The sequence below is a fragment of the Rhinoraja longicauda genome, chromosome 25, assembly GCF_053455715.1.
Source record: "Rhinoraja longicauda isolate Sanriku21f chromosome 25, sRhiLon1.1, whole genome shotgun sequence".
Classification (NCBI taxonomy): domain Eukaryota; kingdom Metazoa; phylum Chordata; class Chondrichthyes; order Rajiformes; family Arhynchobatidae; genus Rhinoraja; species Rhinoraja longicauda.
In genome coordinates this window covers 34,478,788-34,622,966 of record NC_135977.1, presented here as the reverse complement: position 1 = coordinate 34,622,966, position 144,179 = coordinate 34,478,788, and the positions used below count along the sequence as shown (strand labels likewise).

At 46.9% G+C, this 144,179-nt stretch overlaps 2 protein-coding genes, 3 non-coding genes and 1 pseudogene across 6 annotated transcripts; all 6 read left to right on the top strand.

Moving 5' to 3' along the window:
- The first annotated feature begins 13,355 nt into the window (after positions 1-13,355).
- On the top strand, positions 13,356-21,055 carry slc35e4 (solute carrier family 35 member E4). The gene is made up of 2 exons (XM_078421770.1): positions 13,356-15,120; positions 20,404-21,055. The coding sequence occupies exons 1-2, from the start codon at positions 14,523-14,525 to the stop codon at positions 20,841-20,843; spliced, it is 1,038 nt and encodes a 345-aa protein (XP_078277896.1). The 5' UTR covers positions 13,356-14,522; the 3' UTR covers positions 20,844-21,055.
- Positions 21,056-49,060: 28,005 nt separating this feature from the next.
- On the top strand, positions 49,061-104,972 carry LOC144605880 (synergin gamma-like). Of its 2 annotated transcripts, XM_078421511.1 has the most exons (6): positions 49,061-49,314; positions 60,629-60,698; positions 68,135-68,231; positions 85,062-85,222; positions 98,344-98,445; positions 104,569-104,972. In XM_078421511.1, the coding sequence occupies exons 2-6, from the start codon at positions 60,648-60,650 to the stop codon at positions 104,737-104,739; spliced, it is 582 nt and encodes a 193-aa protein (XP_078277637.1). In that variant the 5' UTR covers positions 49,061-49,314; positions 60,629-60,647; the 3' UTR covers positions 104,740-104,972. The 2 variants fall into 2 exon arrangements, with proteins under 2 accessions (XP_078277637.1, XP_078277638.1); XM_078421512.1 differs by lacking the exon at positions 60,629-60,698.
- A 10,250-nt stretch (positions 104,973-115,222) lies between these two features.
- On the top strand, positions 115,223-115,329 carry LOC144606118 (U6 spliceosomal RNA). Its single transcript, XR_013548920.1, has one exon. It is a non-coding gene; the product is annotated as a U6 spliceosomal RNA (small nuclear RNA).
- A 3,334-nt stretch (positions 115,330-118,663) lies between these two features.
- On the top strand, positions 118,664-118,770 carry LOC144606126 (U6 spliceosomal RNA). The gene has a single exon (XR_013548925.1). It is a non-coding gene; the product is annotated as a U6 spliceosomal RNA (small nuclear RNA).
- Positions 118,771-125,405: 6,635 nt separating this feature from the next.
- Positions 125,406-125,506, top strand: LOC144606119 (U6 spliceosomal RNA; annotated as a pseudogene).
- Positions 125,507-135,034: 9,528 nt separating this feature from the next.
- On the top strand, positions 135,035-135,141 carry LOC144606125 (U6 spliceosomal RNA). The gene has a single exon (XR_013548924.1). It is a non-coding gene; the product is annotated as a U6 spliceosomal RNA (small nuclear RNA).
- Positions 135,142-144,179: the final 9,038 nt, after the last annotated feature.

Genomic DNA, 144,179 nt, shown 5'->3' with positions numbered 1-144,179 from the left:
ACCTAGTGAGACCACACCTGGAGTACCGTGTGCAGTTTTGGTCTCCAAATTTGAGGAAGGACATTCTTGTTATTGAGGGCGTGCAGCGTAGGTTCACTAGGTTAATTCCCGGAATGGCGGGACTGTCATATGTTGAAAGACTGGAGCGACTAGGCTTGTATACACTGGAATTTAGAAGGATGAGAGGGGATCTTATTGAAACATATAACATTATTACGAGATTGCACACGCTTGAGGCAAGAAACATGTTCCCAATGTTGGAGGAGTCCAGAACCAGGGGCCACAGTTTAAGGATAAGGGGTGGGCCATTTAGAATGGAGACGAGGAAAAATATTTTCACTCAGAGTTGTAAATTTGTGGAATTCTCTGCCTCAGAAGGCAGTGGAGGCCAATTCTCTGGATGCTTTCAAGAGTTAGATAAAGCTCTTAATGATAGCGGAGTCAGGGGGTATGGGGATAAGTCAGGAACGGGATATTGATTGTGAATGATCACGTTGAATAGTGGTGCTGGCTCGAAGGCCCGAATGGCCTCCTCCTGCACCTATTGTCTATTGTGTATAATTACAGGACCAAAACATGTGATAAAAGTTCCCTTTTTTGTTTTTTGCAACGCCAAAACAGAAAGGACATTTCATTGTTCATTTTACGAAGTTTTTCAGGTTCTATGTAGAGGTTTGAAAAAAGAAAGTTTGTGCCTCATGTTGTAAGAACATTCATGAGCTTTAAGGTAAAAAAAAGACCTTCTTTGCTTATCTCCACCTCTAAATCCTTTTCCCATTTACTTCTAGTAGCCTCTGTGCTTGTAGACAAGCATTCCAACAGGGATTTATATACTTTAGAAATACATTTGGAGATTTTTCCGTCCTTGTTGATAAGACATTCTATTCTGGAAGGTTTGGGTTCCTCAAGAGTTCCTTGACTTGTCTGAATCATATGACGAATTTGGAAAAACCTGAATAAATGAGTGGTGGGTAGATTGTATTTTAATTGCAACTGATTAAAGGAGATAAATGTACCATTCTCAAACTTCCCTTATCATACCACGGCTTAAATGCATCATCGTTAAAACAGGATGTGGAGTTGGGGGTTTCTCCATATGGGAGTAAAGGGAGAGAGGTGCTCCGTGTAACCCTTACATTTATGGGAGCTCTTCCATATTTGTAAGCTATTAATAATGGTAGGGTTCTTGGTAATTTGTTTAATCTCTTGTAAACCAATGTAAGGCAGGTATTTCAACTCATATGGGAGAATGCCATGGGACTCCACCCTTGCCCACACACTTAATAAGCTGGAGAACCATTGCTTGATCTGGGCAAGTTGAGCTGAGAGAAAATAGAGTTTAAGGTTTGGTAAGTTTAACCCAGCAGCATTATATGGAAGCCGTAAAACCATTATATGGAGCTGATCCTTGGTGACTTGTTCTCCCAAACAAAGGGAGAGAAGGTGCTCTGCATTTTCTTTTTTAAAAAGTGGTAGGGGGGAATAAGGGAGGTTTTGAAATTAATAAAGAAATCTGGGTAAAATAGACATTTCAATTATGTTAATTCTGCCCATAAAGGAAATAGGAAGTAAGTTCATTCTTTTCAGGTCGTTTGTGACTTTGTCAATTAATGGGGGATAATTAAGTTGATAAGCCTCTTCTATGTTACTGGGAGTGTATATGCCCAAGTACCTCATATTGTCTGGAGACCATTTCAAGTTGAACTTCCCTTTTAAAGAATCAGAATTGAATATTGGAGATTGGCATGATCTTGGTTTTGGACCCGTTGATTTTATAGCCCGATAGATCGCCAAACTGTTCCACTATTGTAAAAAATATTGGGATTGAATATAAAGCAATATATCATCCGCATACAGTGAAATAACATGATTTTCATTTCCAATTTTAATACCTTGTAAGCGGACATGTGCTCTTATAGCGAGACCAAATAATAGTGGAGGCAATGGACAGCCTTGTCTTGTCCCTTGAAATAGCTTGAAGGGAGATGAGTGCTGAGTATTTGTCTTAATGTTTGCCATAGGGGAGCTATAGATGATACGGATCCAGGAAATGAAGACAGGGCCAAAATTAAATCTTGATAGGATGGCTATTAAATATTCCCATTCTAGGTATGCCTAGAGCAATCACTGTGATGGCTGTTTTGTGTAAAAAATTGTATCTGTGTGTCTTGTGTTCTTTAATGTCTACTGCCGGACCCTGACGTGAGAGGACGCTGGCGTTGATTATTCGCCGCTTTTCCGTCAGGATAGTTTGTCTGTTTGTCTGTTTGTTTCTATGTTAATTGTATTTGTAAAGCGCTTTGTGCATGTGTTAAGGCGCTATATAAAATAAATATATTATTATTATTATTATTAGTCTATCAAATGCTTTTTCAGCATTGACAGAAATAGCCACCATAGGGTAGTACAATCTTTAGTGTGAAAAAGAATATCAAAGTACCTAGGTATATTGTCAGACAAAAGACGACTGGTGAAAAAGTTCCTTCTCGCCTCAGTTTTAAATGGCCTCCCCTTTATTCGAAGACTGTGGCCCCTGGTTCGGGACTCGCCCAACATTGGGAACATTTTTCCTGCATCTAGCTTGTCCAGTCCTTTTATAATTTTACTAGACCAAGTTGGGCCCACAACTCATTGGGTTGCCATTGCGATGTGGGGAAAAATCACACTTTTTTCTTTAAAATAAATGGCTTAAAGAAAATAAAGAAATAAAGCATTGAAAATCTTGATTTTTCTTTAAAATTGTGTTTTTTTCTGCATTGGTCTAGCACCCTCCCCTCCCTCCATCCCCTCAACTCTTCTTCTTCCCCACCCACTCCCCCCTTCCCCTCCCACCCCCCAGTCACCCACTCCATCCCCCCCTTATCCCCCCCCACTCCATTCTTGGGGGCTCTCTGGTGGCGCCGCCATTCCCGCCTGTCGGGTTTCCATGGTGACGTGGAATATGGAGGTATTACTGCGCATGTGCGGCTGACGGGCACAGCAAGTGGAAAAGGGATTTATTAAAGTTTAAAATGTGAATAACAAAATATAACAATTGGAACGTTAATAGGATTTCTTGATGCAGGAATTTGCAACATCAGCATTATTTCCCCTTTTCACAACAGGAAATCGCCACAACAAAAAGGTAAGAATGCCACCAAAAGGCTCATCGTTCTTTTTGCATAGATCTCGAAGAGTTCTGTCCACCGCGTCAAAGCTCTCCCTCCTAATCATCGGGCACTCATCCCAAACAATCAGTCTCACACTCCTGATCAAATGAACCATGTTGGAATTCTTCTCAATGTTGCACATTGTATTATCGGTCACTTCGATGGGTATCTTGAATCGAGAATGTGCAGTTCTTCCACCAAGCATCAATGTAGCTGCTATACCAGAGGATGCTACAGCAAAAGCAACATCAACTTGACCTCGAACTTTGGAGAGGATCAAATTGGTGAGAATTGTTTTGCCCATTCCTGCTGGTGAATCAATGAAAAACATTGAAGAAACATTCCTTTCCAAGCAGATGCACGCATGGTCATACACTGCTCTTTCTGCATCTTCCATTCTTCCAACATGGAGAGGGGCGGTCACTGTATGGTTCATGAACAGACCTCCCAACATTTGGTTTTACAAATTCATAACTTTGATGTCTAAAATTCAGAATTTTACATCAAATTCATAATATGGCACGTAATGCAACTTTTCAGCAAAAAAAAGGTATGCACGCCAAATGTGCATTCGTGTTGTGCTACATTCATGTGTGAAAAACTACTATTATTTCCAACAGTCTGTAGTTCTTGGACTCCATGTACAATGTCAGGCCCATCATGAGTATATTCTGGTATTTATAGAAAGGTTATTGAACAGAAATACGTTTTACAACAAAGAAAACATTGTTTTGTTTTGGTTTTTCTATTTTGTTTTTTCCGTACACATCCTAATTCTCTTGATATTGAATAAAAAGAACAATGGTCATAAAATGTATGACTAAGTTGTGAAGAAAGAGTTTCATTTAAAGATCCACATAACGAATTTCATTGAAGACATACTTGCTCCAGTGGTCTTCAACAGCAAATCACAACGGCCCGGCGGCCGGCGAGGTGAGGCGAGGCGAGGCGAGTCCCGGTGAGAGGCTAGGCAGGGGGCCGGCGAGGGGCAAGGTGAGGCCCGACGAGGTGAGGCCCAGCGAGAGGGGAGTCCCGGCGAGCGGTGAGGTGAGGCGAGGCCCAGGGAGCGGTGAGGCGAGGCGAGTCCCGGCGAGAAGCGAGGCGAGGGGCGAGGTGAGTCCAGGCGAGGTGAGGCCCGCTGAGCCGAGAGGCCTGGTGCATGGTGAGGCGAGGCCGGGCGGATGGCGAGGCCCAGCGGGCGGCGAGGCGAGGCCCGGCGAGGCACAGCCCAGCGAGCGTAGCGGCGAGGAGAGGCCCGGTGAACAGCAAGGGCCGGCCTGGACTGGCGACACTGGGGCGAGCAGCGAGGCCAGGCGAGCGGTGGGGCGAGCAGCGAGGCGAGCGGCGGGGCGAGTGGTGGGGCGAGCTGCGAGGCGAGCGGTGGGGCGAGCAGCGGGGTGAGCGGTGGGCCAATGTCAAGGCATGTGTTTTCCGGAAAATTGTGAGGCGAAATCGGAATGGCGGAAATGAAATAAGAATTTGGAAACTTTCTGCCATATTTGATGTGGAGATGGAGGGGGGCTGGGGAGAGGAGGCAAGAGATGGGGAGGGGAGGGATGGGCAAGGGAGGAGGAGGGGGTTGGGAAGAGGAGGGGGGTGGGGGATAGAGGAAGGGGGGCGAGAGAGGAAGGGGGCGAGAGAGGAAGGGGGGGAGAGAGGAAGGGGGGGGAGAGAGGAAGGGGGGGGAGAGAGGAAGGGGGGGGAGAGAGGAAGGGGGGGGAGAGAGGAAGGGGGGGGAGAGAGGAAGGGGGGGGAGAGAGGAAGGGGGGGGAGAGAGGAAGGGGGGGGAGAGAGGAAGGGGGGGAGAGAGGAAGGGAGGGGGGTGAGGAAGGGGGGGGAGAGAGGAAGGGAGGGGGGTGAGGAAGGGGGGGTGAGGAAAGGGGGGGTGAGGAAGGGGGGGGTGAGGAAGGGGGGGGTGAGGAAGGGGAGGGAGTGAGGAGGGGGGGGTGAGGAAGGGGGGAGGAGTGGAGGGGGGGAGGGGGGGTAGGAGTGGAGGGGGGGAGGAGTGAGGAGGGGGGGAGGAGTGAGGAGGGGGGGAGGAGAGGAGGGGTCGGGCGCTGCCCGAATGCGGGAGGGGTTTGGGTTTGGGCCCAGCCGGTCCGTTTGGTTTAATTAGTCTGACCGTTAACTGTTGTGGGGCTGAGCGGTGAAGGAGAGTCCCGCCCGCCCGCCCGTGGCTGAGAGCGGCGGCAGTAGCAGTAGCAGTAGCAGTGATGGCTGAGCGTGAGCGTGAGCGTGAGCGTGAGCGTGAGACTGACCGGCAACCTTAGCGATGGAGACGCCAGGGGTTTAGAGCGAGAAGAAGAAGCGGCGGCAGCCATGATGGAGATGGGAGCGGGATGGGGGCTCCAGGCGGGGCGGCATTGGCTGTGATGGAGACGCCCAGTGTTTGCAGCGACGGCGGCCATGAAGGAGATGCTAGGAGTTTGCAGCGGGAGCGGTGGTGATGGCGGGGCGGGGCGGGGCGGGGGCTCCGGGGTGGAGCGGCGGCCATGATGGAGACGCCAGGGGTTTACAGCGGGAGCGGTGGTGACGCTCCCCCCACTTGGGCTGCGGAACCAAACAGTCGTCTGGCGGGTAGTGGGAGCTGATCAAAAATGACGGACCACCCCCCCCCCCCCCCCCCCCCACAACTGCGCACGCGCAGTCACCCGGCGGACATCTTTCGTAAGTGTAGGCGCTGGTCTGGTGCCATCTTACGTGAGGACCGGCCCCGACTGCGCATGCGCTGGTGTTTAAAAACATTAAATTGTGAATAACTTAAAATATATAACACCAATTTCAATAAAACGACAATTTTTACCATTAAAGCGACGATGGTGGGCCTAAAAATGTCGTGCTATCTTGTACAGTTTTGGCTGAAGTTCATTCACAAACAAACAAACAAACGAGAGTTTTAGTACATAGATATGTTTCTATAACATAACATAACAACACTTTATTGTCACTCGGATTTTTACACCGAACGAAATTTCAGCAGTCACACAAAACACAGCAAAAAAGAAAAGAACACAGGACACCCGACCCCAACACAAACATCCATCACAGTGACTCCAAACATCCCCTCACTGTGATGGAGGCAACAAAACTTCCCCTCTCTTCCCCCCACACCCACGGACAGGCAGCTCGACCCCTACCGAGGCAACCGACACGCACAGCCCCCGCAAGGGGATGGAAGGCCCCGCGGCCGAGCCGCCCTGGGCACTGAAACGTCCCGCGGCCGCACCGGGCGATGTTAAGTCCAGCGGCCGAGCCGCACCGGGCACTGAAACGTCCCGCGGCCGCACCGGGCGATGTTAAGTCCAGCGGCCGAGCCGCACCGGGCACTGAAACGTCCCGCGGCCGAGCCGCGCCGGCGATGTTAAGTCCCGCAGCCGAGCCGCGCCGGGCGATGGAAGGCCCCCCTAGCGAGCCGCGCCCCGGGGAAGAGACCTAATAAAAGAAAGGTTCCCCCCCCCCCACCACCACCACACATACACAGCCAAAAACAGAAACAAAAACCATCCCAACACCGACACAAACAAAAAAAACAAAAAAAAACAACAGACTGCCAGAGAGCCGCAGCCGTTAGGCGCAGCCAACTCCTCTCATCCTTCTAAACTCCAGTGAATACAAGCCTAGTGATAGTCTTTTCAATCTTTCCTCATATGACAGTCCCGCCATCCCAGGGATCAATCTCGTGAACCTACGCTGCACTGCCTCAATTACAAGGATGTCCTTCCTCAAATTAGGAGACCAAAACTGTACACAATACTCCAGATGTGGTCTTACCAGGGTCCTATACAACTGCAGAAGAACTCTTTACTCCAATACTGAAATCCTCTTGTTATGAAGGCCAACCTGCCATTAGCTTTCTTCACTGCCTGGTGTACCTGCACGCCAACTTTCAGCAACTGGTGTACAAGGACACCCAGGTCTCGCTGCACTTCCCTCTTACCTAACCTGACAAAAACTGCACACAATATGCCAGATGTGGTCTTACCAAGGCCCTATACAACTGCAGAAGGACTTCTTTGCTCCTGTTCTCAAATCCTCTCGTTATGAAGGACAACATGCCATTGGCTTTAATGGGAAATGCCATTAATGGGGAATAAAGAAATGGCAGAGGACTTAAATAACTTTTTTTGCATCAGTCTTCATAGTGGAAGCCACCAGCATCATACCTGAAATTCAAGAGAGTCAGGGGGTGGAAGTTAGTGGAGTGGATATTACTCGAGAGAAAGTGACGGTGAAAGGGCTGAAGGTGGATATGTCACCTGGACCAGGTGGACTGCACCCTAGGGTCCTCAAAGAGGTGGCTTTAGAGGTTGTGGAGGCAATAGTGATATTTTAAGAATCACTAGAGTCAGGAATGGTCCCAGATGATTGGAAAATTGTCAATATTACCCCACTGCACTAGAAGGGAGCAAAGCAGAATAGTGGGAACTATAGGCCAGTTGGTCTGACTTCGGTGGTTGGTCCATTACAAAGAATGAGGTTACAGAGAAGTTCACGATAAAATAGGCCAAAGTCAGCATGGCTTTGTGAAGGGGAGGTCTTGCTTGACAAATTTGCTGGAATTCTTTGAAGAAGTAAATAGCAGGACAGACAAAGGAGAGTCAGTAGATGTTGTTTACTGAGATTTTCAGAAAGCCTTTGATAAGGTGCCACATGTGAGGCTGCTAAGAAGATGAGAGCCCAGGGTATCAAAGGGCAGATACTAGCATGGATATCAGGTTAGCTGGATGGCAGAAGGCAAAGAGTGACAATAAAGGGGGCTTTTTCCGGTTGGCTGCCAGTGACTAGCGGAGTTTCACAGGGCTCGGTGCTGGGGCCGCTACTCTTCACGTTGTATATTAATGATTTGGATGAGGAGATTGAAGGCTTTATGGACAAGTTTGCAGATGATACAAAAATAGGTGGAGGAGCAGGTAGTGTAGAGAAAGCAGGGACTCTGCAGAATGACTTGGAAAGGTTGGGAGAGTGGGCAGAGAAGTGGCAGATGGAATATAGTGTCGCAAAGTGTGGAGTCATGCATTTTGGTAGTAGGAATAAAGGTGTTGACTACTTTCCGAATGGGGAGATAATCCAGAAATCGGAGGTGCAATGGGATTTGGGAGTGCTGGTGAAGGATTCCCAAAATGTTAATCTGCAAGTCGAATCAGTAGTAAAGAAAGCAAACTCAGTGCTAGCAAATTCCTCCAACATTCTCAGCGTCTATATATTCAACAGTCATATTTGGTCAATTTCACAAACTATCCCTAAAACAAGCCCCCTTTGCACTCACGTGGCGCCCTTCAGTGACATCTATTCATTGGAGAAGTTCCTCACCAGACTCTGCCGCTCAATGTCCAGCAGCGGGAGCACAGCAGACTGTGGTCCTCTCCACAGAGCCTTTGCTGGGCCTGGTCAAGCTGGCTATTCATGTCCCGGCCGGCGCCAGGCAGACAAGGGTTCTGCCCGAGCTGGCTGCCCACCCCTTTATGTCTGCAAGCAGATGGAACTAGAGAGGGACTACGCGCTGTCCATTGGCACCCTGGAGGGTTTCTGGGCACCCCGGGGGTGGAATGCATCCTTGACAAGGATTGTAATATAGTTATTTAAGAGTGTAGCATTTAAGAATATTTGTTTAGATAGTTGGGTGATTTTGTATAATGTTTGTGGGTTTGTTTGGTATTGGTTTGTATTATATATTATTGCAATAATTGACTACATTTATTTTTGTTATATTAAAAAAAACAAAGCCAAAGTGTTGGCTGCACCAGGTTTCAGTGCGTCCCTCAGCACGTACTCCTGCAGTCTGCAGCGGGCCAGTCGGCAACATTCCCCAACGGGCATCTCGCTCCGCGAGGAGATCAACAAAGCTCGGGCAGACCAAAGCGCATCGTTCACACAGCTGATGACCTTCCAGCAGCACTTGATATCCATATCCAAATGTGTCCCTGGAAACAGTCCGTAAATCAGAGTCAATAGACAATAGGTGCAGGAGTAGGCCATTCGGCCCTTCGAAACAGCACCACCATTCACCGTGATCATGGCTGATCATCCACAATCAGTACCCTGTTCCTGCCTTCTCCCATATCCCCTGACTCCGCTATCATTAAGAGCTCTGTCTAACTCTCTCTTGAAAGCATCCAGAGAATTGGCCTCCACTGCCTTCTAAGGCAGAGAATTCCACAGCTTCATAACTCTCTGAGTGAAAAAGTTCTTCTTCGTCTCCATTCTAAATGGCCTACCCCTTATTCTTAAACTGTGGCCCCTGGTGCGGGGCTCCCCCAACATCGGGAACATGTTTCCTGCCTCTAGCATGTCCAATCCCTTAATAATCTTATATGTTTCAATAAGATCCCCTCTCATCCTTCTCGATTCCAGAGTATACCAGCCCAGTCGCTCCAGTCTTTCAACGTACGAAAGTCCCACCATTCTGGGAATTAACCTTGTGAACTTATGCTGCACTCCTTCAATAGCAAGAATGTCCTTCCTCAAATTTGGAGACCAAAACTGCATGCAATACTCCAGGTGTGGTCTCACAAGAGACCTGCTGCATTACTCCAGCTTTTTGTGTCTATCTTGGACACATTAGAGGCAGATAACATGTTCCCAATGTTGGGGGAGTCCAGAACAAGGGGCCACAGTTTGAGAATAAGGGGTAGGCCATTTAGAACGGAGATGAGGAAGAACTTTTTCAGTCAGAGGGTGGTGAAGGTGTGGAATTCTCTGCCTCAGAAGGCAGTGGAGGCCAGTTCGTTGGATGCTTTCAAGAGAGAGCTGGATAGAGCTCTTAAGGATAGCGGAGTGAGGGGGTATGGGGAGAAGGCAGGAACGGGGTACTGATTGATAGTGATCAGCCATGATCGCATTGAATGGCGGTGCTGGCTCGAAGGGCTGAATGGCCTACTCCTGCACCTATTGTCTATTGTCTATTGTAGAAGGATGTTGTTAAGCTAGAAAGAATGCAGGGAAGATTAATGAGTATGTTGCCATGACAAGCCTTGGGGAGGCTCGGAATAACTTCCTTGAAGTGCAGGGGAATGAGGGGTGGTCTTGTAGAGGTGTATATGATCAGAAGCAGAATAGATATGGTGAATGCACAGAGAAGGGGAATCAAAAACCAGAGAGCATAGGTTTAACCTGAGAGGGAAAAGATTTAATAAGAACCTGAGGAGCAACGTTTTCACACGCCGAGTGGTGGCTACATGGAAGTAGATGGTAGAGGAGGTAGTTGAGGCAAGTATTATAACAACATTTAAATTTTTACACCTGCAGGTTCCGCCATTTTTTGACGTCATTTCCAAAGTCATGTCCGCCAGCATTCCTGGTCTACCGGAGCAGTTCCCGATTCAGGTTCCTCCATCGACCCGCAAACTGACATCAATCTCCTTGCCTAGCCACCTTTGTGTCCCGGGGTCGCCTCCTGCAGCCGATCTTGAAGGTCCCCTCCTTCTGGCCCTTGCTCGTCATGTCTGACATCTCCAGGGGCTCCCTCCTGGTTCCACCAGCCTACGGGTGGGTTCCCAGCCCCACCGAACCCTCTGGCAGTTTCCTGATTCCACAATGTCAAATGAGGGGAAAGGTATACAGTTAATGACAAAACCTTTGACAGCAATCATGTATGGTGAGATCTTGGGGATCTTGATCCCTGAAAATGGCGATATATGTAGATGGAGGGAGGCTCAATGGTAGAGTTGTTGCCTTACAGCACAAGAGACCTGGGTTCAATCCTGACTACGGGTGATTGTCTGTACAGAGTTTGTGCGTTCTCTCAGTGATCTGTGTGGTTTTTCTCCGGGATCTCCAGTTTCCTCCTATATTCCAAAGACATACAGGTTTGTAGGTTAATTAGCTTGGTGTAATTGTAAATTAGTGTGTGGAAGATAGCATTAGTATGCGGGGATCGCTGGTCGGCATGGACTTGGTGGCACGAAGGGCCTGTTTCTACCCTGTATCTCTAAACTAAAGAATGGCAAAGACATATGGTTGGCTTAGTCGCTGGGGCATAGAGTATCAGAGTCAGGATGTCATGTTGCTGCTTTATGCGTGCTTGCTGATGCTGCATTTGGAGTAGGTGAAGTTTTGGTTCCCCATTACAGAAAAGATGTGGGGGCTTTAGAGGTTTTACAGAATGCCGCCCAGATTAGAAGTTATTAGCAACCAAAGAAAGGTTGGACAGATGTGGATTGTTTTCCCTGGAGTGTCGGGGGCTGAGGGGAGATATGATAGAAGTTTATAAAATTATGAGATGCATCAACAGGGTAGACAGTGAAAATTGTTTTCCCAGGGTGAAAATGTCAAAGATTAGAGGGCATAGATTTAAGGTGAGAGGGGCACAATTTAAAGGAGATGTGTGGGGCAATATTTTTTTAAGCAGAGAGGAGTGGGCACGCAGAGAGGGGTGGGTACGGGTACGCAGAGAGGGGTGGGTACGCAGAGAGGGTTGGGTACGGGCACGCAGCGAAGGTTGGGCACGCAGAGGGGTGGGTACGCAGAGAGGGGTGGGTACGGGTACGCAGAGAGGGGTGGGTACGCAGAGAGGTGTGGGTACGGGTACGCAGAGAGGGGTGGGCACACAGAGGGGTGGGTACGCAGAGAGGGGTGGGCACACAGAGAGGGGTGGGTACGGGCACACAGAGAGGGGTGGGTACGGGTACGCAGAGAGGGGTGGGCACACAGAGAGGGGTGGGTACGCAGAGAGGGGTGGGTACGGGCACACAGAGAGGGGTGGGTACGCAGAGAGGGGTAGGTACGGGTACACAGAGAGGGGTGGGTACGGGTACACAGAGAGGGGTGGGCACACAGAGAGGGGTGGGCACACAGAGAGGGGTGGGCACGCAGAGAGGGGTGGGCACGCAGAGAGGGGTGGGTACGCAGAGAGGGGTGGGTACGCAGAGAGGGGTGGGTACGCAGAGAGGGGTGGGTACGGGTACACAGAGAGGGTGGGCACACAGAGAGGGGTGGGTACGGGTACACAGAGAGGGGTGGGCACACAGAGAGGGGTGGGCACGCAGAGAGGGGTGGGTACGCAGAGAGGGGTGGGTACGCAGAGAGGGGTGGGTATGCAGAGGGGTGGGTACGCAGAGAGGGGTGGGTACGGGTATGCAGAGAGGGGTGGGTACACAGAGAGGGGTGGGTACGGGTACACAGAGAGGGGTGGGTACGCAGAGAGGGGTGGGTAAGGGGACGCAGAGAGGGGTGGGTACGAAGAGAGGGGTGGGCACACAGAGAGGGGTGGGTACGCAGAGAGGGGTGGGTACGGGCACGCAGCGAAGGGTGGGTACGCAGAGAGGGGTGGGTAAGACTCTGTCAGTGATAGACAATAGACAATAGGTGCAGGAGCCATAGTTCGAGTCCTTCGAGTCAGTACCGCCATTCACTGTGATCATGGCTGGTCATCCACTGGAGGCAGATACAATAGTGATTTTCAAATAAGAGACTTTCAGATAGGCACACGGATTTGAGTGTCGGAGCAAGGAGCTCCTACTGCAGCTGTACAGGGCCCTGATGAGACCGCACCCAGAGTATTGTGTGCAGGTTTGGTCTCCTAATTTGAGGAGAACATCCTTGCTGTTGAGGGAGTGCAGCGCAGGTTCACCAGGTCAATTCTCAGGTCGGGAGGACTGACATATGATGAAATATCATATGGCTAATATTTACTGGAAATTAGGATGAGAGGGGATATTATAGAAACATAAAATTCTTAAGGGATTGGACAGGCTGGATGCGGGAAAAATGTTCCCGATGTTGGGGAAGTTCGGAACAAGCGGATACAGTTTAAAAATAAGGGGTAGGCTATTTCGGAGTGAGACGAGGAAAAACGTTTTCACCCAGAGTTGTGAATCAGTGGAATTCTCTGTCACTGAAGGCAGTGGAGGCCAATTCACTGGATGTTTTCAAGAGAGTTAGACTCTTAGGGCTAACGGAATCAAGGGATGTTGGGAGAAAGCAGGAACGGTACTGATTTGGGATGATCAGCCGTGATCATATTGCATGGCGGTGCTGGCTCGAAGGGCCGAGTGGACTACTGCTATGTATGGTCTATGTTTCTATGGGCCAGACGTTGTCGGCCGAAGGGCCTGTTGCCCTGCTGATCTGCTCGGCGTTTTCTGGAATGCCCCAGTGTTCAGCGTTGAACTGTCATGTTGCTTAGCGACAGCAGCCGCAAGCAATGTAACATCTGCCTGGTCTGTGACAGTGAATATCAGCAGGGAGCGACCCCAAGCCTCGTGTTGTCAGTGTGACAACCACAAGCTGCCTGTCGCCATCCTGGTCTCAGCGATGCGTTACATCGTCATTCCAAAAACGGAAAGAAACGCGCGTTGTTCTTCGCCTTTAAACGAGTGGAGAACAGGCAGCCGTTGGCACGGCGTTGTGGGTTAGTTTTACAGGGCTCGCTCATCACCAAACTATATTTGGAGGAGTGACGATCAATCGTGCGGAGAGACATAGACTCCTCGATACAACACGGACAGGGATACAGTGAGACCTCGATACAACACGCAGGGATACAGTGAGGCCTCGATACAACACGGACAGGGACTCAGTGAGACCTCGATACAACACGCAGGGATACAGTGGGGCCTCGATACAACACGGACAGGGACACAGTGAGACCTCGATACAACACGCAGGGATACAGTGAGACCTCGATACAACACGGACAGGGACACAGTGGGGCCGCTGGGCTCCAGACTGGATACTACAGGCACAGCGAGACCTCGATACTACAGGTACAGGGACACAGCGAGGCCTCGATACAACACGGACAGGGATACAGTGAGGCCTCGATACTACACGCAGGGATACAGTGGGGCCTCGATACAACACGGACAGGGACACAGTGAGGCCTCGACACTACACGGACAGGGATACAGCGAGGCCTCGACACTACACGGACAGGGATACAGTGAGGCCTCGATACAACACGGACAGGGATACAGTGAGGCCTCGATACTACACGCAGGGATACAGTGGGGCCTCGACACTACACGGACAGGGACACAGTGAGGCCTCGACACTACACGCAGGGATACAGTGAGGCCTCGACACTACACGGACAGGGATACAGTGAGGCCGGGGTTACAGACTGGATACTACAGATATAGCGACACAGCGAGGAGAGACGCCGGCAGCAGAGCTACCTACCTACATTGGAGCAAGCCCACAGCAAGGCGCGGTGGACTCATCGCTGCTCCCTCGCCTTTTAAAACCAGTCATATTTTCCCTTCCCCATGAAACGAACAGCGACTTAGCTATGAGCGTGAAAGGTCGTGTTCAATGGTCGTTGATTCACCAACAAAGATCAAGCGATTACAGCGGACAGGACTTACACCCAGAAACCAGTGCCACTCCGCGGTGAAGAGGAGCGGACACGGGGAATAACACAGAAATGGAGTTGCCATGAACAGTCCTGATGTGTTCCCGGAGTTTCCCCCACCTGCCTCAGTACGAGGGAGCAGGGAGAGTCCGGGGAGAACACAGACTCTACACACACTGGCCGCAGTCGTTGTGCTTCTCGCCACCGGCACCACCATAACCAGCCTCAACAAATGCATCTTCGCCGTCTACAATTTCCATTACCCGCTCCTGCTGTCCGCGTTGCACATGCTCACAGCCATTGTTGTCGACTATGTTTTGATCCGAATGGGATTCGTAAATCTGCAAATAAAAGAAATCAGCGGCCTACCTCCCGCTGCCAAAATGAAAGTGTTTTTACTGAGCCTGACCTTCTGTGCCACCATTGCTTTCGGAAACATGGGGTTGAACTGCGTGCAAGTCTCCTTTGCACAAGTCATCTCCACCACCACGCCTCTCTTTACCATTGCCATATCAAAGCTCTTCTTAGGAAAGCACCATCACATTCTTAAGTACACTGCCATGATTCCCATCTGCCTGGGCGCTTCATTCAGTCTCATTGGGGAGATACAGTTTGATCACAAAGGATGCTTCTACATTTTTGCAGCAACCATGTTGAGAGGAGTGAAGTCCATCCAACAAAGTGAGTTCTGTTTCTCAGTAACTGTCTTCATGGTGTTGTCGTTGGCTGGGGTGTGCAGCTGTTTGTTTTTATGAGTGTTAATTCAAGCCTGTCCTCTGAGAAGGATAAGTTGAGGTACAGTAATATGGGCCCACATTTTTCCAATGAGTAACATTACTGTTCCTGAATCTTGTCAGCAGAAAATAAATATAGATATCTGGCTTGGAGACAGTAGCATCCATTATGCACTGTAGGTTCAGGTGCCAGTATGAAGCACATCTGTAAATCTAATAATGATTGCTGAAAGATTGATTAAATGATTCACAGTCAAGAATGGAGTGTGAATTTCAGAACTAATAAACGATTAAAAAAAGATGCCAGAAATACTCAATAGATCAGGCAGTAGCCGTGGAAAGAATAGCAGGTTAGCTTTCTGACAAAAGATCACAAAAAAGATTTTTTTTTTCCTTTGCACTTGTTTGCTAAGTTTCCTGGCATTTTCCTTTTTTCATATTTCTAGGATTTATATTTCATTTTGCAAAAACAGTAAAACTGACCATGCAACTTAAAATGTGTTGCAAAAAGCCTAAATGTTTCAATAATAACCTTCAAGAAACCTGTCTTATTCAATTTGGATCAAATGTGACAACCCATAAGATTGGCTATTTACTCTCCTGTCATTGCCATGGAATTAACTTTGTAGTTTTAGCTAAGGCAAATCAGAAATAAGAATTGATAGTAAAACTCACATTGAAAGAATTAATTTGTTAGATTTGTCTAAACCTGAATATGAAACGTCACCGGGGTTTCCAAATTTCCTGAACATTGACATCACCTCAGCATCTCGTACTGCCAAAAAGATCAACATGAATATGTACATTGAAAGAAAGGTATAGTTGCTTCCCAGTATTCTTTTTCCAATTGCCCTGGGGTGGACTTTTCAGAAGACCAATTGTTGGAGTGTGTGTACTCTCTAAGCAATTTCAATGAGAATGAGTGCAAATACCTGAGAGTCCTGATTGAAGGTAGCATTTTAACATGAAAATCAAAATCCAACATAGCCAGTTAATCGCCCTCGATTATGCTGCAGTAAGAGATCTTGTCAGAATGTTTTTTTCCTTAGCTGTTCAATCGAAATCATTGGCACTGCAACACTCTGGAAATGTGAATTACACGTTTGCACAGGACCCAAAGGTATCCGGTGAATAATGGGCGAACAGTCGCCTCCTTTCCTTGTTCAATGATAAGTGGATAAAATAGAAACACCTTAAAAGAAAATGTTAATTAGACTCTAGATAAGGAGGAGAAAGTTAAATGGGACAAAGTTAAAAGAAAAATTAAGATAAAAAGAAATTGCATAATATGTATCTCTTCATCAAAATCAATAGGCAAATTAAATATCTCTTAACAGCCTAAATGCCACAATTTCTTGAAACTTGTTGGGTTATGAATCAAGTGCAAATTGGCCAGCAATTTGGAGCAATCTACAACTCAGTTTATTTCTTTCCCACCACTAACTAATGGTAATAGCTTACATAGATACATAAACAACAGGTGCAGGAATAGGCCATTCAGCCCTTTGAGCCAGGGCTGATCATCCACAATCTTTCCCTTATTTTCCCAGCAAATATTGTATCATGATGATTTGATAAAGCATAGCCAGTGGATTTCAGTTATTTCCTAACAACTTGTATATTATAATTGCTCGCACTTTAGTTATACTGCTTTATCAAACCAGTGAACAGAGTTGTGACACCATGAAGAAGTGAATGTGGAGACAGAGTAGCAAGCAGCTATTGCGTTGTATATTTGTTTTTCTATCGCTTAACATGTGTTAAACCTACTGCCACTGCAGTTTTACAAACCTATACATAGACTGTTATTCCGTGTAACCATGAGTTATCTGAAGGTCACCAAGGCAATATTTAAACAGATGCAGAGACTTGATATGGAGTAGATCTATTTAGAGCACCCTCGTCTGAATTGAACATTCTTGGAAACAAATGAATTTTTATGTTCATAAACTGTGATGGTTGCCTGAGACCACTGTCATTTAATAAAGAAATTATTACGTGGATGCCGCAAGTTCATAAGTTCATAAGTGATAGGATCAGACTTAGGCCATTCGGCACATCAAGTCTACTCCGCCATTCAATCATGGTTGATATAGAGTCATAGAGTGATACAGTGTGGAAACAGGCCCACATCGGCCAACAATGTCCCAGCTACACTAGTCCCACTTGCCTCAAAGCCTAGTCCCATATCCCTCCAAACCTATCCTATCCATGACCTGTCTGTTTCTAAAACGATGGGATAGTCCCAGCCTCAACTACCTCCCCTGGCAGTTTGTTCCATACACCCTCGGATTCCCAATAAAATCTTTTCCCCCTCACCTTAAACCATGTCTTCTGGTTCTTGATTTCCCTACTCTGGGCAAGATACTCTGTGCATCTACCCAATCTATTCCTCTCATGATTTTGTACACCTCTATAAGATTACCCCTCATCCTCCTGCGCTCCATGGAATAGAGACCCAGCCTGCTCAACCTCTTCCTATAGCTCACACCCTCTAGTCCTGGCAACTATCTATCTTTCCCTCTTAAACCCATTCTCCTGCCTTCTTCCCATAACCCCTGACACCCATACTAATCAAGAATCTATCTATCTTTGCCTTAAAAGCAGACCTCCCAACATTTGATTTTACAAATTCATAATTTTGATGTCCAAAATTCACAATATAAATCAAAATTCATAATATGGTGTGTAATGCAACTTTTCAGCAAAAACAAATATGCACGCCAAATGTCATACGCGTTGTGCTACATTCATGTGTGAAAAACGACTATTATTTCCAACAGTCTGTAGTTCTTGGACAACATGTACAATGTCAGGCCTATCATGAGTATATTCTGCTATTTATAGAAAGGTTATTGAACAGAAATACTTTTTGTAACACAAAGAAAAAAATGTTTTGTGTTGTTTTTTCTATTTTGATTTTTCCTTACACATCCCAATTCTCTTGGTATCGAATAAAAGAACTATGGTCATAAAATGTATGACTAAGTTGTGCAGAAAGAGTTGATATATGCGATTCAACTAAGCATACGGAAGTACTTGAAGTAAATTTGCACATTAATTGATACATCAGCCCAAAAAGGTGGTAATTGGCTTTTCTGCTGTTTTATATTTTGAGTTGATCTACGAGGGACTGTTAGTACAAGGGTGTACTGGCTGTAACTCTCCCACTCCAGTCTGACAATAAATTAAAGCTTAGCTTGGTTTACTTTTAATCCTTTGTGTTGTTGTCTGTTTTAAGTAGCGAACTTTAACAAACCTACAAATCCGCACGTGTATGGAACACGGGAGGAAACTGGAGCACTTGGAGCAAGCAATCCCAGGCAGTCACAGGGGAATCGTGCAAACTCCGTACAGACATCACCCATTGTCACGTTGGAACCCGGGTCTCTGGCGCTGTAAGGCAGCAACTCTACTGCTGCGCCATTGTACCACCCCAGGTTGCCAGTTAATTGAATTCAGCACCTTTGGTTGAGAGAGATTTATCAGAATAGTAATCTGAGTTCCATCGTTAAACAATATCTGAAGGTGTGTCACTGTCACTTTTCTTTCATGTAGTCTTTCATTTTCTTCAAATAAATTCAAACAGTAGAAACGCTTTTATAAATTCTGCATCCAATTCAGTTGATATTATCCAATCTGGGTTTCAGCACTTAGGCTACAGAGAGAGGTTGAATAGGTTGGGTCTTTATTCTTTGGAGCGTAGAAGGTTGAGGGGGGACTTGATAGAGGTTTTTAAAATTTTGAGAGGGACGGACAGAGTTGACGTGGGTAGGCTTTTCCCTTTGAGAGTGGGGAAGATTCCAACAAGGGGACATAGCTTCAGAATTGAGGGACAAAGGTTTAGGGGTAACATGAGGGGGAACTTCTTTACTCAGAGGGTTGTGGCTGTATGGAATGGGCTTCCGGTGGAAGTGGTGGAGGCTGGCTCGATTTTATTATTTAAGAGTAAATTGGTAGGTATATGGATAGGAGGGGATTGGAGGGTTATGGTCTGAGTGCAGGTAGATGAGACTAGGTCAGGGAGAATGGTCGGCGTGGACTGGTAGGGCCGGACAGGCCTGTTTCCATGCTGTAGTTGTTATATGTTATATGTTATATGTTATACAAGCTGAGGCTGTGTGTACTAGATGTAGAACTGCAGGTGCTGGTTTAAACTGGAGATAGACGCAAAAAGCTGGAGTAACCCAGCAGGTCAGACAGCACCTCTTGAGAAAAGGAATAGGTGACGTTTCGGGTCGAGACCCTTCTTCAGACTAAGAGTCAGGGAAAGGAAATCTAGAGGTATTGACGGTGATGTAGAGAGATATAGATCGTTACATTTTTGCATATCTTTCATTCATTTGTTCTATATCTCTGTCCATCATCATCTATATCTCTCGTTTTCCTTTCCCTGACTCTCAGCTCTTTCTATTTGCCTTGGACCTTTAACGTTAGAATTTTAATTATGACAGTGTTTACTATTATTAAAAATGACAATTTGATTACAGTAACGATGACTGGCTATAATACATTCCAGAATATGCTATAAAGGATGTCGCTTGGGACACAAAGCATTTTTGTTTTTAACATGCTTGAGTCACTGGTGAATATTATTCAGGGAGAAATCACTGTTGGCAGAAACAGTAGATTACAAAAAAGTTCTGTATGAACTTATACTGGTGTTATAATACTGATCTCAACCTGCACAATTCAGTACTGTGGAATGGAATAAAATATGGAATGAAATAAATCAGTTCACCGTGCAGTTGAGCAACCTGTGTATGGAGACAGTGACATTTCCATGTATGTTTACAAAACTCATGGGAACCTGGAACCCAGCTTGACTTAATATGCTGAATCAGTTACTATGGAAATATTTACATAATGGAAATCCAGTTATGGATGATTCATAGAAGTTCTTTAACCAGGAATTCTTTCATCTTTGGAATCAGAGTTTTGAAACTCTTCAAATTTAGTTGAAAAAGAGAATATAGAGTGGGACATGCAGAGTATTCAAAATTGCTGTTACCGTTAATATTAAATAACATCATGCTTACCCAATTGCTTATTGCACTTTCTCTGTTCAGTTGGTTCTGTCTGTTTTTGTTTCTGTTTCGTGATTTTATTCCTTGCCTCAATTTTAACCCGTGCCGCTATCTGTAATATCCTAATGTCATCCTTTTGTTTTACCCACTTATTGACAGCAAAACCTAATATTACAGCACTCATCACTGCCTTTCTTTTTAAGGTATCCTCCTTCAGGAAGAAAAGATCAACTCAGTCATCCTGCTGTATTTGATGTCCATCCCAAGCTTCTGTATTCTTATTTCAGCTGCGTTTCTGCTGGAGAGTGATACGGTATGGGAGTCATCCATTAAATCTGACAACAGACTTTGGATATTCATTTTGCTGAGCTGCCTGGGCTCAGTACTGTACAATCTGGCAAGCTTCTGTGTCACGACACTTACCTCAGCTGTCACACTGCATGTTGTGGGAAATCTCAACATGGTGGGAAACCTCATTATTTCACAGGTCCTCTTTGGCAGTGAGATGACCGCGTTAAGTTACGCTGGTATCGGGCTTACGCTATCAGGCGTGCTGATGTATCAGAACTCAGACTTCATAGCAGACTATTTAAATTCAAGAAGCAAGCATCATGAAGAGCAAGACCTTTTAAAAACTGACTGAAAGAATGTCTTGTGTCTGTGGCAGGAAATAACATTCATAATTCAATGAGATTACATTTTGTCAATATGCCAGCAGACAAAATACTAAAGATATCAAAGAAAAGTATATTGTTTTATTTATGAATGCTTTACACAAGTTCTCCTTAACTGTATGATAAATCTGTGACTGTTGTATTTATTTCATCCGATAGTTTCAGACCAGATTATTAAATAGCTCCATTTTTTATTGTAAAGCTTTTTCATTTTATTACATCCATGGATAAGATAACAATATTGAATTGCCACATCCTCTGTCGCTGCCGATATTGCTCTATAACTAAAGCAGTTCTGCATTCATACAACCAAGTCATCATGAATCCAGTACATCTCAATCTTCTGGATCTGCCAACCATGAGAGTCTTGATCAAAAGGGCCTGATGATCTGCATCCCGGGGTACTCGGGGAGGTGGCTCTAGAAATCGTGGACGCATTGGTGATCATTTTCCAATGTTCTATAAATTTAGGATCAGTTCCTGTGGATTGGAGGGTAGCAAATGTTATCCCACTTTTCAAGAAAGGAGCGAGAGAGAGAAAACGGGGAATTACAGACCAGGTAGCCTGACATCGGTGGTGGGGAAGATGTTGGAGTCAATTATTAAAGAGGTAATAACGGCGCATTTGGATAGCAGTAAAAGGATTGGTCCAAGTCAGCATGGATTTATGAAAGGGAAATCCTGCTTGACTAATCTGGAATTTTTTGAGGATGTGACAAGTAAAATGGATGGAGAGCCAGTGGATGTAGTGTATCTAGACTTTCAGAAAGCCTTTGATAAGGTACCACACAGGAGATTGGTGAGTAAAAGTAGAGCACATGGTATTGGGGGTAGGGTGTTGACATGGATAGAGAATTGGTTGGGAGACAGGAAGCAAAGAGTAGGAGTAAACGGGTCCTTTTCAGAATGGCAGGCAGTGGCAAGTGGGGAGTCGCAAGGTTCGGTGTTGGGGCCGCAACTGTTTACCATATATATTAATGATTTGGATGATGGAATTAGAAGTAACACTAGCAAGTTTGCAGATAACACAAAGCTGGGTGGCAGTGTGAACTGCGAAGAGGATGTTAGGAGGTTGCAGGGTGACTTGGATAGGTTGAGTGAGTGGGCAGATGCAGTATAATGTAGACAAATGTGAGGTTATCCACTTTGGCGGCAAAAACAAGGAGGCAGATTATTATCCCAATGATGTCATATTAGGTAAAGGGGAAGTGCAGAGACCTGGGTGTCCATATACACCAGTCACCGAAAGTAAACGTGCAGGTACAGCAGGCAGTGAAGAAAGCTAAGTTGGCCTTCATAACGAGAAGATTTGAGTATAGGAGTAAAGGAGGGCCCTGGTGAGACCACATCTGGAGAATTGTGTGCAGTTTTGGTCTCCTAATTTGTGGAAGAACATCCTTGCTATTGAGGCAGTGGTTCACAAGGTTAATCCCCGGGATGGCGGAACTGTCATGTGAGGAAAGACTGGGCTTGTATTCATTGGAGTTTAGAAGGATGAGAGGGTTATAGAGACGTATAAAAGGACTGGACAAGCTAGATGCAGGAAAAATGTTCCCAATGTTGGGGGAGTACAGAACCAGGGGCCACAGTCTAAGAATAAAGAGGAGGCCATTTAAAACTGAGAAGAAACTTTTTCACCCAGAGAGTTGTGAATTTGTGACATTCTCTGCCTCAAAAGGCAGTGGAGGCCAATTCACTGGATAAATTTAAAAGAGAGTTAGATGGAGCTCTAGGGGCTAGTTGAATCAAGGGATATGGGGAGAAGGCAGGCACGGGTTACTGATTGTGGATGATCAGCCATGATCACAATGAATGGCTGGCTCGAAGGGCCAAATTTCCTCGTCCTGAACCAATTTTCTATGTTTCTATATTTCTAAAAGCCTTACTAAAATCTATGTATACAACCTTCATCAATCTCGTTCATCACTTCCTCAAAAAACCATGAACTGAGGACATGTAGCCTCAGACTAAAGTTAATTGGCCAATGTAAATCGCTCATAGTGTTCAGGTAGAAGTTGGGGAGAGTTGATGAGAAAAATAATGTAGGATTAGTGTAAACGGGTGGTTGATGGATGGTGTGGACAGTGGGCCAAAAGGCTTGTTCCAATGTGTAGGAAGGAACTGCAGATGCTGGTTTAAACCAAAGATAAACACAAAAAGCTGGATTAATTTAGCAGGACAGGCAGCATTTCCGGAGAGAAAGAATGGGTGACATTTCGAGTCGAGACCCTTTACTCCAATGCTGCATCTCTCCAACACCACTGATTCTTGTACATCTGCCTTCATCTGCAGTAAACCCTCCCTAATCGTTCTGTATCCTGAACAGAATGCTGCTCAGAAACTACAGATACCTGATCAGAACATTGCTTATGATACTGCTCAAAAGCTAGGCATAGGATCACCACATCCAGTCACCTCTCACTGGGCAAGCCACTACCAGATCCATCTCTCAGTGAGTGTCTGGTGGTGTGTCACACAGCATTGAACCCAGCTAGATCTAGACGTGTAAGAGGCATTAACCAGAGAGAACAGAGCCAGAGACAGATTATAGCATGGAAATAAATAATTTGCCTCGATGAGTACTGAAGATTTTTGTTGCAGGAACTGACCAAACCGTTCCATTTCTTTGCCCTTTCCCTTCAGCCCCCCAATTTTATTTTCCTTCCAAGTAGACATCCAGTTCCCCTTTGAATGTCATCAATTTGACCGTAAATTGAGAACATAAGGGTCAGGTTCTGCGCCTCACACTTTGAGAAAGATGTGAAGGCTTTGGAGGTTGCACAAGAGACATATAAGAATGATTCTAAGAATAATTTACATTAGTTATGTGGATAAACTGGATGAGAATGTACATGGCAAGATTAGCAAGTTTGCAGAGAGTGGTATTGCAGGTAGTGAAGATGGTTATGAAAAATTGCAGCAGGTTTGGCCATGTAGGCTGAGGAATGGTAGATGGAATTTAATACAGAGAAATGTGAGGTGTTGCATTGTGGAAAGTCTAACATGGGCAAGACCTCTGGGGAGTGTAAAAGGCTTTTGGCATAAAGCCCCAAATAGTCAATGGGAATTAAAAGAGCAAATATGGCAGGAGATTGCATGCAGCTGCAAGACTAATAAAGTTGTCATAGTTGGGAATTTTAAATTTCCCTATGTTGTCTGGGACTGCCATAGCGCCAATGGATTAGATGGGGTGGAATCAGGAAAGCTTTCTCATGCAATATGTACAAGCCCCCTGTAAGGGAGATGATAAAGTGTGATCAACTCTTGGGAAATTGGAAAGGGCAAGTGACTGAGGTATCTGTGGGAGAGCAGGAAGAACAAGGCTATGGGCAGCTGGGATGAAGTGTATCCCTGCAAGAATTTTAGGAACTGAGGAACATGCTTAAGAAGGAAATTAGGAGGGCAGAGGGGGGCAGGAGATAGCTCTGGCAGATAATAAGACCAAGCAAAATCCATGGAGATCTTGTGTGCATTGAGAAAAATGGGATAACTACAGAAAGAATAGGACCCCTCAGAAACAAAATAAGTCATCTCTAATTGAAACCGCAGGAGATGAGCACACTCTTCAATGAATCTTCAATTTCTCCATGTTTTTCACCATGGAGAAAGACATGAAGATTGGGGAACTTGTGTTAGTTCAAAGAGATGTCTTGAGGACAGTCGGTGTTATGGTCAAGGAGGTGCTGGATGTCCCAAGGTGTATGAAGGTATATAAATGGGCCTGGTCAAACCAGAGCAGTTCGTTCAGTGCATGGCAGGGCCCTGAGGAGTGTTGTAGTGCTGAGGGATCTAGGAGTGCAGGTACATAATTCCCTGGAAATGGTGTCACAGATAATTGGTCAAGAGGGCTTTTTATACATTGGCCTTCATCAGTCAGGGTATTGAGTAGAAAATTGCAATGTTAGGTTAAAGTTGTACACAACCTTAGAAAGGCCACCTTTCGAGTATTAGAAACATAGAAAGGTAGAAAATAGGAGAAGGCCATTCGGCCCTTCGAGCCAGCACCGCCATTCATTGTGATAATGGCTGATCATTCACAATCAGTAACCTGTGCCCAACTTCTCCCCATATCCCTTGATTCCACTAGTCCCTGGAGCTCTATATAACTCTCTCTTAAATCCATCCAGTGATTTGGCCTCCACTGCCCTCTGTGGCCGAGAATTCCATAAATTTACAACTCTCTGGGTGAAAAAGTTTCTTCTCACCTCAATTTTAAATGGCCTCCTTTATTCTAAGACTGTGGCCCCTGGTTCTGGACTCGCCCAACATTGGGAACATTTTTCCTGTATCTAGCTTGTCCAGCATCTTTTATAATTTTATATGTTTCTATAAGATCCCCTCTCATCCTTCTAAACTCCAGTGAATACATATAACATATAACAACTACAGCACGGAAACAGGCCTGTCCGGCCCTACCAGTCCACTCCGACCATTCTCCGTGACTTAGTCTCATCTACCTGCACTCAGACCATAACCCTCCAATCACCTCCTATCCATATACCTATCCAATTTACTCTTAAATAATATAATCGAGCCAGCCTCCACCACTTCCACTGGAAGCCCATTCCATACAGCCACCACCCTCTGAGTAAAGAAGTTCCCCCTCATGTTACCCCTAAACCTTTGTCCCTCAATTCTGAAGCTATGTCCCCTTGTTGGAATCTTCCCCACTCTCAAAGGGAAAAGCCTACCCACGTCAACTCTGTCCGTCCCTCTCAAAATTTAAAAAACCTCTATCAAGTCCCCCCTCAACCTTCTACGCTCCAAAGAATAAAGACCCAACCTGTTCAACCTCTCTCTGTAGCCTAAGTGCTGAAACCCAGTCAACATTCTAGTAAATCTCCTCTGTACCCTCTTCATTTTGTCGACATCCTTCCTATAATTTGGCGACCAGAACTGCACACCATACTCCAGATTCAGCCTCACCAATGCCCTGTACAATTTTAACATTACATCCCAACTTCTATACTCGATGCTCTGATTTATAAAGGCAAGCATACCAAACGCCTTCTTCACCACCCTATCCACATGAGATTCCACCTTCAGGGAACAATGCACAGTTATTCCCAGATCCCTCTGTTCCACTGCATTCCTCAATTCCCTACCATTTATCATCATCATCATCATCATCATATATCTACAGCCGGAAACAGGCCTTTTCGGCCCTCCAAGTCCGTGCCGCCCAGTGATCCCCGTACATTAACACTATCCTACACCCACTAGGGACAATTTTTACATTTACCCAGCCAATTAACCTACATACCTGTACGTCTTTGGAGTGTGGGAGGAAACCGAAGATCTCGGAGAAAATCCTGTACGTCCTATTTTGATTTGTCCTACCAAAATGCAGCACCTCACACTTATCAGCATTAAACTCCATCTGCCATCTTTAAGCCCACCCTTCCAAAAGGCCCAAGTCTCTCTGTAGACTTTGAAAATCTACCTCACTATCAACTACTCCACCTATTTAGTATCATCTGCATATTTACTAATCCAATTTGCCACACCATCATCCAGATCATTAATGTAAATGACAAACAACAGTGGACCCAACACAGATCCTTGGGGTACTCCACTAGACACTGGCCTCCAACCTGACATACAATTGTCAACCGTTACCCTCTGGTATCTCCCATTCAGCCATTGTTGAATCCATCTTGCAACCTCACTATTAATACCCAACGATTTAACCTTCTTAATCAACCTTCCATGTGGAACCTTGTCAAATGCCTTACTGAAGTCCATATAGACAACATCCACAGCCTTGCCCTTATCAATTTCCCTGGTAACCTCTTCAAAAAAATCAAGAAGATTAGTCAAACATGACCTTCCAGGCACAAATCCATGTTGATTGTTTCTAATCAGGCCTTGACTATCCAAATAATTATATATATTGTCCCTAAGTATCTTTTCCATTAATTTTCCCACCACAGACGTCAAACTAATAGGTCTATAATTGCTAGGTTTACTTTTAGAACCTTTTTTAAACAAGGGCACAACATGCGCAATGCGCCAATCTTCCGGCACCATCCCCGTTTCTAATGACGTTTGAAATATTTCCGTCATAGCCCCTGCTATTTCTGCACTAACTTCCCTCAATATCCTAGGGAATATCCTATCAGGACCTGGAGAGTTATCCACTTTTATATTTTTCAAAAGTGTCCGTACCTCCTCTTCTTTAATCATCCTAATTTCCATCACTACTCTACTTGTTTCGCTTACCTCACATAATTCAATATCCTTCTCCTCGGTAAATACCGAAGAAAAGAAATTGTTTAATATCTCCCCCATTTCTTCCGGCTCAGCACAGAGCTGACCACTCTGACTCTCTAATGGACCAATTTTATCCCTCACTATCCTTTTGCTATTGACATATCTGTAGAACCCCTTGGGGTTTACTTTTACATTACTTGCCAAAGCAGCCTCATATCTTTTTTTCGCTTTTCTAATTTCCTTCTTAAGATTCCTTTTACATTCTTTATATTCCTCAAGAACCTCATTTACTCCCTGCCGCTTATATTTATTGTATATCTCCCTCTTTTTCCGAACCAAGTGTCCAATTTCCCTGGAAAACCACGGCTCTTTCAAATTATTATTCTTTCCTTTCCACCGAACAGGGACATAAAGACTCTGTACTCTCAAAATTTCACCTTTAAATATCCTCCATTTCTCTATTATATCCTTTTCATAAAACAAAAATTTCCATTTCACTCCTTTTAAATCCTTTCTCATCTCCTCAAAATTAGCCTTTCTCCAATCCAAAATCTCAACCCTTGGTCCAGATTTGACCTTCTCCATAATGATATTAAAACTAATGGCATTGTGATCACTGGACCCAAAGTGCTCCTCAACACATACCTCCGTCACCTGACCCATCTCATTTCCTAACAGGAGGTCCAACACTGCCCCTTCTCTGGTAGGCACCTCTACGTATTGCTGCAAAAAACTATCCTGCACACATTTTACAAACTCCAAACCATCCAGCCCTTTAACAGAATGCGATTCCCAGTCTATATACGGAAAATTGAAATCACCCACAATCACCACTCTGTGCTTACTACTAATATCTGCTATCTCCTTACATATTTGCTCTTCCAATTCACGTTCCCTATTTGGCGGTCAATAATACACCCCTATAAGTGTTGCTAAACCTTTCTCATTTCTGAGTTCCACCCAAACAGCCTCCCTAATCGAGCCTTCTAGTCTGTCCTGCCAAAGCACTGCTGTGATATCCTCCCTGACAAGCAATGCAACACCCCCACCTCTTGCCCCTCCGATTCTATCACATCTGAAACAATGAAATCCTGGAATATTTAATTGCCAATCGCAACCCTCCTGCAACCATGTTTCACTGATCGCCACAACATCATACTTCCAGATGTCAATCCAGGCTCTAAGCTCATCCACCTTTCTTACAATGCTCCTAGCATTAAAATATACACATTTAAGGGACCCATAATTTCTTATTCTCAGTTTATTTCTTTTCCCTTCTTTCTCTCCTACATATTGGGTCTGAGTGTTTCCCTTTTCTGCCTCCTGCCTCACACACTGCCTGTTAGCTATCTGTGTTTGAGTACCTCCCCCAACCGTACTAGTTTAAAGTCTCCGCAATTATTTTAGCAAATCTCCCCGCCAGGATATTGGTTCCCCTCAGGTTCAGATGCAACCCGTCCTTTTTGTACAGGTCATACTTCCCCCAGAAGAGGTCCCAATGATCCAGAAACTTGAAACCCTGCTCCCTGCACCAGTTCCTCAGCCACTTATTTATCCTCCACCTCACTCCATTCCTATTCTCACTATCGCGTGGCACAGGCAGTAAGCCTGAGATTATTGCTTTGGAAGTCCTTTTTTTTAACTCTCTTCCTAGCCCCCTAAATTCTCCTTTCAGGATCTCTTCCCTTATCCTACCTATATTGTTGGTACCTATATGTACCACGACCTCTGGCTCCTCTCCCTCCCCTTTCAGGATATCCTGGACACGCTCAGACACATCCCGGACACCGGCACCAGGGAGGCAAACCACCATCCGGGTCTCCCGACTGCGTCCACAGAAACGCCTATCTGACCCCCTCACTATAGAGTCCCCTATTACTATCGCTCTCCTCTTCCTTTCCCTACCCTTCTGAGCAACAGGGCCGGACTCCTTGCCAGAGGCCCGTGCACCGTCGCTGCCCCCAGGTAGGCTGTCCCCCCCAACAGTACTTAAACAGGAGTACTTATTTCCAAGGGGTACAGCCACCGGAGTACTCCCTAGTCCCTGCCTCTGCTCCTTGCCCCCCCTAACAATCTTTCCTCATATGACAGTTCCGCCATGCCAGGGATCAATCTTGTGAACCCACGCTGCACTGCCTCAATTACAAGGATGTCCTTCCAAAAAATTAGGAGACCAAAACTGTACACAATACTCCAGATGTGGTCTTACCAGGACCTTATACAACTGCAGAAGAACCTCTATACTGGACACATTCTGGACCTTGTCTGCTCCACTGGACTAAATCTACATCACCTCTCTGGCTCCGACCCCACCCTCTCTGATCACTTAGCCATCACCATGTCTGTCAACATTCCCACCCCAGCTCCAAAGCAAAAATGCAAAATAAACTTCCGCAAGCTGAACTCTGTTTCACCTACCTCGCTCTCATCCTCCCTCTCTGAAATAATGTCCGCCTCTCCCTTCGTTGACCTACACAGCCCCTCTGACCTCACTGACTACGACAACCGCACTCTCTCCTCCTGCCTTGACCAGCTTGCACCTATAAAAACCAAAACAGTTTCCTTCACCCACTCTGCTCCCTGGTTTACCCCTGAACTCCGCGTGATGAAAACTCATGCCCGCCAACTTGAAAGACTCCGCAACAAAACAGGTCTCACAATTCACTCCCAAGCCTACAAAGACCACATACAGCACTATAAAGATGCCCTCTCCACCTACTACTCTCAAATAATTCACTCTGGCTCCGGAAACCCAAAAACACTCTTCTCTACAATAAACAAACTCCTCAGCCCCCTGGACATCATCTCCCAATCATTCACAGTTGACAAATGCACCACTTTCCTTTCATTCTTCCAAAGCAAAATAGACAACATCTACAGCACCTTAACCACCAACGCACCTGCTCCCCCTCAAACCACCTGTCCCCCCTTATCCTGTCAGCCCCTGCCTCAGTTCTCCCCAATCTCCACCACCGACCTCTCTGACCTCTTCACAGGAATAAAAACTGCCACCTGCTCTCTGGACCGCATCCCCTCCAGCTTTGTCAAGGCCTGCCTTCCTGCTCTCTCTCCACTTATCACTGCAACAATAAACTCCTCCCTGTCCACTGGCATCGTCCCGCCATCCCTCAAAATCGCTGCTGTCACCCCCATTCTGAAAAAACCTGGTCTAAACCCTGACACCCCAAACAACTTCAGACCAATCTCCAACCTACCCTTTCTGTCCAAAGTTTTGGAACGTGCTGTAGCTTCCCAACTCAAATACCACCTCTCTACCAATAACCTGTATGAAACTTTCCAATCCGGATTCCGCTCAAACCACTGTACTGAAACTGCGCTCCTCAAAATCACAAACGACATTCTCCTCTCCTCCGACGCTGGCAACCTCAACATCCTCATCCTACTTGACCTCAGCGCTGCCTTTGACACCATAAATCACTCCATTCTCCTCACCCGACTTGAAACCTCCCTTAACATCACCGGAAAAGCCCTATCCTGGTTCAAATCTTACCTCTCTGACAGACACCAGTTCATCTCCATTAACAACTGTAAATCCCCCACCACTCCCCTCCCCCAAGGTGTCCCCCAAGGCTCAGTCCTTGGCCCCCTCCTCTTCATCCTCTACCTGTTCCCCCTTGGTCAATTAATCCGCCGTCATGGTCTCAACTTCCACAGCTTCGCCGAAGATATCCAGCTCCTCATCTCCACCAAGTCAATTTCCCCCACCACACACTCTACACTGACAAACTGCATCACTGAAATAAAATCTTGGCTTCAATCAAACTTCCTCAAACTCAATTGCAACAAATCTGAAATCATCATCATTGGTCCAAAAACGCTCACCAAATCCACCCAAAACTTCATCCTCAACATTGATGGTCTCCCAGTATCCACCTCACCTCACATCCGGAATCTTGGAATCATCCTTGATCAAACCCTCTCCTTCGACAAACACATCAAACACATCACAAAGACAGCCTTCTTCCACCTCAAAAACATTGCCCGTCTCCGTCCATCCCTCTCCTCCACAGCTGCAGAAACCCTCATCCACGCCTTCATCACCTCCCGTCTGGACTACTGCAACAGCCTCCTCTATGGCGCACCCTCAAAAATCATCAATAAACTTCAATACATTCAAAACTCCGCTGCCCGTCTACTCACACACACCTCGATCCGTGACCATATCACCCCCGTACTCGACCATATCACCCCCGTACTTTATAAACTCCACTGGCTCCCCATCCCCCAGAGAATCCAGTACAAAATCCTCCTCATAACCTACAAAGCCCTCCATAACCTGGCCCCATCCTACCTGACCGACCTCCTCCACAGGCACACTCCCACCTGCACCCTCCGCTCTGCCGCTGCCAATCTCCTATCCCCCCACATCCGGACCAAACTCAGATCCTGGGGGGACAGGGCTTTCTCCATCGCTGCTCCCACCCTATGGAACTCACTACCCCAAACCGTTAGAGACTCCTCCACACTCACCACCTTCAAAACATCGCTGAAGTCTCACCTGTTCAGTACTGCCTTCAACCACTGAAGGTCACCTCACCTTCTGTCTCCTTTCTCTGTTCATTTATTTATTTACTTATTTATCTATTTATTCATTTCCCTATGTTCTCAAAATCTCTGTAAAGCGTCTTTGAGTATATGAAAAGCGCTATATAAATAAAATGCATTATTATTATTATTATTATACTGAAATCCTCTTGTTATGAAGGCCAACATGCCATTAGCTTTCTTCACTGCCTGCTGTAGCTGCACGCCAACTTTCAGTGACTGGTGTACAAGGACACCCAGGTCTCGCTGCACCTCCCCCTTACCTAACCTAACTCCATTGAGATAATAATTGGCCTCCTTGTTTTTGCCGCCAAAGTGGATAACCTCACATTTATCTATATTACTAGACCAAGTGGACCCATTGGGCTCACAACTCATTGGGTTACCATTGTGATGTGGGGAAAATCGCACTTTTTTCTTTAAAATAAATGGCTTTTAAAAAATAGAAAAAAATCTCAATGAAAATCGCGATTTTTCTTTAAAATTGTGTTTTTTTCTGCATTGGTCTAGCACCCTCCCCTCCCCTCCATCACCTCATCCCATCAACCCCCCTTCCCCACCTGCTCAACATCTTGCATCATCTGTTGCCAATGGTCATCAGTTTGCAACAAACCTCTTTCTATGCAGACGTCTTTGAAGGAAGGAAGAATATGTCCGTCATGTGTCCTCGATGAATCGAAGGATTCTGGCCTTTTTACGTGATGGAGAAGCAGTCTCAAGTAGTAGAGGTCACATCTTGGAGAAACAGTATACACTCGTCCCAGAACGTTGGCTTCAAAAATACCTGGAAGATTTTCCACTATCTTCCCAATCTTTCTTCTTTGCCATTTCTTATTGTTCCATGTGTAAAATCGGGGTACATCAGCGTAGTACAGTGTTCTTGCAAATTGATCTCGAGAACACAATTCCATGAATTCAATTAAAGTTGTTCTTGTGATTTCCTCATTTCTCACCAGCCGACCAGCATCGACTCTGATGACGACTTGTTGATCTTGTGGTAGATGTACCTGGAGTCGAATCATGAGTTAGAAATCCAAGGATTGATCCCACAGCTTCCGACAGGCCAATGTATCTGCCAGTAAAGTATTGTGCAATTTCATCATCCCTGTTAACTCCACAAACTGCTTACTCACTCCCCTTCAAGGTGTACTTGAACACGTATTTCACCGACTTTACAGAGGAGCATATCTCAACGTTGAACAACTTCAAGAGTTGAGCACTACAGGGCACCACCCATTCAGAAGTAATAGGTCGATCCCCGTGTCCTTCTTGATGTCCCTGAAATCCTCCCATATCCGGAGATCATCTCCTGTACAGAGGATATGACTCATCTCCACACCTTGTGCTTTCGATAAACGGCTTCGGGAATCTCTTTCTGCATCTTCCATTCTTCCAACATGGAGAGGTGCGGTCACAGTCTGGTTCATGAACAGACCTCCCAACATTTGGTTTTACAAATTCATAATTTTGATGTCCAAAATTCAGAATTTTACATCAAATTCATTATATGGCACGTAATGCAACTTTTCAGCAAAAAAAAGGTATGCACGCCAAATATGCATACGTGTTGTGCTACATTCATGTGTGAAAAAAGACCATTATTTCCAACAGAATGTGTCTATACTGGACACATTCTGGACCTTGTCTGCTCCACTGGACTAAATCTACATCACCTCTCTGGCTCCGACCCCACCCTCTCTGATCACTTAGCCATCACCATGTCTGTCAACATTCCCACCCCAGCTCCAAAGCAAAAATGCAAAATAAACTTCCGCAAGCTGAACTCTGTTTCACCTACCTCGCTCTCATCCTCCCTCTCTGAAATAATGTCCGCCTCTCCCTTCGTTGACCTACACAGCCCCTCTGACCTCACTGACTACGACAACCGCACTCTCTCCTCCTGCCTTGACCAGCTTGCACCTATAAAAACCAAAACAGTTTCCTTCACCCACTCTGCTCCCTGGTTTACCCCTGAACTCCGCGTGATGAAAACTCATGCCCGCCAACTTGAAAGACTCCGCAACAAAACAGGTCTCACAATTCACTCCCAAGCCTACAAAGACCACATACAGCACTATAAAGATGCCCTCTCCACCTACTACTCTCAAATAATTCACTCTGGCTCCGGAAACCCAAAAACACTCTTCTCTACAATAAACAAACTCCTCAGCCCCCTGGACATCATCTCCCAATCATTCACAGTTGACAAATGCACCACTTTCCTTTCATTCTTCCAAAGCAAAATAGACAACATCTACAGCACCTTAACCACCAACGCACCTGCTCCCCCTCAAACCACCTGTCCCCCCTTATCCTGTCAGCCCCTGCCTCAGTTCTCCCCAATCTCCACCACCGACCTCTCTGACCTCTTCACAGGAATAAAAACTGCCACCTGCTCTCTGGACCGCATCCCCTCCAGCTTTGTCAAGGCCTGCCTTCCTGCTCTCTCTCCACTTATCACTGCAACAATAAACTCCTCCCTGTCCACTGGCATCGTCCCGCCATCCCTCAAAATCGCTGCTGTCACCCCCATTCTGAAAAAACCTGGTCTAAACCCTGACACCCCAAACAACTTCAGACCAATCTCCAACCTACCCTTTCTGTCCAAAGTTTTGGAACGTGCTGTAGCTTCCCAACTCAAATACCACCTCTCTACCAATAACCTGTATGAAACTTTCCAATCCGGATTCCGCTCAAACCACTGTACTGAAACTGCGCTCCTCAAAATCACAAACGACATTCTCCTCTCCTCCGACGCTGGCAACCTCAACATCCTCATCCTACTTGACCTCAGCGCTGCCTTTGACACCATAAATCACTCCATTCTCCTCACCCGACTTGAAACCTCCCTTAACATCACCGGAAAAGCCCTATCCTGGTTCAAATCTTACCTCTCTGACAGACACCAGTTCATCTCCATTAACAACTGTAAATCCCCCACCACTCCCCTCCCCCAAGGTGTCCCCCAAGGCTCAGTCCTTGGCCCCCTCCTCTTCATCCTCTACCTGTTCCCCCTTGGTCAATTAATCCGCCGTCATGGTCTCAACTTCCACAGCTTCGCCGAAGATATCCAGCTCCTCATCTCCACCAAGTCAATTTCCCCCACCACACACTCTACACTGACAAACTGCATCACTGAAATAAAATCTTGGCTTCAATCAAACTTCCTCAAACTCAATTGCAACAAATCTGAAATCATCATCATTGGTCCAAAAACGCTCACCAAATCCACCCAAAACTTCATCCTCAACATTGATGGTCTCCCAGTATCCACCTCACCTCACATCCGGAATCTTGGAATCATCCTTGATCAAACCCTCTCCTTCGACAAACACATCAAACACATCACAAAGACAGCCTTCTTCCACCTCAAAAACATTGCCCGTCTCCGTCCATCCCTCTCCTCCACAGCTGCAGAAACCCTCATCCACGCCTTCATCACCTCCCGTCTGGACTACTGCAACAGCCTCCTCTATGGCGCACCCTCAAAAATCATCAATAAACTTCAATACATTCAAAACTCCGCTGCCCGTCTACTCACACACACCTCGATCCGTGACCATATCACCCCCGTACTCGACCATATCACCCCCGTACTTTATAAACTCCACTGGCTCCCCATCCCCCAGAGAATCCAGTACAAAATCCTCCTCATAACCTACAAAGCCCTCCATAACCTGGCCCCATCCTACCTGACCGACCTCCTCCACAGGCACACTCCCACCTGCACCCTCCGCTCTGCCGCTGCCAATCTCCTATCCCCCCACATCCGGACCAAACTCAGATCCTGGGGGGACAGGGCTTTCTCCATCGCTGCTCCCACCCTATGGAACTCACTACCCCAAACCGTTAGAGACTCCTCCACACTCACCACCTTCAAAACATCGCTGAAGTCTCACCTGTTCAGTACTGCCTTCAACCACTGAAGGTCACCTCACCTTCTGTCTCCTTTCTCTGTTCATTTATTTATTTACTTATTTATCTATTTATTCATTTCCCTATGTTCTCAAAATCTCTGTAAAGCGTCTTTGAGTATATGAAAAGCGCTATATAAATAAAATGCATTATTATTATTATTATTATACTGAAATCCTCTTGTTATGAAGGCCAACATGCCATTAGCTTTCTTCACTGCCTGCTGTAGCTGCACGCCAACTTTCAGTGACTGGTGTACAAGGACACCCAGGTCTCGCTGCACCTCCCCCTTACCTAACCTAACTCCATTGAGATAATAATTGGCCTCCTTGTTTTTGCCGCCAAAGTGGATAACCTCACATTTATCTATATTACTAGACCAAGTGGACCCATTGGGCTCACAACTCATTGGGTTACCATTGTGATGTGGGGAAAATCGCACTTTTTTCTTTAAAATAAATGGCTTTTAAAAAATAGAAAAAAATCTCAATGAAAATCGCGATTTTTCTTTAAAATTGTGTTTTTTTCTGCATTGGTCTAGCACCCTCCCCTCCCCTCCATCACCTCATCCCATCAACCCCCCTTCCCCACCTGCTCAACATCTTGCATCATCTGTTGCCAATGGTCATCAGTTTGCAACAAACCTCTTTCTATGCAGACGTCTTTGAAGGAAGAATATGTCCGTCATGTGTCCTCGATGAATCGAAGGATTCTGGCCTTTTTACGTGATGGAGAAGCAGTCTCAAGTAGTAGAGGTCACATCTTGGAGAAACAGTATACACTCGTCCCAGAACGTTGGCTTCAAAAATACCTGGAAGATTTTCCACTATCTTCCCAATCTTTCTTCTTTGCCATTTCTTATTGTTCCATGTGTAAAATCGGGGTACATCAGCGTAGTACAGTGTTCTTGCAAATTGATCTCGAGAACACAATTCCATGAATTCAATTAAAGTTGTTCTTGTGATTTCCTCATTTCTCACCAGCCGACCAGCATCGACTCTGATGACGACTTGTTGATCTTGTGGTAGATGTACCTGGAGTCGAATCATGAGTTAGAAATCCAAGGATTGATCCCACAGCTTCCGACAGGCCAATGTATCTGCCAGTAAAGTATTGTGCAATTTCATCATCCCTGTTAACTCCACAAACTGCTTACTCACTCCCCTTCAAGGTGTACTTGAACACGTATTTCACCGACTTTACAGAGGAGCATATCTCAACGTTGAACAACTTCAAGAGTTGAGCACTACAGGGCACCACCCATTCAGAAGTAATAGGTCGATCCCCGTGTCCTTCTTGATGTCCCTGAAATCCTCCCATATCCGGAGATCGTCTCCTGTACAGAGGATATGACTCATCTCCACACCTTGTGCTTTCGATAAACGGCTTCGGGAATCTCTTTCTGCATCTTCCATTCTTCCAACATGGAGAGGTGCGGTCACAGTCTGGTTCATGAACAGACCTCCCAACATTTGGTTTTACAAATTCATAATTTTGATGTCCAAAATTCAGAATTTTACATCAAATTCATTATATGGCACGTAATGCAACTTTTCAGCAAAAAAAAGGTATGCACGCCAAATATGCATACGTGTTGTGCTACATTCATGTGTGAAAAAAGACCATTATTTCCAACAGTCCATAGTTCTTGGACTACATGTACAATGTCAGGCCTACCACGAGTATATTCTACTAGTATAGAAAGGTTATTGAACAGAAATACCTTTTACAACAAAGAAAAATTTGTTTTGTTTTGGTTTTTCTATTTTGGTTTTTCCGTACACATCCCAATTCTCTTGATATTAAATACAAAAAACAATGATCATAAAATGTATGACTAAGTTATGAAGAAAGAGTTTCATTTAAAGCTGCACATACCTAATTTCATTGAAGACATACTTGCTCCAGTGGTCTTCAACAGCAAATCACAACGGCCCGGCGGGTGGTGAGGCGAGGACCAGCGGGCGGTGAGATGAGGCGAGGCGAGGCGAGGCCCGGAGAGCAGAGAGGCGAGGCGAGGCCCGGCGAGGCGAGGCGAGGCCCGGCGAGGCGAGGCCCGGCGAGGCGAGGCGAGGCCCGGCGAGGCGAGGCCCGGCGAGGCGAGGCCCGGCGAGGCAAGGGCCCGGTGAGCGGTGAGGCGGCCTGGCAAGGCAGGGGCCCGGCAAGCGGCGAGGCCAGACGAGGCCCGGCGAGGCGAGGCCTGGCGAGCGGGGAGGCGAGGCCCAGCAAGCGTTGAGGCCTGGCGGGCGGTGAGGCGAGTCCCAGCGAATGGCGACATTTAAAGGAGATTTGGACAGTTACATGAATAGGAAATGTTTAGAGGGACAAAGTTCAAACTCAGGCAGCTGAGACTAGACAATAGACAATAGGTGCAGGAGTAGGCCATTCGGCCCTTCGAGCCAGCACCGCCATTCAATGTGATGCTGATCATTGTCAATCAGTACCCCATTCCTGCCTTCTCCCCATACCCCCTGACTCCGCTATCCTTAAGAGCTCTATCCAGCTCTCTCTTGAATGCATTCAGAGAATTGGCCTCCACTGCCTTCTGCGCAGAGAATTCCACAGATTTACAACTCTCTGATTGAAAAGGTTTTTCCTTATCTTCGTTCTAAATGGCCTACCCATTATTGTTAAACTGTGGCCCCTGGCATAGATGGGGCATCTTGGTTGTCATGGGGATGGCAAGAAACAAAGCTCCTGCGGAAATCCCAGTCAGTCATTGAGACATATAGCATGGAAGTGGGCTATTGCATGGGTATAGTTGACTGAAGGGCCTAGTTCCATGCTATGTGACTCTATCACTGCATGGGATCTCCCCAAGAGCTTGGTTTCTTCTCATGTCACAGACATGTCTGGTTATTTGGTTGATTGATTAACTCTAGTGTAAATGAGGTGGTAGGAGAACCACTGTGGGGTTACTAATCATGTGTCTTAAATGAAAATAAGTGCAGTCATTAGTTTGATGGAAATGTCATGACAGCAGCATGGTCTCGATAGGCCAAATGGCCTCCTTCATTTTCATACGACACGATGGGATGCTGGTAGCAGCATGGCTGGGCTCGCTGCAGTCTGACAGGTCAAGGAAAGAAGAGGAGACAACGTTGGTGACAAAATCCACAAGGATGTGAAAAATATTGAAGTGATCAACACAGAAAAAACACAGCAACAGAGGATAGAGAGGATTGTCATGTTGTAGCTGTGGTTAAAGACCAATGACTGATGGAGCAAGAGCATAATCAGGGAAAACCTGAGCGTGAGTAATAAGATTAGTTCCATGATTCAACTATTGCCAGGCAGGATGAAAGCAGAAAATTCTTTAAATGCTCAGCAGGTTAGGGCACAGCAGTGGGGAACAAAACAGAGTTATGTTTCAGCTTGAACAGCCTCCATGAAAACTGGGAAGGAGTGAAAAGCATGCAAGTTAAGGTTGGGGAGAAGGATACTTCTGATCGGATAAAACACTTTAGAGATACACATTAGACAAGAGATACAGCATGAAACACGCTTATCGGCCCACTGTGTTCGTGCCGACACACTAACACTATCCTACACACTAGAGAAAATGTATCATTTTACTGAAGCCAATTACCCGGCAAAACTGTAGATAGACACAAAAAGCTGGAGTAACTCAATGGGACAGGCAGCATCTCTGGAGAAAAGGAATGGATGATGCTTTGGGTTGAGACCCTTCTTCAGACTGGTTAGGGATAAGGGAAATGAGAGATATAGACGATGATGAGGAGAGATAAAAAACAATGAATGAAAGATATGCAAAAATGTAACGATGATAAAGGAAACAGGCCCTTGTAAGCTGTTTGTTTGGTGAAAGTGAGAAGCTGGTGCCACTTAGGTGGGGGAGGGATGGAGAGAGAGGGAATGCCGGGGTTACTTGAAGTTAGAGAAATCAAAATTCATACCACTGGGCTGTAAGCTGCCAATAGAAATATGAAATACTGTTCCTCCAATCTGCATTTAGCCTCACTCTGACGATGGAGACCTCGGACAGAAATGTCAGTTTGGGAATGGGAGGGAGAATTAAAATGTTCAGAAGCCGGGAGAACAGGTAGGTTCAGGCAGACTGAGCAAAGGTATTCAGCGAAACGATCGTGCAGTCTACGTTTGGTCTCGTCGATGTATAAGCGTCCACATCTTGAACAACGGATACAGTAGATGAGATTGGAGGAGGTGCAAATAAACCTCTGCCTAACCTGAAAGGATTGTCGGGGTCCCTGGACAGATTCAAGGGAGGAGGTACAGGGACAGGTGTTGCATCTCTTGCGGTTGCAGGGGAAGGTACCTGGGGAGGTGGTGGTTTGGGTGGGAAGGGATGAGTTAACCAGGAAGTTGCGGATTCCCATTGGAGGTGGCGGAAATTTCGGAGGTTTATGTGTTGTATGCGATGGTTGATGGGGTGGAAGGTAAGGGCTAGGGGGACTCTGTCTCTGTTGTGACTAGGGGGAGGGGAGCAAGGGCAGAGCAGCGGGGTACCAAGGAGACACGAGTGAGGGCCTCATCTATGATGGGAGAGGGGAATCCCCATTCCCTAAAGAATGAGGACATCGCCGATGTCCTGGTATGGAACACCTCATCTTGGACGCAGAGGCAGCGTAGACGGAAGAATTGGGAGTAAGGGATAGAGTTTTTGCAGGAAGCAGGGTGGGAAGAAGTGTAGTCAAGATAGTTGTGGGAGTGAGTGGGTTTGTAATCGACGCCAAAACTGTAAGTGTTTGGAGTGTGGGAGGGAACCATAGCACTCGGGGAAAACCCACACAGTCAGAGGGAGAACGTACAAACTCCGTACAAACAGCCCACATAGTCAGGATCAAATCCAGGTCTCTGGCGCTGTAAGGCAGCAACTCTACCGCTACGCCACTGTACCACCCTTACTGCCACTATGAGAATTAGTTGTAAATGAGCTTACCTGGCTAAGCAGTGAACAGGAGGAGTTGGAGATTGATAACATAGAATGCAGGAGTTGTAATACGTAAAGCAGGAGGACATGCCTGGAAACTCAGGACGGACATATCCTCCACTCCCAAAGGGCCAATGTGAGAACATAGATGGACAATGATATAGTCAGGGAATCCAGTTGTGAGGAATGGAAATCCTGTGACTAATGGTGCGCCTCACAGATCGATGCCGAGCCCATTGGTCTTTGTGGTTTACATCAACAATTTGGATGCTAATGTAGAAGACATGATTAGTATGTTTGCAGATGACACGAAAATGGGAGGTGGCATAGATGGTGAAGATGGTTATCAAAAATTACAGCAGGGCCTTGATCAGTTGGACAGGTCGGCTGAAGAATCGTTAGTAGAGTTTGATAAGGGTGAGCTGATACATTTTGGGAAGCCAGACCAGGGCAGGACCTCCACAGTGAATAGCAGGTCTCTGGGGAGTGCTATGGAGTGAAGGGATCTAGGAGTGCAGGTACATAGTTTCTTGAAAATGGTGCCATGTGTCGATAGTCAAGAAGGCTTTCTATACATTGGCCTTCATCAGTCAGGGTATTGAAGTTGGGATGTTATGTTATCATTGTACATTGGTGAAGCCACATTTGGAGTATTGTGTTCAGTTTTGGGCATCCTGCTATAGGAAGGATATTGTTAAGCTGGAAAGAGTATGGAGAAGATTAACCAGGTTGTTCTCAGGAGTTGAGGATCTGAGTTACAGGGAGAGGCTTGGCAGTTTATGAATTTATTTCTTGGAGCACTGGGGGCTGAGGGGGTGATCTTTTGGAGGTGTACAAGATCATGGGTAGACACAAAATGCAGGACAGGCAGCATCTCTGGGGAGAAGGAATGGGTGACGTTTCGGGTCGAGACCCTTCTTCAGGCAACAAGACAGGAATAGATAGGGTAAATACACAGAGTCCTTTACCCAGAATTGGGGAATCAAGAACCAGTAGACATAGGTTTAAGGTGGCAGAGACAGTTACTGTAACAACATTTAAATAACATTTGGACAGGTACATGGATGGGAAAGGTTCAGAGTGAAATGGGCCAAATGTGGGCAGGTGGGACTACTGTAGGTGGGGCATCTTGGTCGGCGTATGGAAGTGAGATGAAGGGCTTGTTTCTGTAGTGTATGTCTCCAATGTAGTCATTCAGAATTGAGTTCAGATGGCTCCGATATCTGCAGGTGAGTCATGAGGTACTGTTCCTCATGCTGATATTGGGCCAATTAACATGCTTACAATAACACAGGTGGGCACAGGCTGATAGGTCATAGTGGGAGTGGAATGGGGAATGAAAGTGGCAGGTAACAGGAATCTCAGGGTCTCCAAGCAGACTGCCTGGCAGGCCATAGGTCACTATGCACAAGACCCAAATCATCGAGATAGTCCTAGACTCCAGGCAGGCCATAGGTCACTATGCACAAGACCCAAATCATCGAGATAGTCCCAGACTCCAAGAGGTGCTGATTCATGGGAATCGAGAATGTCCAAGGTTGGCATTTCAGCAATAGGGAAACATTGGCAGGCGCTATCTGTAGAGAGTTTGTACGTTCTTCTTGTGACCGTGTGGGTATTCTCCGGGTGCTCCGGTTTCCTTCCACATTCTGTAAAATTATCCTTAGTTTGTAGGATAGAAATAGTGTATGGATGATTGCTGGTCACCACGGACTCAGTGGGCCAATGGACCTGTTTCCACGCTGTATTTCCAAAAATCTAAAAAATAAGCACTTACAGGTATATAAAGAGTGCAGGAGAAGCAAGAGCGGACAACAAGTCCACACCTACACTGTCCGCACCTACACTGTCCTCACCTACACTGTCCGTGACTGCACTGTCCTCACCTACACTGTCCTCACCTACACTGTCCTCACCTACACTGTCCGTGACTACGCTGTCCTCACCTACACTGTCCGCACCTACACTGTCCTCACCTACACTGTCCTCACCTACACTGTCCGCACCTACACTGTCCTCACCTACACTGTCCGTGACTACACTGTCTGTGACTACGCTGTCCGCACCTACACTGTCCGCACCTACACTGTCCGCACCTACACTGTCCGTGACTACACTGTCCTCACCTACACTGTCCACACCTACACTGTCCGTGACTACGCTGTCCTCACCTACACTGTCCGTGACTGCACTGTCCGCGACTAGACTGTCCGCACCTACACTGTCCGTGACTACGCTGTCCTCACCTACACTGTCCGTGACTGCACTGTCCGCGACTACACTGTCCGTGACTACACTGTCCGTGACTACGCTGTCCTCACCTACACTGTCCGTGACTACTGTCCTCACCTACACTGTCCTCACCTACACTGTCCGCACCTACACTGTCCGTGACTACACTGTCCTCACCTACACTGTCCGTGACTACACTGTCTGTGACTACGCTGTCCGCACCTACACTGTCCGCACCTACACTGTCCGTGACTACACTGTCCTCACCTACACTGTCCGTGACTACACTGTCCTCACCTACACTGTCCGTGACTACACTGTCCTCACCTACACTGTCCGTGACTACACTGTCTGTGACTACGCTGTCCGCACCTACACGGTCCGCACCTACACTGTCCGCACCTACACTGTCCGTGACTACACTGTCCTCACCTACACTGTCCGTGACTACGCTGTCCTCACCTACACTGTCCGTGACTACACTGTCCGTGACTACACTGTCCTCACCTACACTGTCCGCACCTACACTGTCCGTGACTACACTGTCCTCACCTACACTGTCCGTGACTACACTGTCCTCACCTACACTGTCCGTGACTACACTGTCTGTGACTACGCTGTCCGCACCTACACTGTCCGCACCTACACTGTCCGCACCTACACTGTCCGTGACTACACTGTCCTCACCTACACTGTCCGTGACTACGCTGTCCTCACCTACACTGTCCGTGACTACACTGTCCGCACCTACACTGTCCATGACTACGCTGTCCTCACCTACACTGTCCGTGACTACACTGTCCGCACCTACACTGTCCATGACTACACTGTCCTCACCTACACTGTCCGTGACTACACTGTCCTCACCTACACTGTCCGTGACTACGCTGTCCTCACCTACACTGTCCGTGACTACACTGTCTGTGACTACGCTGTCCGCACCTACACTGTCCGCACCTACACTGTCCGCACCTACACTGTCCGTGACTACACTGTCCTCACCTACACTGTCCGTGACTACACTGTCCTCACCTACACTGTCCGTGACTACACTGTCCTCACCTACACTGTCCTCACCTACACTGTCCTCACCTACACTGTCCGCACCTACACTGTCCGTGACTACACTGTCCTCACCTACACTGTCCTCACCTACACTAAAGTGGATGAGCTTGAGGCTCAATTAGTCATGGGCAAGTATGATGTTGTAGGAATCACTGAGACATGGCTACAAGAGGACCAGGGCTGGGAACTGAATATTCAGGGGTACACAACGTATAGAAAAGACAGACAGGTGGGCAGAGGGGGTGGGGTTGCTCTGATGGTAAGGAATGATATTCATTCCCTTGCAAGGGGTGACATAGAATCAGGAGATGTTGAATCAGTATGGATAGAAATGAGAAATTAGGGGAAAGACCCTAATGGGAGTTATCTATAGGCCCCCAAACAGTAGCCTCGTTGAATCAGGAGATAAAATTGCAAGTTGAATCAGGAGATAAAATTGGCGTGTCAAAAATGTAATGCTACAGTGGTTATGGGAGATTTCAACATGCAGGTAGACTGGGAAAATCAGGTTGGAAATGGACCCCAGGAAAGAGAGTTTGTAGAGTGCCTTCGAGATGGATTCTTAGAACAGCTTGTACTGGAGCCTACCAGGGAGAAAGCAATTCTGGATTTAGTGTTGTGTAATGATCCTGATCTGATAAGGGGACTAGAGGTAAAAGAGCCATTAGGAGGCAGTGATCACAACATGATAAGTATTACTCTGCAAATGGAAAGGCAGAAGGGAAAATCGGAAGTGTCGGTATTACAGTATAGCAAAGGGGATTACAGAGGCATGAGGCAGGAGCTGGCCAAAATTGATTGGAAGGAGGCCCTAGCAGGGAAGACGGTAGAACAGCAATGGCAGGTATTCCTGGGAATAATGCAGAGGTTGCAGGATCAATTTATTCCAAAGAGGTGGAAAGACTCTAAGGGGAGTAAGAGACACCTGTGGCTGACGAGGGAAGTCAGGGACAGCATAAAAATTAAGGAGAGGAAGTATAACATAGCAAAGAAGAGTGGGAAGACAGAGGATTGGGACTCTTTTAAAGAGCAACAAAAGTTAACTAAAAAGGCAATACGGGGAGAAAAGATGAGGTACGAGGGTAAACTAGTCAATAATATAAAGGAGGATAGCAAAAGTTTTTTTAGGTACGTGAAGAGGAAAAAAATAGTCAAGGCAAATGTGGGTCCCTTGAAGACAGAAGCAGGGGAATTTATTATGGGGAACAAAGAAATGGCAGACGAGTTAAACCGTTACTTTGGATCTGTCTTCACTGAGGACGATACACACAATCTCCCAAATGTTCTAGGGGCCGGAGAACCTAGGGTGATGGAGGAACTGAAGGAAATCCACATTAGGCAGGAAATGGTTTTGGGTAGACTGATGGGACTGAAGGCTGATAAATCCCCAGGGCCTGATGGTCTGCATCCCAGAGTACTTAAGGAGGTGGCTCTAGAAATAGTGGAAGCATTGGAGATCATTTTTCAATGTTCTATAGATTCAGGATCAGTTCCTGTGGATTGGAGGATAGCAAATGTTATCCCACTTTTTAAGAAAGGAGGGAGAGAGAAAACGGGTAATTATAGACCAGTTAGTCTGACATCAGTGGTGGGCAAGATGCTGGAGTCAATTATAAAAGACGAAATTGCTGAGCATTTGGATAGCAGTAACGGGATCATTCCGAGTCAGCATGGATTTACGAAGGGGAAATCATGCTTGACAAATCTACTGGAATTTTTTGAGGATGTAACTAGGAAAATTGACAAGGGAGAGTCAGTGGATGTGGTGTACCTCAACTTTCAGAAAGCCTTCGACAAGGTCCCACATAGGAGATTAGTGGGCAAAATTAGGGCACATGGTATTGGGGGTAGGGTACTGACATGGATAGAAAATTGGTTGACAGACAGAAAGCAAAGAGTGGGGATAAATGGGTCCCTTTCGGAATGGCAGGCAGTGACCAGTGGGGTACCGCAAGGTTCGGTGCTGGGACCCCAGCTATTTACGATATACATTAATGACTTAGACGAAGGGATTAAAAGTACCATTAGCAAATTTGCAGATGATACTAAGTTGGGGGGTAGTGTGAATTGTGAGGATGATGCAATAAGGCTGCAGGGTGACTTGGACAGGTTGTGTGAGTGGGCGGATACATGGCAGATGCAGTTTAATGTAGATAAGTGTGAGGTTATTCACTTTGGAAGTAAGAATAGAAAGGCAGATTATTATCTGAATGGTGTCAAGTTAGGAGGAGTGGGAGTTCAACGAGATCTGGGTGTCCTAGTGCATCAGTCAATGAAAGGAAGCATGCAGGTACAGCAGGCAGTGAAGAAAGCCAATGGAATGTTGGCCTTCGTAACAAGAGGAGTTGAGTATAGGAGCAAAGAGGTCCTTCTACAGTTGTACCGGGCCCTGGTGAGACCGCACCTGGAGTACTGTGTGCAGTTTTGGTCTCCAAATTTGAGGAAGGATATTCTTGCTATGGAGGGCGTGCAGCGTAGGTTCACTAGGTTAATTCCCGGAATGGCGGGACTGTCGTATGTTGAAAGGCTGGAGCGATTGGGCTTGTATACACTGGAATTTAGAAGGATGAGGGGGGATCTTATTGAAACATATAAGATAATTAGGGGATTGGACACATTAGAGGCAGATAACATGTTCCCAATGTTGGGGGAGTCCAGAACAAGGGGCCACAGTTTAAGAATAAGGGGTAGGCCATTTAGAACGGAGATGAGGAAGAACTTTTTCAGTCAGAGGGTGGTGAAGGTGTGGAATTCTCTGCCTCAGAAGGCAGTGGAGGCCAGTTCGTTGGATGCTTTCAAGAGAGAGCTGGATAGAGCTCTTAAGGATAGCGGAGTGAGGGGGTATGGGGAGAAGGCAGGAACGGGGTACTGATTGAGAGTGATCAGCCATGATCGCATTGAATGGCGGTGCTGGCTCGAAGGGCTGAATGGCCTACTCCTGCACCTATTGTCTATTGTCTCACCTACACTGTCTGCACCTACACTGTCCGTGACTACACTGTCCTCACCTACACTGTCCGTGACTACACTCTCCGTGACTACACTGTCCGTGACTACACTGTCCTCACCTACACTGTCCTCACCTACACTGTCCTCACCTACACTGTCCGTGACTACACTGTCCTCACCTACACTGTCCTCACCTACACTGTCTGCACCTACACTGTCCTCACCTACACTGTCCTCACCTACACTGTCCTCACCTACACTGTCCACACCTACACTGCCGTGACTACACTGTCCGTGACTACACTGTCCTCACCTACACTGTCCGTGTCTACACTGTCTGCACCTACACTGTCCGTGACTACACTGTCCTCACCTACACTGTCCTCACCTACACTGTCTGCACCTACACTGTCCGTGACTACACTGTCCTCACCTACACTGTCCTCACCTACACTGTCTGCACCTACACTGTCCGTGACTACACTGTCCTCACCTACACTGTCCTCACCTACACTGTCCGCACCTACACTGTCCGTGACTACACTGTCCTCACCTACACTGTCCTCCCCTACACTGTCCTCACCTACACTGTCCTCACCTACACTGCCGTGACTACACTGTCCTCACCTACACTGTCCGTGACTACACTGTCCTCACCTACACTGTCCGTGACTACACTGTCCGCACCTACACTGTCCGCACCTACACTGTCCGCACCTACACTGTCCGTGACTACACTGTCCGCACCTACACTGTCCTCACCTACACTGTCCTCACCTACACTGTCCTCACCTACACTGTCCGTGACTACACTGTCCGCACCTACACTGTCCTCACCTACACTGTCCTCACCTACACTGTCCTCACCTACACTGTCCGTGACTACACTGTCCGCACCTACACTGTCCGCACCTACACTGTCCTCACCTACACTGTCCGCACCTACACTGTCCGCACCTACACTGTCCTCACCTACACTGTCCTCACCTACACTGTCCGTGACTACACTGTCCGCACCTACACTGTCCTCACCTACACTGTCCTCACCTACACTGTCCGCACCTACACTGTCCTCACCTACACTGTCCTCACCTACACTGTCCTCACCTACACTGTCCTCACCTACACTGTCCGTGACTACACTGTCCGCACCTACACTGTCCTCACCTACACTGTCCGCACCTACACTGTCCGCACCTACACTGTCCTCACCTACACTGTCCGCACCTACTGTCCGTGACTACACTATCCTCACCTACACTGTCTGCACCTACACTGTCCTCACCTACACTGTCCGCACCTACACTGTCCGTGACTACACTGTCCGTGACTACACTGTCCGTGACTACACTGTCCGTGACTACACTGTCCTCACCTACACTGTCCTCACCTACACTGTCCTCACCTACACTGTCCTCACCTACACTGTCCGTGACTACACGGTCCTCACCTACACTGTCCGCACCTACACTGTCCTCACCTACACTGTCCTCACCTACACTGTCCGTGACTACACTGTCCGTGACTACACTGTCCTCACCTACACTTTCCGCACCTACACTGTCCGCACCTATACTGTCCGCACCTACACTGTCCTCACCTACACTGTCCGCACCTACACTGTCCTCACCTACACTGTCCGTGACTACACTGTCTGCACCTACACTGTCCGTGACTACACTGTCCTCACCTACACTGTCCTCACCTACACTGTCTGCACCTACACTGTCCTCACCTACACTGTCCTCACCTACACTGTCCTCACCTACACTGTCCGCACCTACGCTGTCCTCACCTACACTGTCCGCACCTACACTGTCCTCACCTACAGCATCCGCGCCTACAGCGCCCCCCGGGCCTAATACGGGACAAGTGCGGTCCCATACAGGACAAACCAATTTAGCCCAAAATATGGGATGTCCCGGCTAATACGGGACAGTTGGCAACCCTAGCCGTGATTGAATGGCAGAGTAGACTTGATGGACTGAATGGCCTAATTCTGCTCCCATTGGCCAAACTCAAATAAAAGTACAATATAATATATACATGTATAAATTACATATACTCATGTACATACTTAATATATTAATTTGGTGGTTTAATAGCTAACATTCATGTCCACCAAAATGCTGCTCCTTTAAAAGCTGGAAGATTCTATTTAGTGCAATGAATCATTCTTTCTCCATAAACCCACTGCACTTCACTTCACTTCACAGGCCTTGGCAAAGGATCTCACGTCTCTTCACAATGTTGTCCAACCAGTACTCACATGATCCAGGAAGACAGGAAGTTCAAACCCAGAAATGTTTTACTTCAGGGCAAAGTGCACTGGACTTAACTTCCCTTATTTCAGCTCTTGGAAAATGCTGTAGATATCTGAGTGCCGTCTGAACCGTGCTGGGCTAAGCCTAAGCTGCTCTGTTTTTCCGTGGTGGATTGTAAATGATATGTTCTCAGAACTGCTGGCTGCTACTTGTTTTAATTAACCTCCTGTTTGATGGTGGAATGTTGAGTACAAAGTTTATTCATAAATGTACTCGGTGGTTCTGACTGGATGAAGACAGACAAGTCTCCACTTTACAAGCATGGTAAGTAACAAGGAATGTGAAATGCAACATATTTTAATGCAATGGATACATTTACATTTTTTTAAAGATAAATTGATCTGGAAATCATCTGACATTGTTGGTATTCATATGGTTCATCTGTTAACAAATGTGCAGGAGTTAGAATCAAGGTGAGGGGAGATTAAAAAAATGGTGCCAGAACCTGTTTTGCTGTGATAACAAGATTTCATCACGTGTGTTGTTGTAACAGACTGGGATCTAGGTATATTGTTAAATGGAGCAACCAAGACTTACTGCTAGCCTTGGATCTATGGTAGCATGCTCTATTTTGAGTTAAAAAAAAGATGATGCCAGAGATCTGAGTGCAAGAATGCAGTATTGTGGGTTACACTTACTGCTCCCAGATAGTTCTAAAAAAACACATGCCATTGAAACTGATTACCAATTTGTTGTATAGGAAGGAACTGCAGATGCTGGTTTAAACCGAAGATAGACACAAAAAGCTGGAGTAAGGCGGCATCTCTGGAGAGAAAGAATGGGTGACGTTTCAGGTCGAGACCCTTCTTCAGACTGATTAGGGATAAGGGAATCGAGAGATATAGATGATGATGTAGAGAGATAAAGAACAATCAATGTAAGATATACAAAAAAGTAACAAAGATAAAGGAAACAGGCCATTGTTAGCTATGTTTTAGGTGAAAACGATAAGCTAGTGTGACTTGGGTGGGGGAGGGATAGAGAGAGAGAGAGATAGAGAGAGATAGAGAGAGATAGAGAGATAGAGAGATGGAATGCCAGGGCTACCTGAAGTTAGAGAAATCAATATCATACCACTGGGCTGTCAGCTGCCCAAACAAAATATGAGATGCTGTTCCTCAAATTTACGTTTAGCCTCTCTCAGATAATGGAGGAGACCTACGACAGAAGATCTGTGGGAATGGGAAGAAGAATTAAAGTATTTAGCAACCGGGAGATCAGGTAGTTTCAATTTGTTATTTGTTACTCTCTGGAATCTTGCGGTACACAAATTAGCTGGCAAGTTTCATATATCCATGTTGACACTTTTAAGGTTCATAATCAACAGTAAATTAATGTTTGAGTCATAGAGGGTAATACAACACGCAATGCAATGTTTGACCATCAGCCCAACTCGTCCCAGCCAAATAAGATGCCCCATGTTTGGCCATACCCCATTTCCCCATGTTTGGCCATATCCCTCAAACCTTTCCTAGTTCAAGTGTCTTTTAAAGGCCGTTAAGAACCTGCCTCAACTACCTCCTCTAGTCTGAAGAGAATGCTCTACCCAAAACGTCACCCATTCCTTCTCTCCAGAGATGCGACCTGTCCCGCTGAGTTACTCCAGCTTTTTGTGACTATCTAGTGACTTATTCCATTTACCCTCCACCGATAATGTCCTATTTAATCTTTCATCTTTTACCTTAAGCCTATGTCCTCTGTTTAATTTGGGAGCAGCTCCATCCAAGACCGCAAGAAATTGCAGAGAATTGTGGATGCAGCCCAGACCACCACACAAACCAACCTCCCTTCCGTTGACACTTTACGCTGCCTCGGCAAGGCCAGCAGCATAATCAAGGACAAGACGCATCCTGGCCACTCCCTCTTCTCCCTACTCTCATCAGGCAAGAGTGTGAAAACTCATACCATCAGAATTAGGGACAATTTCTTGCAGCTGTTATTAGGCAACTGAACCATCCTACCAACAATTAGGGAGTAGTCCTCAGTTACCCTATCTGTGCCCCACATATTTTACTCCGAGGACTATGACCTGTGTTGCAATAAGAACAACATCAGGCCTTCAAACCTAAGCCCTGCATTCTAGGCAGCATCCTGCATTCTAGGCAGCAGGTGATTGTTCTGTATTCTTTCTAGCACTGTCACATCCTTACTATGATGTGGTGATCAGAACTGTACACAATTTTCCATGTGTCGTCGACCTAGAAGGAAAGCAAGTTAAACGCCCTCTTCACAACAGAAACTGCAGATTCTTGAAAAAAGAGCAAAGTGTTGGAGGAACTTAGCGTGTGGAAGAAATGCCATTTTGGGTCAGGACCCGTCTTCACTATCCTATTAACCTGTGTCGTCATTTTCAGGGAGCAATGAATTCCCTCTGTACATCAATGCGACCAAAATCCCTATTGTTCATTGTATTTGTCTGGCCAGTATTAAATGACCCAAAGTGCATTACCTTGCACTTGTCGGGATTTCATCCGCCACCACAAATTGAATTCTAACCTGAAATTTACATAACTGTACAGTTTCATCTGCTCCAATTTTAATTTCCTTGACGTGAAAGGCCAGATCCTGTTTGATTGTAGAAATAATGTTTTTAACTATCCATTAAATTTCTGTGTTTGGGTGTCTGAACCACCTCGTCCTGCACATTTCTCAGGTTCTCAACATTTAGAACATAACATTCGTGCATCTAAAGTGGATGATCTCACACTTTCCCGTGTTGAATTCCATTTGTGGAGCTTTTATTTATAAACCTCTGCAATTATTTTTATCAACATTTACTCACACAATTTGCTATATAACCTACATACTTAAATATTAGCTGACATCCACAAACTTGGATATGTCACTATATTCCTTCAAATCACAGAAAAATACCCTGAGAGGTTGAAGCCCCAGTTTAAAACTTTAAGACAGTCCAAACACATCATGCCAATTTGAGAACTCACTCTAGCTAAATATCCAAACCATTTCCCCTTGCATGTTGATAGGCTGCCCCAATTTCAGATAATATCTTGATAATATCTTATGTGGAACCCTTTTGCTTTACTGTGTAGGAAGGAACTGCAAATGCTGGTTTAAACCGTAGATAAACACAAAATGCTGGAGTAATTCAGCAGGATTTGCAACATATCTGGAGAGAAGGAATGGGTGACCTTTTGGGTCGAGTCTGAAGAAGGGTCTCGACCCGAAACATTACCCATTCCTCTCTCCAGAGAAGCTGTCTGTCCCGCTGTTACTCCAGCATTTTGTGTCTATCTTCCTTTTGAATGACTTCTGTAAGTTCATGGATTCTCGGGCATTTATGCCTGGTGATACAGGGTTACATAGAAAGTCCAGTATGTCCTTGATTAGACCATTGAGAAAGCAAAGAGACATTTTTGGTCTAAAAGGGAAGTTCAGATGAACATTCGGCAGCTGTAGCAGGGCTTGATCCTATATTGATTACCCCATTAATCCTATAAGGGGAAATTAAGTAGTCGCTCAAGTGACAGCAATGTTTCACACCCCAGTGAACAGTGCTTTTTACGCTTGCTCTGAAAGAGAGAACATCAATGTACCTTCATGGTCTCGCAGCTCCTGACGACAATATGATCCCAGTCATAGAGATTGTTCTTAGAAGATCTTTCAAGACGGCAAACTCTCGGATGCAACCTTGCCACTCTGCACTGATATACTGTATTCTTAACACCTGCGCAGTACAACTGGCTGGAGTGTTGCAGACTTATTCAATCTCTCAGTACTGTCTGATGTCTCCAAATACTCCAAAAAGCTTTGATAGAACATGGATTATTGATCTTCAAGGCCAGGAAGAGCAAGGTGATATATGCTCCAGTAATTACTGACTAGTAGCACTTGCATCTGTGGTGATGAAGTGCTTTGACAGGTTTGCACGTTGACTCCTGCCTTTCTAAAGGCCTGGACCTACTTCAATTCATCTACCACCACAACTGATCTCATTGGCTTGCCACTCTGCACTGATGTTTATTAACTATAGCTCTGTTCAATGTCATCATTTCCTCTTAACATATCAAACTCAAGGGGAAAAAGGACACAAAGTGCTGGAGTAACCAGCAGGTCAAGCAGCATCTTTGGAGAAAATGGATAGGTGACAATTTGGTTCGGGACCCTTCTTTAGTCTGAAGAAAGGTTCCCGGCCAAATCATCACCAACCCATCTCCAAAGATGCTGCTTGACATGCTGCATTACTCCAGCACTTTGTGTCTTTTTTTCAGGGGATGACATGCAGCTGCAAAACAAATCGGGTTATCATAGTTGGAGATTACCAGATTTAATTGGAATCTGAGGGGGAACGTTTTCACACAAAGGTTGGTGGGTGTATGGAACAAGCTGCCAGAGGAGGTAGTTGAGGCTGGACTATCCCAACGTTTAAGAAACAGAAAGGTATATGGATTGGACAGGTTTGGAAGGATATGGGCCAAGCGTAGGCAAGTGGGACTAATGTAGTTGGGACATTGTTGGCCGGTGTGGCAAGTTGGGCCGAAGGGCCTGTTTCCACACTGTATCACTATGATTCTATATCCTATCCCTCCGAATACTCTAGTAATGTTTCAACTACAGATGTTAACTCACTGTCCACTTGTTCCCAGCATTTTCCCTGCAGCCCTTCTTGATTAGAGGCACCTCATTTGCCACGCTCCAGCCTCCTGGAACCTGTCCTGTATTTAAAGACGACTCGTAAATCTTAACCAGGGCTCCCGCAATTTCCTCTCTTGTTTCTCACAATGTTCCCGGATATATCTGATCAGGCCCTGGAGAGTTGTCTACCTTCATACACAACAGTACCTTCAGTACATCTTCAACCGTAACACTGACTGCTTGCAAAACACTTCCACTGACTGCCCCAAGTTCCTCCATTCTCCCGTCTTTCTCCTCGGTAAATACAGAGGAGAAATACTCATTGAGGACCTTGCCCATCTCCTGTGGCTCCACACAGAGGTGACCGTTTTGATTCCTGACAGGTCCCACTCTCTCTCTAGTTACCCGTTTCACCCTTATTTGTAAAATCTCTTGGGATTGAACTTAATGTTATCTGCCAGAACTATCACCTGGCTAATTTTTGCCCCTCTGATTTCCTTTTTTACTTTGCTCCTTAGTTCCTGAAAATCCTCCAGGGATATACTTGATCCCAGCTGCCCATACCTGTCCCATGCGTCCTTTTTATTCTTAACCAATACCTCTATTTCTCTCGTCAGCCAGGCTTCCTTACGTTTGTCTGCCTTGCTCTTCACTTTAACAGGGACCTATATATCCTGATCTTTTGTCAACACACTTTTAAAAACATCCCACTTGGCTAATGTTCCTTTCCCCTCAAACAACCTGCTCCAATCAACTTGAGCGAGACTTTCTCTCATGCCCACAAAGTTGCCCTTACCCTAATTTAGCATTTTAGTACATGGGCCTCTCTGTCCCTATCTATAACTATCTTAAACCTTATCAAACAGTTGTTGAATATTGCTGGAGAAAACTCTCCTGAACACGTTTGAGAAATTGCACCCCATCTAAACCTTTCACGCTATGATTTTTCCAGTCAATTTTGGAACAAGTTGATTAGAATAGCTTGTTTGCAGGCATAGGGATGTCCAGAAAGTGAGATGCTTTTAACAGTGTGATGACATGAGTTTAGGCATGCACGTTCTGGTAGGGTAAAGGGAAAGGCAGGTTGTGGAATGGAGGCTTGGATGACAAGAACAAATGATGCTCTGTTCGTGGGAAAGAAGCAGGCATAGGCAGGTATAGGCAGGCATAGGCAGGTATAGGCAGGTATAGGCAGCTGGGATCAGGTGTATCCTTGGTGGAGTTTCAGAAACTGAGGAGAATGCTTAAGAAGGAAATCAGAAGGCAAAAAGGGGGTAGGAGATAGATAGCTGTGATAGATAACATTAAGGAACAGTCTTAGGGATCTCATGTAACTTCAGCGAAAGAGTAATTTGAGAGAGAATAGGTCCCTCAGAAACCAAAGTGGTTACCTTTGTGTGGAGCCTCAGGAGGGCAAGGTCCTCAATAAATATTCTCCTCTGCTTTTACTGTGGAGAAGACCATGAAGGCTGGGGAACGTGGGGCAGTTAATGGTGAAAAAATCAGAAGACGTAGAGTAAATAGAAGAAAAGAAGGAAGGAATGGAATCCGATGCAAGCCCTGTGTTACAACAAACTGGAAGAGAACATTGGAGCTGCCAATATTGATTCAGGAAGTTAATCAAGGAGGAGTCAATGAATTTGGATGAGACCGAGAATGAATCCAGTTTATAGGAAAGGACAAATTCATCTTGGCTGATCTGATTAATGTGAGAGAGCTTTCAGCTGAGGACTTGTTATCAAAGAAGGATAGATAGATAGAGCTCTAGGGGCTAGTGGAATCGAGGGATATGGGGAGAAGGCACGCACGGGTTATTGATTGGGGACGATCAGCCATGATCACAATGAATGGCGGTGCTGGATCGAAGGGCCGAATGGCCTCCTACACCTATTTGCTATGTTTCTAAGGGGAAAACATCTACATTAGATGAGCTGCTGGACCAATGGGTGAAATAATTTACAATGGAAGTGAAGCAAAGACAAGAAAAACTGAGACAAGAAGCCTTAATGAAATTACCAAGAAAGGAACAGAAAAGTATTTGTGAACCAGGGAAATCTGACCAACCTAAATCCTGTCTTCAAAGAGAGTGTGAATCAGTAAGGCAAGAGGACATGTAGGTCAGAACTCTCCAGTGAATACTGAAAGCTCAGTGGTGTTAGATCAAGAAGCAGCAGTTGGGAAAAAATCAATTATCAATTGATAATCAACCCAAGACAAAGCTTTGTTAAAGGAACAGGGCATTAATAATACAGTATCTGTTCAAAAGGAAGCTGTTGACAATTCCACTGAATCAGTAGTCACAGATGGTGAAATCCCGGACCTACATTTGAAAAGCAAGGAAAATGGTAAAGGGAAAAACTCAGCAGTTGGATATAAGGGCAAATTCTGGCCATAATAATTTTGATGCAAACAATGAGAGCTTTTGGAAAAGTTATGAGCCGATGGAGGGGAACGAAAATGATGCTGATCTCAACGCAAACACTAAACGTGGAAGTGAATGTTGCAGAAGGTGCAGGTGATCTGATGGAGACAGATTAATGTAGTGAAGACAGCAAAACTGACATTAAGCCGAGTAAAGAGATTATTGGAACTATATAAGCAAAAAATAGATTGAGCTTGCGAAACAATGACTGATGAAAACATTGATTGTTGTGGAAAATGGTGTAAATGAATTCCCGGTCCACGAGGAATACAATAATCTTGAAACTAGATACCTTGAAAAAATGGACACCGAATTATTCACTGGAGTTCAGAAGGATGAGAGGGGATCTTATAGAAACATAAAATTATAAAAGGACTGGACAAGTTAGATACAGGAAAAATGTTCCCAATGTTGGGGGAGTCCAGAACCAGGGGCCACAGTCTCAGAATAAAGGGGAGGCCATTTAAGACTGCGGTGAGAAAAAACCTTTTCACCCAGAGAGTTGTGAATTTGTGGAATTCTCTGCCACAGAGGGCAGTGGAAGCCAAATCACTGGAGGGAGAGAGTTAGATAGAGCTCTGGGGGCTAGTGGAATCAAGGGATATGGGGAGAAGGCAGGCACGGGTTATTGATTGTGGACGATCAGCCATGATCACAATGAATGGCGGTGCTGGCTCGAAGGGCCGAATGGCCTCCTCCTGCACCTTTTTTCTATGTTTCTATGTAATGCTGTACAAAAAATAAGATCTCTGACATGAGCTTTTGACATCAAAGTGGAACATCAGTGCCCTATAGATCAGATTAAGGCAAATGATGTGGTAGAGTCGGTTGTCATGAATAAAATCTGAACTGGTCCCAATTGAAGCATCTGACATTAATACCACAGATCCCCTTTAGGAAAAAAGCAGACGTAAAGTAAACGCTGAAAATAAAAGGAGGTGGGTCTAGTGTGAATGGGGCATGTTGTTTGGTGTGAGCAAGTTGGGCCGAAGGACATGTTCCCACGTTGTATGACAGATACCTTGAGGACAGTCTGTATTACGGTCTAGGAGGTGCTGGATATCCTAAGGTATATGAAGTTAGGTAAATTACCTGGGCCTGATCAGATATATCCAAGGACACTGCAGGAGGCAAGAGAAGGAATTGCAGGAGCTTTGGCTGAGATGTACTTATCATTAGACACGAGTCAGGTGCTGGAAGGCTGCATAATGTTTTGCCTCTATTTAAGAGGGGCTGGATAGGAACAGTTTAGAGGGAGATGGGACAAATGCGGCAAGAAAGGGCTTGCTCCCACCCTGTATTACAATGACACACAGCGTATCCTTGTAATTGAGGCAGTGCACTGTAGGTTCACGAGATTGATCCCTGGGATGGCGGGACTGTCATATGAGGAAAGATTGAAAAGACTAGGCTTGTATTCACTTATTCACTGGAGTTTAGAAGGATGAGAGGGGATCTTATAGAAACATATAAAATTATAAAAGGACTGGACAAGCTAGATGCAGGAAAACTGTTCCCAATGTTGGGGGAGTCCAGAACCAGGGGCCACAGTCGTAGAATAATAAAGGGGAGGCCATTTAAAACTGAGGTGAGAAGGAACTTTTTCACCCAGAGAGTTGTGAATTTGTGGAATTCTCTGCCACAGAGGGCAGTGGAGGCCAAATCACTGGATGGACTAAAGAGAGAGTTATGGGCCTGTCCCACTTAAGCAATTTCTTAGGCGACTCAAAGTCGTAGCAGATTGCCAAAATTTTCTTTTATCCTACGACAATGACCACGACAATGCCGAGTCAGGTCGAGATTACACCGTCTTCGGAAACATCCTGAAAATTCCCACGCTGTCAATGCTTCTCCGGCATCCTAATTTTCGCTGAAATCACTGACAAATCGGTAAGTACTTGAGAGTTTTGAAATGTAACATCTTGCCCGGGTTACTTGAAAACCAAGCTTCACGGTAATAAGGCATAAACTGGATTTACTTCCAGTTTACTAATAGCAGTATTAAGCAATTTAATTTTAAAAGTGGTTAATTGGATTTTTGTGCGGAGTGTGGGCATTCTTTGAAAATGTATGGGAGATGCATATCTGGTTTCTAGGTTGCATATCTGGGTTGGGAGCCTACTTTAAATGTAATCGCTGATGGCCATAAACATCGTGAAAATTCCCACGCTTACCTGACCGTCAAACTGTCGCCTCCAATCTACCTGTCAAATGTCCTGACGGTAAATAAATTGGTTAAACACAAGTATTTTATGGTATCTTCAAATGACTTTACTTATTTTAATATTATGTGCTTCTAAATGCATCTAAGAGAACCTATCAAACCTGGGGACAGCATCCGCAATAAGCAACAATACCTGGCGACAAGCCAGCTGTCGGCGAGAAATTTCACTCCAGTTGATTTCTCAGCGACGCGCCGAGATCCACTACGATTCTTTGAAGACTCCTCACGATCATGCCCACGACACCCCAGCAAACTGTCGGCGACAGCCTAGTCGCCGGCAGTCGCCTTAAAATCGCCTAAGTGGGACAGGCCCTTTAGATAGAGCTCTCGGGGCTAGTGGATTTCAAGAGATATGGGTAGAAGACAGGCAGGGGTTATTGATTAGCCATGATCACAATGAATGGCGGTGCTGGCTCGAAGGGCCAAATGGCCTCCTCCTGCACCTATTGTCTATGTTTCTATGATCATTCCCTGCTCGATGTTCAAGGAATTGGATTTGATCTATTTCTTCCATCCATTGGGAAGGGGTGTAGAAACAATTAGTTTAGTTCAGAGAAACAGTGGAAACAGGGCCGTCAGCCTACCTAGTGAGCCAACCAACAATCACCCGTACATTAGTTCTATCCCACACGCCAGGGACAATTTATGGAAGCCAATTAACTGACAAACCTGCATGTCTTTGGAATGTGGGAGGAAATCAGAGCACCCAGAGAAAATCCATGTGGTCACGGGGAGAACGTACAAACTCTGTACAGACAGGCCCGAGGTCAGGATCGAACCTGGATCTCTGGTGCTTTTAGACAGCAAATCTACCCCTGCACCGTGGGCGGCACAACTCCCATGAAAGATTCATAGATTTGTACAGCACAAAACAGGCCGTGCAGCCCTCCAGAGGACTGTATCCTCCTTGCCCTAGTCTTTTAAGTACCTGTCTATATGCCACCTAACCTTTGCTAACGTACTTGATTCCTTTGGTAGTACATTCCAGACATCAACCACTCTCTGCATCATATAACATCAATTGATATAAATTTGTTATAACCCATTTTACTTTTGCAACCCAAATATTTCAGTGGTATTGCTGTGAGCGTATTGTACAGTTCATGGTACTGAACAATATATGGGTGGCACGGTGGCGCAGCGATAGAGTAGCTGTCTTACAACAAGATCCCAACTACGGCTGATCCCAACTACGGGTGCTGTCTGTACAAAGTTTGTACGTTCTCCCTGTGACCACGTGGGTTTTCTCCGGGAGCTGCGGTTTCCGCCCACACTCCAAAGACGCACAGGTTTGGAGGTTAAATGGTGTGTAAATGTAAATTGTCCCTAGTGTGTGTAGGGTGGTGTTAATATATGTGGGGATCGCTGTTCGACTCAGTGGGCCGAAGGGCCTTTAAAAGAATACATTGGGTAATGCATTAGCTTTGCATAATTACAATAACAAAAAGGATCTAATCAAATTTGTAAAATAAAAGGAATGTTTAAGAGCTATGAAGTGAAAGATTCAACATATATAACTTGTAACCTCTGAGGTGGTTTGTTTATTAAAATGTTTCTGTAGAACATGTGTTGGATCTTAAATTGAGGCTCAAGTTAAAAAGAATCCCTCTGGAATTCTGGTGAACAGCAAGATTAGTGATCAGAGAGCAAGATTGTAATGTGCTGTTAATTGTCTGCACAGGACAGCAAATTGCTTGTTGTTTCTGACTAGTTCAAGAGGAAGAAAGTATCTGGAAACCCAACTTTTTCCTAAATCCAGCTTTGAGAGGAAACGGTCATGAACACTTCAACCACTTGACGTTCAGAATTTCCTAAGACTTGATCAAGCGTTGCCTTCTCCCAAGTAGGGCCACTACATATTGCCCAAGGAAACTTTCCTCAACACATTTGACAAATTCTACCTGTTTAAATCTTTTACACTTGGACATTCCCGGTCAATGTTGGGATGGTTAAATCCTCCTACTACGACAACCTTATTAGCCCTGCAGCTGCCTGCAATCTCCTGACCCATCTGTCAGGATATGGGTCCCCCTCCAGTTAAGGTACCTCTTGTAGTATAAGAAAATAACTGCAGATGCTGGTACAAATCGAAGGTATTTATTCACAAAGTGCTGGAGTTTCTCCAGCACTTTGTGAATAAGGTGAATAAGGTACCTCTTGTGCAGGTCACCTCTGCCCCAGAAGAGATCCCAATGGTGCACAAATCTTAATTCCTGCCCCTGCACCAACTCCTCAGCCATACATTCACTATTAAATCTATCCATGTTGAGTTCTATAGCGCAACTTTAATTTTATTCCACAATATGCATTAACTTAAAATATTTTCATTCCGACAGCGTTCACATTTTGTGCATCATGGAAGGGAAAGTCCACCATTTACAAAAATGTCTAGATGGCATTTATAAGGTAACATTTGTTTAATAGCTTAGTTGATTTATATCATTACTGTTAATGTTCACAGTTAATGCCAAGTATAATTTATTTTATATAAAGGATCCACATGGGAGCGTGGAGCATGGAAAAACATATTCTCTTGCTGCTTGGTGTTCACTTTCCGCTTGCTTGTGACATTAGGGCAATAAAGCAGAAAACAATTACAATTTCTATCGCTTTGTTAGTAAGCAAAAACAACAAAAAAGTAACAATTCAGTTGAAAATGAATGCGTTGCTTAGAATTTCTATCTTTTTTATGAGTACTGTATGTTGGCACTGTGTATTTAAAATAAGGGAATATTTAATATAATAGTAAAAATATTTTGTCAGTGGGCAATATTGCATCCAAACTATTGAATTCGAACTCGTGAGGTTTAGTTTTGAATATATTAAGAGGCAGGTACAGTGCAATACTATCCATGCTAGTTATGGTAAGAAAAATTATGGAGATTTGCGTGATTTTGTTGTGGCATACATAGACTTTAGCAAGACTTTTGATGACGCCCTGCATGGTAGACTTGTCTAATTAAACCACATGGTGTTTGAGAGTGGCAAACTGGATCCAAAGTAGCCTTTGTGTTATGAGGGAGCTGGTACTGGTGGAAGATAGATACTAAAAGCTGAAGTAACTCAGCGGGTCAGACAGCATCTCTGGAGAAAAGGAATAGGTGACGTTTAGGGTCGAGACCCTTCTTCAGACTGGGTCTGAAGTCTGAAGAAGGGTCTCGACCCGAAACGTCACCTATTCCTTTTCTCCAGAGATGCTATCTGACTCGCTGAGTTACTCCAGCATTTTGTGTATATTCGGTTTAAGCCAGCACCAGCAGTTCCTTCCTACACACATTGTATTGGTAGGTTGTTTCTCTAACTGGAAGGCTATGACCATCTGGTGCACTTCAAGGATCAGTCTTGGATCTTTGACGTACAAATGCTTTTTAAATATTATAACTTTTCTGCTCAACCACCTTCTCTGGCAACTCATTCCAGATAAACAACACCATCTGTAAGAAAATCCTCACCCTCAGTTTCCTTTAAATATCTCCCCTCTCACCTTAAACCTACGCAGTGTAGTTTTAGACACCCACTCTGGGTTTTAAAATAATTATATGCACCTCTCACAACATGATCCTGTATTAACTCAGCCTTTAGGCACTTACATTTTAGTGCAAACAAACCCAACTATCCAATCTCACCACCCTCCAGTCCAGGCAACATGCTGGCGAATCTCTGGATTGAATTCCAACAGTCATGACTCAGCCCAACTTTCTAGTTGAAGAGAGATACAATAAGCTGGAGTAACTCAGCGGGACAGGCAGAATCTCTGGAGAGAAGGAATGGGTAACGTTTTGGGTTGATACCCTTCTTCAGATGTCTGACCCGAAACGTCACCCATTCCTTCTCTCCAGAGATGCTGCCTGTCCCGCTGAGTTACTCCAGCTTTTTGTGTCTATCTTCGGTTTAAATCAGCATCTGCAGTTCTTTCTTCCACTTTCTAGTTGACTGATTTTTATTCACAAAATGCTGGAGTAACTCAGCAGGTCAGGCAGCATCTCGGGAGAGAAGGAATGGGTGACGTTTCGGGTCGAGACCCTTCTTCAGACTGATGTCAGGGGGGCGGGACAAAGGAAGGATATAGGTGGAGACAGGAAGATAGAGGGAGATCTGGGAAGGAGGAGGGGACGGGAGGGACAGAGGAACTATCTAAAGTTGGAGAAGTCGATGTTCATACCACTGGGCTGCAAACTGCCCAGGCGAAATATGAGGTGCTGTTCCTCCAATTTCCGGTGGGCCTCACTATGGCACTGGAGGAGGCCCATGACAGAAAGGTCAGACTGGGAATGGGAGGGGGAGTTGAAGTGCTCAGCCACCGGGAGATCAGTTTGGTCAATGCGGACCGAGCGCAGGTGTCAGCGAAGCGATCGCCGAGCCTGCGCTTGGTTTCGCCGATGTAAATAAGTTGACATCTAGAGCAGCAGATGCAATAGATGAGGTTGGAGGAGGTGCAGGTGAATCTTTGTCTCACCTGGAAAGACTGTTTGGGTCCTTGGATGGAGTTGAGGGGGGAGGTAAAGGGACAGGTGTTGCATCTCGTGCGGTTGCAGGGGAAAGTGCCCGGGGTTGGGGTGGTTTGGGTAGGAAGGGACGAGTGGACCAGGGAGTTACGGAGGGAACGGTCTCTGCGGAACGCAGAGAAGGGAGGGGATGGGAAGATATGGCCAGTGGTGGGGTCCCGTTGTAGGTGACGGAAATGTTGGTGGATGATTCGTTGGATCCGCTGGCTGGTGGGGTGGAAGGTGAGAACGAGGGGGATTCTGTCCTTGTTGCGAGTGGGGGGAGGGGGAGCAAGAGCGGAGCTGCGGGATGTAGAAGAGACCCTAGTGAGAGCCTCATCTATAGTGGAGGAGGGGAAGCTCCGTTTCCTGAAGAACGAGGACATCTCTGAAGCCCTAGTGTGAAACACCTCATCCCGGGCGCAGATGCGGCGTAGACGGAGGAATTGGGAGTAGGGGATAGACTTTTTGCAGGGGACCGGGTGGGAAGAAGTGTAGTCCAGATAGCTGTGTGAGTCAGTGGGTTTATATAGTTGACTGTCTAGTTGACTGATGTCGTTCTCTCGTCTTCACACTGTCCTGACTCACCTAGAGAGGCAGGGCACGTACGTGAGGATGCTATTCATAGACTATAGCTCCGCCTTCAACACGGTCATCCCCACCAAGCTCATCACCAAACTCCATCAGCTAGGCCTCAGCTCGTCATTATGTGACTGGATCCTGGACTTCCTGCTGGAACGACCGCAGGCAGTGAGAATGGGCCCGCACCTGTCCTCCACTATCACCCTGAGTACCGGCACACCACAGGGCTGTGTTCTGAGCCCCATGCTCTACTCCCTCTTCACACACGACTGTGTTCCTGCATTCGACACCAACACCATTGTCAAGTTTGCAGACGACACAACGGTGATCGGGCTTATCACCAACGGGGATGAAACGAACTATAGAGCGGAGGTGCAGAACCTGGCGGACTGGTGCTCGGATAACAACCTGTCCCTAAATACCACCAAGACCAAGGAGCTGATCATCAACTTCCGTAGGTCACATAACGGGGAATATGCCCCGATCTCTATCAACGGGGACAGTGTGGAGAGAGTGTCCAGCTTCAAGTTTCTGGGCACTCACATTTCGGAGGACCTAATATGGTCCAATAACACTGCTGCGCTGGTCAAGAAGGCACAACAAAGACTGTTCTACTTAAGAACACTGAAAAAGTCTGGTCTACCCCAACAGCTGCTGACGACCTTCTACCGCTGCACCATAGAGAGCATCCTAACGCATGGCATCCCTGTGTGGTACCTCAGCTGCACGGAGGCAGAAAGGAAAGCTCTACAGCGGATAGTCCATAGAGCTCAGAGGGCCATCGGAACACAGCTACCAGACTTGGAGGGCATCTACAACACACGATGCCTCAGAAAAGCCACCAGCATCCACAAAGACTCTTCACACCCCTGCAACAGTCTGTTCGAACTCCTTCCATCAGGCAGACGATACAAGGCCTTCTACGCCCGCACCTCCAGACTCAGGAACAGCTTCATCCCCAGGGCCATAGCTGCTATGAACCGGTCCTGCTGAGCCGGATGGCCACAACGCATAGATCAACTTGCACTTTACCCTGTCTAAAAACTGTTACAATTGTTTCGTTTCGTTGGGTTGCTGTTAATTACTTAAATTATTGCATCGTATGGGAGGCGCATTCCCAATCTCGTTGTACCCCTAGGTACAATGACAATAAAGATATATTGTATTGTATTGTATTGTATTAGACAATCTTCTTTGCTATCCATGACTCCACCAATTTTCATGCTGTCAGCTAATTTTGCTAATCAGACCGTAAGGATACAGTCCTAGTGCAGGCAAATGTGATTAGCGTAGATGGCATAGATAGGCATTGTGGTTAGCATATGCAAGTTAGGCCGAATAATGACATCCTGACATCCTGAATGATGACAATTGACATCCTATGTCAGCTTTTGCGAGGACAGTTGCATTCCCACGAAGAACCGGATCTGGTTTAACAACAACAAGCCCTGGTTCACAGCAGAACTCAGACAGCTTCGCCAATCAAAAGATGAGGCCTACAAGAGTGGGGATACTACCACTACAGGCAGCCCAAGTACAAGCTGAGAAGACAAATCAGACCTGCCAAGGAAAAGTACTCTCTGAGGAGCAAGTTCTCAGCTAATGACTCCTCTTCAGCTTGGAAGGGCTTGCAAGAAATCACCAGCTACAAGAGGAAAACACTTGGACAATCATCCGCTGACCAACGACCTGAACGAGTTTTACTGCAGGTTTTAGAAACAGAAGCATAATCCTGGGATCCCCTTCTCCCCCCCCCCACCCCCCAATCATCGCTTCACACGTACTCACAGACTGACTCCAGTTTGCAAAGATTGGACCCTTCCCCACCCACTCCTCCCCAAGCTGCAATAATAATAATAATATAATATATTCCTTTATTCGTTCCCCACCGGGGAAATTTACAGTGTTACAGCAGCAAAGTGGATAGCAATTCACACATACTCACAGCCTGACTCCATCCTGAAAAGACTGGACCCTTCCCCACCCACTCCTCTCCCAGCAGCAATTCACACTTACTCACAGACTGACTACAGTTTGCAAAGACTGCCCCCTCCCAACCCCCCAGCCCTCTGCAACCATTAATTTGCACATACTCACAGCCTCGTCCACTGCCCAACATCAGTCTGGCTACTTCTCCATCTCCAACAATAGAAAATGCGGAGATGGAGAGATTATTCAGGAGACAGAAATCCCGGAAATCTCCAGGACAATGTTTCCCCCTCCACCCTCAAGCTCTGTGCCGAACAACTGGCACCGATCTACACAGACATTTTCAACCAGTCCCTGCAAACCTGCACTGTCCCTGCCTGCTTCAAGGTCTCCACTATTGTCCCTGTACCCAAAAAGACAAGGATCACTGGTCTTAATGACCACAGGCCTGTCGCACTGACCTCTGTGGTCATGAAGACCTTTGAAAGGCTTGTGCTGGCCCAGCTGAGAAACATCACAAACCCCCTGCTGGACTCCCTGCAGTTTGCATAGAGGGCCAATAGATCAGTGGATGACGCAGTCAATCTAGGCCTGCACTTCATCCTCCAGCACCTAGACCGCAAGGGGACCTATCCCAGGATTTTGTTTGTGGACTTTAGCTCTGCTTTTTGTGGATCATCAACTTCCTGATGGACAGGAAGCAGCATGTGAGGCTGGGAAAGCACATCTCAGACCCGCAGACCCTCAGCATAGGAGCACCGCAAGGCTGCGTACTCTCCCCTCTCCTTTACTCTCTCTACACCAACGACCACCTCCACAGACTCCTCTGTCAAGCTCCTCAAGTTTGCAGATGACACAACCCTGATTGGACTGATCCAGGATGGGGAGGAATCTGATGGGAAGTGACACAGCTGGCGTCCTGGTTCCATCGCAACAACCTGGAGCTCAATGCTCTCAAGACAGTGGAACTAATTGTAGACTTTCGAAGAGCTCCCACTCCCCTCCCCCCACTCACCATCAACAACACCACAGTCACATCTGTGGAGTCATTTAAGTTCCTTGGAACCATCATCTCCAGGGACCTTAAATGGGGGGCCACCATTGACTCCACAGTCAAAAAGGCCCAACAGAGGATGTACTTCCTGCGGCAACTGTGGAAACACAATCTGCCACAGGCAATGATGGTCCAATTCTATACTGCTATCATTGAGTGCGTCCTCACCTTCTCCATCATGGTCTGGTTTGGCTCAGCCACCAAGCACCACATCCGGAGGCTGCAACGGATCATTCGCACAGCTGAGAAGGTTGTTTGCTGCAACCTTCCCCCCCCCATTGCCGAACTGTACACTGCAAGGGCCAGGAAGCGAGTGGGCAAGATCATCTCTGATCCCTCTCACCCTGGCCACAAAATCTTCGAAGCACTTCTCTCTGGAAGATGAAAGACTGTCAAAGCAGCCACAGTCAGACATAAAAACAGCTTTTTCCCATGAGTAGTAGTTCTACTCACGAGTGATAGTTCTACTCAATAACCAAAGTCTGTAGTCCCTATTTTGCTCTGGTTTATTTTCACCCACGTGTTTAGATCGTAATGTTGTATCTTTATTGTTTTGATGTGGTTATGCTTTATTCTTAATTGTTAACTGTATGTTTGTGTTGTCATTTGTGAGCGGAGCACCAAGGCACATTCCTTGTAAATGCACATACTTGGCCAATAAACTTATTCATTCATTCATTCATTCGTTCATTCATTCATCCATCCATCCATCATCCATCCATCCATCATCCATTGCTGTGCTGCGGAGGTCAATAACTCTCTTACTTTATGACATGATGATAAACTTTCAATGTTTTGTTTTATTTATCGGACCTTGTTTTGTTTGTTAATGATACGGATAATTGGCAATTAAATTCAGTAAATCCTTACATTAAATATGTGTCCTTGCACAAAAGTATACGGGTAGCTTGTAGGGGGAATTAAAAATGTATTCTGGTTGATTTGAAAATGTGTTTCTATTATTGCTCATGTTAATAAGCAAAAAAATATGTTAAAAAATTCATTATGGTTAAAATTAAATCTGGAGTGCATCTCTTGTCAAATATACAGCGCACTACCGAAGGCAAAGGTAATCAAGTGGGGTGTAACAAACCTTCACATCCACTTGTACGAGTTTAAATTGATTGTATCTATCTATCTATCTATCTATCTATCTATCTATCTATCTATCTATCTATCTATCTATCTATCTATCTATCTATCTATCTATCTATCTATCTATCTATCTATCTATCTATCTATCTATCTATCTATCTATCTATCTATCTGTCTATCTATCTACTAAAACTCTTGTTTGTTTGTTTGTTCCTGAACTACAGCCAAAACGGTACACGGTAGCGCGACAATTTTAGGCCCACCTTACTCACCGTCGTCCCTTTAGTACTAATGGAAGACGTTTCAGTGAAATTGGTGTTATATTTCTAAAGTTATGCACATTTTAAAAGTTATGTACATTTTAAAGTTTAAATCTATCTCCTACGGAGGGAGAGGGGAGGGCAGGAGGGAGGAAGAGAGGGAGGATAAGGGGGGGTTGAGGGGGATGGAGGGGAAGGGGGGACACCAACTTGGTCTAGTATATGGTAAATCAGATCTGTTTCCAAAACAAAGCCTTTCACTGTACCTCCATACATGTGACAATAATAAACCTAAAACTAAAACCAAAACCTTTCTGTCCCTGCCAAAGGTGGATTTTATCTACTGGGAGGTTTTGTGAAATGTGGAAAATGTTTTGTAAAATGAATGAAAATAAACATTAAAGGATTTTGTTGTAATACAGATATGGTCTTTTCTAGGTCATTGGAAATGCAAATGACACTTTGTGTGGAATCAGCCAGCCATCTGTTTGCAGTGAAGTGCTGCAGTCTCCACAGGGATTTGCTTACATCTCAGGTAAGATGCCAGTGACATCAGCTTGTTGCTAAAGCTCCCATCCATGCCCTTTGTTATCTCTGGACACATCCATTCTAAAGTTCTTCTGGCGTGCATCCCACTCTGCATAAACCTGACCGTCAGGCACATGAATCCTTGATCTCATTAACAGCGACCTATACTAGTTTCTGTTCATACACCTTTCTTGATTGTGAAACATAGAAAATAGGTACAGGAACTTGGCGCTTCGAGCCGGCATCGCCATTCATTGCACTAGCCCCTAGAGCTCTATCTAACTCTCTTTTAAATTCATCCAGTGAATTGGCCTCCACTGCCATCTGTGGCAGTGAATTCAACAAATTCACAACTCTCTGGGTGAAAACGTTTCTTCTCACCTCAGTTTTAAATGGCCTCCCCTTTATTCTTAGACTGTGTCGCCTGGTTCTGGACTCCCCCAACATTGGGAACATTTTCCCTGCATCTAGCTTGTCCAGTCCTTTTATAATTTTATATGTCTCGATAAGATCCCCTCTCATCCTTCTAAACTCCAGTGAATACAAGCCTAGTCTTTCCAATCTTTCCTCATATGACAGTCCCTCCATCCCAGGGATTAATCTCGTGAACCTATGTTGCACTGCCTCAATAGCAATGACGTCCTTCCTCAAATTAGGAGACCAAAACTGCACACAATACTCCAGATGTGATCTCACCAGGGCCCTATACAACTGCAGAAGGACTTCTTTTCTCCTGCACTCAAACGCTCTTGTTATGAAGGCCAACATGCCATTAGCTTTCTTCACTGACTGCTCTACCTGCACGCTTACGAAAGTGACTGGTGTACAAGGACACCCAGCTCTCGTAGCACTTCCCCTTTACCTAATCTTACACCATTGAGATAATAATCTGCCTCCTTATTTTTGCTGCCAAAGTGGATAACCTCACATTTATCTACATTATACTACATCTGCCCACTCATTCAACCTGTCCAAATCACCCTGCAACCTCATAACACCCTCTTCGCAGTTCACACTGCCACCCAGCTTTGTGTCATCGGCAAACTTGCTAGTGTTACTTCTAATTCCATCATCCAAATCATTAATATATATTGTAAATAGTTGCGACCCCAGCACCGAGCCTTGTGACACTCCACTCTCCACTGCCTGCCATTCTGAAAAGGACCCGTTTATTCCTACTCTTTGCTTCCTGTCTGCCAACCAATTCTCTATCCATATCAATACCCTACCCCCAATGCAATGTGCTCTAATTTTGCTCACCAACCTCCCATGTGGTACCTTATCAAAGGCTTTCTGAAAGTCTAGATACACTACATCCACTGGCTCTCCCTCAACCATTTTACTTGTCACATCCTCAAAAAATTCCAGAAGATTCGTCAAGCAGGATTTCCCCTTCATAAATCCATGCTGACTTGGACCAATCCATTTACTACTATCCAAATGTGCCATTATTACCTCTTTAATAATTGACTCCAGCAACTTCCCTACCACCGATGTCAGGCTAACTGGTCTGTAATTCCCCATTTTCTCTCTCGCTCCTTTCTTCAATAGTGGGATAACATTAGCTATCCTCCAATCCACAGGAACTGATCCTGAATCTATTGAACATTTGAAAATGATCACCAATGCGTCCACGATTTCTTGAGCCACCTCCTGTTTGCAAATCTCTCTGTGGTCTTGGCTATTAATTTTTATGGGGCTACCTGGCTACCTTTATGTGTATTCAATGGGGTTTAAAAGGATGAGAGGGGATCTTATAGAGATGTATAAAATTATAAAAGGACTAGACAAGCTAGATGCAGGAAAAACAAACAGTAGACAATAGACAATAGGTGTAGGAGAAGGCCATTCGGCCCTTCGAGCCAGCACCGCCATTCAATGTGATCATGGCTGATCATTCTCAATCAGTACCCCGTTCCTGCCTTCTCCCCATACCCCCTGACTCCGCTATCCTTAAGAGCTCTATCCAGCTCTCTCTTGAATGCATTCAAAGAATTGGCCTCCACTGCCTTCTGAGGCAGAGAATTCCACAGATTCACAACTCTCTGACTGAAAAAGTTTTTCCTCATCTCAGTTCTAAATGGCCTACCCCTTATTCTTAAACTGTGGCCCCTTGTTCTGGACTCCCCCAACATTGGGAACATGTTTCCTGCCTCTAACGTGTCCAACCCCTTAATAATCTTATACGTTTCGATAAGATCTCCTCTCATCCTTCTAAATTCCAGTGTATACAAGCCTAGTCGCTCCAGTCTTTCAACATATGAAAGTCCCGCCATTCCGGGAATTAACCTAGTAAACCTACGCTGCACACCCTCAATAGCAAGAATATCCTTCCTCAAATTTGGAGACCAAAACTGCACACAGTATTCCAGGTGCGGTCTCACTAGGGCCCTGTACAACTGCAGAAGGACCTCTTTGCTCCTATACTCAACTCCTCTTGTTATGAAGGCCAACATTCCATTGGCTTTATTCACTGCCTGCTGTACCTGCATGCTTCCTTTCAGTGACTGATGCACTAGGACACCCAGATCTCCTTTTCCTAAAATGTTCCCCACGTTGGGGGAGTCTAGAACCAGGGGACACAGTCTAAGAATAAAGGGGAGGCCATTTAAAACTGAGGTGAGAAGAAACTTTTTCACCCGGAGAGTTGTGAATTTGTGGAATTCTCTGCCACAGAAGGCAGTGGTGGCCAATTCACTGGATGAATTTAAAAGAGAGTTAGATAGAGCTCTAGGGGCTAGTGGAATCAAGGGCTATGGGGAGAAGGCGGGCACAGGTTACTGATTGTGGATGATCAGCCATGCTCACAATGAATGGCGGTGCAGGCTTGAAGGGCCAAATGACCTCCTCCTTCACCTATTTTCTATGTTTCAATGTTACCTGCAGTGTTGCATTTCTGCAATTTCTGTGCACCCCATTTCTAATCATCCCAAATCTGTTTGCCAAATTTGTCATTTCTTGACCCTGGACTATAGAGATCCCTCTCCCTATGAAGAAGGGTCTCGACCCAAAACGTCACCCATTCTGGCTATCCAGAGACGCTGCCTGTCCCACTGAATTAGTCCAGCATTTTGAGTCTATCTTGGGTGTAAACCAGCATCTGCAGTTCATTCCTACAACTCTCTCCCCACACATCTCCGTTAATGTCTACCTCTACCCACCCAAGTTTTAATTTTGAATCAGTAATAGTAGGTCACATTTATATGGAACTTTTGTCAGAAAATATGGAACAGAAGTGTTGACAGAAAATATTTGATAGTATATGCAAAAGAAAACAATCTTTCCATTTCAAATAAGTTAAATGAAATACTTTAATACACTTACAGAGCAGAGTGTCTCCCAGTATGGTCAGTTATCAATGAATGACACAGATCAATTCCAGCCAATCCCTATTTGGTGGCCACAGTTTAGTGGTCATTTGTAAACCGTGTGTGATCTAGGGAGCTGCAGAGCCATTTAAAAAACAGGAAAGGGTTTGAAGACAATGCTGGTATTATACAGTCGATACCCAAAAGACTCCGGCTCCACGACTCCAGCTCCACGACTCCAACTCCACGACTCCAGCTCCACGACTCCGGCTCCACGACTCCAGCTCCACGATGCCAACTCCACGACTCCGACTCCACGACTCCGACTCCACGACTCCGGCTCCACGACTCCAACTCCACGACTCCGACTCCACGACTCCGACTCCACGACTCCGACTCCACGACTCCGACTCCACGACTCCGACTCCACGACTCCGGCTCCACGACTCCAGCTCCACGATGCCAACTCCACGATGCCAACTCCACGACTCCAGCTCCACGACTCCGACTCCACGACTCCGGCTCCACGACTCCAACTCCACGACTCCGGCTCCACGACTCCAACTCCACGACTCCGGCTCCACGACTCCGACTCCACGACTCCGGCTCCACGACTCCAGCTCCACGATGCCAACTCCACGATGCCAACTCCACGACTCCGGCTCCACGACTCCGACTCCACGACTCCGGCTCCACGACTCCAACTCCACGACTCCGGCTCCACGACTCTGGCTCCACGATGCCAACTCCACGACTCCAGCTCCACGACTCCGACTCCACGACTCCGGCTCCACGACTCCAACTCCACGACTCCGGCTCCACGACTCCAACTCCACGATGCCAACTCCACGACTCCGGCTCCACGACTCCGGCACTCCGACTCCACGACTCCAGCTCCGGCTCCACGACTCCGGCTCCACGACTCCGACTCCACAACTCCAGCTCCGGCTCACCGACTCCGACTCCGGCTCCACGACTCCGGCTCCACGACTCCGACTCCACGACTCCGGCTCCACAACTCCAGCTCCACGACTCCGGCTCCACAACTCCAGCTCCATGGCCCTGGTATTATAGTACTCCTGCAAAGTACCTGGGACATATGTTAAAGGCACTATTTAAATGGAGGTAAATGTTGTTTTGAAGTTAATGTTCCAAAATTAGTTCCAGAGATCTTTTACTTAATTTATTAATTCCCTGAGATCTGGATGGCATTTGAAACAGCAGGTGGTTTACCTGGGATAATTAGGAGTGGGCTAACTCCTTGAGTTGTAGTCCAGTGAAGGAACTCGCACTGAGCTCACTGCTGGACAGTTCCCAGATTGAGACCCAGTGATGAAGAGGAAACAATATATTTCCAGGACAGGGTGGTCTGACATGGAGCAGCAACTGGGATATTTTGGTCACCTATTATTTACAGCAAGTGGTCAATAAGACTTTTAAAAGGACTTCATTCATTGTTCTTTATCTCTCTACATCATCATGTATGGCTCTCATTTCCCTTATCCCTAACCTGTCTGAAGAATGGTCTCGACCCGAAACGTCACCCATTCCTTCTCTTCAGAGATGCTGCCTGTCCCGCTGAGTTACTCCAGCATTTTGTGCCCATCTTCATTAATGACTGCAGATTGTTAATCCATGGATTATTATGATGCCTAGAGATACCAATTAAATCAGTAATTTCACGTAGATCGAATGAGGCTCTAAATTCAATTGTTAAATTCAGGTCAAACCCCGTTGAAAATGCCAGTAAAGTGTTTAGGGTGCTTGTGTAGGAAGGAACTGCAGATGCTGGTTTAAATTGAAGATAGACACAAAAAGCTGGAGTAACTCAGCGGGACAGGCAGCATCTCTGGAGAGAAAAATGAATGGCTGGCTTTTTGGGTTGTGACCCTTCTTCAGACTACTTTAGGGCACAATGAGCTGCACATAGTAATCTGAATAATGCACAAAAATCACAAATGATGTGTTATAAAAGCAGTTTATGACTGATGATGAACAAGAGCACATTGGATTAATTTAAATCTTGGCTGAATGTGGTAATGGATTGAAGGTAGACCCTTCTGGAAAAATTGAGAAAAAATGGATTCTTCATCCAATCTGACCTGATTATTGTGGACTTTTTTCCACTTTTAATTTTTAAAGAATGATGTAATATAAAGCACATTCTGACAAAGCAAATCTTTCGGTTCGGAACTTGTTTGCACATACTGACATGAGGAGCAAAACTGGGAGGAAGTAGTAACTATCTTTGACAGGTCTGCCTTCCAGACAACACCCAATGACTTAAATGGTTCTTTATTGTCACTTGTGCTGAACTGTGGCTGTGGATTAATGGGTTCCATTTCCTTTCTTTACATCGTGACTAACACTCCCATCCTGATTCTCCATGAGTAATTCTTTTAAATTAAACACTTTTCGGTTGACTCCTATGTAAATAAACCCAGGTTGTTATGGAAACATGATGTTACCATACACAATGCAAAAGAGGCAGTACAATGAGCAACAAACCACTGAAGAAATCATGTTTAATAGTGTCCCACTAGAATGAGTGGGCCGGGTTGGTTAGTAAGATTGCCGATGGCATCAAGATTGCTGGAGACGCAGATTGTGAGTTCATAGGTTCAAGCCCATCGTGGCAACTCTGCTATTCAATCGTGGCTGATTTATTTCTCTTTCCTGCCTTCCCCCGTAACCTTCGACACCCATGCTAATTAATAACCTGTCAAATTTCAGTTATGTACCAGCCTTTGTTTTTAAGTTAGTGTATTTCCATTGATCACCATGTTGAATTAGTCATGTACTATTCTTGTGTGTGGAGCATGGAACCGTTTAAGTGGGGATAGACACAAAAAGCTGGAGTAACTCAGTGGGTCAGACAGCATCTCTGGAGAAAAGGAACAGGTGATGTTTCAATTCGAGACCCTTCTTCAACTTCAAACTGGGAGTCAATAGATAATAGACAATAAACAATAGGTGCACGAGTAGGCCATTCGGCCCGTCGCGCCAGCACCGCCATTCACTGTGATCATGGCTGATCATCCATAACCAGTACCCCGTTCCTGCCTTCTCCCCATATTCCTTGACTCCTAAATCATTAAGAGTTGCATCTATTTCTCTCTTGAATGCATCCGGAGAATTGGCCTCCACTGCCTTCTGAGGCAGGGAATTCCACAGATTCACAACTCTCTATGTGAAAAAGTTCTTCCTCATCTTAGTTCTAAATGGCTTACCCCATATTCTTAAACTGTGGCCCCTGGTTCTGGACTCCCCCAACATTGGGAACATGTTTCCTGCCTCTAGCGTGTCTAATCCCTTAATAATCATAAATGTTTCAATAAGATCCTCTCTCATCCTCCTAAATTCCAGTGTATACAAGCCTAGTCACTCAATTCTTTCAACATACGACAGTCCTGCCATTCCGGGAATTAATCTAGTGAACCTATGCTGCACTTCCTCAATAGCAAGAATTTCCCTCCTCAAATTTGGAGACCAAAACTGCACACAATATTCCAGGTGCGGTCTCACTAGGGCCCTGTATAACTGCAGAAGGACCTCTTTCTTCCTATACTCAACTCCTCTTGTTATGAAGGCCAACATGCCATTAGCTTTCTTCACTGCCTGCTGTATCTGCATGCTTGCTTTCACTGACTGATGAACAAGGACACCCAGATCTTGTTGTACGTCCCCTTTTCCTAACATGACACCATTCAGGTAATAATGTGCCTTCCTGTTCTTACCACCAAAGTGGATAACCTCACATTTATCCACATTAAACTGCATCTGCCAGGCATCTGCCCACTCACACAACCTGTCCAAGTCATCCTGCAACCTCATAACATCCTCCCCACAGTTCACACTACCACCCAGCTTTGTATCATCTGCAAATTTGCTAATGTTACTTTTAATCCCTTCATCTAAGTCATTAATGTTTATTGGAAATAGCTGCAGTCCCAGCACCGAGCCTTGCGGTACCTCACTAGTCACTGCCTGCTATTCAGAAAGGTACCCGTTAATCCCCACTCTTTGTTTCCTGTCTGCCAACCAATCTTCTATCCGTCAATCCCCTACCCCCAATACCAAGTGCTCTAATTTTACCCACTAATCTCCTATGTGGGACCTTATCAAAGGCTTTCTGAAAGTCCAGGTACATTACATCCACTGGCTCCCCTTGTCCATTTTCCTAGTGCATCCTCAAAAAATTCCAGAAGATTAGTCAATAATAATAATAATAATATTCATTTATTGTCATTGCAACGAGTACAACGAAATTAAAAAATAGCCAATCCTGACGGTGCGTACAAACATATATGCAATAAATGCAAAAACAAATAAATACATAAATACAATTAAATACAATTATATTAAGTACAAGATTTTTTAACGGTGTTGCCTAGTGCAAAGGTAGAGTTCAGTTCTCGTATGGCCCTGGGGTAAAAACTGTTCTTAAGTCTGTTTGTTCGGGATTTGATCGACCTGAAACGTCGACCAGAGGGCAGATGAACAAACAGACGGTGGCCGGGGTGGGATGGATCTTTTATTATTTTGCCTGCTCTACTGAGGCAGCGTAGTCTGAACAGGTGCTCCAGGGAGGGCAGTGAGCAGCCGATGATCTTCTGGGCCGTCGTGATGACCCTCTGAAGGGCCTTCCTGTCCTTTTCTGAGCAGCTGGCATACCATGTGGTTATACAGTATGCCAGCACACTCTCGATGGAGCAGCGATAGAAGGACAACATGAGCTTCTCCTGCAGGTTGGTTTTCCTGAGGATCCTCAGGAAGTGGAGTCTCTGCTGTGCCTTCTTTACTGTGGTGATGGTGTTGGTAGACCAGGTAAGATCCTCTGCGATGTGCGTACCCAGGAACCTGAAAGCTGGTACCCTTTCCACACAGACCCCATTGATGTAGAGTGGGTCGTAATCTCCACTGGTTTTTCTAAAGTCAATTATAAGTTCCTTTGTTTTGGAGGAGTTCAGGACCAGATTGTTCACTGAACACCATGCTGCCAGCCTTTGGATTTCATCCCTATAGGCTGTCTCATCTCCTTCTGAGATGAGTCCAACCACAGTCGTGTCATCCGCGAACTTGATGATGGTGTTGGTGGGATGGGTGGGGGCGCAGTCGTGAGTGTAGAGGGAGTAAAGGATGGGGCTCAACACACAGCCCTGTGGTGAGCCGGTGCTCAGTGTAATGGTGGAGGAGAGGTGAGGGCCTATTTTGACGGTCTGGGGGCGGTTGGTCAGGAAGTCCTTGATCCATTGGCAGATGGTTTGGGAAAATCCAAGGTCGGAAAGTTTGGTGACCAGTCTGCTCGGGATGACCGTGTTAAAGGCAGAGCTGAAGTCGAGGAAGAGCATCCTCACATAGCTCCCCTGGTGTTCAAGGTGGGTCAGTGCAGTGTGAAGAGCAGTGTCGATGGCATCCCCTGTAGACCTATTTGCTCTGTAGGCAAACTGGTGTGGGTCGAAGGTGGGTGGGAGGCTGGCTTTGATGTGCTGCAGGACCAGTCTCTCGAAGCACTTTGTGATGACCGGTGTGAGTGCTACCGGACGGTAGTCGTTAAGGCCGCTGATGACAGACTTTTTCGGCAGTGGGATGATTGTGGCGGACTTCAGGCAGGGAGGGATGGTGGATTTTAAAAGGGACAGGTTGAAGATTTTTGTGAAGACCTCAGATAATTGGTCTGCACATTCCCTCAGCACTCTGCCCGTCACACCATCGGGGCCTGCAGCTTTCCTGGGATTCACTGCTCTGAGCACGCGCTTAACATCATACTCCTGCACAGTGAAGGTGTTGCTGTCAGGTGCTGGAGAGGGTGTTATGTCTGCCACTGTAGCTTTCACCTCGAAACGAGCAAAGAAACAGTTAAGTTCCTCTGCCAGCGAGGCGTCGCCGTCGGCAGTCGTGCGGTTGCTGGTCTTGTAGTTGGTGATGTGCTGGATGCCTTGCCACACCCGCCGTGGGTCATTGTTGGAAAAGTGGTCCTCAATCTTCCTCTTGTAGGACGCTTTGGCATCCTTGATGCCTCTCTTCAGGTTGGTTCTAGCAGCACTGTATAGAGCTCTATCACTAGACCTGAAGGCAGTGTTACGGTCCTTGAGGAGAGACCTGACATCCTTTGTCATCCAGGGTTTTTGATTGGGATACAACCGGATGCGTTTGTCGACGGTGACATTGTCAACACAGTTTTTGATGTAGCAAAGTACAGTTGATGTGTACTCCTCCAAGTCATGATCCTCAAAAATATCCCAGTTGGTCCTTTCGAAGCAATCCTGCAGCTGCGAGGAAGCTCCTTCAGGCCATGTCTTAACAGTCTTTATGGTGACTGGAGCTTTCCTCCTGAGTGGGGTGTATGCTGGAGTTAGGAATATGGACAGGTGATCTGACTGCCCCAGGTGTGGTAGTGGTGCTGATTTCCCCTTCATAAATCCATGCTGACTCGGACCGATCCTGTTACTGCTTTCCAAATGCTCCGCAATTTCATCTTTTATAATTGACTCCAGCATCTTCCCAACCACCGATGTCAGGCTAATTGGTCTATAATTCCCTGTTTTCCCTGAGGGTAGCTAATGTTATCCCACTTTTTAAGAAAGGAGGGAGAGATCCCTCCTTTCTTAAAAAGTGGGATAACATTAGCTACCCTCCAATCCACAGGAACTGATCCTGAATCTGTAGAACATTGGAAAATGATCAGCAATGCGTCCACAATTTCCAGAGCCACCTCCTTAAGTACCCTGGGATGCAGATCATCAGGCCTTGGGGATTTGTCAGCCTTCAGTCCCATCAGTCTACCCAACACCATTTCCTGCCTAATATGAATTTCCTTCAGATCCTCCGTCACCCTAGGACCTCTGGCCACTAGCACATCTGGGAGATTGTTTGTGTCTTCCTTAGTGAAGATAGATCCAAAGTACCGGTTCAGCACGTCTGCCATTTCCTTGTTCCCTATAATAAATTCATCTGTTTCTGTCTTCAAGGGACCCACATTTGTCTTAACTATTTTTTTCCTCTTCACGTACCTAAAGAAGCTTTTACTATCCTCCTTTATATTATTGGCTAGTTTACCCTCGTACCTCATCTTTTCTCCCCATATTGCCTTTTAATTATCTTCTGTTGCTCTTTAAAAGTTCCCAATCTTCCCACACATCTTTGCTATGTTATACTTCTCTTTCATTTTTATGCTGTTCTTGACTTCCCTTGTCAGCCACGGTTGCCTCTTACTCCCCTTAGAATCTTTCTTCCTCTTTGGAATGAACTGATCCTGCAACTTCTGCATTATTCCCAGAAATACCTGCCATTGTTGTTCCACTGTCATCCCTGCTGGGGTCTCTTTCCAGTCGACTTTGGACAGCTCCTCCCCCATGCTTCCATAGTCTCCTTTGCTCAACTGTAATACTGACACATTCGATTTTCCCTTCTCCCTCTCAAATTGTTGATTTAAACATCATGTTATGGTCACTACCACCTAATGGCTCCTTTACCTTGAGTTCCCTTATCAAATCCCGTTCATCACACAACACTAAATCCAGAATTGCCTTCTCCCTAGTAGGCTCCAATACAAGCTGCTCTAAGAATCCATCTGGGAGGCACTCCACAAACTCCCTTTCTTGGGGTCCAGTATCAACCTGATTTTCCCAGTCTACCTGCATGTTGAAATCTCCCATAACCGCCGTAGCATTACCTTTGCTACATGCTAATTTTAACTCTTGATTCAACTTGCACCCCAAATCCAGGCTTCTGTTTGGGGGCTTGTAGATAACTCCCATTAGGGTATTTTTTACCCTTTCCACAGTTCTATCCATACTGACTCTTTACATCTCCTGATTCTATGTCACCCCTCGCAAGGGACTGAATTTCATTCCTTACCAACAGAGCGACCCCGACCCCCTCTGCCCACCTGCCTGTCTTTTCAATAGGACATATACCCCTGAATATTTAGTTCCCAGCCCTGATCCACTTGCAGCCATGTCTCTGTAATTCCCACATCATACTTGCCAATACCTCACTGAGCCTCACCTCAGCTCATCCACTTTATACTTTATTTTTTATACTTTGCGCATTCAAATACAACACTTTAACTTTGGTATTCGCCTCCCCTCTCACATCGGTCACTATTGGCCCTGACCTTACTCTCTTATCTCTTCTCGAACTTTCCTTCCCATTCGGGAGTCTTTTACAACTTTTCCTGTACTCACTTCCCCTTTAACTCTATCTTTATATTCCCAATTTGTCAACCCCTCCCCCCCCACTATTTAGTTTAAACCCACAAGTGTAGCACTAGCAAATCTACCTGCAAGAACATTGGTCCCCCTCCAATTAAGGTGTAACCCGTCCCTTTTGTACAGGTCACCCCTACCCCAGAAGAGATCCCAGTGGTCAATAAATCTAATCCCTGCTCCAGCCCCCCAGCTACACATTCAGATTCCCTATCTCCCTGTTCCTGCCCTCACCAGCACGAGGTACAGGAAGCAATCCAGGGATAACCACCCTGGAGTCTTGCTTTTCAGTCTTCTTCCTAACTCTCTAAACGCACGGTGCAGAACCTCCTTCCTGATGTCGTTGTGCCCGCATGCACAACTACCTCCAGCTGGTTACCTTCCCTCTCAAGGATGTTCTGAAGTCAGACTGTGACATCTTGAACCCTGGCACCAGGGAGGCAACAGACCATCCTCAAGTCTCGCCTGCCGCCACAGAATCTCGTGTCCGCACCCCGGAGTCACCTACCACTATGGCTCTGCCCGACGTCAGTCTCGCTGGTCGCGCCTCATCGCCAGGATTGGAACCACCGACCTGTCCGCTGCTCAGACTGGAAGCGTCTTCTGCCCGACAACTCTCAAGAGGCTGTACCTGTTTACATTAGGTGCAGCCACCGGAGTCTCCTGCACTCCACGTTTACTCTCGTTTCTCACAGTCACCCACCTTCGCTCTTCCTGTATCCTTGGCATGACAACCTCACCGTAGGTCCTGTCCAGGAAACTCGTTTTCCCTGATGGCCCTGGGGTCATCCAGCTGCTTCCCCAGTTCCACAACACGTTCATTCAGGAGCCGCACCTGGACACAATTCCTGCAGGTACAAGCTCCAATGGTGTAGCTGACTTCCCACATCCTGCAGGAAACACACTGCACCAACTTGCCTGCCATTTCTTCAGTGGACAAAAAAAATCACAACTTTCAAATCAGGTGTGGCCTCCTTGCCAAGGACTCTTGAGCCAAAGACTCACACTTTACCTCCCAAGGAACTTCATCTCAGCAAGGCCGCCCCTGAAAAGGCTGCTCCCGACAAGGCCACTCCCAGCAAGGCCGCCCCTGACAAGGCCATCCGACAAGGCCGCCCCCGACAAGGCCACTCCCAGCAAGGCCGCCCCTGACAAGGCCGCCCCCGACAGGGCCACTCCCAGCAAGGCCGCCCCCGACAAGGCCGCTCCCGACAAGGCCGCTCCCAGCAAGGCCACTCCCGACAAGGCCGCTCCCAGCAAGGCCGCTCCCAGCAAGGCCGCTCCCGACACGGCCGCTCCCGGCAAGGCCACTCCCGGCAAGGCCACACCCGACAAGGCCGCTCCCGACAAGGCCACTCCGCTACAGCTGCATTTCTTTATCTGTTACCTGATCAACTACTTTTGGGCTAATTTGTAATGTCTTTATAAATAGAAGTAGCTCCATAGAACATAGAACAGTACGGTACAGGAAGACCTTCAGCCCACAATATCTTTGCTGAACATGAACCAAGTTAAATTGATTTCCTCTGCCTGCTTGTGATCCATATCCTGCATATCCATGTGCCTGTGTAAAAGCCTCACAAATGCCATCATCATATCTGCTTCCACCATCACCTTTGGCAATGCATTCTCCCTAGCCCCCTTTAAACTTTCCTCCTCTGACCTTAAAGGTACACCCTCTAGTCTTTGACATTTCCACCACGGGAAAAAGGTTCTACCCTATTTGTGCGTCCTGCAAATTTTATATACTTCTATCAGGAATCCACTCAAGGTCCGTACTTCCGAGAAAACAATCCAACTTTGTCATTTTAGCTATTGCCCTCTCATCCAGCTAAAATTCTCATAAACCTCTTCTGCTCCCTCTTCAAAGCCTCCACATCCTTTCTGTAATGAAGCAACCAGAACTGCACATATTGCTCCACATGCGGCCTTCCAAAGCTTTATAAAGCTGCATCATGACCGATTCTTATACTCAATAACTCGTCCGATGAAGGCAAGCATACTGCATGCCTGCTTTACCACTCGATCTACTTGAGCCTAGAAATGCAGAATATGTGGAGCAGGATGGATTCGAATGCACAGCAAAAGCCACCAAAAGTGGCAAAAGCCAAGTTTGACGAGTGGTTTATGACTCACTTTAGCTTTCCTTTCTGTTACTTATCTGTCCTGAACATTTTGGGTAGAGGAAAGGAGGGATAGTTGTAGGATATTTGTTCTGCCTTCACTGGACTGGTATAAAAGTGCAAAGTTATAAGTTATTTCTGAATTAGTGGTTGGATAAATGAAGCTTAATTGATCTGAAAACACAAACGTTGGCAACACATAGTAGTTCAGGCAACATTTGAGACAAAGAAACACCACAGCAAAGATGTACAGCTTTGTAGGTTAATTGGTTTGGTATAAATTTCTAAATGTAAAATTGTCCCTAGCATGTGTAGGATAGTGTTCATGTGTATGGATCACTGGTCAGCATGGAATCGGTGGGCGAATGGGCTGTACCTCTAAACTGAAAAAAACAAAAACAAGATTTAACTTTTCAGGAAAATGACCTTTCATCTGAACTATGATATTCAAAATGAAACATGCTCACAGTTGCAGATTAGGGAAAGGGATGGAGATGTTGGTGGTACCAATTGAAATAGAGTGTCAAAGGCTTGTACTCGCAGCTGGTCTGCCTCAAATAGACCCAGGATGTTTAGGCGCTAAAAATCTCTGAAATAGGCAGGCAAGTAGGCATAATAAAATTACAAAAAAGGTATGTATTTCCACAACCAAAATATGATTTAAAATATGTTTAGCTGTCTGTACATGCTGGGAGACGAAATATCTCTTCTCATCATTCACTGCTTTCTCACATGCTTTGCAAAACAGCACACAGTTGTCTGTAGAGAATATATCACTCCTGTACACTCTCACCAAATCGTTCAGTTTTTTACAAGGAGTTGACTTGACTTTGGGCATTTTGACGCTTGCAGGGGTAGATCCTACAGGAGCGGGGATGTAGACCTCTACAGGCAGGCCAAGTACAAGCTGAGAAGGGGAGTCAGAGCTGCCAAGGAAAGGTACTCTGAGAAGTTGAGGAGCAAGTTCTTCGCTAATGACTCCTTCAGTTTGGAATGGCTTGCAAGAAATCACAAGCTACAAGAGGAAAACCCCCCGCTCCTTGGACAATCGTCAGCTGTCCAACGACCTGAACGAGTTCTACTGCAGGTTCGATAACCAGAAACTTAACCCTGGTAGCTCCGTCCCCCCCTCCCCCACCAACACCACACCTACTCACAGCCTGACTCCAGTTTGAAAAGACTGAACCCTTCCCCACCCACCCCTCTCCAAACACAACTTAACACCCACTTACAGCCTGACTGCAAAAGACTGGGGCCTCGTCCGCTACCCACCAATGAACGACCACCGGTGGTGCCCCCGGTTTCACCCCGATGGTGGAAATTTTCTTGTAAGTTACGTTAACAAGGCAAAAATGACTGATTTAGGAACTCGATCGTGAAAAGGGCAGTATCTTGCTGAAATCATTTATAAAAAGGCACTTATGGCAAAATCCTGGCTCTCCTCATGAATATTGAAACGGAATGAAAGGAACAAAGAAAGGGACGAGAATCTGGTGCATCTATTTTTGGCAGAATAGCTCCAATTAACAAGCCAGCACCATCACACTTGGCCATTGGTTTACCAAACACTATTGAATTCAATGTTGAGTCCTAAAGGCTAATGTGTCCAGTCAGAAAGTTTACATTGGTCGATAAGAGGCTGAAGACAGATGTTGGAGTGAAAGCAAAATGAAGAAATAAACTGGAAGCTCAACGTTTTTAGAAACATCTTGGAAACAGACCTTTTGGCCCACCGAGTCCACGACTTTATATATGTAACAGATGTAGGTGGGAAAAGATTGGACAATGAGAGAAAGAGACAAAATAATTCTGTGAGATAAGAATGAGTTGAAACAATGAATCTAATGGGCTTGTGAATCATGGGCGGATGTAAAAGCAGGCCACGTTGAGAGATTGAGGTTGGCGGCTTGAGAGGAAATGAAGTCAGAACTGTAAAGCAGTGGTCCCATGTTCTGCAGTGGAGTCGAGGTCCAGAGTAAGGAATAAGAAGATGTCAGAGAGCTGGAATTCAGCCTGTGAGACAGGTTTGTTCATTGAGCAACAGAAACTCCCTTGTTGCCAGGTTTGAGGACAGTACTATGGTTGGCCTTGAAGTGTGGAAAGCTGCATGTTCAGAGCAAGAGGTGGGATGGAGGCAGTGAAGGTGGTCAAACCTACGCTCAACAGTGTGTGACATTTGAATCTACACAGGGTAAGAAGCCAAAGTCAGGATCCTGGATGAATTGGGAGTTTGGAAGTCAATGGTCCATTTCATGCGGTGGAAACTCTCAGCCAATGGAATTAGCAATCAGGCTGAGGAAGAAGAATAAATTTGGGCTCAGAATGGTCTTCCATTTCTTCGTTGAACTCCTTCGTTAATGTAGACTGGGCGATCATTTCGCTGAACACCTTTGTTAATGTAGACTGGGTGATCGTTTCGCTGAACACCTTCATTAATGTAGACTGGGCGATCATTTCGCTGAACACCTTCGTTAATGTAGACTGGGCGATCGTTTCGCTGAACACCTTCGTTAATGTAGACTGGGCGATCATTTCGATGAACACCTTCGTTAATGTAGACTGGCGATCGTTTCGCTCAACACCTTCACTCAGCCCACTGAAACCTACCTGATCTCCCGGTTGCTAAGCACTTTAATTCTCCTTCCCATTCCCGCACAGACCTTTCTGTCCTAGATCTCCTCCATTGTCAGAGTGAGGCTAAATGCAAATTGGAGGGACAGCATCTCATATTTTGCTTGGGCAGCTTACAGCCCAGCGGTATGAATATTAATTTATTTCACCAGGTAACCCGGCATTCCCTCTCTCACTATTCCTCTGCCACCCAAGTTGCACCAGCTTCTTGTTTTCACCCAACAAACAGCCAACAATGGCCTGTTTCCTTTATAATTGTTACTTTTTTGCATAACTTTTAATCATTATCTCTCTACATCATCGTCCATATCTCACATTTCCCTTATCCCTAACCAGTCTGAAGAAGGATCTCGACCCGAAACGTCCCCATTCCTTCTCTCCAGTCCTGCTGAGTTACTCCAGCTTTTTGTGTCTATCTACAATTTCTTTTGTTCAGTGATAAACAAAGAAATGAATAACTTGATAGATTGTGAATCCTACATTGAATTTGTTGATTGATGCACGTATCTGTGGCATATTAAAAGTTTGCCCTTATCACTCTCCAACTTCTTTTTGCAATTCCTAGGTGTCAATGAGGTATATAAAGTGGCAAAGAGAGTGGAAGGAGGAATGAAGAGCTTGAACATTGACAATCAAAATCTCCATAATCGTTTGAGAGACATTGAACTAACCTGGAACAACTTACAAGCTTTCTTTTCATTTAGCCCTACAATCTTACAGATGTTGGTAAGTGTAGAAATTATTATTTGTGGCAATAGTATAAATTATATAAGTAAGACACCATACCTTGGGAATTCTGCATTCTAGAATATTGGAGCCTCCCCTTGAGATATTATAGAGCTCCACAGTATGGAGCCCATCATGCTCCATACTCCACAGTATGGAGCCCATCATGCTCCATACTCCACAGTATGGAGCCCATCATACTCCATACTCCACAGTATGGAGCCCATCATGCTCCATACTCCACAGTATGGAGCCCATCATGCTCCATACTCCACAGTAAGGAGCCCATCATGCTCCATACTCCACAGTAAGGAGCCCATCATGCTCCATTCTCCACAGTATGGAGCCCATCATGCTCCATACTCCACAGTAAGGAGCCCATCATGCTCCATACTCCACAGTATGGAGCCCATCATACTCCATACTCCACAGTATGGAGCCCATCATGCTCCATACTCCACAGTATGGAGTCCATCATGCTCCATACTCCACAGTATGGGCCGATGCTACCCGTCATCCCACTTTGCTGCATTAATCCCTTTATAATTTGCTCATTCATGTTTCTGTTCAGACGCCTCTTAATGTTGTTACTATTCTTGCCTTCACGACTTCCTCCAGCAGTTTTTTTCCCAGATAGCATTGACTCTCTATGTGCAAGATAAAACATTTAGATCCCATTTAAACATTTAGATCCCATCTCACCTTAGACATATGCCTTGTAGTATTAGACACTGTGAAAGGAAACAGACTATGTCTTTTACAAGGTGATATACCTCTACCATGGCACCTCTTAATGCCTTTAATCCAGGGAAAACAGACTCAGCCTATCCAATCTCTCTGTAACTCAAGCCCTGCACCCTCTCTAGCTTGTGACGTCTTTCCTGCAATGCAGTGACCAGAACTGCGTAGGATACTCCAAGTGCAGCTAACCAGCAACTGTAACGTGACATCCCAACTCTAGAAGGGAAGCAGAGATAATGTTTCAGGCCGAAGACCCTTTGTAAGAACTGTAAAGAAGACACAAGTAGCTTGTTAAGCTGCAGGGAAGGTGAGGGAGGGGGATATCTCAGAAAGGGTGAAACCCAGGGGACCATGGGGATAAACAATGGGGATAAGATGATCTGGTCACTGAGTGGGAGAGAGGAGCAGTTAGAGAGTGGTAACGTAGACAAAGAAATGTAGCAGCTGTGAAAGGCATGAATAGAATGAATAAATGGATCGAAAATTGGCTTCATGGGAGGAAGCAGAGGGTGATGGTGGAAGATAGACACAAAATGCTGGAGTAACTCAGCGAGGCAGGCAGCATCTCTGAAGAGAAGGAATGGTTGACGTATTGGGTTGAGACCCTTCTTCAGACAGGTTCAGACTTCAGAAAGGTTGCTTCTCGGCCTGGAGGCCTGTGACGAGTGGTGTGCCTCAGGGTTTGGTGTTGGGTCCATTACTGTTTATCATCTATTGCAATGATTTTGATGAGAACGTACAGGACAAGTTTGCAGATAACACAACAGTGGGTAGTTTTGCAGATAGTGAAGATGGTTGTGAAAAATTGCAGCAAGATCTTGATCAATTGGCCAGGTGGGCTGAGGAATGGTTGATGGAATTTAATACAGAAAAATGTGAGGTGTTGCATATTGGGAAGTCTAACATGGGTAGGACCTACACAGTGAAGTGTAGGGCTCTGAGGCGTGTTGGAGAGCAGAGGGAACTAGGAGTGCAGGTAACTTTTTCACTCAAAGGGTGGTTACGTGGGTGACCTTACTCGTGCATGTCAGAACCCTTCTTCATACTGAAAGTGGAGGTGGGTGGGGAAGGGTGATAAACAGGTTTGTTTTGCGCCCAGTTTACTCCCCTCCCCCCTCCTGAAGAAGGGTCTAGACTGGAAATGTTAACTATTTCTCTTCTCCAGAGAAGCTGCCTGAGCCCTGAGTTACTCCAGTATTTTATCATAGAGTCCCAGAGTGATACAATGTGGAAACAGGCCCCTCGGCCCAATTTGCCCACACACCAACTTGTCCCAGCTACACTAGTCCCACCTGCCCGCATATGGTGCATATTCCTCCAAACCTGTTCTATCCATGTACCTGTCTAACTGTTTCTTTAACGTTCGGATAATCCCTGCCTCAACTACCTCCTCTGGCAGCTCGTTCCATACACCCACTACCTTTTGTGTGAAAAAGTTACCCCTCAGACTTTTATTAAATCTTTTCCCCTTCACCCTAAACCTATGTCCTCTGGTCCTCGATTCACCTACTCTGGGCAAGAGACTCTGTGCATCTACCCAATCTATTCCTCTCATGATTTTATACACCTCAATAAAATCACCCTCCTGCGCTCCAAGGAATAGAGTCCCAGCCTACTCAATCTCTCCCTATAGCTCACACCCTCCAGTCTAAATCTTCTCTGTACCCTTTCATGCTTGACACCATATTTTCTATAACATAGTGCCCAGAACTGAACACAGGAACTTTATTATAACATGGTACTCTAAATGCGGCCTCACCAATGTCTGATACCAGTGCAACACGACCTCCCAACTTCTATACTCAATACTCTGACTGATGTAGGCCAATGTGCTTACTGCGACTCCACCATCAAGGAACCATGAACCTGCAATCTTATATCGCTCTGCTCTACAATACTCCCCAGAGCACTACCATTCACTGTGTAAGTCCTGCCCATATTAGACTTCCCAACATGCAACAACTCACATTTCTCTGTATTAAATTGCATCAACCATTCCTCAGCCCACCTGGCCAATTGATCAAGATCCTGCTGCAATTTTTCACAACCATCTTCACTATCTGCAATATTCCATGATACACTTGTATTATCTGTAATATTCCATGATACACTGTTGTATTATCTGCAATATTCCATGATACACTGTTGTATTATCTGCAATATTCCATGATACTCTTGTATTATCTGTAATATTCCGATACACTGTTGTATTATCTGTAATATTCCATGATACTCTTGTATTATCTGCAATATTCCATGATACACTGTTGTATTATCTGTAATATTCCATGATACTCTTGTATTATCTGCAATATTCCGATACACTGTTGCATTATCTGCGATATTCCATGATACACTTGTATTATCTGCAATATTCCATGATACACTGTTGTATTATCTGCAATATTCCATGATACACTTGTATTATCTGCAAACACTGTTCTTGCTATGGTGCTCTCATCCAAATCATTGCAATAGATGACAAACCGCACTGAACCCTGAGGCACATTTTTGTATCACCTGCAAACTTGGTGTCCTGCTTTGGTGTAAATTAGCATCTGCAGTTCCTTCCGACACATTAAATTGTAGTCAAGTCATATCAAGGCAATTTTATTGGTATAGCACATTTAAACACAACCCACGTTGACCAAAGTGCTGTACATCGGTGCAGGTACTAAAAAAGAACATACAATGGCACACAAACCTAACAACACATACATAAACAGTTTACAGTAACCATATAACCATATAACAACTACAGCATGGAAACAGGCCTGTCCGGCCCTACCAGTCCACGCCGACCATTCTCCCTGACCTAGTCTCATCTACCTGCACTCAGACCATAACCCTCTAATCCCCTCCTATCCATATACCTATCCAATTTACTCTTAAATAATAAAATCGAGCCAGCCTCCACCACTTCCACCGGAAGCCCATTCCATACAGCCACAACCCTCTGAGTAAAGAAGTTCCCCCTCATGTTACCCCTAAACCTTTGTCCCTCAATTCTGAAACTATGTCCCCTTGTTGGAATCTTCCCCACTCTCAAAGGGAAAAGCCTACCCACGTCAACTCTGTCCGTCCCTCTCAAAATTTAAAAAACCTCTATCAAGTCCCCCCTCAACCTTCTACGCTCCAAAGAATAAAGACCCAACCTGTTCAACCTCTCTCTGTAGCTTAAGTGCTGAAACCCAGGCAACATTCTAGTAAATCTCCTCTGTACCCTCTCCATTTTGTCGGCATCCTTCCTATAATTTTCCTATATCCCCTCAGAGGGCCTCAAACGCTAGGGATACAAGTAGGTACAGCGTTTGATGTAGGAACAATGCTATTACTGTCTTCGGAGTCTAAAACCAGGCAGCATAAAGAAGAAGGATCAATGCAGTGGGTGATGAACCTTTGGAATTCTGTAGCCTGGAGCGCTGTGAACACGGTTGTTGATTCACCAAAACGTATTGATTCATTCATGAGAATCATGGAATATGGAGATAGTGCAGAAAATAGCATTCGTTTCAGTCTTTCAAGGCCTGATGGATTTCCTGGCTGCTAACCATTTTAAATGGTTATGTCTATGTAAAAAACCCTTCCTGATCCTATACTGACCTTTCTGCCCGGGGTCTCCTGCATTGCCAGAGTAAGGACTCATATCTCATATTCCGTTTGGATAACATATTGGATAGTCCAATTTTTGGTAACTAACTAAACCCCTCCCCCCCCCCCCCATCTTTTCTCCCCCTCTCTTCCCTGTGCCTCTCCTGGATGTGCACCCATTGCTCCCACTATCCCCCCCCCCCCCCCCCCGGCCCTTTCCCCTTCCTCTTGTCCCCTTACACCTTTATCCATTCTCTGGCTTCATGTTTCCCATGTCTTGGCTTTTCTCAAGCCTTTTGTCTTCTTATCATCTCTGGCCTTTATCACTCATCTGCCAGTTCACCCCCCTTCACCTGCACCCATCGATCACTTGCCAGGCTTTGTCCACACCACTCTTCCAGCTTTCTCTGCCCTGCTACAATCAGTCTGAGGAAGGGTTCCGACAGAAAAGGTCACACATCCATGTCCTCCAGAGATGCTGCCGGACCAACTGAGTTACTCCAGCACTTTGTGTCTTCTTTTGTAAACAAGCACCTGCAGTTCCTTCTGTCCACCACATATGATCTTGATGATTGGCAGAGCAGCCTGAAAGCATCAAATGGTTTCTCCTTCTCCTAGTTCTTTGATTCTCATCATGATGCCCTGTTTCCATCACAGTTGAGGCACCAGTATGCATCTGCCCCTCACTCTAAAAGACTGAAGTTCCAAATTATTATGTTATAAATTACTCTTTTAAATCTGGTTATATCAGCTTCCTGTGCATTTCAGGTACTTCCAGCCTTCTTTCAATATTTCCAATGTTGTATCAACTGCCACCTCGTAGCTCCTGAAGCAACAAGGTGGCAATTTAAAAATCAAGACTAGGATTCTTACAAAGGAGTTCAGGGCCAGGATTTTCCAGTAAGGCTAAAAGGCAAAGGTTGAAAGATTAGGGAACTTTGAATGGTGAAAGATAATGAAGACTTCATCAGGAAACTAAAGGAAACATAAACCGGGTGGAGGCAAGTGAAATTGAGTGAGCCTCCTGTCGTATCCTGAGGGCTCAGGTGAGAACTTAAGAATGAAATCAGGAGGGCAAAAAGAATCCGTGGATTATCCTTGGCAGGTAAGATTTTGCAGGTGTATCAGGGACAAAAGTGTAGCCAGGGAAAGAGTGGACTAATTACTCCCCCAAGGAGTAATCTATGTGTTGAACAAGAGGGTGTGGGCAAGGAACTCAATGAATACTTCTCAGCTGTATCTGCCAAGATGAAGCACATAGAAAGTAGTGAATTCAGGGAGAGATATGTTGATAGCTTGGAAAATATTAGTATTCATCTTTGTATTAAGAAGGGGATATGTTAGATATCATGAAATGCACAAGAGTTGATAAATCCCCAGGGCCGGATGAGGCTTATGGTATGTTTAGCGTCAAGGGTTGGAGCATTGGGTATAAGTGCTACAAAAAGTGCTGGAAAGAAAACTGCAGATGCTGGTTTAAATCGAAGGTAGACACAAAATGCTGGAGTAACTCAGCAGGTCAGGCAGCATCTCTGGAGAGAAGGAATGGGTGACGTTTCGGGTCGAGTCTGTATAACTAGGGCTGTAGTTAGTGCATTAAACTAAATAGGGGGGTGGGGGGGGAGGAGTATTGGAAATGTATAGAAGATTTTAAAGGGAAGGAGGGCACAGGAGATGTTATTGAAGTCTCCAGCAGAAGTAATAGTAGGAATGAGGATAGTATAGGAAATGAGTAAGTTAATATATGATGAGCATTTGACGGCACTTGGTCTGTACTTGCTGGAGTTTAAAAGAATGAGGGGGAACCTCATTGAAACATACAGAATAGTGAAAGGTTTGGATAGAATGGATGTGGAGATGATGTTTCCACCAGTAGGAGAGTCTATGACTAGTGGTCATAGCCTGAGAATTAAAGGGCGTTCTTTTCGGAAGGAGATGAGGAGGAATTTCTTTAGTCACAGGGTGGAATTCTTTGTCACGGAAGGCAGTGGAGGCCATATTGGTGGATATTTTAAAGTTAGAGATAGATAGATTCTTGATTAGTACAGGTGTCAGAGGTTATGAGGAGAAGGCTGGAGAATAGGGTTAAGAGGGAGAGATAGATCAGCCATGATCTATTTGGCGGAGTAGGCTTGATGGGTCGAATGGCCTATTTCTTCTCCTGTCACTTATGATCTTATGACTTATGATCTTAATAGGGCAGAAAGTTCAAATGGAAACAGTCTTAGGTGAAGCAAAATGAGGACCAATCTGTGCAGAGGGCTGGTGAGTACTGAACTAAAGGTTGAATGCACGCAGTATAAGGAACTAAGTGGATGAGTTTATAGCGCAGTTAGAAATTGGTAGATACGATGCTGTGGGTGTCACAAAGACATGGCTGAAAGAAGATCAGAGCTGGGAGCTGAGTATCTAAGGTTACACATCCTATCGAAAAGACAGGCAGGTGGGCGGAGGGGGTGGGGTGGCTCAGCTGGTAAGGAATGAAATTCAATGAGGAAGGGATGACAGGATCGGAAGATGTAGAATCCTTGTGGGTAGAGTTAAGAAATTGCAAAGATAAAAAGGCACTGATGGGATTGATTTACAGGCCTTCTAACAATAGTCAGGATGTAGGGTACAAATTACATCAGGAGATACAATCGACATATAAGAAAGGCGTTAGGGTTAGGTGCTCATGGGGGATTTCAGTGTGCATGTAAATGGGGCTAAGCAGGTTGGTACTGGATCCTGAAGAAGGAATTTGTAGTGTGCTTTTGAGATGGCTTCTGAGTGCAGCTTGTGGAAAAGGCAATTGTGGATTTAGTATTGTGTAATGAACTGGATTTATTTAAGGAGCTTAAGGTAAAGGAACCCTGAGGAGGTACTGACCATAATATGGTAAAATTTGAGTAAAGGTGACTACAGAGGCATGAGGGAGGAGCTAGCTAAAGTTGATTGGAAAGGGACCACAGCAGCAATGGCAGGAGTTCCTGAGAGTAATTTTGAAGATGCAGGATCTTTTCAACCCAAAGTGGGAGATTCTAAGGGTACAATGAGGTGACTGGCTGTCAAAGGAAGGCAAGGACAGCATAAAAGTAAAAGAGAAGGCATATAATATTGCAAAGATTAGCAGAAAGCTAGAAGATTGGGAAGCTTTAAAAAACCAACAGAAGGTAACTAAAAAGGCAATGAGGGGAGAAAATATGAAATATTTGGGTAAGCCAGCCAATAATATACAAGAGGATAGCAAAAGTTTGTTCAGATATATTAAGCGAGAGGCAAGAGTGGCCATTGGACCACTGGTAAAGGAACCAGAGTAATGGGGAATAAAGAAACGGCAGATGAACTGAACAGCTATTCTGCATCATTCTTCACAGAGCACACCAGCAACATGCCAGATATTCGAGATGGTCATTAGTGCAGTTGCTATTACTAATGAGAAGGTGATTGAGAAGCTGAGACCTCTGAAGATGGATAAGTCACTTGGACCGGATGGATTACAAACCAGGGTTCTGAAAGTGGTGGTTTTAAGTTTGTGGAGGCATCAGTAGTGATCTTTCAAGAATCACTAGAGTCAGGAGAGGTCCCTGGAATATTGCAATTATTACTCCACTGTTAAAGAGGGGAGTGAGGGAGCAAGGAAATGGCAGACGAGTTGAACCGGTACTTTGGATCTGTCTTCACTAAGGAAGATACAAGCAATCTCCCAGATGTTCTAGTGGCAAGAGATCCTAGGGTGACGGAGGAACTGAAGGAAATCCACATTAGGCAGGAAATGGTGTTGGGTAGACTGATGGGACTGAAGGCTGATAAATCCCCAGAGCCTGATGGTCTGCATCCCAGAGTACTTAAGGAGGTGGCGCTAGAAATTGTGGACGCACTGGTGATCATTTTCCAATGTTCTATAGATTCAGGATCAGTTCCTGTGGATTGGAGGGTAGCTAATGTTGTCCCACTTTTTTAAGAAAACGGGAAATTGTAGACCAGTTAGTTTTACATCAGTGGTGGGGAAGATGCTGGAGTCAATTATAAAAGACAAAATTGTGGAGCATTTGGATAGTAGTCATAGGATTGTTCCGAGTCAGCATGGATTTACGAAGGGGAAATCATGCTTGACTAATCTTCTGGAATTCTTTGGGGATGTAACTAGGAAAATTGACAGGGGAGAGCCAGTGGATGTGGTGTACCTTGACTTTCAGAAAGCCTTTGACAAGGTTCCACATAGGAAATTACTGGGCAAAATTAGAGCACATGGTATTGGAGGTAGGGTACTGACATGGATAGAACATTGGTTGACTGACAGAAAGCAAAGAGTGGGGATAAATGGGTCCCTTTCAGAATGGCAGGCAGTAACTAGTGGGGTACCGCAAGGCTCGGTGCTGGGACCGCAGCTATTTACAATATACATTAATGACTTGGATGAAGGGATTAAAAGTACCATTAGCAAATTTGCAGATGATACAAAGCTGGGTGGTAGTGTGAACTGTGAGGAAGATGCTATGAGGTTGCAGGGTGACTTGGACAGGTTGTGTGAGTGGGCGGATGCATGGCAGATGCAGTTTAACGTGGATAAATGTGAGGTTATCCACTTTGGTGGTAAGAATAGGAAGGCAGAGTATTATCTGAATGGTGTCAAGTTAGGAAAGGGGGACGTACAACGAGATATGGGTGTCCTTGTGCATCAGTCACTGAAAGGAAGCATGCAGGTACAGCAGGCAGTGAAGAAAGCCAATGGAATGTTGGCCTTCATAACAAGGGGAGTTGAGTATAGGAGCAAAGAGGTCCTTCTGCAGTTGTACAGGGCCCTAGTGAGACTGCACCTGGAGTACTGTGTGCAGTTTTGGTCTCCAAATTTGAGGAAGGATATTCTTGCTATTGAGTGCGTGCAGCGTAGCTTTACTAGGTTAATTCTCGGAATGGCGGGACTGTCATATGTTGAAAGACTGGAGCGACTAGGCTTGTATACACTGGAATTTAGAAGGATGAGAGGGGATCTTATCGAAACGTATAAGATTATTAAGGTGTTGGACACGTTAGAGGCAGGAAACATGTTCCCAATGTTGGGGGAGTCCAGAACAAGGGGCCACAGTTTAAGAATAAGGGGTAGGCCATTTAGAACGGAGATGAAGAAAAACTTTTTCAGTCAGAGAGTTGTAAATCTGTGGAATTCTCTGCCTCAGAAGGCAGTGAACGTCAATTATCTGGATGCATTCAAGAGAGAGCTAGATAGAGCTCTTAAGGATATCTTGTATATCTATATACTGAAACTCGTTTGTTATCTTGTTTGTGACTGAACTTCATCCAAAACGGTACACGATAGCGCAACAATTGTAGGCCCACCTTACTCAGCGTCGTCACTTTAATGGTAAAATGGTAGTTTTATTGAAATTGGTGTTATATTTTTAAAGTTATTCACATTTTAATGTTTTTAAAAACCCCCTCATTCGCAGTCGGGGAGGGTCGGTCCTTACATAAGATGGCCGCCAGACCAGCGCCTACACTTACGTAAGATGGCCGCCGGCTGACTGCGCGTGCGCAGTTGGGGCGAGGGTCGCCATTTTCGTTCAGCTTCCACTTCCCGCCAGAAGCCCATTTAGTTTCCCGGCCCAAGTGGGGGGAGTGTCGCCGCCGCTCCAAACCTCGGCCGGGCGTCTTCATTATGCCCCCCCTGACCCCCGCCCCGCCCCCGGCATCACCGCAGCCGTTGCTCCCGCTCCAAACCCCGGCCGGCCGGGCAGCTCCATAATAGCCGCCGCCCCGCCCCACCATCACCGCCCCCCCCAGGCTCCCGCTGAACCATCGCGTCTCCACCGCCGTCACCGCCGTTGCTTATTATTTTATTTCAGATACAGCGCGGAAACAGGCCTTTTCGGCCCACCAAGTCCGCACCGCCCAATGATCCCCGCACACTAACACTATCCTACACACACTAGGGACAATTTTTACATTTACCCAGTCAAATAACCTACATACCTGTACGTCTTTGGAGTGTGGGAGGAAACCGAAGATCTCGGAGAAAACCCACGCAGGTCACGGGGAGAACGTACAAACTCCTTAAAGACGGCGCCCGTAGTCAGGATCGAACCTGAGTCTCCGGCTCTGCATTCGCTGTAAAGCAGCAACTCTACCGCTGCGCTACCATGCTGCCCGCTCTAAATCCCGGGCGTCTCCATCGCAGCCTTCATCGACAGCTCTCGCTCAGCGCCACCGCTCCTGTTGCCGCTCTGTCTGTCTCAGCCACGGGCGTCTCCTTCACCGTCAGCCCCGCTGGGTCACCGCCAAGCAGTTAAAGGTCAGACTGATTAGACCAAGCGGACCCGCTGGGCCCAAACCCCTCCCGCATCCGCACAGCGCCTGACCCCCTCCCGCATCCGCACAGCGCCCGACCCCCTCCGCCCTCCTCTCCCCCCCTCCTCTCCTCCTCCCCCACCTCTCCACTCCTCTCCTCTCCCCTCTCCTCTCCTCCCCTCCTCTCCTCTCCTCCCTCCCCTCCCCCTATCCTCAAACCCCCCCCTCTCTACTCCCCCTCTCCTCCTCCCCCTCTCCTCCTCCCCCTCTCCTCCCCCCTCTCCCCCCCTCTCCTCCCCCCTCCTCTCCTCCTCCCCCACCTCTCAACTCCTCTCCTCTCCCCCTCCTCTCCTCCCCCCCTCCTCTCCTCCCTCCCCTCCCCCTCTCCACCCCCTCTCCTCACCCCCTCTCCTTCCCCCCCTCCTCTCTCCTCCCTCCAACCCCCTCCCTAGGAGATAGATTTAAACTTTAAAATGTGAATAACTTTTAAAAATATACCACCTATTTCAATGAAACGTCTTCCAATAAGACCACAGGACGACGGTAATTTGGACATAAAATTGTCGCGCTATCGTGTACCGTTTTGGCTGTAGTTCTGGAACAAACAAACAAAAGTTTTTGCATGCTGATCTGTTAAAGATAACCCCCCCCCCCCCCCCAACCTTTTTCAGTCAGAGAGTTGTGTATCTATTGTCTAAAAGTTCCCCCAAACCTCCCCTACATTAATTGAAATTGAGTTAAGGTTGTTTTAAAGAATCCCACTCACACACTCCATCCCCCCTCCACCAACTTTATCCCCCTCCCCTCACCTGATCAATATCTCTATCTCTTTTTAACATCATGCCAAGAGGGAGGAAGACCTCCGAGGTCATGCAGACCTCCGAACCCTTCTGAATTTGGCAGAAAGCATCCGCCTTCTTATTTCATTTCTGCCATTCCGATTTTGCCTCGCATTTTTTAAAAAGAGGAAAACACATGCCTTGACACTTGCCCCGCCGCTTGCCCCACCCCGCCTCGCCCCACCCCGCCTCGCCCCACCCCGCCTCACCCCGCCTCGCCCCACCCCGCCTCGCCCCACCCCGCCTCGCCCCACCCCACCCCGCCTCACCCCACCCGGCCTCACCCCACCCCGCCCCACCCCGCCTCACCGCGCCTCGCCCCACCCCACCTCACCCCACCCCGCCTCGCCCCACCCCACCCCACCTACCCCACCCGGCCTCACCCCACCCCACCGCGCCTCGCCCCACCCCGCCTCGCCCCACCCCACCTCACCCCACCCCGCCTCGCCCCACCCCACCCCACCTACCCCACCCGGCCTCACCCCACTCCACCGCGCCTCGCCCCACCCCACCTCACACCACCCCGCCTCGCCCCACCCTGCCTCGCCGCACCTCATCCCGCCTCGCCCCACCCCGCCTCACCCCACCCCGCCTCGCCCCACCCTGTCTCGCCGCGCCTCATCCCGCCTCGCCCCGCCCCACCCCGCCTCGCCCCACCCCGCCTCACCCCACCCCGCCCCACCCCGCCTCACCTCGCCGCGCCTCACCCCGCCCCGCCTCGCCCCACCCCGCCCCGCCCCATTCCCCCCTCCCCTCTTGCCTGGCCTCACCGCTCGCCCGGCGTAACCAGTCCGTTCACTGGGCCTCTCTCACCGCTACACTTGCAGGGCCGGGCTTGCAGCTCGCCGGGCCTCCAGTCACCTCGCCGCTCGCCGCTCGCCGTTCTAGGCCTCTCCTCACCGCCCGCTCGCATTGCCTTGCCACTCGCCTCGCCGCTTGCCGGGACTCACCTCACCACTCGCCTCTTCGGACCTCGCCTTGACACTCACTGGGACTCACATCGCCGCCCGCCGGGACTCGCCTCGCCTCGCCGCTCGCCGGACCCCTGCTTCGCCGCTGCCTGGGCCTTGGCTCGCCTCGCCGCTCCCCAGGCCTCGCCTCACCTCACTACCCATCGGTCCTCGCCTCGCTGCTCCCCGGTGGATAGGCTGGGTTTGATTTCCCTGGAGCAGAGGCTGAACACTGTCCTGATAAAAGTATATAAAATGTATGGGGTAGATGGGTAGAAATCTTTTCTCATGGTAAAAGCAAAGGGCAGAGCTTTAAGGTCGGAGGAAGCAGTTTTAATGAGGGTTAAGAGTGGTTGATATTGAGTATTCCCTGCTGGAGCAGGGGGTGGAATCAGATGCAATCACTATGTTTAAGAGACATTTAGACGGAAAAATGGGATTTGTGTAGATGGGGAGAACGGTCAGTGTGGACATAGGCTCGGTTGTGCACTGTAATCTCCATGTGTAATCTCCACTGTAATCTCGGTTGTGCACTGTAATCTCCATGACAGTTTTTGGTGTTTGCAAGCAGATGCATTAGTCTGGTTTATTTTTAAGCATTGCTGCAGTGTGACTTATCCTGTAACACCCCAATCATAGACCTAACCCCAGTGGAAAAGGTACATCCGATTGGTTGTTGAGAGCAAGCAGCATAACCCAGCTAACTGGAGGTTTATCTTCTTTTATTTTGCAGTCTTCTGAACTGACCCCTGACTGTTCACCTGCAACTGATTCAGAAACTGGGCAGATCAAAACCTGTGGAGTGTGTCTGTTCAGAGCAGGGAATGAACTAAATGCAAGTATAAACGATTCTGGACGGCTATGTGTTGCTGAAGCATGGGGCAGATTGCTAAATATGAATGGACACAGGTCATTGAGAGGGTTCGCGGGTCAAACCAGAAGTCAGGGTCGTCGGTCCACAGGGGAGGCAGCTTCAAGGCCACGACGTGGAGAGCGGTGCGGTCGGCAGGGTCCACGGGGTGGGGGTGGGGTCCGGCAGGGTCCACAGGGAGGGTCCGGCAGGGTCCACGGGGTGGGGGTGGGGTCCGGCAGGGTCCACGGCGTGGAGAACGGTGCGGTCGGCAGGGTCCATGGGGTGGGGTCTGGCAGGGTCCAGAGGTGGCTGACCAGCAGGGTCCACAGGGTGGGGTCCGGCAGGGTCCATGGGGGGGGGTCCGGCAGGGTCCACGGGGTGGGGGTGGGGTCCGGCAGGGTCCACGGCGTGGTGAGCGGTGCGGTCGGCAGGGTCCATGGGGTGGGGTCTGGCAGGGCCCAGAGGTGGCTGACCAGCAGGGTCCACGGGGTGGGGTCCGGCAGGGTCCACGGGGGGGGGGGTCCGGCAGGGTCCACGGGGTGGGGGTGGGGTCCGGCAGGGTCCACGGCGTGGAGAGCAGTGCGGTCGGCAGGGTCCATGGGGTGGGGTCTGGCAGGGTCCAGAGGTGGCTGACCAGCAGGGTCCACGGGGTGGGGGCCGGCAGGGTCCACGGGGTGGGGTCCGGCAGGGTCCATGGGGTGGGGTCTGGCAGGGTCCATGGGATGGGGTCTGGCAGGGTCCAGAGGTGGCTGACCAGCAGGGTCCACGGGGTGGGGTCCGGCAGGGTCCACGGGGTGGGGTCCGGCAGGGTCCACGCGGTGGGGTCCGGCAGGGTCCACGGCATGGAGAGCGGTGCGGTCGGCAGGGTCCATGGGGGGGGGTCTGGCAGGGTCCAGAGGTGGCTGACCAGCAGGGTTCACGGGGTGGGGTCCGGCAGGGTCCAGAGGCGGCTGACCGGCAGGGTCCAGAGGCGGCTGACCGGCAGGGCCGGGTAGGGCGGGTTGAGGAGCGGTCGGGTCCATCGCGACTTGCGAGGAAATGTCGAGGGTCACCAGTGTAGTGGGTCTGGACGCAACAGGAATCAGGCAAGACGCCAGGTAAGGATTAACAATAACTTTAATGCAGCATCAGAACATCCACTCTCTTCAGTCTCCCGCACGAGTAAACTCTAGCCCCTTCAGGCAAACCCCGTAGCTCCAGACCCCTCTACAGCCCTGTCCACTCAGTGCCGAGGGGGGTGACCCAGGGAGTGGCCTAATCCCCCTGTCCACTCAGTGCCGAGGGGGGTGACCCAGGGAGTGGCCTAATCCCCCCTGTCCACTCAGTGCCGAGGGGGGTGACCCAGAGAGTGGCCTAATCCCCCCTGTCCACTCAGTGCCGAGGGGGGTGACCCAGGGAGTGGCCTAATCCCCCCTGTCCACTCAGTGCCGAGGGGGGTGACCCAGGGAGTGGCCTAATCCCCCCTGTCCACTCAGTGCCGAGGGGGGTGACCCAGGGAGTGGCCTAATCCCCCCTGTCCACTCAGTGCCGAGGGGGGTGACCCAGGGAGTGGCCTAATCCCCCCCTGTCCACTCAGTGCCGAGGGGAATGACCCAAGGAGTGGCCTAATCCCCCCTGTCCACTCAGTGCCGAGGGGGGTGACCCAGGGAGTGGCCTAATCCCCCCTGTCCACTCAGTGCCGAGGGGGGTGACCCAGGGAGTGACCTAATCCCCAGGCACCACCACAGCCTAATATTTTCCATTTGTGCTTGGAATGTCAGCACCAAATGAGTTTGCTTTTGGAATTTGTTCTTTCTTCGATATACCTTTATCACATCAGCATTCAAATAACTGGATTTGATAAGGGACCTCAAGGTAAAGGGACCACTAGGGCCACTACATGATAAATTTTAATCTGCAGTTTGAGAGGGAGAAGGTGAAATCGGATGTTGGTATTGCAGCTGAGTAAAGGGCAGTACAGAGGCATGAGGGAGGAGCGGGCCAAAGTTGACTGGAAGGGACCCGAGCAGGGATGACGGTGAAACAGCAATGGCAGGAATTTCTGGGAATAATTCGGAAGATGCAGGATTTTTTCATTCCAAAGAGGTAGAAAGATTCTAGGGGGAGAAAGAGGCGACTGTGGCTGACAAGAAAAGTCAAGGACAACATTGACATCGACTAGGTTGTAGCTTGTCGTAGACATTGTCGTGGGGGGTCCAGTCACCGTGTTTTCGGCGACCTGTAACGACTATGACAGTCACCGGCAGTCGCCTTAAAAAACGCCTAACTGGGACAGGGCCTTAAGGAAGATGAGAGCCCTTGGTATCAAAGGGCAGACACTAGCATGGATATCAGGTTGGCTGGGTGGCAGAAGGCAAAGAGTGGCAATAAAGGGGGGCTTTTTCTGCTTTGCTGCCATTGACTAGCGGAGTTCCGCAGGGGTCGGGGGTGCTCTTCACGTTTTTATATTTATGATTTGGACGAGGGAATTGAAGACTTTGTGACCCAGTTTGTGGATGATATGAAAATAGTTGGAGGGGCAGGTAGTGTAGAGAAAGCAGGAACTCTGCAAAAGGACTTGGATAGGTTGGGAGAGTGGGCAGAGAAGTGGCAGATGGAATATAGTGTAACAAAGTGTGGAGTCCTGCATTTTGGTAGTAGGAATAAAGGTATAGATTATTTTCTAAATGGGGAGATAATCCAGAAATCGGAGGTGCAAAGGGAGTGCTGGTGCAGCATTGCCAATAAGTTCACCTGGAAGTCAAATCAGTTGTAAAGAAGTCAAACAATAGACAATAGGTGCAGGAGGAGGCCATTCGGCCCTTCGAGACAGCACCGCCATTCAATGTGATCATGGCTGATCATTCTCAATCAGTACCTCGTTCCTGCCTTCTCCCCATACCCCTTGATTCCGCTATCCTTAAGAGCTCTATCTAGCTCTCCCTTGAATGCATTCAGAGAATTGGCCTCCACTGCCTTCTGAGGCAGAGAATTCCACAGATTCACAACTTTCTGACTGAAAATGTTTTTCCTCATCTCAGTTCTAAATGGCCTACCCCTTATTCTTAAACCGTGGCCCCTTGTTCTGGACTCCCCCAACATTGGGAACATGTTTCCTGCCTCTAACGTGTCCAACCCCTTAATAATCTTATATGTTTCGATAAGATCCCCTCTCAACCTTCTAAATTCCAGTGTATACAAGCCTAGTCGCTCCAATCTTTCAACATATGATAGTCCCGCCATTCCGGGAATTAACCTAGTAAACCTATGCTGCACGCCCTCAATAGCAAGAATATCCTTCCTCAAATTTGGAGACCAAAACTGCACACAGTACTCCAGGTGCGGTCTCACTAGGGCCCTGTACAACTGCAGAAGGACCTCTTTCATATCATATCATATCATATATATACAGCCGGAAACAGGCCTTTTCGGCCCACCAAGTCCGTGCCGCCCAGCGATCCCCGTACATTAACACTATCCTACACCCACTAGGGACAATTTTTACATTTACCCAGCCAATTAACCTACATACCTGTACGTCTTTGGAGTGTGGGAGGAAACCTAAGATCTCGGAGAAAACCCACGCAGGTCACGGGGAGAACGTACAAACTCCTTACAGTGCAGCACCCGTAGTCGGGATCGAACCTGAGTCTCCGGCGCTGCATTCGCTGTAAAGCAGCAACTCTACTGCTGCGCTACCGTGCCGCCCTCATATATATACAGCCGGAAACAGGCCTTTTCGTTCCTATACTCAACTCCTCTTGTTATGAAGGCCAACATTCCATTGGCTTTCTTCACTGCCTGCTGTACCTGCATGCTTCCTTTCAGTGACTGATCTCGTTGTACGTCTCCTGTTCCTAACTTGACACCATTCAGATAATACTCTGCCTTCCTATTCTTACCACCAAAGTGGATAACCTCACACTTATCCACATTAAACTGCATCTGCCATGTATCCGCCCACTCACACAACCTGTCCAAGTCACCCTGCAACCTCATAGCATCTTCCTCACAGTTCATTCTACCACCCAGCTTTGTATCATCTGCAAATTTGCCAATGGTACTTTTAATCCCTTCATTCAAGTCATTAATGTATATGGTAAATAGCTGCGGTCCCAGCACCGAGCCTTGCGGTACCCCACTAGTTACTGCCTGCCATTCTGAAAGGGACCCATTTATCCCCACTCTTTGCTTTCTGTCTGTCAACCAATTTTCTATCCATGTCAGTACCCTACCTCCAATACCATGCGCTCTAATTTTGCCCAATAATCTCCTATGTCAAAGGCTTTCTGAAAGTCAAGGTACACCACATCCACCAGCTCTCCCCTGTCACTTTTCCTAGTTATGTCCTCAAAGAATTCCAGAAGATTAGTCAAGCATGATTTCCCCTTCATAAATCCATGCTGACTCGGAACAATCCTGTTACTACTATCCAAATGCTCCGCAATTTCGTCTTTTATAATTGACTCCAGCATCTTCCCCACCACTGATGTCAGACTAACTAGTCTATAATTTCCCGTTTTCTCTCTCCCTCCTTTCTTAAAAAGTGGGACAACATTAGCTACCCTGCAATCCACAGGAACTGATCCTGAATCTATAGAACATTGGAAAATGATCACCAATGCGTCCATAATGTCTAGAGCCGCCTCCTTAAGTAGTCTGGGATGCAGACCATCAGGACCTGGGGATTTATCAGCCTTCAGTCCCATCAGTCTTACTCCCCTTGGAATCTTTCCTCCTCTTTGGGATAAATTGATCCTGCAACTTCTGCATTATTCCCAGGAATACCTGCCATTGCTGTTCCACCATCTTCCCTGCTAGGGCCTCCTTCCAGTCAATTCTGGCCAGCTCCTGCCCATGCCTCTGTAATCCCCTTTGCTATACTGTAATACTGACACTTCCGATTTTCCCTTCTCCCTCTCAATTTGTAGAGTAAAACTTATCATATTGTGATCACTGCATCCTAATGGCTCTTTTACCTCGAGTCCCGCAAGAGGGCTTGTATACAAAAACAGGGATGCTGAGGCTCTATAAGGTGCAGGTCAGGCTGCATTTGGAATATTGTGAGCAATTTTGGGCACCATATCTGAGGAAGGATGTGCTGGCTCTGGAGAGGGTACAGAGGAGGTTTACAAGAATGATCCCAGGAATGAGTAGGTTAACATATGATAAGCGTTTGACGGCACTGGGCCTGTACTTGCTGGAGTTTAGAAATATGAGGGGTGACCTCATTGAAAGGTAGAGAATAGTGAAAGGCTTGAATAGAGTGGATGAGGAGAGGATGTTTCCACTAGTGGGAGAGTCTAGAACGAAAGGTCATAGCCTTCAAATTAAAGGACGTTCTTTTAGGAGGGAGATGAGTTGGAATCTCTTTATCAGAAGGTGGTAAATCTGTGGAATTCTTTGCCACAGAAGGCTCTGGAGGCAGTCAGTAAATATATTTAAGGCGGAGATAGATAGATTCTTGATTAGTAGGTGTGTCAGAGGCTATGGGGAGAAGGCAAGAGAATGGGGTTAGGTGGGAGAGATAGATCAGACAGGATTGAATGGTGGAGTGGACTTGATGGGCCGAATGGCCTAATTCTACTCCTATCACTTATGATCTTATGATAACTGATATATTAACCCCTAATTCTGTGCTGGGTGCATTTTAATTGTTTGGGTGCATTTTGTAACAGATGCCCTCTATTAATACTCATATAATGGGTGACACCGTGGTGCAGCAGTAGTTGCTGCCTTACAGCGCCAGAGACCCGGTTTCGATCCAGACTACGGGTGCTTGTCTGTATGGAGTTTGTATATTCTCTCCATTACCGCGTGGGTTTTATCCGGGTGCTCCGGTTTCCTCCCACACTGTAAAGATGTACAGGTTTGCAGGTTAATTGGCTTCAGTAAAAGTTGTAAATTGTCCCTAGTGTGTAGTAATGGTGTTAGTGAAGGGGATCTTTGGTCGGTGTGGATTCAGTGGGCTGAAGGGCCTGTTTGTGTGCATATCTCTAAACTAAACTAAACTAAAGAAAATGCTGCAGGGTTTGGAATGAATGGTTTGAAGTTTTCAAACCGTGGGGATTATTCTGAGAGTATATCCTTAGCAGAATTATTTTACTTTTCCTTCTCTCTTTACAGGGCAAGGCAAATGCAGTGCTTTACAACAGTTGTCACTATCACGCCAGCTGTGCTAACTTCTGGTTAAACTGCGTGGATTCCAATTTACCAGGTCTTCTGGCAGCTGAAGGAAGATCTCTGGCTTCGGAGTCTTCTTGTTCCTGTGCTGAATTGCAAAGACATCAGTTGTGACGATGTTTCTTCCTCCACCTCAATGACTGTGAACAGTATTTATTCTTGGAACCAATAGACAATAGGAGTAGGCCATTCGGCCCTTTGCACCAGCTCTACTATTCACTGTGATCATGGATGATCATCCACAACCAAAGAATGCTTCACAAAATTAATCATTTTGTCAAAGACACTTTGTATTATATACGGGAAAAAAATACATTCAGCTAGTTTGAAATAAGTAATTGAATAAAAGTGAGATTTTGGTGATTTTCTTTGTCTAAAAACAAGGTTTTTCGCTTGACAAAACGAGCAATCTATGAACAGTGCAGTATTAAATTGAGTAATCATGGAGGGGAAATGCACAAATTGCTTTTTAAAACAAATTCTGGTTATATTTAATCCCAACCTTGGTCAGGATATCAATTTAGTTTAGTCCAGTGCCATTTCATATCATATCATCATATCATATATATACAGCCGGAAACAGGCCTTTTCGGCCCACCAAGTCTGTGCCGCCCAGCGATCCCCGCACATTAACACTATCCTACACCCACTAGGGACAATTTTTACATTTACCCAGCCAATTAACCTACATACCTGTACGTCTTTGGAGTGTGGGAGGAAACCGAAGATCTCGGAGAAAACCCACGCAGGTCACGGGGAGAACGTACAAACTCCTTACAGTGCAGCACCCGTAGTCAGGATCGAACCTGAGTCTCCGGCGCTGCATTCGCTGTAAAGCAGCAACTCTACCGCTGCGCTACCGTGCCGCCGAGTACGGTATTTGGCCAAGTTTACCCAACTTTATGGGATTTCTCTGTCCCAGTATTCATGAAACATAGAACAGTACAGAAACAGGTCCTTTGCCCCACAATGTCAGTGCCGAATATGATGTCAAGAACAACTCTTATCTGCTTGCATATGATATATATCTCTATTTTCCACATATCCATATGTCTATCCCAAACTTCCTCAAATACCGCCCCTGTTAGTGTATCCCAGGCATTCACCACCCTCTGCGTAAAATAAAAACATATTCCCTTTGCCCTCCGGTATTTGATTTTTCCATCCTGGGAATAAAGTTCTGACTGTCTACCCTATCTATATCTCTCATAATTTTATATACTTCTATCAGGACTCCCCTCAACCTCCGGGATTCCAGAGAAAACAATCAAAATCTGTCCAACCTCTCACTGTAGCTAATACCCCCAAATCCAGGCATCATTCTGGTCAACCTTCCCTGTACCCTTTCCAAAGCCTCCACATCCTCCCTGTAATGGGGCCACCAGAACTGCACGCAATACTCCAAATGCCAAAGTACTAAAAAGCTGCACCTTGACTCAGTGCCTTGACCAATGAAGGCAAGATTAATTAACCCTTAGCTGTACGTTTTTCTCGATATTGCCAAGAACATATTAGTGACGATGTTCCTGGACAGATTTATTTTGATGTCGTTGCAGCCTTCTGCTGAAGAGAGAGATTTGGTATGTCTTATGGTCCATAACTAATTTATTAAGTAGCATCTATTTTGTTTAAAGATATGAATTTTACTCTGGGCAATCTGAAAGCTTGTGCACAATGAATGTTTTAGTGACAGACCAATTCATAAACACTCGTGGTGCCGCTTAACTTGATAAATTTACAAGTAGTTGCCTGGAAATGAGACCTTTTCAAACACAAATCACATCAAAACCAGTACCACTCTGGGGTAGTTTAGTTTCAATTTAGGTTATTTTATTGTCACACGTACTGAGGTACAGTGAAAAGCTTTTTTGTTGCGTGCCAACTAGATTGCATGAGTGAACATTTCCCGTTGAAATCTGGAACTGGCCCAGACACTTGCCTGCATAATGCATCAAGCTGTCAATGATGTCTGTCTGGAGTTAGAGGGGGAGCTCTCCTAAAGTCTACAATCAGTTCCACTGCCTTAAGAGCATTGAGCTCCAGGTTGTTGCGATGGCACCAGGTTGTTGCGATGGCACCAGGATGCCAGCTGTGTCACTTCCAGTCTGTAGGCAGATTCCTCCCCATCCTGGATCAGTCCAATCAGGGTTGTGTCATCCGCAAACTTGAGGAGCTTGACAGAGGAGTCTGTGGAGGTGCAGTCGTTGGTGTAGAGAGAGTAAAGGAGAGGGGAGAGTACGCAACCTTGCGGTGCTCCTATGCTGAGGGTCTGCGGGTCCGAGATGTGCTTTCTCAGCCTCACATGCTGCTTCCTGTCCATCAGGAAGTTGATGATCCACTGACAGAGGGGTTCAGGCACAGTCAGCTGGGAGAGTTTGGAGTGTAGTAGCTCTGGCACAATGGTGTTAAATGCAGAGCTAAAGTCCACAAACAAAATCCTTGCGTTGGTCCACTTGCGGTCCAGGTGCTGGAGGATGAAGTGCAGGCCTAGAATGACTGCGGCATCCACCGATCTATTGGCCCTCTATGTAAACTGCAGGGGGTCCAGCAGGGGGTTTGTGATGTTTTTCAGCTGGGCCAGCACAAGTCTTTCAAGTCTTTCAAAGGTCTTCATGACTACAGAGGTCAGTGCGACAGGCCTGTAGTCATTAAGACCAGTGATCCTTGTCTTTTTGGGTACAGGGACAATAGTGGAGTCTTTGAAGCAGGCAGGGACAGTGCAGGTTTGACAGGGACTGGTTAAAAATGTCTTTGTAGACCGGTTGTTCGGCACAGAGCTTGAGGGTAGAGGGGGAAACATTGTCCGGTTCTGGAGATTTCCGGCTTTTCTGTCTCCTGAATAGCCTCTCCATCTCTGCAATTGCTACTGTTGGAGATGGAGAAGTGGCCAGACTGATGTTGGCAGCAAGGAGGGGTGGGTAGTGGACGAGGGCCCAGTCTTTGCAGACTGGAGTCACGCTGTGAGTGGGTGTGAAGTGGTGATTGGGGGAGTGGGGGTGGAAGGTTCCAGTCTTTGCAGAATGGAGTCAGACTTTGTCAGAATGGGATCTTATTGAAACATAAGATAATTAGGGGATTGGACACATTAGAGGCAGGAAACATGTTCCCAATGTTGGGGGAGTCCAGAACAAGGGGCCACAGTTTAAGAATAAGGGGTAGGCCATTTAGAACGGAGATGAGGAAGAACTTTTTCAGTCAGAGAGTGGTGAAGGTGTGGAATTCTCTGCCTCAGAAGGCAGTGGAGGCCAGTTCGTTGGATGCTTTCAAGAGAGAGCTGGATAGAGCTCTTAAGGATAGCGGAGTGAGGGGGTATGGGGAGAAGGCAGGAACGGGGTACTGATTGAGAGTGATCAGCCATGATCGCATTGAATGGCGGTGCTGGCTCGAAGGGCTGAATGGCCTCCTCCTGCACCTATTGTCTATTTGAGTAGGTGTGAAGTGGTAATTGAGGGAGTGGGGGTGGGAGGGTGTCCCAGGGTTATGTTTCTGTTTCTCGAACCTGCAGTAGAACTCGTTCAGGTCATTGGTCAGCTGGATAGATAAACACAAAATGTGTCTACAGTGGAATGTGGTACTTTATTGCAGTTACGATTATTTTAAAGGAGCACTTTGCCTGGCCAGCTTTGGGATTGACGGCCGGCTGTTTGAAGATGTTTAAACGTCTTCTTTCCTGATTTTGCAGGAACGTGAAATTGTGCGAGCATGGTACTCATCAACGGTTTAGCGCGTCGAGAGAAGGGTGACGTCCACTATGTAATCATGTGCACGATAAAATTGTGCTGGATCCAGGCTGCATCCACTACCATTGTCACTACAGGTGCTACCCTGAAACGACCTGATTTGCTCACCAACAATGTTTCATTGTGACGTTTGAAACACTTGTTGGGTGGTGAGCACACAGATGCACTTTAGTGTTTAGTTTAGTTCAGAAATACAGCCCACCGAGTCTGCACCGACCAGTGATCCCACACTATCACTATCCTACACACACTAGACAATTTACAAATATACCAAGCCATTTAGTCTACAAACCAGTACGTCTTTGGAGTGTGGGAGGAAACCGGAGCTCCCGGGGAAATAACCCACGCAGTTCACGGGGAGAATGTACGAACTCCGTACAGACAAGCACCCATAGTCAGTATCGAATCTGCTTCTCTGGCGCTGTGAGGCAGCAACACTACCGCTGCGCCACAGTGCTGAAACAACACCCAGATAGTTAACTGGGACCTGGATGCTAGTACAGATTTAAATACAGCATTTGAAAGTGTACGAATAAACAAAGGGTCATGCATGGTTATTTATCTCATGTGGATACCCATTTGGCCAATCAAGGTTACAGATGTCTCATTTGTTGCTTTTACTGTTCAGTAGGTTCACTCCAGATTAATACTATTATTTGCATTTTCTATGTAAACAGAAGGAACTAAAATAATAAAAGGCAAGTATCCTTCAAAAGAAGATTATCTACAGGTTTGAATGAAAGATGAAGTTACAATATGTAGTTTGAAACGATTTAGTGCACTGTGAACGTTTACAAATACTTACTTGAGGACACTACTTTTTTCACAAATGACGAATAATTAACCCTAATGTTAAGTGATTACATAGAACAGTGCAGCACAGGAACAGGCCTTTCGGCCCACAGTGTCCATGCTGAATATGATGCCATGTGCCTATCTAAAAGCCACTTAAATGCTACCATTGTGTGCATTCCAGGCACCCACCAATGTGTAAAAAAAGACCTGCATATCTCCTTTACATTTTGCCCCTCTTACCTTAAGAGGGCCAGGACTAGAGGGTGTGAGCTATAGGAAAAGGTTGAGTAGGCTAGGTCTCTATTCCATGGAGCGCTGGAGGATGCGGGATGATCTGATACAGATGTACAAAATCATGAGAGGAATAGATCCTTTACTCTCTCTACACTCACGACTGCGCCCCCACCCATCCCACCACACCATCATCAAGTTCGCGGATGACACGACTGTGGTTGGACTCATCTCAGGAGGAGATGAGACAGCCTACAGGGATGAAATCCAAAGGCTGGCAGCATGGTGTTCAGTGAACAATCTTGTCCTGAACTCCAAAACAAAGGAACTCATAATAGACTTCAGGAAAACCAGTGCAGAATACGACCCACTCTACATCAATGGGGTCTGTGTGGAAAGGGTACCCGCTTTCAGGTTCCTGGGTACGCACATCGCAGAGGATCTTACCTGGTCTACCAACACCATCACCACAGTGAAGAAGGCACAGCAGAGACTCCACTTCCTGAGGATCCTCAGGAAGACCAACCTGCAGGAGAAGCTCATGATGTCCTTCTATCGCTGCTCCATCGAGAGTGTGCTGGCATACTGTATAACCACATGGTATGCCAGCTGCTCAGAAAAGGACAGGAAGGCCCTTCAGAGGGTCATCACGACGGCCCAGAAGATCATCGGCTGCTCACTGCCTTCCCTGGAGCACCTGTTCAGCCTACGCTGCCTCAGTAGAGCAGGCAAAATAATAAAAGATCCATCCCACCACGGCCACCGTCTGTTCATCTGCCCTCTGGTCGACGTTTCAGGTCGATCAAATCCCGAACAAACAGACTTAAGAACAGTTTTTACCCCAGGGCCATACGAGAACTGAACACTACCTTCTGCACTAGGCAACACTGTTAAAACTTTTGTACTTAATATAATTGTATTTATTTGTTTTTGCATTTATTGCATATATGTTTTTACGCACCGTCAGGATTGGTTATTTTTAAATTTTGTTGTACTCGTTGCAATGACAACAAATGAATATTATTATTATTATATTATTATTATTATTATTATTATCAGGTAGATGCACAGAGTCTCTTGCCCAGAATAGGGGAATTGAGGATCAGAGGAATAGGATCCCAAGAAAGGGAGTTTGTGGAGTGCCTCCGAGATGGATTCTTAGAGCAGCTTGTACTGGAGCCTACCATGGAGAAGGCAATTCTGGATTTACTGTTGTGTAATGAACCGGATTTGATAAGGGAACTCAAGGTAAAGAAGCCATTAGGTGGTAGTGACCATAATATGATGTTTTAATCTACAATTTGAGAGGGAGAAGGCATAATCGGATGTGTCAGTATTACAGTTGAGCAAAGGGGACTATGGAGGCATGAGGGAGGAGCTGTCCAAAGTTGACTGAAAAGAGACCCCAGCAGGGATGACAGTGGAACAACAATGGCCGGTATTTCTGGGAATAATACAGAAGTTGCAGGATCAGTTCATTCCAAAGAGGAAGAAAGATTCTAAGGAGAGTACGAGGCGACCGTGGCTGACAAGGGAAGTCAAGTACAGCATAAAAATAAAAGAGAAGAAGTATGACATAGCAAAGAAGAGCGGGAAGCCAGAGGATTGGGACTCTTTTAAAGAGCAACAGAAGATAACTAAAAAGGCAATACGGGGAGAAAGGATGAGGTACGAAGGTAAGCTAGCCAAGAATATAAAGGAGGATAGTAAAAACTTCTTTAGGTATGTGAAGAAGAAAAAATTAGTTAAGACAAATGTGGGTTCCTTATGGGGAACAAGGAAATGGCAAACGAGTTGAACAGGCACTTTGAACAGGTCTTCACTAAGGAAGACACAAACAATCTCCCAGATATACTTGTGGCCAGAGGACCTAGGGTGACGGAGGAACTGAAGGAAATTCACATTAGGCAGGAAATGGTGTTGGGTAAACTGAAGGCTGACAAATCCCCAGGGCTTGATGGTCTGCATCCCAGGGTACTTAAGGAAGTGGCTCCAGAAATTGTGGATGCATTGATGATCATTTTCCAATATTCTCTAGATTCAGGATAAGTTTCTGTGGATTGGAGGGCAGCTAATGTTATCCTACTTTTTAAGAAAGAAGGGAGAGAGAAAACAGGGAATTATAGCCTGACATCGGTGGTGGGGAAGATGCTGGAGTCAATTATAAAAGATGAAATATCGGCACATTTGGATAGCAGTAAGAGGATCGGTCTGAGTCAGCTTGGATTTACGAAGGGGGAATCATGCTTGACTAATCTTCTGGAATTTTTTGAGGATGTAACTAGGAAAATGGACAAGGGAGAGCCAGTGAATGTAGAGTACCTGGACTTTCAGAAAGCCTTTGATAAGGTCCCACATAGGAGATTAGTGGGCAAAATTAGAGCACATGGTATTGGGGGTAGAGTATTGACATGGATAGAAAATTGGTTGGCAGGCAGGAAACAAAGAGTAGGGATTAACGGGTCCCTTTCAGAATGGCAGGCAGTAACTAGTGGGGTACCACAAGGCTCGGTGCTGGGACCGCAGCTATTTACAACATACATTAATGACTTAGATGAAAGGATTAAAAGTAACATTAGCAAATTTGCAGATGACAAAGCTGGGTGGCAGTGTGAACTGTGAGGAGGATGCTATGAGGATGCAGCGTGACTTGGACAGGTTGTGTGAGTGGGCGGATGCATGGCAAGTGCAGTTTAATGTGGATAAATGTGATGTTATCCACTTTGGTGGCAAGAAAAGGAAGGCAGATTATTATCTGAACGGTGTCAAGTTAAGAAAAGGGAATGTACAATGAGATGTGGTTGTCCTTGTTCATCAGTCACTGAAAGTAAGCAGTGTAGGAAAGAAAACTGCAGATGCTTGTTTAAATCAAAGGTAGACACAAAATGCTGGAGTAAGTCAGCGGGTCAGGCAGCATCTCTGGAGAGAAGGAATGGATGACGTTTCGGGTCAAGACCCTTCTTCAGTTCTGGTGAGACCACACCTGGAGTATTGTGTGCAGTTTTAGTCTCCAAATTTGAGGAAGGACATTCTTGCTATTGAGGGAGTATAATTTCCTTCACGAGGTTAATTTCCGGGATGGCGGGACTGTCATATGTTGAAAGAATGGAGCGACTGGGCTTGTATACTCTGGAATTTAGAAGGATGAGAGGGGATCTTATTGAAACGTAAGATTATTAAGGGATTGGAAACACGAGAGGCAGGAAACATGTTCTCGATGTTGGGGTGTCCAGAACCAGGGGCCACAGTTTAAGAATAAGGAGTAGGCCATTTAGAACAGAGATGAGGAAAAACGTTTTCACCCAGAGAGTTGTGAATCTGGAATTCTCTGCCTCAGAAGGCAGTGAAGGCCAATTCTCTGGATGCTTTCAAGAGAGAGTTAGATAGAGCTCTTGAAGATAGAGGAGTCAAGGGATATGGGGAGAAGGCAGGAATGGGGCACTGATTGTGGATGATCACAGTGAATTGTGGTGCTGGTGCAAAGGGCCGAATGGCCTACTCCTGCACCGATTGTCAATTTTCTATTGTCTATTGATCAAGGTGAAGGGGAAAAGATTTAATGGGAATCGTAGGGGTAACTTTTTCCACACAAAGGGTGGTGGGTGTATGGAACAAGCTGCCAGAGGAGGTAGTTGAGGCTGGGACTATCCCATCGTTTAAACTGTTAGACAGGTACATGGATAGGACAAGTTTGGATGGATATGGACCAAGCACAGGCAAGTGGGACTAGTATTGCTGGGACATTGTTGGGCGGTGTGGGTAAGTTGGGCCGAAGGACTGTTTCCACACTGTATCACTATGATTAAGTTTGTCCAACCTCTCCTTTCAGCTAATATCCTCTAATCCAGATAGCATTCTATTAATTTGTAGGAAGGGACTGCAGGTGCTAGTTTAAACTGAAGATAGACACAAAATGCTGTAGTAATTCAGCAGGACAGGCAGCATCTCTGGAGAGAAGGAATGGGTGACGTTTCGGGTTGAGACCCTTCAGTCTCTGAAGAAGAGTCTCGACCTGCCTGTCCTGCTGTGTTGGCCCGCTGAGTTACTCCAGCCTTTAGTGTCTATCTAGCATTCTATTAAACTTTCCTGCACTCCCTCCAGATCGTTCATTTAATGGGGTAATCAGAACTGCACACAGTACTCCAAATGTGGCCTTACCAAGGTCCTGCCGTACTACCACGTGATTTCCTGATTCTTAAACCTAATGTCCCGACCTATGAAGGCAGCCATTCCATACACCCTCTTTACCACTCTATCTACTTGTGTGGCCCTTTTCAGGGACCTCGGGGTCTGTAATTGGACACGAAGATCCCTCTGTACATCAATGCTGTTAAGTATCTTCCCATTTACTGCATACTTTCCCCTTACATTCGACCTCAGAAAGTGCAACAATAGAAATTAATAATGAATAAGCTATTAAACAACAAAAATGGTGATTTAATGATGAGAACAGCTCTTCAGTCAACTGGGAAAGCTCCCAAGAGGTGAAAGTAGCAATATAGTCAATGAAATGCAGGCTCTGTCTCTGGGCTGATCTGGCTGCTGTAAACATAATCTACCACAATATCACAATATTCTTAATCACTTTGTCATGGCTTTAGGCAGAGAGTTGAATAATGTATCAGAAGATGGACTCAAAATGCTCAGTGGGCCAGGCAGCATCTCTGGCGAGAAGTATGGGTGATGTTTCAGGTCGAGACCCTTCCTTAAGTCTGAAGGAATGCGTCGACCCGAAACATCATGTATTCCTTTTCTCCAGAGATGCTGCCTGTCCCACTGAGTAACTCCAGCATTTGGTGTCCATCCTCAATCCCTGACGTCAACTATACTCACAAGCCCCGCCTACTGAGGGGTAGGCGGGTAAAAGAATAAGGGGTAGGCCATTTAGAACAGAGATGAGGAAAAACCTTTTCAGTCAGAGAGTTGTGAATCTGTGGAATTCTCTGCCTCAGAAGGCAGTGGAGGCCAATTCTCTGAATGCATTCAAGAGAGCTAGATAGAGCTCTTAAGGATAGCGGAGTCAGGGGGTATGGGGAGAAAGCAGGAACGGGGTACTGATTGAGAATGATCAGCCATGATCACATTGAATGGCGGTGCTGGCTCGAAGGGCCGAATGGCCTCCTCCTGCACCTATTGTCTATTGTCTGCATCCCAGGGTTCTTAAGGAAGTGGCTCCAGAAATTGTGGATGCATTGATGATCATTTTCCAATGTTCTCTAGATTCAGGATCAGTTTCTGTGGATTGGAGGGCAGCTAATGTTATCCCACTTTTTAAGAAAGGAGGGAGAGTGAAAACAGGGAATTATAGACCAGTTAGCCTGACATCCGTGGTTGGAAAGATGCTGGAGTCAATTATAAAAGATGAAATAGCTGCACATTTGGATAGCAGTAACAGCATGGATTTACGAAGGGGAAATCATGCTTGACTAATCTTCTGGAATTTTTTTAGGGATGTAACTAGGAAAATGGACAAGGGAGAGCCAGTGAATGTAAAGTACCTGGACTTTCAGAAAGCCTTTGATAAGGTCCCACATAGAAGATTAGCTCGAATGCCTGAATGGCCTCTTCCTGCACCTATTGTCTATTGTCTATTGTCTACTGCATATTTCTCCAATCAGAGCAAGCACCCATAAACCTTTGGGTGTGAACGAATCTGACAATTGACCATGAAATATTGCAATGCATGAAAACCCATTTGAAATAAACCCATGGTTTATTTAGATTTCTAATTTAGAAATGAAAGTCAAGAAACTAAAATAAAATAATCATCCTTATTCAAAAGTGTAGTAGAAATTGGTGATTTAAATAGCATTGAGGCAGGCTTAGTGTTTGTGCTCGCTTCGGCAGCACATATACTAAAATTGGAACGATACAGAGAAGATTAGCATGGCCCCTGCGCAAGGATGACACGCAAATTCGTGAAGCGTTCCATATTTTGCACAATTCACCTCCTTTTTATTTCTCACAAACGTTCAGTGAAAATGCCTTTATAATAATAAAGCATCTCAGAAGTCTTTCATTCCAGTATTAACAAAGCATTTTTTACATTGCAATATAGTAATAGAACACAGAAGGCACAGATACAAAGAACTGAAGGACAATACAATGTGCTGGAGTAACTCAGCGGGTCAGGCAGCCTCATAAAAAAACATAGAAACATAGAAAATAAGTGCAGGAGGAGGCCATTCGGCCCTTATAGTCAGCGCCGCCATTCATTGTGATCATGGCTGATCATCCACAATCAGTAACCCGTGCCTGCCTTCTCCCCATATCCCTTGATTCCACTAGCCCCTAGAGCTCTATCTAACACTCTCTTAAATCCATCCAGTGATTTGGCCTCCACTGCCCTCTGTTGCAGAGAATTCCACTAATTCACAACTCTCTGGGTAAAAAAGTTCCTTCTCACCTCAGTTTTAAATGCCCCCCCCCCACTTTATTCTAAGACTGTGGCCCCTGGTTCTGGACTCCCCAACATTGGGAACATTTTTCCTGCATCTAGCTTGTCCAGTTAGTCTGACATCAGTGGTGGGGAAGATGCTGGAGTCAATTATAAAAGACGAAATTGCTGAGCATTTGGATAGCAGTAACAGGATCATTCCGAGTCAGCATGGATTTACGAAGGGGAAATCATGCTTGACAAATCTACTGGAATTTTTTGAGGATGTAACTAGGAAAATTGACAGGGGAGAGTCAGTGGATGTGGTGTACCTCGACTTTCAGAAAGCCTTCGACAAGGTCCCACATAGGAGATTAGTGGGCAAAATTAGAGCACATGGTATTGGGGGTAGGGTACTGACATGGATAGAAAATTGGTTGACAGACAGAAAGCAAAGAGTGGGGATAAATGGGTCCCTTTCGGAATGGCAGGCAGTGACCAGTGGGGTACCGCAAGGTTCGGTGCTGGGACCCTAGCTATTTACGATATACATTAATGACTTAGACGAAGGGATTAAAAGTACCATTAGCAAATTTGCAGATGACACTAAGCTGGGGGGTAGTGTGAATTGTGAGGAAGATGCAATAAGGCTGCAGGGTGACTTGGACAGGTTGTGTGAGTGGGCGGATACATGGCAGATGCAGTTTAATGTAGATAAGTGTGAGGTTATTCACTTTGGAAGTAAGAATAGAAAGGCAGATTATTATCTGAATGGTGTCAAGTTAGGAAGAGGGGCTGTTCAACGAGATCTAGGTGTCCTAGTGCATCAGTCACTGAAAGGAAGCATGCAGGTACAGCAGGCAGTGAAGAAAGCAAATGGAATGTTGGCCTTCGTAACAAGAGGAGTTGAGTATAGGAGCAAAGAGGTCCTTCTACAGTTGTACCGGGCCCTGGTGAGACCGCACCTGGAGTACTGTGTGCAGTTTTGGTCTCCAAATTTGAGGAAGGATATTCTTGCTATTGAGGGCGTGCAGCGTAGGTTCACTAGGTTAATTCCCGGAATGGCGGGACTGTCGTATGTTGAAAGGCTGGAGCAATTAGGCTTGTATACACTGGAATTTAGAAGGATGAGGGGGGATCTTATTGAAACATATAAGATAATTATGGGATTGGACACATTAGAGGCAGGAAACATGTTCCCAATGTTCGGGGAGTCCAGAACAAGAGGCCACAGTTTAAGAATAAGGGGTAGGCCATTTAGAACGGAGATGAGGAAGAACTTTTTCAGTCAAAGAGTGGTGAAGGTGTGGAATTCTCTGCCTCAGAAGGCAGTGGAGGCCAGTTCATTGGATGCTTTCAAGAGAGAGCTGGATAGAGCTCTTAAGGATAGCGGAGTGAGGGGGTATGGGGAGAAGGCAGGAACGGGGTACTGATTGAGAGTGATCAGCCATGATCGCATTGAATGGCGGTGCTGGCTCGAAGGGCTGAATGGCCTACTCCTGCACCTATTGTCTATTGTCTATTGCTTTTATAGTTTTATATGTTTCTATATTCTATGTTTCTCATCCTTCTAAACTCAAGTGAATAGTCCAGAGCCTCTCTGGACAACATGGACAGGTGATGATTTGGGTCGTGTTTCTTCTTCTGTCTGGTCAAAACCACCGACCAATGGAATTATGGAAGGGGCAGGATACATGAAGTTAGAGAAATCAATATTCATACTGCTGGGGTGTAAGCTGCCCAAGCGAAATATGAGGTGCTGTTCCTCCAATTAGCGCTGGGCCTCACTCTGACATTGAAGGAGAGCGAAGACAGAAAGGTCAGTGTGGGAATGGGAGGGGGAATTAAAGTGTTCAGCAACTGGCAGATCAGGTAGTTTCTGAAGAAGGGTCTCGACCGGAAACGTCACCTATTCCTTCTCTCCAGAGCACTGATTTACTCCAGCATTTTGTGTCTATCTTCAATCCCTTACATCAAGCTTGAAAGGGTTCAGAAAATACTTACGAGGATGTTGCCAGGACTAGAGGGTGTGATCTGTAGCGAGAGGTTGAGTAGGCTGGGTCTCTATTCCATGGACGCAGGAGGACGAGAGGTGATCTTTTAGAGGTGTATAAAATGATGAGAGGAATAGATCGGGTAGAAGCACAGTGTAAGAAAATAACTGCAGATGCTGGTACAAATCGAAGGTATTTATTTCACAAAATGCTGGAGTAACTCAGCAGGTCAGGCAGCATCTCAGGAGAGAAGGAATGGGTGACGTTTTGGGTCGAGACCCTTCTTGAGACGCACAGAGTGTCTTGCCCAGAATAGGGGAATCGAGGACCAGAGGACATAGGTTCAAGATGAAGGGGAAAAGATTTAATAGGAATCGTAGGGGTAACATTTTCGCACAAAAGGTGGTGGATGTATGGAACAAGGTGCAGAGGAGGGAGTTGAGGCTGGAACAATTCCATGGTTTAAGAAAGAGTACATTGATAGGACAGGTTTGGAGGGATATGAAGCAGGTGCAGACAAGTGTGACTAGTGTAGCTGGGACATTGTGGGGCAGTGTGGGTGAGTTGGGGTGAAGGGCCTGTTTCCACACTGTATGACTGTATGACTCTGTGACTGTAACAATTGGCACAAGCCCCGCCTCCTGCATATGTGTCGAATGAGAGAAAGCACCCATAAACCTTTTGGATGTGAATGAATGTGCCAATGGAGCATGAAAAATGAGAATGCATGAAAACTCATTTGTAATCATAAACGTGTTGTAATTGAAGAAGTTGATAATTGTTCGAAATGAGATTTCTAATTTAGAAAGGAAAGTGAAGAAAGTAAAACAAAATAATCACCCTTGTCTAAAAGTGTAGTAGAAAGTGGTGATTTAAATAGCATTGAGGCAGGTTTGGTGTGTGTGCTCGCTTCGGCAGCACATATACTAAAATTGGAACGATACAGAGAAGATTAGCATGGCCCCTGCGCAAGGATGACACGCAAATTCGTGAAGCGTTCCATATTTTGCACAATTCACCTCCTTTTTATTTCTCACAAACGTTCAGTGAAAATGCCTTTATAATAATAAAGCATCTCAGAAGTCTTTCATTCCAGTATTAACAAAGCATTTTTCATATTGCAATATAGTCATAGAACACAGAAGGCACAGATACAAAGAACTGAAGGACAATACAATGTGCTGGAGTAACTCAGTGAGTCAGGCAGTCTCTCTGGACAACGTGGACATGTGATGATTCGGGTCATGTTCCTTCCTCTGTCTGATCAAACCCACCGACCGATGGAATTACAGATCCTAAGGGCCATATGAAGGGCCTTACATCTGAAATATTGTCTTTATTTTTCCACAAATGCAAAGTCCTTCCAGCATTTCTCTTTGCACCTCACCTACTTTTCTTTCTCACTAAATGGAGGGAAAACAGGCAACGAATAACGTGTGCCGTGTAAAGTGCGATGTGTCAACGTCTTGCAATACCTGGCCAAGGTCAAGGCAGGTGTGACTATTATACGAGAGTGTGGGTTGCCACACCTCCGCACCTATCAGAGGTGGTCATGATGGTGGCGCCACGGACTGTCGGTCTGACTGTTGTGCTTCTGGTCTGTGGAACCAGATGCAGGGAGGAATGCGCAGTGGTACAGGTGCTGCTTTACAATACTAGAGACCCGGGTTTGATCCTGACTATGGGTAATGTCTGTACGGAGGTTTTACGTTCTCCCTGTGACCATGTGGATTTTCTCTGGGTGTTCCAGCTCAAGTTAAATGTGAAACCACGCGTGCGGCGGAGTGTCCCAGTGAGCTGCGTGGATCCGATCCACCCGCCAACCAACCGCGCCGCTGAATGTAACGCCCCCCCTCGTCCCACAGTTCACCTTGCCAATGAAGCTTTCAAACTGCTTCACATTTTCGGGCGTTGGCAATTTCACAATGGCGTCCACTCTTTCTTTGTAGTCATTTGGACCGGCACCGGCGGTTGTACACAACGGTTGTATCTGAACAGTCCCTTGTGTGTGTAGATCACGAGCAGGATTTTTGTCTCGTCATCCAGTTCCACTTGGAGATACGTGTCGGACATGTCCAATTTAGAGAAGTACTGTCCTCCTTGCAGCTTGACGAGCAGCTCGCCCACTCTTGGTATGGGGTGATGATCAATGTGCAATTGAGGGTTTACAGTCACTTTGTAGTCGCCACAGATGTGCACCTTGCCGCAAGGTTTCTGAACGACAACTATGGGTGTGGCCCATTCTGAATGGTCCACATGGGTGATAATTCCCATTTCTTCAAGTCGGAAGAGTTCCTTGTCGATGGCACCCATCCGACTGAACGGAACTGGTCTTGGTTTGAAGAACTTATGGACGGCATTGTCTTTGAGTATGAGCCGTGCCTTCATATAACATATAACAACTACAGCATGGAAACAGGCCTGTCCGGCCCTACCAGTCCACGCCGACCATTCTCCCTGACCTAGTCTCATCTACCTGCACTCAGACCATAACCCTCCAATCCCCTCCTATCCATATACCTATCCAATTTACTCTTAAATAATAAAATCGAGCCAGCCTCCACCACTTCCACCGGAAGCCCATTCCATACAGCCACAACCCTCTGAGTAAAGAAGTTCCCCCTCATGTTACCCCTAAACCTTTGTCCCTCAATTCTGAAGCTATGTCCCCTTGTTGGAATCTTCCCCACTCTCAAAGGGAAAAGCCTACCCACGTCAATTTTAAAAACCTCTATCAAGTCCCCCCTCAACCTTCTACGCTCCAAAGAATAAAGACCCAACCTATTCAACCTCTCTCTGTAGCCTAAGTGCTGAAACCCAGGCAACATTCTAGTAAATCTCCTCTGTACCTTCTCCATTTTGTCGACATCCTTCCTATAATTTGGCGACCAGAACTGCACACCATACTCCAGATTCGGCCTCACCAATGCCCTGTACAATTTCAACATTACATCCCAACTTCTATACTCGATGCTCTGATTTATAAAGGCAAGCATACCAAACGCCTTCTTCACCACCCTATCCACATGAGATTCCACCTTCAGGGAACAATGCACAGTTATTCCCAGATCCCTCTGTTCCACTGCATTCCTCAATTCCCTACCATTTACCCTGTACGTCCTATTTTGATTTGTCCTACCAAAATGCAGCACCTCACACTTATCAGCATTAAACTCCATCTGCCATCTTTCAGCCCACCCTTCCAAAAGGCCCAAGTCTCTCTGTAGACTTTGAAAATCTACCTCACTATCAACTACTCCACCTATCTTAGTATCATCTACATATTTACTAATCCAATTTGCCACACCATCATCCAGATCATTAATGTAAATGACAAACAACAGTGGACCCAACACAGATCCTTGGGGCACTCCACTAGACACTGGCCTCCAACCTGACATACAATTGTCAACCATTACCCTCTGGTATCTCCCATTCAGCCATTGTTGAATCCATCTTGCAACCTCACTATTAATACCCAACGATTTAACCTTCTTAATCAACCTTCCATGTGGAACCTTGTCAAATGCCTTACTGAAGTCCATATAGACAACATCCACAGCCTTGCCCTTATCAATTTCCCTGATAACCTCTTCAAAAAATTCAAGAAGATTAGTCAAACATGACCTTCCAGGCACAAATCCATGTTGACTGTTTCTAATCCCTAAGTATCTTTTCCATTAATTTTCCCACCACAGACGTCAAACTAATAGGTCTATAATTGCTAGGTTTACTTTTAGAACCTTTTTTAAACAAAGGCACAACATGCGCAATGCGCCAATCTTCCGGCACCATCCCTGTTTCTAATGACGTTTGAAATATTTCCGTCATAGCCCCTGCTATTTCTGCACTAACTTCCCTCAATGTCCTAGGGAATATCCTATCAGGACCTGGAGACTTATCCACTTTTATATTCTTCAAAAGTGTCCGTACTTCCTCTTCTTTAATCCGAGTCCAGGTGTGAAAACGGCCGGAAACCAGTCAAGAACCTTCTGCAGGTTGTTCTTGCACTTGCTGACCATGTTACAGTCCGTGGCAGATGACAATGCCATGGTTAATCCTTCGTAGATCAAGGCATTCATGTCAAGCTTGAAAGCACGGATCCAGTCGATGACGCACAGGGATGTACCTTCTTTGCCAGCAACGATCAGCGGCAACATCTGTGTCAGACCATGACAGGAAACAGTGACAGTGCATTTGCCTTTCGTGGGAATGGCCTGTCGTCCGTATCCGAAAAGGCAGATGTTGGCCGGTTTCAGTTTTGGCGATCCGATCCTCTCCCAGATGTCCTGACCCACTAGCGACACAGCCGCACCAGTGTCCACCTGGAACTGTAGATCAACATTCGAGACCCGCAGCGAAATCCTCGGCTTGTCGGTGATTGTGGACACACTGAGCACTTCAATAGAAATGGTCTCTGCGATTTGGTCGATTGTGTTTTGTGCTTTCTTGCCTTTTCTCAACTTTCGTACGGATTGACACTGCCTGGAGATGACCTTTTCAGTAACAGGCATAACAAACGGACTCGATATAGGGGCACTCACGGTGATGACGAGCAGTCGAGCCGCACCGGTAGCAGGGTTTCGATCCTCCCCCCACAGGGGGATGGGTCTTCTGAAACTGTCCCTCCTTCTCCGGATTTGCTCTGGGTCGATCAAATGGTTTCTGGCGTTGCGGACAAGTCTGACGAACTGTATGCACCTCTTGAGGGAGCTACAACGCTGCATCCCCGGCCATTTTGTGCAGTTCTTTACTTAGCCGCTCGGCCATCTTAGCACACTGCAGCACATTCTTCAATGAGGCGCCCGATTCCTTGAGAATCACCTGCCTGAAGCCCATGACCAGTCTATCCCGCAACGCATTGTCTTGGCACTTTTCGCAGCATTGAGCTTTAAAATCACATGCCTTTTGCCTTGGTGCGAAGGTCAGCAAGAAATTCGGTGATAGATTGCCCTTCCTGTTGCACTGTCCGGTAGAAATCGAGGCGAGCTGCGAGGAAATTTCAACTTTCTTTGAAATGCAGCTGCAAAGCCGTTGTATTTCAGCATATGAAACTTCAGTTACTTCTGTACTTCAGGTACTTCTGTTCATTTTGAAGTAGTGCAAAGGTTTCTGGAGACATTGATGAACACAAGAGAGCCTTCTTCCTCAGGTCAGCCATAATTTCCAATCTTTCAAATTAAAACTTAGATACGACGACCACCTTTCTCGCTCGGGATCAAAATTATCAAATTGCCGAGACATGTTTAAAGAAAAAATCGAAAAATAGGCTCTTATCTGGGTCTTTGGACACAGTCTGAAGTATCCCACTCCTGACACCACTTTCGTGTTCTTGTTCTATGTCTGTATAAAACTTGAGAATCTTCAAGGAACAACAGAAGTCTTTATTACATTAACTCAATGCTGGCAACAAGACAATGAAAACTGTCTGCAACCACACGCTCTGACTGCACACTCACACACTGTGTACAGCCAAGATAACTCTGTACAAAACATCTCCCTTCATCCTGTTGCACGGGAGGAGAAACGGGTCCTCCCACCCCACAAAGTTCAACAAACATCACGTGAGGTAACAGTGCAGAACAGTCAATCTGTAAGAACTGCAAACAGGAAGGCCACGAGAGTAAGGATTGCCGAGAAACAGAGAATTGCGAGCTGTGGGGGGAAGCCGACCACCTCTACAGGGTGTGCCCTACAAGAGCCTGCACCTATTACAGGCGATAAAAGGGGCAGTTGTAACAGCCCCAGGTATTTCAACGCACCTGATACCACCACCGAGACCCCAGCAGAAACCCAGACCAGGAGGAGGAAGGATAGCCCAACCAACCTGTGCCCCAAAACCCCAGACAGGTACCCTCACATCTCTCTCCAGGAGGGAGAATTGATGGAAGAGGGAATTGGGGAGAACAAGGGGCATGGCAGATGGTGGAGACGTGGGAAAAAACAACTGAAGGCACCATCCAAGAAGCAAAGGGCAGATGAGGCAAACTGCACTGGCCAAAGATGTCAACAGAGCTTTATTTGTCATTCGGTACCAAGGTACCGAACGAAATTACATAGCAGTCATACACAAAAAAGAACACAAGACACATGACCCCAACACAAACGTCCATCACAGTGACTCCAAACAACCCCTCACTGTGATGGAGGCAACAAAACTTCCACTCTCCTCCCCACGCCCACGGACAGACAGCTCGTCCCGGACCGACCCGCACAGTCCCCGCGGCCGAGCCGCATCGGGCGCTGAAACATCCCGCGGCCGAGCCGGGCGACGGAAGGCCCCGCAACCGAGCCGTGGGCAGCTAAGTACCGCGGCCGAGCCGCGCCGTGAGATGTTAGGCCCCGCGGCCGAGCCGCGCCGTGCACCGCTAAGTCCCGCGGCCGAACCGCGCCGTGCGATGCTAGGCCCCGCGGCCGAGCCGCACCGGGCACCGCTAAGTCCAGCGGCCGAGCCGCACCAGCGATGTTAGGCCCCGCGGCCGAGCCGCACCGGGCACTGTTAAGTCCAGCGACCGAGCCGCACCAGCGATGTTAAGCCCCGCGGCCGAGCCGCGCCGGGCGATGTTAAGTCCAGCGGCCGAGCCGCACCGGGCGATGGAAGGTCCCGCGGCCAAGCCGCACCGGGCGATGTTAAGTCCAGCGGCCGAGCCGCACCAGCGATGAAAAGTCCTGCGGCCGAGCCGCACCGGGCGATGTTAAGTCCAGCGGCCGAACCGCACCGGACGATGTTAAGTCCAGCGGCCGAGCCGCACCGGGCGATGGAAGGCCCCGCGGCCGAGCCGCACCCCGCGCCGTGAGGAAGAGACCCAAAAGAGAAAGGTTTCCCCCACCCCCCCCTCAGCCACCCACCCCACCCACACCACCACCACCCCCCACACATACACAAACAAAAACAAAAAAAACCCCATCCCAACACCGACACACAACAAAAAAAAAAAGGAAAAAAGACGAACAAACTGCTAGCGAGCCGCAGCCGTTAGGCGCCGCCACTTCCGTGGTTTCCCACCACAGATTGATGCCAACAGCAGCCAAGGGAGGCACGTTGTGGCACAGCGGTAGAGTTGCTGCCTCACAGTGCCAGTGGCCCAGGTTCGATCCTGACTACACATGCTTGTTTGTATGCTGTTTGTACCTTCTCCCTGTGACCTTGTGGGGTTTCTCCTGGTGCTCTTGTAATTTGTAAATTGTAAATTATCCCTAGTGTGTAGGATAGTGCTCTGCTTCTAGCCGGCAGCAAGTCAGACTCCAAGAGGAAGGGCAGCATCACACTCATCTGCAAGCAGAAGGAAGAGAAGAATATTATCAGGAATTGGAGACCCATCTCGCTGTGAAAGGGGAACGATAAGAATCAGTCCAAGGCCATCGCTAACTGGGTCTGCTCTGAGATCTGTGATCCACCCGAACCAAACCCATGCTGTACCTGGAAGGAATATCTCAGACAGCCTGGCGCTGCTGAGGGATACCATTGCCAACGTGCAGGATAGATGGGTGGATGCCTGCCTGGTCAGCTTGGACCAGGAGAAGGCCTTCGACCGGATATCGCTCACGTACATGATGGACGTGCTCTCCAAAATTGGCTTTGGGGAGGGAATGAGGAACTGGATTTTCTGCACTGTTTTTGTTTTGTATAAGTGTTGTATATATTTTTCTTTCTGAATAAAGTATATTTTTGGAAAAATTACAGAGAAGATTAGCATGGCCCCTGCACAAGGATGACATGCAGATGAGAAGTGTTCCATATTCTACATTTGCCGTTTTAAGATTTATTATCTTTTCTCTGTTTTACATAGGTTGTCGTGCAAATATATCCCTGACTCCCCCTCCACCCTCCTTTCTGGTCATGTAAAGTTGAGAGTAGTTGCTGTTGTACTTCTGTTGTACCTTTGTTGAGACTCTGGACGGACCACAAGTACACGTGTGTAAAAGGTTACAATACTGGAGCTTAACCCCATGCTGTTTATTCCGTGGCCACCTGGAACCAGAGTGACCACCTAATCACATCATTACCTTATATACACATTACTGCACAGGCAAACAAAGTAGTCCCTGTGATACAATAAAGTAGTCCCTACAATATCACAACATCCCCCTTGTCTTATATAAAATCTTTGTTTTGTCTACTTTTGTTTGCTTGGGTTTTTCCTTTATCTTTCTAGGGCAAAAATATATTTATTAAACACAACAAAACACAATTGCTTTTTTCGCCTTCATGGTGGTCACTCTCCAGCGGGGGTTCATTCATCGCCGGGTGGTCACTCATCTCCGTGTGGTCACTCACTCCATGTGGTCACTCAACAGATATATACATATATGTATACCAGAGCATCAAATATAATACATTAAGCGTTCAGTACACACAGATCACTACACAGATAATTAACACAAATTATTCATTTTTGTCCATATTTAGCCCATATCTTCCCCTCAAGAAGACTTGCTGTGTAGATCAAACGTAGTGTAGGCTCTAGATGCTTCACCACCATGATTTGGCTGGCACTGCTGGGCTCCCACTGCTGGGCTGGCACTGCTGGGTTCCCACTGCTGGGCTGGCACTGCTGGGCTGGCACTGCTGGGCTCCCACTACTGGGCTGGCACTGCTGGGCTCCCACTGCTGGGCTCCCACTGCTGGGCTGGCACTGCTGGGCTCCCACTGCTGGGCTCCCACTGCTGGGCTGGCACTGCTGGGCTGGCACTGCTGGGCTCCCACTGCTGGGCTGGCACTGCTGGGCTCCCACTGCTGGGCTGGCACTGCTGGGCTCCCACTGCTGGGCTGGCACTGCTGGGCTCCCACTGCTGGGCTGGCACTTTATTTTATTTATTTATTTATTTATTTTTAAAAACGTTACAATGCTGGAGCTTAACTCCAGGCTGTTTATTCCGTGGCCACCTGGAACCAGTGTGGCCACCTAATCACATCATTACCTTATGTACACATTACTACACAGGCAAACAAAGTAGTCCCTCTGATACAATAAAGTAGTCCCTACAATATCACAACAGTTGCAGACACTAATAATGTATCTATGTATCCCAATGTTATAATGAACTCAATGGGGCAGAGCAGCACCTCATGTGCAGCAATAGATAGCCCTTGACGGGTGAACTTAGTGCCGGTCAATTTCATTGTTGCCTCAGGTGTGTGTAGCCTCAGTGTAAAACACAGTGTTACTGTGTGCTGACATTCTACCTGCTTTTGACAAGCATCATTAACCACAGACACCACATAAAGATGTGTTTCTACAAGCTCAAATATACACGTGCGATTTGTGAACAGAACTGTTATGTTTTGTAGTTACGATACACAACCTGCCACAATTCCTACATGTTTGTATGGTGTTTGAGACATCTTCTCGGATCTTGAATGTATTGTATGCCTTCACTGCATCCACTTCCCTGCCTGTCAGAGACATTAGAGGCATTTACCTGTTTGTAGCTTCATACCCTCGTGTTATGTCAATGGCATCATGAAGTGTCAACTTCTCATTCCTTCGATGAGGGACCTCTGGATGTCCTGAGAAGTCCTGACGTCCTGCAAGTCATGGGGACATGGAATGGTGACATTTATGGTTGTGAACCTTCCTCAGCCTGGATGTAGTAGGGGGGAGAAGGCTGGAGAGAGGTGGGGGTGGGACAAAGCCAGGTAATGACCCTCTGAGTGGGGAACATGCAAACTGGAGGAACAGCACCTCATAATCTGCCTGGGTAGCTTGCAGACAGTGAGGAAAGCTGTCAGAAGATACAGCAGGATATAGATCAGCTGCAAAATGAGTGGAGAAAAAGCAGATCAAGTGTGAGGTATTGCACTTTGGGAGGTTAAATCTAAGTGGAAATTATACAGTTATGGCAAAACCATTAAAACCATTGATGGACAAAGGGATCTTGGAGTCCAAGTTCATAGCTCACTAAAGGTGGCAGGGCAGGTAGATAGGGTGGTAAAGAAGGCTTCTGGTATGCTTGCTTTCATTTCTGGTACATTTTTCAATATAAGAATCAGGAAGACATGACTTCCTGATGTCTCCTCAATGACTTCCGTTTTCCAGGCCCCCACTCCCTCATCTTTACTATGGATGTCCAGTCACTCTACACCTCCATCCCCCTCCAGGTCTTAAAGCCCTTCATTTCTTCCTCAACCGCAGAACCAGCCAATTTCCATCTACCAACACTCTCCTCCACCTAGCAGAGCTGGTCCTTACCCTCAACAACTTCTATTTCGACTCCTCCCACAACCTCCAAACCCAAGGCGTAGCTATGGGCACTCGCATGGGCCCTAGTTATGCCTGCCTCTTTGCAGGGTACATTGAACAATCCCTGTTCCAGACGTACACTGGGCCTATCCCCGAAATCTACCTCCGCTACATTGATGACTGCTTTGGTGCTACCTCCTGCACCAATGCAGAACTCACTGACTTCAACTTCACCACTAATTTCCATCCTGCACTTAAATTCACTTGGACCATCGACATCTCCCTACCATTTCTAGATCTCACCATCTCCATCACAGGAAACAGACTATTGACCGACTCCTACTACAAATCTATTGGCTCCCACAGCTATCTTGCCTACACTTCTTCCCAGCCTGCTTCCTGTAAAGACTCCATCCCCTACTCCCAATTCCTCCATCAACGCCGTATCTGCACCCAGGATGAGGTGTTCCATACCAGGGCATTGGAGATATCCTCATTCTTTAGGAAACGGGGGTTCCCCTCTTCCATTATAGATGAGGTATTCACATCCTTGATATTCTGCAGCTCCGCTCTAGCTCCCCCTCACCCCATTCATAACAATGACAGAGTCCCCCTTGTCCTCACCTTCCACCCCATCAGCCGACGCATACAGCATATAATCCTCCAACATTTTCGCCACCTCCAACGGGATCCCACTACTGGCCACATCTTCCCATCTCCACCCATTTCTGCTTTCCGCAGAGACCATTCCCTCTGAAATTCCCTGGTCAACTTGTCTCTTCCCACTCAAACCACCCCCTCCCCAGGTACTTTCCCCTGCAACTGCAGGAGATCCAAAAACCAATAAAGGATTGCAAATTGCAAAACTGGAGGGTAGAAAAGTTGTGAATTGAAAAGCCATTGCAGGGGGTGCATGTGGAGGGGAAGGGGGAAGGGAGAAACTGGTGCAAAAGGCAGGAGTGGGGGTGGGGGGTAGGGGGCAGTGGAGGGGGGGGGGGTGGTTTAGGGAGAAAGCAGAGGGGAAGGGGGCTGTTTGTTGGTCAGTTACCTAAAATTGGACAATTCAATGTGCATATGTTGGTTTTTAAGATACCCAACACAATATGAGGTGCTGTTCCTCAAAGTTTGCACATAGCCTCATTCTGATAGTGGAGGAGGCTTTAGACAGAAACGTCAGACTGGGAATGGGAAGGGGAGTAAAAATCATTAGCAACCAGGAGATCCAGTATGCCTTGGCAGACCAAGAACGGGTGCTTGGCAAAGTGCTGGGGTCCATATAACATATATAACATATAACAACTACAGCATGGAAACAGGCCTGTCCGGCCCTACCAGTCCACGCCGACCATTCTCCCTGACCTAGTCTCATCTACCTGCACTCAGACCATAACCCTCCAATCCCCTCCTATCCATATACCTATCCAATTTACTCTTAAATAATAAAATCGAGCCAGCCTCCACCACTTCCACCGGAAGCCCATTCCATACAGCCACAACCCTCTGAGTAAAGAAGTTCCCCCTCATGTTACCCCTAAACCTTTGTCCCTCAATTCTGAAGCTATGTCCCCTTGTTGGAATCTTCCCCACTCTCAAAGGGAAAAGCCTACCCACGTCAACTCTGTCCGTCCCTCTCAAAATTTTAAAAACCTCTATCAAGTCCCCCCTCAACCTTCTACGCTCCAAAGAATAAAGACCCAACCTATTCAACCTCTCTCTGTAGCCTAAGTGCTGAAACCCAGGCAACATTCTAGTAAATCTCCTCTGTACCCTCTCCATTTTGTCGACATCCTTCCTATAATTTGGCGACCAGAACTGCACACCATACTCCAGATTCGGCCTCACCAATGCCCTGTACAATTTCAACATTACATCCCAACTTCTATACTCGATGCTCTGATTTTTAAAGGCAAGCATACCAAACGCCTTCTTCACCACCCTATCCACATGAGATTCCACCTTCAGGGAACAATGCACAGTTATTCCCAGATCCCTCTGTTCCACTGCATTCCTCAATTCCCTACCATTTACCCTGTACGTCCTATTTTGATTTGTCCATGGATGGATGCAAAGGAGGAGGTATAGAGGGACAGGTATTACATCTCCTGCGGTGGCAGGGGAAAGTTACTGGGCTGGGAGAGGTTTGGTTGGGAAGGTTTGACTGAACCAAGGAGTTGTGGAGGGAGCGATCTCTGCTGAAGATGCGACTGGTGGAGAGATCACCTTGGAGGTGACGGAAATGTCAGAAGAGGATGTGTTGGATGTGGGTGCTGGTGGGGCGAAAAGGTATGGACCTTGTTGCATCTGTGGGGAGGGGTAGTATAAGCAGAACTACGGGACAAAGAGGAGGTGCGGGTGAGGAACCCATCTATGACAGGCAGGGGGGAAACCACGCGTACAGTTTAAGAATAAGGGGTAGGCCATTTAGAACGGAGAAGAGGAAAAACTTTTTCAGTCAGAGAGTTGTGAATCTGTGGAATTCTCTGCCTCAGAAGGCAGTGGAGGCCAATTCTCTGAATGCATTCAAGAGAGAGCTAGATAGAGCTCTTAAGGATAGCGGAGTCAGGGGGTATGGGGAGAAGGCAGGAACGGGGTACTGATTGAGAATGATCAGCCATGATCACATTGAATGGCGGTGCTGGCTCGAAAGGCCGAATGGCCTCCTCCTGCACCTATTGTCTATTGTACTAAAGAAGAAGGTCATCTCGGGTGTCTTTGTTGCATCTGTGGGGATGGGAAGTGAGAGGAGATAGTTGACGCAGGGACTATCGCAATGTTTAAGAAGCAATTAGAGAGGTGCATGAATTGGACAGGTTTAGGGGAATATGGGCCAAACGCAAGCAGGTGGGACGTGTCAATGGGACATGTCGGCCGGTGAGGGCAAGTTGGGCCAAAGGGCCTGTTTCTACACTGTAGACTCTATGACACACTAGTTCTATGTTATCCCACTTCCTCATCCACTCCCTACACACTAGGGGCAATTTACAGAGCCCAATTAACCTACAAATCCAGGCTGTGGACATGCCAATGGTGGGGATGATGGTGAAGGTGGAAGAGGGAGTGAACAGCAATTCAATCCCTCATCCCAGGGACCCCTACAGTTTTTTCAGGTTAGGCAGAGATTCACTTGCATCTCCTCCAACCGAATTTACTGTATCCGTTGTTCAAGGTGTGGACTCTTATACTGTACATCGGCAAGACCAAACGTAGACTAGGTGATCGTATCGCTGAACACCCTCCCTCGGTCCGCCTGGTCCTACCTGATCTCCCGGTTGCCAAACAGTTTAATTCCCCTTCCCATTCCCACTCTCACCATTCTGTCCAAGGCCTCCTCCATTGACAGAATGATGCCAAACGCAAATTGGAGGAACGGCAACTGATATTTCGCTTCGACAGCTTACATCCAGTGGTATGAACATTGATTTATCTAACTTCAAGAAACCCTTGCATTTCCTCTCTCTCCATCCCTCCCCCACCACAAGTCGTACCAGCTTCAAAGTCGTCTTATGTATACTAAGGAACATGCAGACGCTGGTTTACTCCAAAGATAGACACAAAATGCTGGAGTAAGCAGCAGTAAGGACAGGCAGCATCTCTGAATAGAAGGAATGGGTGACGTTTTGGATCGAGACCCCTCTTCAGACTGAGAGTCAGGGGAGAGGGGGACCACAGAGATAAGGAAGGGTAAAGTGTGTGAAAATGAGACATTAAAAGAGATGATCAAGGAAAATGTAGAATAGATCATTGTTAGCGAGGAAAAAGTGACACAAAGCAAACAGAGATAAAATGTAATCGAGGACAGTCAGACTGGTTGGAAAATTGGGAAAGGGGAGGGGGATGGAGAGAGAGGGACAGCAGAGGGACGGATACATGAAGTTAGAGAAGTCAATATTCATACCGCTGGGGTGTAAGCTGCCCAAGTGAAATATGTGGTGCGTTTCTCCAATTAGTGCTGGGCCTCACTCTGATATTGGAGGAGGCCGAGGACAGAAAGGTCAGTGTGGGAATGAGAGGGGGAGTTAAAGTGTTCAGTAACTGGCAGATCAGGTAGTTTCTGACAAATGGTCTCGACTGGAAACGTCACCGATTCCTTCTTTCCTGAGATGTTGCCTGTCCCACTGAGTTACCCCAGCATTTTGTGTCTATCTTCAATCCCTTACATCAAGCTTGAAGGGGTTCAGAAAAGACTTATGAGGATGTTGCCAGGACTAGAGGGTGTGAACTGTAGAGAGAGGTTGAGTAGGCTGGGTCTCTATCCATGGAGCGCAGGAGGTTGAGTAGTTATCTTATAGCGGTATACAAAATGATGAGAGGAATATATGGGGTAGTTGCACAGTCTCTTGCCCAGAGTAGGGGAATACAATACAATATCTTTATTGTCATTGTCCACGTACAACGAGATTAAGAATGCCACTTCCATATCGATGCTATAAAATAAATAAAACACGGCAAAAACCAAAACAACAAAAAGAAGGGGAAAAAAAAGAAACAAGGTAAAGTGCAAAAAGGTTCATGCAGGGGTCAGTTGTGCCAGATGACCCTGGGGGCAGAGACAGATCATGGGGGGCTCTCTCTCAGCAGGTCCATTTCAGAGCAGCTATAGCTCTAGGAATAAAGCCGTTTCTTAGTCTGGAGGCGTGGGCGTAGAAGGCTTTGTAACGTCTGCCAGATGGAGGTAGTTCAAACAGACAGTGGCATGGGTGTGTGGAGTCCTTGTAGTTGCTGGTGGCTTTCCTGAGGCAGCGTGCCTTGTAGATGTCCTCCAGGGCTGGTGTCCCAATGATCCTCTGCGCTCTGCACTGAAGTGCTTTGAAAGGTTGGTCCTCTCCCAGCTGAGATACCACACAGATATACCACACACATATGTCAGCATGCTCTCTGTGGTGCATCAGCAACTGTTGGGGCAGACCAGCCTTTTTCAGCGTTCTCAGGAAAAACAGCCGTTGCTGTGCTTTCTTGACCACCATGGTTAGTGGACCATGTGAGGTCCTCTGAAATGTGTGTGCCCAGAAACCTGAAGCTGGACACTCTCTCCACTCTGTCCCCGTTGATGAAGACTGGAGCCTATTCCTCATTCTGTGACCTCCTAAAGTTGATGATTAGCTCCTTGGTCTTAGTTGTGTTTAGGGACAGGTTGTTCTCTGAGCACCAGCTCGCCAGGTTCTGCACCTCCGCTCTGTAGGCTGATTCATCACCGTTGGAGATCAGCCCAATGTGTCATCCGCAAATTTGACGATGGTGTTGGTGGTGAATGCAGGGACACAGTCATGTGTGAAGAGGGAGTAGAGGATGGGGCTCAATACACAACCCTGTGGTGTGCCAGTACTCAGAGTGGTGGGGGAGGATAGGTGGAGGCCCAGTCTCACTGCCTGAGGGCATTCCGTCAGGAAATTCAGGATCCAATTGCATATTGACGAGCTGAGGCCTAGCTGGTGGAGTTTGGAGGTGAGCTTGGTGGGGATGACAGTATTGAAGGCAGAGCTATAAATAGCATCCTCACGTATGTGACCCGTCTCTCCAGGTGAGTCTGGACAGTATGAAGAGCCAGAGAGGTGGCGTCCTCTGTGGATCTATTAGCTCTGTAAGCGAACTGATGTGGGTCTAGTGAGGCAGGGATGAAGGCTTCGATGTGGGAGAGGACCAACCTTTCAAAGCACTTCATAATTATTGGTGTGAGGGCAATCGGGCGGTAGTCGTTCAGATTGCTGATGTTTGCTTTTTTCGGCACCGGCACTGTGGTGGTTGACCTCAGGCAGTTCGGGACAGTTGCCAGAGATAGAGACAGATTGAAGATCCTCGTAAATATCTCAGCAAGCTGGTCAGCACAGTCCTTAAGTACCCATCCTGGGACTCCGTCCGGGCCTGCAGCCTTGCGTGGATTGATCCTCCGCAGTGCGCGCTGTACATCATGTGTACTCAGTGTGAGCACCTGATCATCCTCTATGGCCGGAATCTTTTCACTCATGGTGTTGTTGGCGGTTTCAAAGTGAGCAAAGAAGGTGTTGATATAATATAGGTGTTGAGCTCGTTGGCCAGTGTGACATCATTGTGGGGGCAGGCAGGGTTGCTCTTGTAATCAGTGATATCCCTGATGCCTTGCCACATGCTTCTGGTATGTGTTGTTGAAGTGGCCTTCCACACGTTGCCTATGGAGGTCTTTTGCCCTTTTTATGCCTGTTTTCAGGTTTGACTATCAACACTGTATGCTGAAGTGTCCCAGATTTAAAGGCATTATTGCGTGCTTTTAAAAGATTTTGTAACTCTTTGTTCATCCACGGTTTCCGGTTAGGAAACATCTTTATTTTCTTGTCCTCTGTGACATTCTCCACACAGCTGTTGATGTAGGATAGCACAGTGGATGTGTACTCCTCCAAGTCTACCTCTGTGCCATCAGTCGCAAACAGGTCCCAGTGGGTGCGATCAAAGCAGTCCTGGAGTCGTAAGATGGCTTCATCAGGCCATATTTTGACTGTCTTTATTGCAGGTTTGGTCTTGTGGATGAGAGGTGTGTATGCTGGCATCAGGAACAATGAAAGGTGATCAGATTGTCCCAGGAGTGGGCAGGGGAGATCTCTGTGTGAGCCCTTGACGTTTGTGAAGGGGAAAGGTGAAGGGGAAAAGATTTAACAGGAATCCGAGGGCCGAGAGTGTCCGGGTTTACAGCGCAGTCCGGGCCTAATACGGGACAAGAGCGGTCCCGTACGGGACAAACCAATTTAACCCAAAATACGGGATGTCCCGGCTAATATGGGACAGTTGGCAACCCTAGTTTCCACACTGTATGACTGTATGACTCTGTGACTGTAACAATTGGCACAAGCCCCGCCTCCTGCATATGTGTCGAATGAGAGAAAGCACCCATAAACCTTTTGGATGTGAATGAATGTGCCAATGGAGCATGAAAAATGAGAATGCATGAAAACTAATTTGTAATCATAAATGTGTTGTGTAATTGAAGAAGTTGATAATTGTTCGAAATGAGATTTCTAATTTAGAAAGGAAAGTGAAGAAAGTAAAACAAAATAATCACCCTTGCTGAAAGGTGTAGTAGAAAGTGGTGATTTAAATAGCATTGAGGCAGGCTTGTTATTTGTGCTCGCTTCGGCAGCACATATACTAAAATTGGAACGATACAGAGAAGATTAGCATGGCCCCTGCGCAAGGATGACACGCAAATTCGTGAAGCGTTCCATATTTTGCACAATTCACCTCCTTTTTATTTCTCACAAACGCTCAGTGAAAATGCCTTTATAATAATAAAGCATCTCAGAAGTCTTTCATTCCAGTATTAACAAAGCATTTTTTATATTGCAATATAGTCATAGAACACAGAAGGCACAGATACAAAGAACTGAAGGACAATACAATGTGCTGGAGTAACTCAGTGAGTCAGGCAGCCTCTCTGGACAACGTGGACAGGTTATGATTTGGGTCATGTTCCTTCCTCTGTCTGATCAAACCCACCGACCGATGGAATTACCGATCCTGAGGGGTTCCGCAGGGAACAGTGCTAGCACCATTCTTGTTCACCCTGGACTTCAGGCACAGCTATGCAAACTGCTATCTACAGAAGTTCTCTGATGACTCTGCCATCGTCGGCCTCATCACGGGCGACGAGGACAGGGCGTACAGAGAACTGATCAATGAGTTTGTGGACTGGTGCCAGCGGAACTGCCTCCGGATCAATGCGGGGAAAACCAGGCAGATGTGGGATTTCCGCAGGCGCAGCCAGGTCCCCCCCGACACCGGTGAACATCCAGGGAATGGACATCGAGAGGGTGGACTCTTATAAGTACCTGGGTGTTTACCTCAACAATAAACTTGGCTGGACCCAAAATATCAATGCGCTGTACAGAAAGGGCCAGAGCAGACTTTACCTGCTGAGGAGACTCGGGACCTTTGGAGTTCAGGGGGCACTCACTCCTAAGGACCTTCTACAACATGGTGGTTGCATCAGCCATTTTCTATAGAGTGGTCTGCTGGATCAGCAGCATCTCAGCAGCGGAAGGGAAGAGACTTGACAAGCTGGTCAGGAAGGGCAGCTCTGTCCTGGGTTGCCCCCTCGACTCAGTGCAGGCGGTGGGAGAGTGGAGGATGATGGCAAAGTTAACATCGCTGCTGGACAACGACTCCCACCCCATGCAGGACACTGTCACTGCACTGAGTAGCTCCTTCAGTGACAGACTCCTTCACCCCAAGTGCGTGAAGGAGAGATATAGGAGGTCCTTCCTTCCCGCTGCTGTGAGACTGCACAACCAGCACTGCTCCCAGCAGACGAGTCAACAGTAACAGTTAAGGCATACACAGTAAATTGATGACAATTTATTCTTGTCTTTACTTTTATTTATAACTAGACCAAGTGGGCCCGTTGGGCCCGTCCTCGTAGGGTTTCCATTGTAACCGGGAGGGGAGGAGGGAGGGAAGGGTGGAGGGAGGGAAGGGGGGAGGGAGGGAGGGAGGGATGGAGGGAGGGGGGGAGGGAGGGAGGGGGGGAGGGAGTGGGGGAGGGAGGGATTGAGGGGGGGGAGGGATTGAGGGGGGTGGAGGGGGGGGGAGGGAGGGGGGGAGGGAGGAATATATATCCATATGAAGGGCCTTATATCTGAAATATTGTCTTTATTTTTCCACAAATGTAAAGTCCTTCCAGTATTTCTCTTTGTACCTCACCTACTTTTCTTTCTCACTAAATGGAGGAAAAACAGGCAACAAATAACGTGTGCCGTGTAAAGTGCGATGTGTCAACGTCTTGCAATACCTGGCCAAGGTCAAGGCAGGTGTGACTATTATACGAGAGTGTGGGTTGCCACACCTCCGCACCTATCAGAGGTGGTCATGATGGTGGCACCACGGACTGTCGGTCTGACTGTTGCGCTTCTGGTCTGTGGAACCAGATGCAGGGAGGAATGCGCAGTGGTACAGGTGCTGCTTTACAATACTAGAGACCCGGGTTTGATCCTGACTATGGGTAATGTCTGTACGGAGGTTTTACGTTTTGCCTGTGACCATGTGGATTTTCTCTGGGTGTTCCAGCTCAAGTTAAATGTGAAACCACGCGTGCGGCGGAGTGTCCCAGTGAGCTGCGCGGATCCGATCCACCCGCCGACCAACCGCGCCGCTGAACGTAACGGTAGACCCGACTCGCCCCACAGGCCTCTCGAGGAACTACGGAGAAGTCGGGTGGCGAGGCCTGTCTGGGTCGAGGAATCCTCAGTGGCGGCGCCGTTGGTGCCTCGGCGGTGGTGAGGCCTGGTGGCAACGGGAGCCTCGACATGGTGGAGCCTCGACGGCAGCGTGAGCCTCGGCGGCAACAGGGGGCTCTGCAGTGGTGAGGCCTGGTAGCAACGGGAGCCAGGGCGGCAGCGGGAGCCTTGACGTAGGCGGTGGTGGGGCCTCTGCAGCAGTGTGAGCCTCAGCGACAACAGGGGGCTCTGCAGTGGTGGGGCCTCGGCAGCAGCGGGAGCCCCGGTGTGGGCCTCGGTTGCATGAGCTTTGGCAGCAGCGGGAGTCCCGGTGTGGGCCTCGGTTGTGTGGGCTTCGGTTGTGGTGGGCCTCTGTGGCAACGGGAGCCCTAGCGTGGGCCTCGGTTGCGGTGGGGCCTAGCGATCGACCCGCGATCAGCAGTCGTTGAGCGTGAGGGTGGAGGGGAAGGCAATGGGGACCTGGTGTGGGAGAATCCTCTGCCCAGGGATAAAGCCTGTATTCGTTTGTTTGTTTGTTTGTTCATTCCGGTTAAGGCGCTCTGCACACGGCAGCCAGCCAACAGTCGATTGTTTTTTTTTAAAATTCACATTTAATTTAAAGTTTTCGTGTACCTTGTGCGTTGTGACTGTTGGCAGACCAATTTCCCTCCGGGGATGAATAAAGTTTTATTGTGTCATATCGTATCGTATCGGAAGCTGCTGCACCCAGCGAACATCGAGGAATAAAAGAGGGACCCTTTAGGTTGGCTCGAAATGTAGGGCGGCATTTGGTGGCGCAGCGGTAGAGATGCTGCCTTACTGCTGCCAGACACCCTGGTTCCATCATAACTATGGGTGCTGTCTGTGTGGACTTTGTATGTTCCTCCCGTGACTGCTTGGATTTTCTCCGAGATCTTTGGTTTCCTCCCACACTCCAACATTCCATTGGCTTTCTTCACTGCCTGCTGTACCTGCATGCTTCCTTTCAGTGACTGATGCACTAGGACGCCCAGATCTCGTTGTACATCCCCTTTTCCTAACTTGACACCATTCAGATAATACTCTGCCTTCCTATTCTTACCACCAAAGTGGATAAACTCACACTTACCCACATTAAACTGCATCTGCCATGCATCCGCCCACTCACACAACCTGTCCAAGTCACCCTGCAACCTCATAGCATCTCCATCACTGTTCACACTATCACCCAGCTTTGTATCATCTGCAAATTTGCTAATGGTACTTTAAAAAAATTTTTTAATGGTGGAGGAGACTTCAGACAGAAAGGTCAGAATGGGAATAGGAAGGGGAGTTAAAATCATTAGCAACTAGGAGATCCAGTATGCCTTGACAGACCAAGAACAGGTGCTTGGCAAAGTACTGGGGTCCATGGATGGAGGCGAAGAAGGAGGTATAGAGGGACAGGTATTACATCTCCTGCGGTGGCAGGGGAAAGTTACTGGCCAAGGAGAGGTTTGGTTGGGAAGGTTTGACTGAACCACAGAGTTGTGGAGGGAGCGATCTCTGCTGAAGGTGGAAAGGAGTGGAGATGGGAAGATGCGACTGGTGGAGAGATCACCTTGGAGGTGACGGAAATGTCAGAAGAGGATGTGTTGGATGTGGAGGCCGGTGGGGCGAAAAGGTATGGACCTTGTTGCATCTGTGGGGAGGGGTAGTATGAGCAGAACTACGGGACAAAGAGGAGGTGTGGGTGAGGGACCCATCTATGACAGCCAGGGGGGAAACCATGTGTACTAAAGAATAAGGTCACCTTGGGTGTCTTTGTTGCATCTGTGGGGAGGGGAAGTGAGAGGAGGTAGTTGAGGTAGGGACTATTACAATGTTTAAGAAGCAATTAGAGAAGTACATGAATAGGACAGGTTTTGGGCCATATTCATGAATATGGGCCAAACGCAGGCAGGTGGGACGAGTGTAAATGGGACATGTTGGCCGGTGTGGGCAAGTTGGGCCAAATGGCTTGTTTCTACACTGTAGACTCTATGACACACTAGTTCTATGTTATCCCACTTCCGTATCCACTCCCTACACACTAGGGGCAAATTACAGAGCCCAATTAACCTACAAATCCAGGCTGCGGATATGCCAAAGCTGGGGATGGTGGTGAAGGTGGAAGAGGGAATGGACAGCAATTCAATCCCTCATCCCTAGACTCCGTCCAGGGACCCCTACAGTCTTTTCAGGTTAGGCAGAGATTCACTTGCACCTCATCCAACCATATCTACCATGTCCGTTGTTCAAGATGGGGGCTCTCATACATCGGAAAAAGACCAAACATAGACTGGGTAATCATTTCGCTGAACACCTTCCCTCAGTCCGCCTGGACCTACCTGATCTCCCCATTGCCAAAAAGTTTAATTCCCCTTCCCATTCCCACACTGACCTTTCTGTCCTTGGCCTCCTCCATTGACAGAATGAGGCCAAATGCAAATTGAAGGAACTGCATCTCATATTTCGCTTGGCAGCTTATAACCCAGTGGTATAAATATTAATTTATCTAACTTCAAGTAATCCTTGCATTTCCTCTCTCTCCATCCCTCCCCCACCACAAGTCGTACCAGCTTCAAAGTCGTCTTATATATAGTAAGAAACTGCAGATGCAGTTTACACCAAAGATAGACACAAAATGCTGGAGTAACTCAGCGGGACAGGTAGCATCTCTGGATAGAAGGAATGGGTGACGTTTCAGATCGAGACCCCTCTTCAGACTGAGAGGGGACACAGACAAGGAACGGTAAAGTGTGTGAAAATGAGACGTCAAAAGAGATGGGTAACACCACCAGCTCGCCGTCTAAAAACAGCACCGAGGGGGCGCTGGCTAGCGAGGCTGGAGGGGGATCCACCGCCGGGGATGTGCACACATTCTCGGTGTCCGAGCATGACGTGAGGTGGGCTCTGACGCGTGTGAACACGAGGAAAGCTGGAGGCCCAGATGGTATATCTGGGCGAGTACTAAAGTCTTGTGCTACTCAGCTTGCTCCAGTGCTCACCACAATATTCAACCTCTCCTTGGCAAAGTCCGTGGTCCCTGCATGCTTCAAAAGATCCATCATTGTACCGGTGCCAAAGAATGCCTCTCCAGCGTGTTTAAATGACTACCGACCGGTGGCCCTCACCTCGGTTGTCATGAAATGCTTTGAGAGGCTAGTCAAGAAGCACATCTGTGCCCTCCTTCCTCGCAACATGGACCCACTACAGTTCGCATACCGTCCGAATAGGTCCACGGATGATGCGGTCTCCCAGGTTCTACACACCGCTCTCTCTCATCTGGACAGCCAGGGGGGCTATGTGAGGATGCTGTTCATTGACTTTAGTTCAGCATTCAACACAATAGTCCCCAGCAGACTGGTTGAGAAGCTGCTGGAACTGGGGCTTAGCACCCCTCTGTGTGCCTGGGTCCTGGACTTTCTCACTGCCAGGCCCCAAGTGGTCAGGATGGGGGAACACACATCTAGCTCCCTCACCCTGAACATAGGATCCCCCCAGGGCTGCGTCCTTAGCCCCCTACTGTACTCCCTGTACACACATGACTGTGGGGCCAGGTTCAGCTCAAACTCCATCATCAAGTTTGCTGATGACACTGTGGTGGTGGGCCGGATCTCCAACAACGATGAGAAGGCCTGCCGGGAGGAGGTGGCTGATCTGGCACTCTGGTGTCAGGACAATAGCCTCCTCTTGAATGTCACTAAAACAAAGGAGCTGATTGTGGACTTCAGAAGGGCTAAACATCCAAGGACGTACACGCCACTGGAGATAAATGGGTCTATTGTGGATAGGGTGAGCAGTTTCAAATACTTGGGAGTCCGCATCGCAGAGGATCTGACGTGGGCAACGCACATTGCCGCACTGGTGGGTAAGGCTAAGCAGCGCCTTTACCACCTTAGACAACTGAGGAAATTCAGAGTGTCTCAGAGGATCCTTCATTGCTTCTACTCTGGGGCTGTAGAGAGCATCCTGTCCGGCAACATTACAGTCTGGTTTGGGAACAGCTCTGCCCAGGACAGGATAGCCCTGCAGAGAGTAGTGCGTTCGGCAGAACGCACCATGGGAACTACACTCGTCCCCCTGCAGGACCTATACATCAGGAGGTGCAGATCCAGAGCAAGCAAGATCATGAGGGACCCCTGCCACCCCAGTAACGGACTGTTCCAGATGCTACGATCAGGCAAACGCCTCCGCTGTCACGCTGTGAAAACGGAGAGGATGAGACGGAGCTTCTTCCCACAGGCCATCAGGACTGTCAACTTTTATAACCCCGGAGACGAAATTTTTGTCGACAATAATAGTAACTTATTAACTTTATTTATATGCTGTAACTGTAATTCTTTTTGTGCACAACCCGCAGGCATTGCCACTTTCATTTCACTGCACATCGTGTATGTGTATGTGACAAATAAATTTGACTTGACTTGACTTGATCAAGGAAAATGTAGAATAGATCATTGTTAGCGAGGAAAAAGCGACACAAATCAAACGGAGATAAAATGTAATCGTGGACAGTCAGACTGGTTGGAAAATTGGGAAAGGGGAGGGGGATGGAGAGAGGGACAGCAGAGGGATGGATACATGAAATTAGAGAAGTCAATATTCATACCACTGGGATGTAAGCTGCCCAAGGGAAATATGAGGTGCTGTTCCTCCAATTAGCGCTGGGCCTCACTCTGACATTGAAGGAGGCCGAGGACAGAAAGGTCAGTGTGGGAATGAGAGGGGGAGTTCAAGTGTTCAGCAACTGGCAGATCAGGTAGTTTCTGAAGAAGGGTCTTGACCGGAAACATCACCTATTCCTTCCCTCCAGAGATGTTGCCTGTCCCACTGATTTACTCCAGCATTTTGTGTCTATCTTCAATCCCTTACATCAAGCTTGATAAGGTTCCAAAAGGACTTACGAGGATGTTGCCAGGACTAGAGTGTGTGAGCTGTAGCGAGAGGTTGAGTAGGCTGGGTCTCTATACCATGGAGCGCAGGAGGACGAGGGGTGATCTTTCAGAGATGTATAAAATGATGGGAGGAATAGACGGGTAGAAGCACAGAGTGTCTTGCCCAGAATAGGGGAATCGAGGACCAAAGGACAGGTTCAAGGTGAAGGGGAAAAGATTTAATAGGAATCGCAGGGGTAACATTTTCACACAAAGGGTGGTGGATGTATGGAACAAGCTGCCAGAGGAGGGAGTTGAGGCTGGGACAATTCCATCGTTTAAGAAAGAGTTTGACAGGTATATGGATAGAACAGGTTTGGAGGGATAAGAAGGATGAGAGGAGATCTTATCGAAATGTATAAGATTATTAAGGGGTTGGACACGTTAGAGGCAGGAAACATGTTCCAAATGTTGGGGGAGTCCAGAACAAGGGGCCACAGTTTAAGAATAAGGGGTAGGCCATTTAGAACTGAGATGAGGAAAAACCTTTTCAGTCAGAGAGTTGTAGAAACATAGAAACATAGAAAATAGGTGCAGGAGTAGGCCATTCGGCCCTTCGAGCCTGCACCGCCATTCAATATGATCATGGCTGATCATCCAGCTCAGTAACCTGTACCTGCCTTCTCTCCATACCCCCTGATCCCTTTAGCAAAAAGGGCCACATCTAACTCCCTCTTAAATATAGCCAATGAACTGGCCTCAACTACCTTCTGTGGCAGAGAATTCCACAGACTCACCACTCTCTGTGTGAAGAAATGTTTTCTCATCTCGGTCCTAAAAGACTTCCCCCTTATCCTTAAGCTGTGACCCCTGGTTCTGGACTCCCCCAACATCGGGAACAATCTTCCTGCATCTAGCCTCTCCTCTTATGAATCTGTGGAATTCTCTGCCTCAGAAGGCAGTGGAGACCAATTTTCTGAATGCATTCAAGAGAGAGCTAGATAGAGCTCTTAAGGATAGCGGAGTCAGGGGGTATGGGGAGAAGGCACGAACGGGGTAGATTGAGAATGATCAGCCATGATCACATAACAGTATAACAGTATAACAGTATAACAGAACTTTATTGTCATTCGGTATAAATACCGAACAAAATTTCAGCAGTCACAAGACACAGCAAAAAAGAAAAGAACACAGGACACACGACCCCAACACCAACATCCATCACAGTGACTCCAAACATCCCCTCACTGTGATGGAAGGCAACAAAACTTCCCCTCTCTTCCCCCTCGCGCCCACGGACAGGCAGCTCGACCCCTACCGAGGCAACCGACACGCACAGCCCCCGCAAGGGGATGAAGGGCCCCGCGGCCGAGCCGCACCGGGCACTGAAACGTCCCGCGGCCGAGCCGCGCCGGCGATGTTAAGTCCAGCGGCTGAGCCGCGCCGGGCGATGGAAGGCACCGCGGCCGCTGCTAAGTCCCGCGGCCGAGCCGCACCGGGCGCTGAAACGTCCCGCGGCCAAGCCGCGCCGGCGATGTTAAGTCCCGCAGCCGGCACCGGGCGATGGAAGGCCCCGCGGCCGCGCTGGGCGCTGAACTGTTCCGCGGCCGAGCCGCACCGGGCGATGGAAGGCCCCGCGGCCGAGCCGCGCCGGGCACTGTTAGGTCCCGCGGCCGAGCCGCGCCGGCGATGTTAAGTCCAGCGGCCGAGCTGGAAGGCCCCGCGGGCGATGGAAGGCCCCGCGGCCGAGCTGCGCCCCGGGGAAGAGACCTAATAAAAGAAAGGTTTCCCCCCCCACACCCACACCCCCCACACATACACAGCCAAAAACAGAAACAAAAACCATCCCAACACCGACACACACAAAAAAAAGACAAACAGACTGCCAGAGAGCCGCAACCGTTAGGCGCAGCCACACGTGACCGGAGCCACATTGAATGGCGGTGCTGGCTCGAAGGGCCGAATGGCCTCTTCCTGCACCTATTGTCTATTGATATGGAGCAGGTGCAGACAAGTGTGACTAGTGTAGCTGGGACATTGTGGGGCAGTGTGGGTGAGTTGGGGTGAAGGGCCTGTTTCCACACTGTATGACTGTATGACTCTGTGACTGTAACAATTGGCACAAGCCCCGCCTCCTGCATATGTGTCGAATGAGAGAAAGCACCCATAAACCTTTTGGAT

What these genes read in the sequence shown, in the direction of transcription:
- LOC144605880 (XM_078421511.1), top strand. Translation starts at nt 60,648, where the DNA reads ATGGAAGGGAAAGTCCACCATTTACAAAAATGTCTAGATGGCATTTAT. An exon ending in GGGATTTGCTTACATCTCAG is followed by an intron (nt 68,232 to 85,061) that starts GTAAGATGCCAG and finishes TGCAATTCCTAG; the next exon opens with GTGTCAATGAGGTATATAAA. An exon ending in CTACAATCTTACAGATGTTG is followed by an intron (nt 85,223 to 98,343) that starts GTAAGTGTAGAA and finishes TTTATTTTGCAG; the next exon opens with TCTTCTGAACTGACCCCTGA.
- slc35e4 (XM_078421770.1), top strand. Translation starts at nt 14,523, where the DNA reads ATGAACAGTCCTGATGTGTTCCCGGAGTTTCCCCCACCTGCCTCAGTA. An exon ending in AGTGAAGTCCATCCAACAAA is followed by an intron (nt 15,121 to 20,403) that starts GTGAGTTCTGTT and finishes TTTCTTTTTAAG; the next exon opens with GTATCCTCCTTCAGGAAGAA.